General features: G+C 42.0%; 5 protein-coding genes and 4 long non-coding RNA genes across 9 annotated transcripts; all 9 read right to left on the bottom strand.

The window, feature by feature from the left end:
- Positions 1–388: 388 nt before the first annotated feature.
- Positions 389–1,877, bottom strand: LOC111948813 (zinc finger BED domain-containing protein 4-like). Its single transcript, XM_023963626.1, has 3 exons — positions 1,744–1,877; positions 1,016–1,637; positions 389–932 (listed from the first exon to the last, which is right to left on the bottom strand). Exons 1-2 carry the CDS (start codon positions 1,786–1,788, stop codon positions 1,053–1,055), a joined length of 630 nt encoding a protein of 209 aa, XP_023819394.1. The 5' UTR covers positions 1,789–1,877; the 3' UTR covers positions 389–932; positions 1,016–1,052.
- Positions 1,878–1,935: 58 nt separating this feature from the next.
- LOC111948820 lies at positions 1,936–3,822 on the bottom strand. The gene is made up of 3 exons (XR_002874806.1): positions 3,807–3,822; positions 3,627–3,740; positions 1,936–2,003 (listed from the first exon to the last, which is right to left on the bottom strand). It is a non-coding gene; the product is annotated as an uncharacterized LOC111948820 (long non-coding RNA).
- A 3-nt stretch (positions 3,823–3,825) lies between these two features.
- On the bottom strand, positions 3,826–4,846 carry LOC111948825. The gene is made up of 4 exons (XR_002874810.1): positions 4,593–4,846; positions 4,347–4,479; positions 4,096–4,187; positions 3,826–4,014 (listed from the first exon to the last, which is right to left on the bottom strand). It is a non-coding gene; the product is annotated as an uncharacterized LOC111948825 (long non-coding RNA).
- Positions 4,847–11,667: 6,821 nt separating this feature from the next.
- LOC111948809 (zinc finger BED domain-containing protein 4-like) lies at positions 11,668–15,093 on the bottom strand. The gene is made up of 5 exons (XM_023963600.1): positions 15,084–15,093; positions 14,904–15,017; positions 13,024–13,281; positions 12,295–12,917; positions 11,668–12,211 (listed from the first exon to the last, which is right to left on the bottom strand). Exons 2-5 carry the CDS (start codon positions 14,928–14,930, stop codon positions 11,977–11,979), a joined length of 1,143 nt encoding a protein of 380 aa, XP_023819368.1. The 5' UTR covers positions 14,931–15,017; positions 15,084–15,093; the 3' UTR covers positions 11,668–11,976.
- A 9-nt stretch (positions 15,094–15,102) lies between these two features.
- Positions 15,103–16,123, bottom strand: LOC111948824. The gene is made up of 4 exons (XR_002874809.1): positions 15,870–16,123; positions 15,624–15,756; positions 15,373–15,464; positions 15,103–15,291 (listed from the first exon to the last, which is right to left on the bottom strand). It is a non-coding gene; the product is annotated as an uncharacterized LOC111948824 (long non-coding RNA).
- Positions 16,124–45,312: 29,189 nt separating this feature from the next.
- On the bottom strand, positions 45,313–87,776 carry LOC101175225 (transmembrane protein FAM155A). Its single transcript, XM_023963593.1, has 3 exons — positions 86,358–87,776; positions 50,985–51,156; positions 45,313–50,115 (listed from the first exon to the last, which is right to left on the bottom strand). The coding sequence occupies exons 1-3, from the start codon at positions 87,048–87,050 to the stop codon at positions 49,817–49,819; spliced, it is 1,164 nt and encodes a 387-aa protein (XP_023819361.1). The 5' UTR covers positions 87,051–87,776; the 3' UTR covers positions 45,313–49,816.
- On the bottom strand, positions 78,905–79,832 carry LOC111948818. Its single transcript, XR_002874803.1, has 3 exons — positions 79,784–79,832; positions 79,074–79,153; positions 78,905–78,995 (listed from the first exon to the last, which is right to left on the bottom strand). It is a non-coding gene; the product is annotated as an uncharacterized LOC111948818 (long non-coding RNA).
- A 4,613-nt stretch (positions 87,777–92,389) lies between the features above and the next one.
- On the bottom strand, positions 92,390–98,885 carry lig4 (DNA ligase 4). The gene is made up of 3 exons (XM_004066567.4): positions 98,787–98,885; positions 95,702–97,777; positions 92,390–93,620 (listed from the first exon to the last, which is right to left on the bottom strand). Exons 2-3 carry the CDS (start codon positions 97,774–97,776, stop codon positions 92,957–92,959), a joined length of 2,739 nt encoding a protein of 912 aa, XP_004066615.1. The 5' UTR covers position 97,777; positions 98,787–98,885; the 3' UTR covers positions 92,390–92,956.
- Positions 98,886–125,825: 26,940 nt separating this feature from the next.
- LOC101174984 (insulin receptor substrate 2) lies at positions 125,826–137,050 on the bottom strand. The gene is made up of 3 exons (XM_011484468.3): positions 134,242–137,050; positions 133,686–134,167; positions 125,826–128,461 (listed from the first exon to the last, which is right to left on the bottom strand). Exons 1-3 carry the CDS (start codon positions 136,863–136,865, stop codon positions 128,457–128,459), a joined length of 3,111 nt encoding a protein of 1,036 aa, XP_011482770.1. The 5' UTR covers positions 136,866–137,050; the 3' UTR covers positions 125,826–128,456.
- Positions 137,051–138,575: the final 1,525 nt, after the last annotated feature.

The following is a 138,575-nucleotide window of genomic DNA, read 5'->3' as shown; positions in this document are numbered from 1 at the left end:
CATTTTTTTGGACTGACTGACCTCCATTTTCTTAAAGTAATGATAGTCACTCTTTACTTAGCTGCTTTTTTCTTGCCATAAAACACATTTTAACAGTCTATTCAGTAGGACTATCAGCTGTGTATCCACCTGACTTCTGCACAACACAACTGATGGTTCCAACCCCATTTATAAGGCAAGAAATCCCACTTATTAAACCTGACAGGGCACACCTGTGAAGTGAAAAACATTACAGGTGACTACATCTAGAAGCTCATCAAGAGAATGCCAAGAGTGTGCAAAGCAGTGATTAAAGCTAAAGGTGGCTACTATCAAGAACCTAGAATATGACATAATTTCAGTTGTTTCACACTTTGTCATGAGTATAATTCTACATGTGTTAATTCACAGTTTTGATTAGGGATGGGAATCGAAGCCCCATGAAGCTCTCATGGGGCTTCGTGTAAATGTGCCAGAAAAATGAATGAAGCATTTGGGGCTTCGAAACCACACAGAACAGCGGCATCTGGTGGCAGACAGGACATATATCATCTACTCCACTAAGTTCCTTGCCCTTGTAACACTTCAGTGTGGAAATAAAACAAAGACAATGTTTGAAGATTTGTGAGAAGTGCTTGTGTTACATTGTGAATGCCATGTATAAAGTGAGAATGAGTGATTGTGAACCAGGGTCTAACATGACTGGGTGGGATACATGTTATAGATTTTTATTTAAAAACAGAATTTTCTCCACTGTGCTGGGCTTCAGCCTGTTTCGTCTTTGGCTGACGATTTCGCCAGCCTTGGAGAAGATCCTCTCACAAGGCACAGATGAAGCTGGTGTGCATAAAAACTTCATTGCCAGCTTGTAGAGATGTGGGTATAAAACCTTGTGGGTAACCCAGTATCTCAGTGGGTCCTGAGTCCTTGGGATGTGAGGTTCCTTTAAGTACCTAGAAGGACATTAATAGCCTATTGTCATGCACCAGTCTAAAATGAGCAGAAGTTATGATGAGGATTCTAATCTTTACTGTACCTCTGAACCTCCACTGTTGCACTGGCAGTTGTGCTGGTCACCTGCTGTTGAACCCCACATGGCTGTCCAGCAGGGCCCAGAGACCACCATCTTCCTGCTGACTTGAAGGACTTTCTCTAGGTGGCGACTGTGGCTGTGCCTCTGGAAGTAGCGCCTGCATTGTTGCAGCACACTCTTTAGTGAGTCGCTCTATGGCCGTGTGGGCAGAGCCTTGGCTGCAGAACCCCAGCTCTTTAAACCTTGGGTCCAACAAGGTTGCCATTGACAGAGCAGTGACCTTCTCCAGAGCTGAAAACCTCTCATGGAGATTGTTCTTCAAGTTAGTGGCCAGTTTTTCACCAAGTGGGTGTGTGATCTGACCACACCTGCTTGAGATGTAATGTTTCAGCATTTTGACCATGGGAATGACTTTGGATGCTGACACTCGTTTTTCTGTCGAAAGCTCAACTGTGGCCTCTTGAAACGGTGAAAGAATGCTCAAGCAGTGGTGTATGGCCTGGTAGTCCTCTGAGGTGAGTGGAGGAAGGTCTGTATGGAGGGTGGCCAGAGCTGCCCCCAGTGGCTCTCTCTCCTTAAACAACCTTTCCAACATATTAAATGTGCTGTTCCATCTTGTTTCCACCTAAGATAAGACAGCAAGCACATTTTAAAGGAGAGAAGAAAGTAACACAATAAACAACTGCAAAAACATGTAAAATCTTAGATTTAAAAAAAAGAAAATGTTTCACCTCTTGTATTAATTTGTGCTCTGGCCTGGCCAGCTGTCGCTGCATCTCTGACAGCTTCTCCTTCGCTGTGGTGCTGGATTTAAAAAGACCGACAATCCTACGCCCCTTACTTCGGATATCCTCTAGTTCAGGGGTTTTGGGCAAGGGACTTTTTCACCACCAAATTAAGCATATGTGCAAAACACATTATGTTGCCGAAGCAGTAATATATTAGCACATGCAACCATGTTGGGAGCACAGTCTGTAACCAGGCCTGTCACCTGGAAGAAAGATTACATGTTCACAAATAATGTATATTAGGTATTGGGAGGCCATATTTTCTTTTTTGAACACACTTTATTCAAGTATGCAGATCAATTATTGACTTTTACAGCATAACGAAATGAACGAAGAACAAGTGGCATCTCAGCAAAAATGAAGGTATCAACAGGAGTATTTCAAAAACAGTTTCCCAGGACTTAGAAAATATTACCATAAAAGTAAATAAATAATGAAACAATAATTGACAAAGAAATATTACATTGTACACTGATTATGAGTGGAAAAGCTGCCCGTAAAGGTAAACAATACTGACCCGTTGCAAAAACACCCTATGCTAAAATTTATCCATCTGGCCAACCAAAGTGTTCAGTCACAGGAGTCCATAAGTCATAAAACATCTCTGACCTCAAATGAAGTTTAGCTGTTATTTTTTCCATCAAATAGACTTTCCTCAAAGCCTCCAGCCACTGTTCAAAAGTCGGGGGTGAGGTTTTAAGCCAAGATCTGGTAATCATCTTTTTTGCCACCAGTAGAAGGATTTGTATAAGTTTAACTTTTTTCTTTTCTATACCTTCTTCTGGAAGGATGCCTATTATATAGTAAAGTGGATTTAATGGCAAGTTGACCTGTGTTATAACTTTAATAATGTTTTGAATTCCTTGCCAATATGGTATCAGAACAGGGCAGTCCCAAAAAAATATGTGTGTGATCTCCAATTTTATTGCATTTCCTCCAACATAGATCAGATTTATTTTTGTCATATTTAGATATGGTGTAAGGAGTCTTGAAAAATCTCATCATAATCTTCCAGTTGAACTCATTCCATGTAGGACTGTTTGAAATTTTATGAACCCCCTCACAGATTGTTTCCCACTTTTCATCCTCAATGACAATGTTTGCCTCCAATTCCCATTTTCCTTTCAGATCTAATGAATTATCTGACAAGTGTGCCTGCAGACATTTGTACAAATTTGATACTATCTTCTTCCTTGATTTATCAACAATGCTTTTGATCATTAACTGTTCTATTTGAGTTGGTGGTTGTCTCAAAGCCTCCCATTCCCCACACGTCCTTAAGTAGTCCCTTATTTGCAAGTATCTGTAAAAATCCTTGGAATCTATACCGTATTTATCTTGTAATTGTTTGAAAGATTTTAAGATGTCTCCGTCAAATAATTGATGTATTGTTAATAAACCTTTTTTGCCCCAGTCTGAGAAACCAGGATCTATCTTGTTTGGCAAAAAGTCTGCTATTTTGGAAATTTTGAGTGCTCTTGAAGTTGTCAGGGGGGCGCCAATGTTTTTCCTCACAGTTGACCATACTCTCTGTGTACACAGTATCAAATTGTTTCTTATTTTGAGGTCTCTCCATTTTTTCTGTCCCAGGAATGGTGCTGTTTCAAGTGAAACTGAGGGAGAAGCATAGTTTTCCAGTTTTATCCAATTTGTATCCTCATCTTGGCTCACCCATTCAGCCAACCCTCTTAGTTGAGCCGCCCAATAATAAAGCTTGAGATTTGGTAATCCTAAACCGCCATCCCTCTTAGAACTACATAATATTTTTTTCCGAATGGGAGGCCATATTGATGAATGATTTTGTACTTTATTGATCTGGCTCGCACCTTCCCTTTAATTCCCCATTCTTCCATGAGAAGATTTTTGGCCTCAGCCAAGTGAGCTGCAGTGTGGGTTTGGGGAAACTTCAGAACCCCCAAGACCACAGAGGCCAGCTCCACCTAGAATGAACAAAGTCAAACTGAGATACATAAACCAAAGCATTGCACAAAGCAGGGGATACCTACCTCCTCGGTGATAAAAATGGCATGTTACAGCCAAGTAAGCGTCCATGTTAATGGATGTCCACATGTCTGCTGTAAGGCTGACAGCAGAGGCCCTGCTAACCACATCTAAAGCCTTCTCCTTTTTGGCTTTGTACTTCTCCTCCACCATTGTCCTCAAGGCCTTCCTATTAGGAATTATGTAGGATGGGTCCAAAAGGTTGACAAAAGCCTAATAGTGACAAATAAAATACAGCTTATTATGTACACAAAAACAAATAATGTAAATGCTATATAATATTAGCCACCTTACCTTGAAGCCTTTGTCTTCAACAATTTAAAATGGTTGTGCATCCATTACAATCATATCCACCAATGCAGAATCAAGTTCTTGCTTTCTTGACACTGCAAAATATACATATGAAGAAAAAAAAAAAATTAATTGTAGAAGCTGAGCCTCGAAACCCGGAACCTCAGCATTCACATGTCACTGATTTTTCCACTTTTTCCACTACCATCTGTTTCAGTTCTTAGTGTGCCATTAGTTGGATATATTCTTATTACCAATACAAGGTGGATTGAAGGCTTGATTTGCCGACTGCGGAGTTTCAACATGATGAACGGAGCGGAGATGTCGCATCATGGAGGATGTACTATCATTAAATGCAAATTCATGTTTGCAAATCAAACATTGCACCTAAAAAAAAAAATGGAAAGAATAAAAATGATTCCTTTCAACTGACAGACATACCTATAAAACTGACATAATCAGCAATGGCTACTAATAAAATAACGTTAATAGTGTATTACCTTATTTGGAGAAATCAAGTTGAAATGATCCCAAGCCACAGAACGTTTTTTACCGGGTGCCATGACGTTGATTCTTACGATACACGGGAAACAACAGAACTGGTCGGGAAACGTTGTTTGGGATTCATCTGTATTTATAGACAACAGCGCGCCCTTCTGATCAAACACACCTGAGATCTGAAACCTGGTTCAGGTGAGTGATGCATTTGGCGCGTCATACGTCATCAATCACGTGATCTGCGCTGGTTGACACACGCTTTGAAACATTGTGCCGAAACACTCTGTTTCATGAAGGTGAACCGCGCGCCGAAGCCCCGTGTCAAACGGGCCATCCCTAGTTTTGATGCCTTCAATTCAATTTTATTTGTATAGCCCAAAATCACAACAACAGTCGTCTAGATGGGCTTCGAAGTGAAACATGAACTCAAAAGGATCATGAATACAAAGAGTTCAATAGGAAAATACTAAAATGAACTACAAACTGACTAAGCCATACTGGCATCCCTGCCCTTAGACCCCCCTTCGCGGTAAGGAAAAACTCCTAAAAAAACGGATTCCGGAAAAAACGAAGAAACCTCAGGGGTGCCCACATGAAGGAGGGATCTTCCCCCAGGACGGACAGGCGATTTACCAGAACTCTTAGAAAAGAATTAACTTATCTAACCCTACTACTACATATATAAAGTCCAGCAGACGAGCTTCATCCAGCCGTGGTTGGGGGGACAGTCAAGGGCGCGAGTCGAGCCGGAGACAGGAAACACAGCCAGGAGTAGGAGCGGGAGCAAAGGCGAGGTACACTGTCAGGAACAGGAGCACAGATGAGCCAACTGGAATCTGGAAGCACTCCCACTCCCCAGGAGGGGAGAGGGAAAGAGGAACTCTACAATATTCATAGTCATGAAAATAAAGAAAACTCTTTTAAATGAGAAACTTTTGGTCCGTACTTTATAGGAGTGTGATTTTACACGGAAGATGGCAGTTCTGCTTCTTTCCAAATGTACTATTTTACCTGTTTTCATCTCTTACCTTTTCAACTAATGTAGTACTTTAAAAGTTTGGAGTAAAAACTGTGAAAAAGAGAGAATCAAGCTCTTAAAGGTTCTGTGGGTGGCTCTCAAAAGAGCCGTTGTGGGTCAGTCCTTGGAGGACAGAAAACAGGATTCTGGAGCTGCCATGGGTCTGCTCCCTCTGCAGGAAAGTGGATCATGAAGGAGTCTCTCAGCTGGAGAGCCTCTCTGTTGATACGACTTCCTAGCAAGAATGTTATAGAATTCCAGATTAGAATCACTCCCCCTACCTAAATCACCAAAGCAACCTGAATTTATATTTGTGGCAAAAAGACGAAATATTTTTTAGATGTTACTCATTATTTATATAATATTTATCAATATTTATATAATCAAATTGCCTAAGGGAGCCGGTTTAGCTCGTGCTGGTATGCGGCACCTTCCGAACGTGGAACCAGGGTTCGAATCCGGGCTGCTCCCTATTCCCTTCTCTCCTTGTCTGTGCCAGTCCCAAGCCCCGATCAATCGAGAGGGTTGCGTCAGGAAGGGCATCCGGCGTAAAACATTGCCAAGTTAACCATGCGACTCGTATGTGGGTGTGGCTCAAGATTTTAAACACAGAGAAAATTCTCACAAACATGACATCACTGTGTGGATGATATAATGTAATGTCAAGTTATGTCATCTGACATCATGTGATGTCATGTCATGTGTGTCTCATGTGTGTGACAAACACATGACACACATGTCATGTGTGTGTCATTTGATCTCTTTATACAGTGGATGACATCACAATTATCAGTGATATCGGTAAAATTCTCTGCATATACCCCATTGTATCTAACTGCTGCAATTGTAGCACAAACCACGGTTCTATGGTTTATACTATAATTTTATTATAATCAAACGATTATGATGAACACAACTGAGATGGATCAAGACTTTTTCGATGTCTTTGAAGTTATAGATTTAACTGAATTCCCTGACTCTGTAACTGCTCCTGCCCCTGACAACATGCCTGACACCCTTGTTGAAAATACTGACAACTTTTTCAACGAAAATCCAGGAGCATCATTAAACTGCCAAACTTTTGGAGCTTTGGAGAGAAATGTTCAAGCACAGACTGGAAAATCACGCAAAAGAGGAAGAGATGATTCTTTAAAGGTTCAAGATTATCAACCCAAACGACTCAGACATCCTGAACCTGTCAATCATTACCAAGTCCCTAGCCTATCTGAGGAGCCTGACCACCTCACAAACTGGCTGGCTCTAGACCCTCACAGACAAAGCTTAGGTTATAGGAGAAGACGTGGAACATCTACCGCACGGCCTTCTGAAGAGGAAAACGATCAGAAAAAGAGAACAAAAAACTTTGAGATGGGACCAGATTTGACAAAGGTACCCACAGAATCTCTGGACTTATGGCAGTCTCATCCACAACCCCCAGCTCGCCCCGTCCATGAATCTGCTTCAGAGAATGTCTCTGCAGAAAAACATTTAGAAGAACTACTGGAGTCTGTAACTCCTGCTGCCCCTGAGGACATATTTGACATTCTTGAAATAAATACTGATAACTTTTTTAATGAAAGTCCAGGAGCATCATTGGACTCCCAAACTTCTGGAGCTTTTGAGAAAGATCTTCACGCACAAACTGGAAAGTCACTCAAAAGAGGAAGAGATGATTCTTTCAATGTTCCAGATTATCAACCCAAACGGCTCAGACAAGAGGAAAACGAAAATCCTGAACCTTTCATTCAGTACCAAATATCTCACGTACCTTCAATATCTGAACCAGTTCACTCAAACTTTCAAGAGATGAGCACAGCTCTACAAGAGATTCCAGAAAACTGGACTTTTAGGAGCACCGACAACAGTTATTACCCACAAGGCTTTGAAGAGGCAGCTAACACCAATGTTGGATCTGAACTGACAGAGAGGAGAGCAAATTTTGAGATGGAACTAAATGTTGAGGAAGAACCAGAAGAATCTTCCTCTTCATGGGAGGAAGATCCATCACTACCTCAGCTCCTCAGAGAATGTATTTCAGAAGATTTCTGTGATGAACTCTATTTTGATGATTTTCTGAAATACATCAACTAAAGTTTTAAAACAAAATTCAAAAACATTGTAGAACTCCAAAAAAAAAAAAAAAAAAAAAGTTGGCAACACAAAAAAGCAGATGTTACAAATTAACATTATTGTTCATTGGTCAATAGTTTTAGTTTTAATTTTGTTTAATTCCAGTTTTTATGTAAAATATCTATTCTTTGAATTTACAATCTTTTTTTTATCCTAATTTGACCCCATAAATCAAATTAGGAAATCATCAAAAACAGTTAGAAAAGCTATTTTTTAATACATTGTTTATTTTTATTGATTTAGTCTTGTTTCTGTAGTTAAAGGGTTAATGGTATTTAAAATAAATTGTTTGAAAATTGAAAATGTAAAAAATATTGGGTGAACAAAGATCGTACACATCACTGTAGTATGATGGTATGGGGGAGGAATGAACAATGGTGGCTGGGCGCTCCCTCACTGATAGGGGGAGGAGCTCGGTCACCGGGAGAAAACTAGGAGTAGAGCCGCCGCTCCTCCTCATCAAGAGGAGCCAATGCAGGCTCGAGCATCTGGCCTGGATTCTTCCTGGACACCGAGGTGTTCCAGACATGTTCCACTGGGTGGAAGCCCCGGGGAAGACCCAGGACACACTGGAGAGACGATGTCTCTCAGCTGGCCTGGGAACGTCTCAGGGCAGCCCCCAGAAGAGATGGAGGAAGTGGGCGGGGGGAGGGATATCTGTGCAAGTTGTGTGGAAGTGTTTTTTTTCTGCACAAATCTCTATGTGCAGAAATAGTTTTTGTGTTCCTTTGTGTATTAGTGGGTTCTCTCCGGGCGCTCCGGCTTTCCCTAGATTCTAAAAAAGAATTTATTTTTAAGTGAATTGGGCATCTTTGTTTAGACTGCTGCCCCCCTGACCAAGTCCCAGATGAGAGGAAGAAGATGGATGGATGGATGGATGGATGGATGGATGGATGGATGGATGTTTTTTTTTTTCTGCACAAATGCCTCTATGTGCAAAAATAGTTTGTGTTCCTTTGTGTATTAGTGGGTTCTCACCGGGTGCTCCGGCTTTCCCTAGATTCTAAAGACTTTTTTTAATGAATTAGAGGCTAAACAATATGGTCAGTGTCTGCTGTGGGCCATAATAATAACAATTAAAAATAAATAATAAAATACACAAATAAATAAATAAATAAATAAATAAATAAATAAATAAATAAATAAATAAATAAATAAATAAATAAATAAATAAATAAATAAATAAATAAATAAATAAATAAATAAATAGACAAACAAACATCAGTCACTAAAATGTATAGATAATGAACCAAATTAAAGTTTGGCAGTCTTGTGGGTTTTCTCCGAGATCTTCGGCTTCCCCACGTTAATTGTTAGTGATTGGCTAGTGACTGATAAATATCCCCTCCCTGAATCGCCACCTTATCGTGGTGGAGGGGTTTGCGTGCCCGAATGATCCCAGGAGCCGGTAGCCGGGTGGTGTTTTCCACCTCAAACTGGAACTGGGAGATTGGCCAGACTAAGGGCGATTCAAACAAAAACCTTTTCAGTACTAGATCCACTTACTCCCCCCAATAAGAGTTACCAGTGCCCCACCCTGGAGCCAGACTAGTCAGTTCTTGTCTGGTGGCTTTTAAATCCTCTGGGCAGTGGACAGCAGGCATGTTGTCCTGAAGGCCCCCAAAGCAAAAGATTTTTCTGTAGTTCCTCTTCTGACTTTGGTTGGTTGTTGGTGATAGATGTTGGAGCAGGACGAGTGACGGTGGAACACTGGCTTTATCCACCTTTGGTTAGACGCTTCACAGTGGATCAGTCAATTGTCTGTCTCCAATGAGTCCTCAATCCCCAGAGAAAAAAAAACAAGAACTCCTTCCCCGTGTCTTTGTGGCAGATGAGGCCACTTCCCACTGCAGAGAAACCCCATGCAGTCATTCCCTGGGTGCCTCCTTTCCCGATAGAGGTGCATCTTCGACTACGACTTATCCCAGCCCGCATGCTTGTAAAGAATGTCTTCAGGATGTTCTCTGCACAGTAGGGTCTGTATTGGCGCCTGACTGAGGATCCAGAGCAGAGTATAAAGTTCTCGTGTTCTGCACAGCTTCTCATCAGCACCACAGGAACCTGCAGAGATGAGGCTGTGGTAACTGAAGACGAGCTGCTGCAAGGTATAAAATAGGTTGCTGCCAACAGAGAGGCTTTCCAGCTGAGAGACTCCTTCATGATCCACTTTCCTGCAGAGGGAGCAGACCCATGGCAGCTCCAGAATCCTGTTTTCTCTCCTCCAAGGACTGACCCACAACGGCTCTTTTGAGAGCCACCCACAGAACCTTTAAGAGCTTGATTCTCTCTTTTTCACAGTTTTTACTCCAAACTTTTAAAGTACTACATTAGTTGAAAAGGTAAAAGATTAAAACAGGTAAAATAGTACATTTGGAAAGGAGCAGAACTGCCCTCTTCCTCGTAAAATCCCACTGCTATACAGTACAGACCAAAAGTTTGGACATACCTTCTCATTCAAAGAGTTTTCTTTATTTTCATGACTATGAATATTGTAGAGTCACACCGAAGGCATCAAAACTATGAATTAACACATGTGAAGTTATGTACATAACAAAACGGTGTAAAACAACTAAAAATATGTCATATTCTAGGTTCTTCATAGTAGCCACCTTTTGCTTTGATTACTGCTTTGCACACTCTTGGTATTCTCTTGATGAGCTTCAACAGGTACTCACCTGAAATGGTCATCCAACAGTCTTGAAGTAGTTCCCAGAGATGCTTAGCACTTGTTGGCCCTTTTGCCGTCACTCTGCGGTCCAGCTCACCCCAAACCATCTGGATTGGGTTCAGGACTGGTGACTGTGGAGGCCAGGTCATCTGTCGCAGCCCCCCACCACTCTCCTTGGTCACATAGCCCTTACACAGCCTGGAGGTGTGTTTGGGGTCATTGTCCTGTTGAAAAATAAATGATGGTCCAACTAAAATGAAACCAGATGGAAAAGCATGCCGCTGCAAGATGCTGTGGTAGCCATGCTGGTTCAGTATACCTTCAATTTGGAATAAATCCCCAACAGTGTCACCAGCAAAGCACCCCCACACCATCACACCTCCTCCTCCATGCTTCACGGTGGGAACCAGGCATCTAGAGTCACCCATTCACCTTTTTCTGGGTATCACAAAAACAGTGGTTGGAACCAAAAATCTCCAATTTAGACTCATCAGACCAAAGCACAGATTTCCACTGGTCTAATGTCCATTCCTTGTGTTCTTTAGCCTAAATAAGTCTCTTCTGCTTGTTTCCTTTCTTTAGCAGTGGTTTCCTAGCAGATATTCTACCATGAAGGCCTGATTCACACAGTCTCCTTTCAACAGTTGTTGTGGAGATGTGTCTGCTGCTAGAACTCTGTGTGCCATTGACCTGCTCTCTAATCAGAGCTGCTGTTAACCTGCCATTTCTGAGGCTGGTGGCTCGGATGAACTTATCCTCCACAGCAGAGGTGACTCTTGGTCTTCCTTTCCTGGGGCGGTCCGCATGTGAGCCAGTTTCTAAGTAGCGCTTGATGGTTTTTGTGACTGCACTTGGGGACACTTTCAAAGTTTTCCCATTTTTTTGGACTGACTGACCTCCATTTCTTAAAGTAATGATAGTCACTCTTACTTAGCTGCTTTTTTCTTGCCATAAAACACATTTTAACAGTCTATTCAGTAGGACTATCAGCTGTGTATCCACCTGACTTCTGCACAACACAACTGATGGTTCCAACCCCATTTATAAGGCAAGAAATCCCACTTATTAAACCTGACAGGGCACACCTGTGAAGTGAAAAACATTACAGGTGACTACATCTAGAAGCTCATCAAGAGAATGCCAAGAGTGTGCAAAGCAGTGATTAAAGCTAAAGGTGGCTACTATCAAGAACCTAGAATATGACATAATTTCAGTTGTTTCACACTTTGTCATGAGTATAATTCTACATGTGTTAATTCACAGTTTTGATTAGGGATGGGAATCGAAGCCCCATGAAGCTCTCATGGGGCTTCGTGTAAATGTGCCAGAAAAATGAATGAAGCATTTGGGGCTTCGAAACCACACAGAACAGCGGCATCTGGTGGCAGACAGGACATATATCATCTACTCCACTAAGTTCCTTGCCCTTGTAACACTTCAGTGTGGAAATAAAACAAAGACAATGTTTGAAGATTTGTGAGAAGTGCTTGTGTTACATTGTGAATGCCATGTATAAAGTGAGAATGAGTGATTGTGAACCAGGGTCTAACATGACTGGGTGGGATACATGTTATAGATTTTTATTTAAAAACAGAATTTTCTCCACTGTGCTGGGCTTCAGCCTGTTTCGTCTTTGGCTGACGATTTCGCCAGCCTTGGAGAAGATCCTCTCACAAGGCACAGATGAAGCTGGTGTGCATAAAAACTTCATTGCCAGCTTGTAGAGATGTGGGTATAAAACCTTGTGGGTAACCCAGTATCTCAGTGGGTCCTGAGTCCTTGGGATGTGAGGTTCCTTTAAGTACCTAGAAGGACATTAATAGCCTATTGTCATGCACCAGTCTAAAATGAGCAGAAGTTATGATGAGGATTCTAATCTTTACTGTACCTCTGAACCTCCACTGTTGCACTGGCAGTTGTGCTGGTCACCTGCTGTTGAACCCCCACATGGCTGTCCAGCAGGGCCCAGAGACCACCATCTTCCTGCTGACTTGAAGGACTTTCTCTAGGTGGCGACTGTGGCTGTGCCTCTGGAAGTAGCGCCTGCATTGTTGCAGCACACTCTTTAGTGAGTCGCTCTATGGCCGTGTGGGCAGAGCCTTGGCTGCAGAACCCCAGCTCTTTAAACCTTGGGTCCAACAAGGTTGCCATTGACAGAGCAGTGACCTTCTCCAGAGCTGAAAACCTCTCATGGAGATTGTTCTTCAAGTTAGTGGCCAGTTTTTCACCAAGTGGGTGTGTGATCTGACCACACCTGCTTGAGATGTAATGTTTCAGCATTTTGACCATGGGAATGACTTTGGATGCTGACACTCGTTTTTCTGTCGAAAGCTCAACTGTGGCCTCTTGAAACGGTGAAAGAATGCTCAAGCAGTGGTGTATGGCCTGGTAGTCCTCTGAGGTGAGTGGAGGAAGGTCTGTATGGAGGGTGGCCAGAGCTGCCCCCAGTGGCTCTCTCTCCTTAAACAACCTTTCCAACATATTAAATGTGCTGTTCCATCTTGTTTCCACCTAAGATAAGACAGCAAGCACATTTTAAAGGAGAGAAGAAAGTAACACAATAAACAACTGCAAAAACATGTAAAATCTTAGATTTAAAAAAAAGAAAATGTTTCACCTCTTGTATTAATTTGTGCTCTGGCCTGGCCAGCTGTCGCTGCATCTCTGACAGCTTCTCCTTCGCTGTGGTGCTGGATTTAAAAAGACCGACAATCCTACGCCCCTTACTTCGGATATCCTCTAGTTCAGGGGTTTGGGCAAGGGACTTTTTCACCACCAAATTAAGCATATGTGCAAAACACATTATGTGCCGAAGCAGTAATATATTAGCACATGCAACCATGTTGGGAGCACAGTCTGTAACCAGGCCTGTCACCTGGAAGAAAGATTACATGTTCACAAATAATGTATATTAGGTATTGGGAGGCCATATTTTCTTTTTTGAACACACTTTATTCAAGTATGCAGATCAATTATTGACTTTTACAGCATAACGAAATGAACGAAGAACAAGTGGCATCTCAGCAAAAATGAAGGTATCAACAGGAGTATTTCAAAAACAGTTTCCCAGGACTTAGAAAATATTACCATAAAAGTAAATAAATAATGAAACAATAATTGACAAAGAAATATTACATTGTACACTGATTATGAGTGGAAAAGCTGCCCGTAAAGGTAAACAATACTGACCCGTTGCAAAAACACCCTATGCTAAAATTTATCCATCTGGCCAACCAAAGTGTTCAGTCACAGGAGTCCATAAGTCATAAAACATCTCTGACCTCAAATGAAGTTTAGCTGTTATTTTTTCCATCAAATAGACTTTCCTCAAAGCCTCCAGCCACTGTTCAAAAGTCGGGGGTGAGGTTTTAAGCCAAGATCTGGTAATCATCTTTTTTGCCACCAGTAGAAGGATTTGTATAAGTTTAACTTTTTTCTTTTCTATACCTTCTTCTGGAAGGATGCCTATTATATAGTAAAGTGGATTTAATGGCAAGTTGACCTGTGTTATAACTTTAATAATGTTTTGAATTCCTTGCCAATATGGTATCAGAACAGGGCAGTCCCAAAAAATATGTGTGTGATCTCCAATTTTATTGCATTTCCTCCAACATAGATCAGATTTATTTTTGTCATATTTAGATATGGTGTAAGGAGTCTTGAAAAATCTCATCATAATCTTCCAGTTGAACTCATTCCATGTAGGACTGTTTGAAATTTTATGAACCCCCTCACAGATTGTTTCCCACTTTTCATCCTCAATGACAATGTTTGCCTCCAATTCCCATTTTCCTTTCAGATCTAATGAATTATCTGACAAGTGTGCCTGCAGACATTTGTACAAATTTGATACTATCTTCTTCCTTGATTTATCAACAATGCTTTTGATCATTAACTGTTCTATTTGAGTTGGTGGTTGTCTCAAAGCCTCCCATTCCCCACACGTCCTTAAGTAGTCCCTTATTTGCAAGTATCTGTAAAAATCCTTGGAATCTATACCGTATTTATCTTGTAATTGTTTGAAAGATTTTAAGATGTCTCCGTCAAATAATTGATGTATTGTTAATAAACCTTTTTTGCCCCAGTCTGAGAAACCAGGATCTATCTTGTTTGGCAAAAAGTCTGCTATTTTGGAAATTTTGAGTGCTCTTGAAGTTGTCAGGGGGGCGCCAATGTTTTTCCTCACAGTTGACCATACTCTCTGTGTACACAGTATCAAATTGTTTCTTATTTTGAGGTCTCTCCATTTTTTCTGTCCCAGGAATGGTGCTGTTTCAAGTGAAACTGAGGGAGAAGCATAGTTTTCCAGTTTTATCCAATTTGTATCCTCATCTTGGCTCACCCATTCAGCCAACCCTCTTAGTTGAGCCGCCCAATAATAAAGCTTGAGATTTGGTAATCCTAAACCGCCATCCCTCTTAGAACTACATAATATTTTTTTCCGAATGGGAGGCCATATTGATGAATGATTTTGTACTTTATTGATCTGGCTCGCACCTTCCCTTTAATTCCCCATTCTTCCATGAGAAGATTTTTGGCCTCAGCCAAGTGAGCTGCAGTGTGGGTTTGGGGAAACTTCAGAACCCCCAAGACCACAGAGGCCAGCTCCACCTAGAATGAACAAAGTCAAACTGAGATACATAAACCAAAGCATTGCACAAAGCAGGGGATACCTACCTCCTCGGTGATAAAAATGGCATGTTACAGCCAAGTAAGCGTCCATGTTAATGGATGTCCACATGTCTGCTGTAAGGCTGACAGCAGAGGCCCTGCTAACCACATCTAAAGCCTTCTCCTTTTTGGCTTTGTACTTCTCCTCCACCATTGTCCTCAAGGCCTTCCTATTAGGAATTATGTAGGATGGGTCCAAAAGGTTGACAAAAGCCTAATAGTGACAAATAAAATACAGCTTATTATGTACACAAAAACAAATAATGTAAATGCTATATAATATTAGCCACCTTACCTTGAAGCCTTTGTCTTCAACAATTTAAAATGGTTGTGCATCCATTACAATCATATCCACCAATGCAGAATCAAGTTCTTGCTTTCTTGACACTGCAAAATATACATATGAAGAAAAAAAAAAAATTAATTGTAGAAGCTGAGCCTCGAAACCCGGAACCTCAGCATTCACATGTCACTGATTTTTCCACTTTTTCCACTACCATCTGTTTCAGTTCTTAGTGTGCCATTAGTTGGATATATTCTTATTACCAATACAAGGTGGATTGAAGGCTTGATTTGCCGACTGCGGAGTTTCAACATGATGAACGGAGCGGAGATGTCGCATCATGGAGGATGTACTATCATTAAATGCAAATTCATGTTTGCAAATCAAACATTGCACCTAAAAAAAAAAATGGAAAGAATAAAAATGATTCCTTTCAACTGACAGACATACCTATAAAACTGACATAATCAGCAATGGCTACTAATAAAATAACGTTAATAGTGTATTACCTTATTTGGAGAAATCAAGTTGAAATGATCCCAAGCCACAGAACGTTTTTTACCGGGTGCCATGACGTTGATTCTTACGATACACGGGAAACAACAGAACTGGTCGGGAAACGTTGTTTGGGATTCATCTGTATTTATAGACAACAGCGCGCCCTTCTGATCAAACACACCTGAGATCTGAAACCTGGTTCAGGTGAGTGATGCATTTGGCGCGTCATACGTCATCAATCACGTGATCTGCGCTGGTTGACACACGCTTTGAAACATTGTGCCGAAACACTCTGTTTCATGAAGGTGAACCGCGCGCCGAAGCCCCGTGTCAAACGGGCCATCCCTAGTTTTGATGCCTTCAATTCAATTTTATTTGTATAGCCCAAAATCACAACAACAGTCGTCTAGATGGGCTTCGAAGTGAAACATGAACTCAAAAGGATCATGAATACAAAGAGTTCAATAGGAAAATACTAAAATGAACTACAAACTGACTAAGCCATACTGGCATCCCTGCCCTTAGACCCCCCTTCGCGGTAAGGAAAAACTCCTAAAAAAACGGATTCCGGAAAAAACGAAGAAACCTCAGGGGTGCCCACATGAAGGAGGGATCTTCCCCCAGGACGGACAGGCGATTTACCAGAACTCTTAGAAAAGAATTAACTTATCTAACCCTACTACTACATATATAAAGTCCAGCAGACGAGCTTCATCCAGCCGTGGTTGGGGGGACAGTCAAGTGCGCGAGTCGAGCCGGAGACAGGAACCACAGCCAGGTGTAGGAGCAGGAGCAGAGACGAGGTACACTGTCAGGAACAGGAGCACGGATGAGCCAACTGGAATCTGGAAGCACTCCCACTCCCCAGGAGGGGAGAGGGAAAGAGGAACTCTACAATATTCATAGTCATGAAAATAAAGAAAACTCTTTTAAATGAGAAACTTTTGGTCCGTACTTTATAGGAGTGTGATTTTACACGGAAGATGGCAGTTCTGCTTCTTTCCAAATGTACTATTTTACCTGTTTTCATCTCTTACCTTTTCAACTAATGTAGTACTTTAAAAGTTTGGAGTAAAAACTGTGAAAAAGAGAGAATCAAGCTCTTAAAGGTTCTGTGGGTGGCTCTCAAAAGAGCCGTTGTGGGTCAGTCCTTGGAGGACAGAAAACAGGATTCTGGAGCTGCCATGGGTCTGCTCCCTCTGCAGGAAAGTGGATCATGAAGGAGTCTCTCAGCTGGAGAGCCTCTCTGTTGATACGACTTCCTAGCAAGAATGTTATAGAATTCCAGATTAGAATCACTCCCCCTACCTAAATCACCAAAGCAACCTGAATTTATATTTGTGGCAAAAAGACGAAATATTTTTTAGATGTTACTCATTATTTATATAATATTTATCAATATTTATATAATCAAATTGCCTAAGGGAGCCGGTTTAGCTCGTGCTGGTATGCGGCACCTTCCGAACGTGGAACCAGGGTTCGAATCCGGGCTGCTCCCTATTCCCTTCTCTCCTTGTCTGTGCCAGTCCCAAGCCCCGATCAATCGAGAGGGTTGCGTCAGGAAGGGCATCCGGCGTAAAACATTGCCAAGTTAACCATGCGACTCGTATGTGGGTGTGGCTCAAGATTTTAAACACAGAGAAAATTCTCACAAACATGACATCACTGTGTGGATGATATAATGTAATGTCAAGTTATGTCATCTGACATCATGTGATGTCATGTCATGTGTGTCTCATGTGTGTGACAAACACATGACACACATGTCATGTGTGTGTCATTTGATCTCTTTATACAGTGGATGACATCACAATTATCAGTGATATCGGTAAAATTCTCTGCATATACCCCATTGTATCTAACTGCTGCAATTGTAGCACAAACCACGGTTCTATGGTTTATACTATAATTTTATTATAATCAAACGATTATGATGAACACAACTGAGATGGATCAAGACTTTTTTGATGTCTTTGAAGTTATAGATTTAACTGAATTCCCTGACTCTGTAACTGCTCCTGCCCCTGACAACATGCCTGACACCCTTGTTGAAAATACTGTCAACCTTTTCAACGAAAATCCAGGAGCATCATTAAACTCCCAAACTTTTGGAGCTTTGGAGAGAAATGTTCAAGCACAGACTGGAAAATCACGCAAAAGAGGAAGAGATGATTCTTTAAAGGTTCAAGATTATCAACCCAAACGACTCAGACATCCTGAACCTGTCAATCATTACCAAGTCCCTAGCCTATCTGAGGAGCCTGACCACCTCACAAACTGGCTGGCTCTAGACCCTCACAGACAAAGCTTAGGTTATAGGAGAAGACGTGGAACATCTACCGCACGGCCTTCTGAAGAGGAAAACGATCAGAAAAAGAGAACAAAAAACTTTGAGATGGGACCAGATTTGACAAAGGTACCCACAGAATCTCTGGACTTATGGCAGTCTCATCCACAACCCCCAGCTCGCCCCGTCCATGAATCTGCTTCAGAGAATGTCTCTGCAGAAAAACATTTAGAAGATCTACTGGAGTCTGTAACTCCTGCTGCCCCTGAGGACATATTTGACATTCTTGAAATAAATACTGATAACTTTTTTAATGAAAGTCCAGGAGCATCATTGGACTCCCAAACTTCTGGAGCTTTTGAGAAAGATCTTCACGCACAAACTGGAAAGTCACTCAAAAGAGGAAGAGATGATTCTTTCAATGTTCCAGATTATCAACCCAAACGGCTCAGACAAGATGAAAACAAAAATCCTGAACCGTTCATTCAGTACCAAATATCTCACGTACCTTCAATGTCTGAACCAGTTCACTCAAACTCTCAAGAGATGAGCACAGCTCTACAAGAGATTCCAGAAAACTGGACTTTTAGGAGCACCGACAACAGTTATTACCCACAAGGCTTTGAAGAGGCAGCTAACACCAATGTTGGATCTGAACTGACAGAGAGGAGAGCAAATTTTGAGATGGAACTAAATGTTGCGGAAGAACCAGAAGAATCTTCCTCTTCATGGGAGGAAGATCCATCACTACCTCAGCTCCTCAGAGAATGTATTTCAGAAGATTTCTGTGATGAACTCTATTTTGATGATTTTCTGAAATACATCAACTAAAGTTTTAAAACAAAATTCAAAAACATTGTAGAACTCCAAAAAAAAAAAAAAAAAAAAAGTTGGCAACACAAAAAAGCAGATGTTACAAATTAACATTATTGTTCATTGGTCAATAGTTTTAGTTTTAATTTTGTTTAATTCCAGTTTTTATGTAAAATATCTATTCTTTGAATTTACAATCTTTTTTTTATCCTAATTTGACCCCATAAATCAAATTAGGAAATCATCAAAAACAGTTAGAAAAGCTATTTTTTAATACATTGTTTATTTTTATTGATTTAGTCTTGTTTCTGTAGTTAAAGGGTTAATGGTATTTAAAATAAATTGTTTGAAAATTGAAAATGTAAAAAATATTGGGTGAACAAAGATCGTACACATCACTGTAGTATGATGGTATGGGGGAGGAATGAACAATGGTGGCTGGGCGCTCCCTCACTGATAGGGGGAGGAGCTCGGTCACCGGGAGAAAACTAGGAGTAGAGCCGCCGCTCCTCCTCATCAAGAGGAGCCAATGCAGGCTCGAGCATCTGGCCTGGATTCTTCCTGGACACCGAGGTGTTCCAGACATGTTCCACTGGGTGGAAGCCCCGGGGAAGACCCAGGACACACTGGAGAGACGATGTCTCTCAGCTGGCCTGGGAACGTCTCAGGGCAGCCCCCAGAAGAGATGGAGGAAGTGGGCGGGGGGAGGGATATCTGTGCAAGTTGTGTGGAAGTGTTTTTTTTCTGCACAAATCTCTATGTGCAGAAATAGTTTTTGTGTTCCTTTGTGTATTAGTGGGTTCTCTCCGGGCGCTCCGGCTTTCCCTAGATTCTAAAAAAGAATTTATTTTTAAGTGAATTGGGCATCTTTGTTTAGACTGCTGCCCCCCTGACCAAGTCCCAGATGAGAGGAAGAAGATGGATGGATGGATGGATGGATGGATGGATGGATGGATGGATGGATGGATGGATGGATGTTTTTTTTTTTCTGCACAAATGCCTCTATGTGCAGAAATAGTTTTTGTGTTCCTTTGTGTATTAGTGGGTTCTCACCGGGTGCTCCGGCTTTCCCTAGATTCTAAAAAAGACTTTTTTTTAATGAATTAGAGGCTAAACAATATGGTCAGTGTCTGCTGTGGGCCACAATAATAATTAAAAATAAATAATAAAATACACATATTAATTAATTAAATAAATAAATAAATAAATAAATAAATAAATAAATAAATAAATAAATAAATAAATAAATAAACATCAGTCACCAAAATGTATAGATAATGAACCAAATTAAAGTTTGGCAGTCTTGTGGGTTTTCTCCGAGATCTTCGGCTTCCCCACAGTAATTGTTAGTGATTGGCTAGTGACTGATAAATATCCCCTCCCTGAATTGCCACCTTATCGTGGTGGAGGGGTTTGCGTGCCCGAATGATCCCAGGAGCCGGTAGCCGGGTGGTGTTTTCCACCTCAAACTGGAACTGGGAGACGGGCCAGACTAAGGGCGATTCAAACAAAAACCTTTTCATTACTAGATCCACTTACTCCCCCCAATAAGAGTTACCAGTGCCCCACCCTGGAGCTAGACTAGTCAGTTCTTGTCTGGTAGCTTTTAAATGCTCTGGGGCAGTGGACAGCAGGCATGTTGTCCTGAAGGCCCCCAAAGCAAAGGAACTTTTTCTGTAGTTCCTCTTGTGACTTTGGTTGGTTGTTGGTGATAGATGTTGGAGCAGGACGAGTGACGGTGGAACACTGGCTTTATCCACCTTTGGTTAGACGCTTCACAGTGGATCACTCAATCATCTGTCTCCAATGAGTCCTCAATCCCCAGAGGAAAAAAAACAAGAACTCCTTCCCCGTGTCTTTGTGGCAGATGAGGCCACTTCCCACTGCAGAGAAACCCCATGCAGTCATTCCCTGGGTGCCTCCTTTCCCGATAGAGGTGCATCTTTAACTACGACTTATCCCCAGCCCGCATGCTTGTAAAGAATGTCTTCAGGATGTTCTCTGCACAGTAGGGTCTGTATTGGCGCCTGCCTGAAGATCCAGAGCAGAGTATAAAGTTCTCGTGTCCTGCACAGCTTCTCCAGGTCCTCAGCACCACAGGAACCTGCAGAGATGAGGCTGTGGTAACTGAAGACGAGCCGCTGCAAGGTATAAAATAGGTTGCTGCCAACAGAGAGGCTCTCCAGCTGAGAGACTCCTTCATGATCCACTTTCCTGCAGAGGGAGCAGACCCATGGCAGCTCCAGAATCCTGTTTTCTCTCCTCCAAGGACTGACCCACAACGGCTCTTTTGAGAGCCACCCACAGAACCTTTAAGAGCTTGATTCTCTCTTTTTCACAGTTTTTACTCCAAAAATTTAAAGTACTACATTAGTTGAAAAGGTAAGAGATTAAAACAGGTAAAATAGTACATTTGGAAAGGAGCAGAACTGCCCTCTTCCTCGTAAAATCACACTGCTATACAGTACAGACCAAAAGTTTGGACATACCTTCTCATTCAAAGAGTTTTCTTTATTTTCATGACTATGAATATTGTAGAGTCACACCGAAGGCATCAAAACTATGAATTAACACATGTGGAGTTATGTACATAACAAAACTGTGTAAAACAACTGAAAATATGTCATATTCTAGGTTCTTCATAGTAGCCACCTTTTGCTTTGATTACTGCTTTGCACACTCTTAGTATTTTCTTGATGAGCTTCAACAGGTACTCACCTGAAATGGTCGTCCAACAGTCTTGAAGGAGTTCCCAGAGATGCTTAGCACTTGTTGGCCCTTTTGCCGTCACTCTGCGGTCTAGCTCACCCCAAACCATCTGGATTGGGTTCAGGACTGGTGACTGTGGAGGCCAGGTCATCTGTCGCAGCCCCCCACCACTCTCCTTGGTCACATAGCCCTTACACAGCCTGGATGTTTTTGGGGTCATTGTCCTGTTGAAAAATAAATGATGGTCCAACTAAACTGAAACCAGATGGAAAAGCATGCCGCTGCAAGATGCTGTGGTAGCCATGCTGGTTCAGTATGCCTTCAATTTGGAATAAATCCCCAACAGTGTCACCAGCAAAGCACCCCCACACCATCACACCTCCTCCTCCATGCTTCACGGTGGGAACCAGGCATCTAGAGTCATCCGTTCACCTTTTCTGCATATCACAAAGACACGGTGATTGGAACCAAAAATCTCCAATTTAGACTCATCAGACCAAATCACAGATTTCCACTGGTCTAATGTCCATTCCTTGTGTTCTTTAGCCTAAATAAGTCTCTTCTGCTTGTTTCCTTTCTTTAGCAGTGGTTTCCTAGCAGACATTCTACTATGAAGGCCTGATTCACACAGTCTCCTTTTAACAGTTGTTGTGGAGATGTGTCTGCTGCTAGAACTCTGTGTGCCATTGACCTGCTCTCTAATCAGAGCTGCTGTTAACCTGCCATTTCTGAGGCTGGTGGCTCGGATGAACTTATCCTCCACAGCAGAGGTGACTCTTGGTCTTCCTTTCCTGGGGCGGTCCGCATGTGAGCCAGTTTCTAAGTAGCGCTTGATGGTTTTTGTGACTGCACTTGGGGACACTTTCAAAGTTTTCCCAATTTTTTGGACTGACTGACCTCCATTTCTTAAAGTAATGATAGTCACTCGTACTTAGCTGCTTTTTTCTTTCCATGATACAAATATTAACAGTCTATTCAGTAGGACTATCAGGTGTTTATTCAGCTGACCTCTGCAAACACAACTGATGGTTCCAACCCCATTTATAAGGCAAGAAATCCCACTTATTAAACCTGACAGGGCACACCTGTGAAGTGAAAAACATTACAGGTGACTACATCTAGAAGCTCATCAAGAGAATGCCAAGAGTGTGCAAAGCAGTGATTAAAGCTAAAGGTGGCTACTATCAAGAACCTAGAATATGACATAATTTCAGTTGTTTCACACTTTGTCATGTGTATAATTCTACATGTGTTAATTCACAGTTTTGATGCCTTCAATTCAATTTTATTTGTATAGCCCAAAATCACAACAACAGTCGTCTAGATGGGCTTCGAAGTGAAACATGAACTCAAAAGGATCATGAATACAAAGAGTTCAATAGGAAAATACTAAAATGAACTACAAACTGACTAAGCCATACTGGCATCCCTGCCCTTAGACCCCCCTTCGCGGTAAAGAAAAACTCCTAAAAAAAACAGATTCTGGAAAAAAACGAAAAAACCTGAGGGGTGCCCACATGAAGGAGGGATCCTCCCCCAGGACTGACAGGCGATTTACCAGAACTCTTAGAAAATAATTAACTTATCTAACCCTACTACTACAAATATAAAGTCCAGCAGACGAGCTTCATCCAGCCGTGGTTGGGGGGACAGTCAAGGGCACGAGTCGAGCCGGAGACAGGAACCACAGCCAGGAGTAGGAGCGGGAGCAAAGGCGAGGTACACTGTCAGGAACAGGAGCACGGATGAGCCAACTGGAATCTGGAAGCACTCCCACTCCCCAGGAGGGGAGAGGGAAAGAGGGACTCTACAAGTTTCATACTCATGAAAATAAATAAAACTCTTTTAAATGGGACTTCCGGTTATGGCGGCCATGTGAAAAGTCGTGTTTTCTGCCGCTCTGCAGCTCGTGCTATACCAAGAACTTTACTTGCTGCTATCCAAAACTAAATTACAAGAGGAATGAAGGAATAATGCCTAAAAAAACCTAAAACTGGAAAAGAAACAACTGAAAATTCTAAGCAACCCAAGTTAACGGAGTTTCGTCTTCGAGGGGAAGCGCAGAAGGCTAACGCTGCCACTGTCCAAATGGCGGAGACGAGCGAGGAGGAAAGCAGCAAGGTGGATAAAATACTGTCTGTTGTGACCTCCATGAAGACAGACTTTTCTACAAGATTTGACAAACTTTTATTGGCAGTCGAAGACATAAAACGGGAACTGAATGATTGCGCTGAACGAGTGACACAAACGGAGGTGCGCATTTCCAACACGGAGGACGACATCAGCGTTTTGCAGGCCAAGGTGAGCGCACTGGAAGCAAAAGGAAAAGTTCTGGAGGACAAAGTCTTAGATTTGGAATCAAGATCAAGGCGGAAGAGTTACCAGTGCCCCACCCTGGAGCCAGAATAGTCAGTTCTTGTCTGGTGGCTTTTAAATCCTCTGGGACAGTGGACAGTGGGGCAGTGGACAGCAGGCATGTTGTCCTGAAGGCCCCCAAAGCAAAGGAACTTTTTCTGTAGTTCCTCTTGTGACTTTGGTTGGTTGTTGGTGATAGATGTTGGAGCAGGACGAGTCACGGTGGGACACTGGCTTTATCCACCTTTGGTTAGACGCTTCACAGTGGATCACTCAATCATCTGTCTCCAATGAGTCCTCAATCCCCAGAGAAAAAAAAACAAGAACTCCTTCCCTGTGTCTTTGTGGCAGATGAGGCCACTTCCCACTGCAGAGAAACCCCATGCAGTCATTCCCTGGGTGCCTCCTTTCCCGATAGAGGTGCATCTTTAACTACGACCTATCCCAGCCCGCCTGCTTGTAAAGAATGCCTTCAGGATGTTCTCTGCACAGTAGGGTCTGTATTGGCGCCTGACTGAGGATCCAGAGCAGAGTATAAAGTTCTCGTGTTCTGCACAGCTTCGTCAGGTCCTCAGCACCACAGGAACCTGCAGAGAGGAGGCTGTGGTAACTGAAGACGAGCTGCTGCAAGGTATAAAATAGGTTGCTGCCAACAGAGAGGCTCTCCAGCTGAGAGACTCCTTCATGATCCACTTTCCTGCAGAGGGAGCAGACCCATGGCAGCTCCAGAATCCTGTTTTCTGTCCTCCAAGGACTGACCCACAACGGCTCTTTTGAGAGCCACCCACAGAACCTTTAAGAGCTTGATTCTCTCTTTTTCACAGTTTTTACTCCAAACTTTTAAAGTACTACATTAGTTGAAAAGGTAAGAGATTAAAACAGGTAAAATAGTACATTTGGAAAGGAGCAGAACTGCCCTCTTCCTCGTAAAATCACACTGCTATACAGTACAGACCAAAAGTTTGGACATACCTTCTCATTCAAAGAGTTTTCTTTATTTTCATGACTATGAATATTGTAGAGTCACACCGAAGGCATCAAAACTATGAATTAACACATGTGGAGTTATGTACATAACATAACAGTGTAAAACAACTGAAAATATGTCATATTCTAGGTTCTTCATAGTAGCCACCTTTTGCTTTGATTACTGCTTTGCACACTCTTAGTATTTTCTTGATGAGCTTCAACAGGTACTCACCTGAAATGGTCGTCCAACAGTCTTGAAGTAGTTCCCAGAGATGCTTAGCACTTGTTGGCCCTTTTGCCGTCACTCTGCGGTCCAGCTCACCCCAAACCATCTGGATTGGGTTCAGGTCCGGTGACTGTGGATCTTTTCATTTTTAATAATGAATCTGTCAACATGTTAATATATACTAAAATAATCTGTACCAATCCGTGATAGCTTATGACTGAGCAGATTTCAATGAATATTGAAAGAAAAATACATGTAATTTATTTTTCATTATTCAAGCAGAACTTCAACATGGTGGTAATTATGTAAAGAATTACCACCATGTATTTTTCCCTGGAAGAAGAAGCAAAAGGTGTTTAAAGTACAAACTCATTGTTTGGAGAACTGAGCGAGTGAGTTCAGAAACTATTACCAACTTCATAAGCAGGTTATGGGAGCTTCCACTTTCACATCACGAAGCCCAGCGTGATTCAAATGAATCGTGGCTGCCAGCTGTAATAACTTCTTTAAAGCACAGTGGACCATAAACGAGTGCATGGCTCACTGAGGAGAAAATAAAAACTTTCGAATGGAATCGATGTTTTTTCTTCTCCAGCCTCTGTTGGTTCTTCAACAACATACAGTTTATTGCCACAGCATTCATTTATGTGTTCAAATCAACTCCTACTGTGGCTCTAATGGCTCTCGTCGTTTTTTTAATGGCAAAGATTAAAAAAAAACATCTTCTCATCTTTATTTTTACCCTGCTGTAATTACTCATCGATTTTATCTGTTTAAACAGGCAGGAGATATGGACCCTCTTCTCAGAGTGGCACGGGAGATGCAAAAGCATCACTTAACTCCCGAGGGGAAAGCATTGTTCTGTGGCGGATCTAACAAAGAGCATTTGACTGCAGTTGCCTAGTGAGATGCTGTCATTCATCCTGACAGGCTGCAGGCTCAGGGGACTGAAAGTGAGGAGGAGCCACAGGAGTCAAAGGCTGAGGGCTGCTTACTTCTCAGAGCCTGCAACATCCAGACCCCAACCCCTTCTAGATAACCTGCTATAAAAATAGTGTTGTGACGTGCTGGACAAGCAGGGAGGGGCTTCTTTTTCTTTTCTACCATTTACTAGCGCATATCTGCCACCTAAAGTTGGCGGAGGTTTGGTGTGAAATGTCAAAGCGAACCAAATCTTGGGAATTTTGCTCCAGGCTTTTTCTTCTACCGCTCTATTCCCATGTATGAAATGTTTGATGTCATAGAACTCCGGCCGGGCACGAACCACAATTATTCATTTCTTCCTTCATGATTATTTTCAAACAGTTGGTTTTGAAAAAGACAACATCCATACGTAAACGCTAAATCCAAGTCCCTGATTTGTCAAAGTTCGTCCTGGTTTCACTTTCAACGCGCGTTTATTGGTCGCATGTTTTGTACGTAGAGCCCAAAAAGGGGTTTTAGAAACTTGTGTCGCATCGCGTGAACACGACAGTTTTGAACACGAAAGCTTGAAACCCACATTTACCGTACATGTGTGAGGAGGGCGATGTGAACATAGCATTACAGTCTGAGGATGCATTATTTGAACTTTTATCATCAGACGGTGTCCCTTTTTCGGTTGATTAACCCTTTGATAGGGGGATCTAGCCAGCGACAGGAAATTGTGCAACTTTTCAACCGTTTACCCTATTAACGTAATTCAAACAAATTCGAAAGTGGAGAAAAGCAGTTTTGCGCTAATGTGCAACACTATTGTAAAATATGGGCTGTAAAATATCTGCGTCAAATTCAGTTGGTTTTTCTCTATTTGTGTGAACACGTTACTGCTGTAAAGTGTTGCGAATCAGCACAAAGCTTCTGTTTCCTGCATCAGAATTCGTTGGAGTTACGTTAATTGGGTCAACGCTTGAAGAGTTACGGTAATATAATTTAAAAAATGTCAACACTGGAGCTAAAGCTCTGGTGTTAAAGGGTCAAGACGCAGACCTAGACTTGGTGATAAAATTTAATTCAGGCTTAAATTTCTAAGCCTGATTCCTGGAAACAGGCCCGTACCATTATTCTTCCCCCACAAACCTTTTGTGGAGTCAATAGAGTGAAGAAAGGTGGCATTCTCACAGTCCAGCACTAATGTGCATGGCACCACTCTTTCTAAACAATTTTTATCTGTGACGTGACTTTTCAGTTTATGATCCCATCTATGGAAGAGGATGATGATGATGATTTTCAGTAGAAATGCATTGTCTCAATGTACTTGAATGAAGCAGTAACCGCTCATCACCCAAACACCACCTGTACACAGACAACTGTGATTGAAGTGACCTCGAACGTGGCATGGTTGTTGGTGCAGACAGGCAGAGTATTCCAGAATCCGCAAAATATCGAGTGAGCGGCAGAGCTGATTGTTGATGCAAGAGGTCAAAGGAGAACGGCCAGACTGGTTCCAGCTGATAGAAAGACAACAGGAACTCAAATAAGTACTGGTTTCAACCGAGGTCTGCAGAAGAACATCTCTGAACAGCACGTCCAACCAGATGGACTGCAACACCAGGTGACACACCTGTCAACAAAGAACAGGAAACTGAGGCTACAATTCATACAGGACCACCAAAACTGGACAACATTAGATTGGGAAAAACGTTGTCCGGTCTGATGAGTCTCCATTTCTGCTGTGACATTCAGATGGTAGGGTCAGAATTGGGCATCAACAACATGAAATCAGGGATCCATCCTGCCTTGTATCAATAGTTCTGGCTGCTGGTGGTGTATTGGTGTGGTGGACATTTCTTTGGCACGCTTTGGGCCCTCTAGTATCAACTGAGCATGGTTACAATGCCACAGCCTACCAGAGTCTTGTTGCTGACCATGTCCATCCCTTTATGACCACAGTGTACCATCTTCTCATGATTACTTCCAGCAGTTTTAAGGTGTCATGTCATACAGCCGGAATCATCTCAGACTGGTTTCTTGAACATGACAGCGAGTTCACTGGACTCAAATGGCCTCCACAGTCACCAGATCTCAACCCAATGGAGCACCTTTGGGAAGTGGTGGAACGGGAGATTGGCGTCACGATGTGCTGCCAACAAATCTGCAGCAACTGTGTGATGCTGTCATGTCAATAAGGATTAAGGCAGTTCTGATGGAAGGACCACCGAGGTCTACCTAATAAAGTGGCCATTGAGTATACGTTCTAATCCTAACCAAGAACAAAATTTGCTCCAACACTCTAATGGGAGGTCTGGACAAACTTAGTCATAGGAACCCATCCCATGAAGCTCCCACTGCCAAGATTTCTTAACATTAGCAAATCTCAGACACCCCTTGCCATCATCAGAGCTACTGTTGGACCAAAACATTTTACTTTCCTAAGTTTTTCATTTGACATTTAATACACTATTTCAGGAAGTCAAAAAGTTGAGAGTTCTTTATAAGAATTTCCTTTAGGCAATCCCAGCTATTGTGTAGACATGAAAGATTCCCCAAAGTTGCATTGATTTTTTTCTTTTTTTCTCTCTTCTTATGCAAATCCTGACCCCTGAATTTAGCTCTTTCCTTTTTCTGTCCAACCTGCACAGTCCAAACAAGCGGGCGGCCCTGACGTCTGATGAGCGTTAATGGCCCCTAAAACGCTTGGTTTGCACCAAAGGCCAGAGCCAAAACAAGCCAGGGCTTCGTAATTAAGACATCTGAATAAAGTGCGCTCCGACAACTTTAAAGACCCTTAAAGGAGGGATCAGTTAGAGTTAGAGAACAACATAAAAAAATAAAAAAAACAGTTTTTCTCAGACTGTCTCCATCTGTGTGAATATGTCCAAAAGATGCCTAAAGAATATCTCTAAGATCTGATCCTCATGTATTTATTTTTGTTTACCATTTACAGCATGAGCAATGTGTAAAATGTTTTTTGTATAAATTCTGCTCTTCATAGAGATCTTTAGGGTGTTTCTGAAAGTAGAATTAGGATAATTTTTCTGTTTAATCTCTCCACCTGAAGGCTCTCAGATAAAAAAAATGACTTAATGAACTCAAATGAGTTCTGGAGAGCCTAATGAAGATTAGTTTTTTTCTAAACCCACTGCCTGGCTCAAGTATGAAATAAAAAAAAAAAAAAGATTGTCTCAAAGAGGAGAAGTCGAGGCGAGTTATTCCTCCATCACTCCGCCTGACCGTGACATTGTGCGGTCTGAGAGCTCAAATGAATTACGGCGGAAAAAATGCTTTCAGCTGAGAGTCTAAGCCGTGTGACCCCATCAGCTCCGTCTGTTCGCCTGTTAAACTGCCCCAATACTCTGCGCCCAGAACCGATCTGTGTTTTCAGCGGCAGTATTTATTTTTTTTAACCTAAAACAATGCATTCCTGCTAATTCTTTCCATCGGGTTTGACTTTTTTTTTTGTTTTTCTCTTGGAATAATTGGCAAATTTCATCGAAAGGTATTCATTTATTCTCAGAGACTTCAGAAAAACGGCATTTAATCTCCATCCTTTAGAAACACTGCCGCATTTATGAGGGGCTTCTCCGGCGACAGACACTTCAAATGGCATTAGAGACCGCAGCACTCGTGGCAGCGCTGCAAATGATACTTTTGAAAGTTAAATAGGTTGGGCTCACTGATGCTCTGAGGGTGCAAAACAGGCCTTTCACTGCCCATTTCTCTTCACCTTAAGCTCAGCTGTCACTGCGAGAGTCGAAGCGGCTATTGTCATGAAGGATGCTGGGAAATTAAGGGAAAGGAAAAGTCAAGCAGCTATCAAGTGTCTAGGTTTCAACGTAAACTTTTATTTAACAAAATTTCCTGTTTATGTCTAAAATATAAAGCTACAAAAATGAAATCCAATAAGGGCTGGGTTTCAATAAAAAAAAAATTGCATTACCTGCAATAATGCAAGTGTTAGTGCAGAGGAGTGCGAAAGGGAGACAAAGACCAACAGGAGCAAGACGACAACCGGTAACTCAAAAAAATGTGAAATTAGCAATAACAGACCGATGCAAACAAGAAAACCAAGTCATGGAGTGGGAAAAGGCCAAAGTCCTCCGCACTGAAGACAACAGACACCGCAGATCGGATCATGGAGGCGGTGGAGATCCGAAAGCGAGCCCACACTTCCATGAACCGGGATGAGGGGGCCTTCCTGCTTTCTTATACCTACAGCAACATCCTCCAGCAGCAAGCGGACATCAAGGGGAGGAGTCACAATCAACTGTTTTTATATTCGTCACACAACCATCTGATGACGACTCCGACGAAAATGGAAGACGTCCATCGAAACATGTCAGGTATGTGAAAACACAAACCGTGTCTAAAGAGCCAAGAAGTCAATGCAAGTGTTCAGCTTTCAACACAACTCTTCAGGGGTCGCCAAACTATGCAAAAAAAACCTGCAACTTATACTCCAAAAACTATGGTAATTTGCACAAGTAGAATGAAGCCAATACTGAACTGATTTTTTTGTCGGTTACCTTTCGGCAGGGGCCGCCACAGCCAATCAGCTTTCACTGATAGCACAGGTGATTTGGCAGAGTATTTATGCCAAATCAAGAAAATAAAACTGGATCCATATTAGTTTTTCTGTTCTGCGGGCCCCGTTGTAAAGTGAGCAGGGATTGGAGACCTTCTTTTACAAGATTGACTGCTTTATTGGATTTTGAGGGGCCCAGATAAAACTGTTACACTATATCAAATACAAGCATTTTTTCTTTGGCCATTTTTTTACATTTTAATCTGAACCACAAAAACGTTTCTGAGAATGACATCACATTTATAACAAAATCCAGAATATTGTAATTTACAGTTCAATGAAGTTTCTATGATTAACGTTGAAAATTGGAGGTATTTGACAGCAACATAAAAGGTTACAGGAAGGAGCCCCCCACCACCACCATCTGCCTTCAGGCCCCACGGGATTCCATGATTGACGTGGAGTCATATTAATATTTTCAGCCGAAAGAAAATGTAATCATTTGAAAATTAATGAGTAATTTACCCCCAGCGGTGAAGACGGCACAGTCTGGGAGCAGTGAATGCACACCAACGGTGCCTTTCAAACTGCCGGAACAGAAAGCGTTGGAGGTGAACAGACGGCCCGAGGCTGCTTTTTCCCGCAGAAGGTCCAAGGCTTTGAACACCTCTTTCTACATCACCTACTTAACTCAGCTCTCAAAGCGTCAGCGCTGCTGATTATAATCAGTGTTTAGGCGCTTGCTGCCCTTTATTTACCCCTCCCCCCTTCTAGTAATCAGTCAATCACGTGGCGAGGAGGGTCGACCTCATTTAAAAACATCCCGAGTGCTCATTCAACCAACCGTTTTCTTGGATTTAAGCGTCTCTTACCCAAATCTGAACATTAAGATTAGGGGTGTGGGGAAAAAACAAAAACCCAACGGAGAAAAACATCTAAAGAATCCGTTGGAATTATGTTATTGTGTAAATGGTTGAAGAGTTACGGTAGCTTGAAAAGCTTTTGTTTGTTACCGTCACCGGCGACAGCTAAGGTGTTAAAAGGGTTAAGGACACAATGTTCTTGAAATCACACAGTCAATTCTTCAGATTTAAGGCTTTAAGCATCTTCGGTTTGCAGTAGAATATATTGGATTACTTAATATTTACTGCATAAAATGTCTATAGTCGTTCCTGTTCAATCATAAGTATTTATTGCCGATAGAAATGTATTATATTTGTGCAAATTATGCCTATTCTCGTTGTGAAATGTCTCCTTTTTTCCTCTGGGTCTCCAGTCCTGCTGAGGAAGACTTTCCACCACGACTCCAACGCCCTTAAATTGATTTAAACTTTTCTTAAAAAGGTTTGTTTGACGCATGTATGATTACTTCTGCCTGATTTACGCAAATTCTTTTTAGCAGAGAGAGTTTTAAAATTGAGGTTGTTGTTCTTAAGCCATTTTCTAACCTAATCGATTAAAAAAAATCCACAAAACAAAGTGTTCAGGTGGATCACAGAACCTGTGTGGGAGTGGTCACGCCTTAGTGAACCTTCATGAAGGACAGGTGACCTTCATGAGAACTTTATTGATCCCACAAATTATCACGTAATTAACAAGCAATTTAAAAATGAAAATGTTTAAATAACGACTAGTTAAAAAGTAAGAAAAGCAGATAAATATTTTCCCGTTTAAATGATATCAAGCTAGAAGTTTACAGTGAATAAAAATATGTAACACTTTCTATCAACTCAAGTGGACAAACGTGTTTTTTCAGACAAACTTTGTATGTAATATAGTTATTTCGGCCTTAAAATCACAGTAATTTCCTTAATTTTTGATAAAGATTTAAAGAATGTAGGACAATTGGTTGGCCCTCACACAACTTTTCGATCTCTTACACAATTAACACAATTCCAACAGATCATGACAGGGAGGAGCTTTGTGGCGATATGCAACAGTTTTCTCAACGCCCGAATCTGCTGGATTTGGACAATGAACATTTTGAACAGGTGGACGTCAATACAGGAGACACTGCTCTGGTGTTAAAGGGGTCAAATCCCCTCCCAGCTGGATTTTCGTGCCTCTTTAGACAAGTAGCTCCCATCCTTTGTTTGCTTACGGGGTTTTTTTTTTTCACTGTTCCATTAAGACGACAGCTTTTGAATCTTTGTCTCACTTCGGGGTCGCCAGCTGGGAGCAGAGCGTTGGCCCCGAAACGCTGGAATGATCCACGAAGTGTCAAGCTGACCGTTCCTTCATTAACAGCCCACTGCATCCATGTGGAAACGATGTAGTCTCCAGTTTTTTCAGAAAAGTGACACATAGGCGGATAACTAAAAAAGTAGGCATTTGGTATTAGAGCGGAGTTTAAATGTCAAATTGACCTTTACATCAGTTTATCAAATCTTTCAAAAGATTTTCCTTCAAGAAATGAGACTTTAGAGATGAAGGCCATCATCCTCAGGTTTTTGCTTTAAACCCATCAGTTCATTTCTGTGTTGGAGACCCACCCCCATAAATTTTTTTTTTTTGTGTGTGTGTGTTCTTGTCATATTTTTCTCATGATAGAGGACATGTATAAAGAACTTTAAAAATAAAAAAAATGCATTTCTAAGTATTTTTAATTCAAATCATTGTGAACCAGGTAGTTGCAGACACAATTGTGACATTTAACATACGCCGGACAGGCCACAAGCTCCCTGCTCCGCCCCATTGCAGACAAATGGATCCATACGTCTTTTGTTTTCCTCATCTGAGCTGGTATCTGGCTGAAAACTATACTGTACTAGAGCTATTTTGTTACAGTGTTAAGTTTGGGGTGTGAGGGGCTGTAAGCTAGAGGGAGAGAGTGTAAACAGGGAGCCATCAGCATCCGGAGGGTGGTGGGTGGGTGGGGGTGGGGGGTTGAAGTAGTTTCGTGCTAACAGTTTGCCTACAACTCAGAGGCAAATTTCTAAAGTTACATTCACATGTGATGCATTTTAAGTCATGGTCCTCACACTGGACGAGCAGGGAGGGGCTTCTTCTTCTTCGTTTGCTACCGTTTACAGCTCATGTCCACCACCTACAGTTGGAACATGTCAAAGCATGAAAACTCCTGAATCTTGATCCAAGATTCTTCTTTTACAGCTCCACTCTGATATGTTCCAAAAACAGTTGGCACTTCCGTCTATTGAAAAGGCCTCTGCCCATACATCATGACCAAATCCAAGTCCCTGATTGGTCAGTGCTTTCGCTTTACGCAGAGCTGGAAAAAAGGTCACAGAAACTTGCATGGCTAGGCATGAATTTGAGTTTTCTGAACGCGGTAGCCTGAGCGTGCAATTCCATTGACCTTTTATTGAAAGTGGTCAATAACGCATGTTGCAGAGTGTGGTGTGAATGTTGCTAAAATGAACTCCTGCCACTCTGCAGAAACTAGATCCTAGAAAATGACAGTTTTTTAAATATTTTGGCTAAAAAGACAATTGGAAACCTTTTAAAATGATTTTTGCTACGCCGTTTTAGAGCCATTTGCTCTCTGTCTCTTCAGATAGGCCGTCACCAGCATTCTCATCTCAACTTTGCATCAAACTCCAGATTTCTGGGTTTGCGAGACGCCACGCCGGGACAAAAGGGCAGAAGGGAACGTTCAGGTTGCAGCTGGCATGTGGCAGCGGCAGAAATCCCGTCACACCTGAGCCGCGGTGCAAAGTCGGATAAACAGACAAATGATTCGATTTTCGGCGGTTGTGCGTGCGTTAATTCAACTTTATGAGCCTCAACAAAAAAAAAAAAGTCTTCATTGAATCTTGATTGCTCTGCCTCCGCTGCCGAGCGTTTCAGTGAAAGGCGGCCAGAGGATAAGTTAGAGAAAAGAAAAATACGATGCTGGGATCAGAACACCAGATTCTGCCACTGTGGTCGCCAAGGAAACCAACATTGACGCACTTTTTCTTTTTCTTGGGGGGGGGGGTACCTTCCATGTGTAACTGGCATTTAAAGAATGGAGTGTGACGTCAGTTACCCAACTCAATTTCCATCTATTAGGCGTTGAGGAAAACAAAAAAAGGCATTTGATGAATGATGCTCTGAAAATGTCAGCAAATCTGCAACTTCTTCGATTTTTGTTTGATTACAGACGTTCCCAGGAAGATTGATCCCTTTTTGTCATGCCAAAGTGAGACTTATCCTCCGGTACCCAAAATGCCTCCCTGGTCAGGTCTGTCCCCGAGTCCAGAGGAATAGAAGCCTGTCCAACATCCGGTTCTAAAAGAAGAATCTGGTTCTGACCTGGGACTCCTGCTAGAACCCTAGAGGGATCTTGGGAGTTTGCTCATCCAGTCCTCTTTTTTTATTTTTTTATTTAGAGAAAGTATTCGTTGTTGGTACACATTTGAGTCCCTCCTAACCAACCCAAAGATTCTCACAGGAAGGAAACTGACCGTTACATAAAATAGAAATGTGCACATTTAGTCTTGAGGGGATGATGGGTTTGTTTGGAGACGTTTATAGACTTGGACCTGAGGGGGTCAGATCCATCTGCCTATTGGCTCTTGGATGAAGAGCTGCAAGAACCTAAATCGTTAGACTTCAGAAAGTCAGAGACGAAAACAAGAATGCTGAACAAAAGGAACAAGGCGGACATAATAATGAGCAGATATTGACCGAGCTGCAGGATGAACAATAAACCTTTTTTTAAAATCAACCTGATGTACGCATTACTAAAAATAGGTATTTTGAGATGAACTGAATGTAAATGTAGTTTTTATAGAGGCGTGAACTCAGTAAAAATGAGCCGTCGTTGTCTGTCTGAGGTTTTTTTGCGCAACAGTTGATGGATCACCAATGCAGGATGGAGCCTTGCTGGGATCAATATCTCCCTTTTCCCACCACGGGTTTTAAAATGACTTAATCCCGGCTATTGTTCATGGTGTCGAGTTCATTTGTCGTTTTGGAGAAATGGTTTTAAAGCCGCTTTCTCTGGAGAAAGACCTTTTTTGAATAAGTACTTCCAACCTCAAAAGCTGGAACTCTAAAATCCTCTGCAGTTTATTTCCTTTATCCTCTTTTAAGTGCAGAAAATGAAATAAAAAGATGCTTTTAGTACCATTTTTCACATTTATAGAAAATACAAACATTTCATGCTTTTTCCCTGAACAGCAGGAAATTTACACACAAGAAGTCATTTTTCAGTATTTTGGCTTGAGGCGTGTTTTTCTTCCTCGTTACTTTCTTCGTTTAGCGTCTGTGTGTGAGAAATGGAGAAACGAAAAGGAATTTTTTTCTCCTGTACAGCCCACATTAGGAAAGTCAGGCCTGCATTAAAATTTAACACGACTCTCTAAGATTTAGCACCTGATGTTGGAGCGGCCTCAAGGGTGGTGGAACAAGACAGGCAGGGGGGGAGCTACAACCGCATCACACACAAAGTAAAATGGAGACATGAAGCAAGAAGAAAAAGCAACCCTTCCATCCATGCAAAGCTCTAAAACATCAAGATAATTGGGTCAGACTGGCAGACATTAGCAAATGTAAATTCCCTCACTACTCCCTAACCCCAAAAGTACGGAAAGCAAATAGTCTCAAAACAATTGTGTATGCGCATCACTTCATTTGTAACTTGTGGCTGTCCGTTTATGTCACACAAATTCAAAGTTACACACAAACAGGCAGACACAAGTTAAAATTAATTACGCATATAGAAATTTTGAGACTGTTTGCTTACCACATAAACTACATGGTGCGGCACTATCTAGTGCTTTTAAAGGTTAACACAATTCAGAAACCAGCCTTTTTTTATTTTTATTTTTTAAATGCCTTTTTACTATAAGACTATTTGGGAATTCACTGTTTTCTGATGATGAAAATGTGTTTGGTTTATAAAAACGTCAAAATGAGAAATCATTAAAATGCATTGCGGTCTATATTCCCCAATCTAGTGAGCATCGATGCACACTGCGTTTTCAGGAACACTTCTGGGAAGGTTTTTATTTTAGAATTATAGATTTGGACGCCCGGACAAGACTATAAAGTGCACCAAATAGTGAGAACTTAGTGTCTCATGAAGGTCGGTCAAATTGACAGGAATTTACACCGCCCACTTCAACAGTGACCCAAAAAGTTAAAAAAAAAAAAATGAGAATAACAATGCATCCATTAATTTCTGAACAGAAGATTTCTTGTTACCATGAAATAATGGTCTGTGAAAAACATTTTAGATATTTGAGAGTGAAACTTGATAACTATAAAAATATACATATCTCACAGCTATTACATTCTTCCAAGCAGAAAAAATGTAATCTTAGAATATCTGCCCTTATTATAATACTTCCACCATTTCACCAATCCTCACAATAGGGCCATAAGGCACATTCCACGGTTGGGGTATCTAACAAGGACATAAACGTAAAACCCTGCATTGAAAAGGCGAGTGCGTCCTTTATCACATCTGGAGATCCCACCTCATCTGTTCCCTCAGGCGTCAAGTCTGTCCAGCTGAATCCTGAACAACAAAAACCACCAATCTAGAGGTTTATTAATCACGTCAAGTGGATCCTCGAGATCCACCGACAGGAAACCATCAGCAACAAACATCTGTGGCTAAGACCAAACCAGGCACAGATGAAAGAAGCGTTTAGAGGAAGCAGATGGGTTTGGATCAACCACACCCTGAGGAAACCGACATCCAGCATCACCCGTCTGACCGAAAGACTGTAAAAACAATGGACGAATCGAAGTGCGACATCACCCATAGGCAAAATCCCTCACACTGATACAGGCACCGCCATGTTGACACCAGTCGACAGCAATTGGTCCGAGTCGCTCTGAGTCATCGTATCTATGGTAATGGCGACAGTGGTCTTCCTGTCTCAGGAAGCAACGGTACTTCCTGTTTAGGAACATGAGAGGAGTTGAGCTGTCCATTTTTTTCTACAGTCAATGGTCTGACCTTCACCTGGAATCTATAGAGGAAGAGGAAATAAAGAGGACCAAGGAACATTTGGAGGCGGGGCCTAGAGGCTGATGTCAAGCAGACCAGGAAGGAGCTAGATCATCCAGGACAGAAGACGACGGTTGACGGTCTATGTCCAATCAGGAACGCAGGCCCTAACTGACTATCAGACTTTATTTGGACATGTTTACTAAAAAGACTTCTAGACATTTTAAACATAAATTGACCACATTTTTATAAGGGAGTCTAGAAATTCATCAGACTGATACATCCTAAGTGTCTGAAGGAGCGACACCACAAGTCGTTTCTACTGTCTGTCAGACTTTACAACCTTAGCTGCTCCCAGTGAACCACGTTAAACAACATCATCGGCTCTGTCTTATTTATCTTACCCTGTGCAATAACTGATTATATGGTCATCCTGTGCAATTTTTTGGAAATGTATGTGTGTATATTGTGTATATATGTGTTTATACTGACTCAATAGTTTTGTTTCTTTTATATATCGCTCTCTGTTCCTGTACTGCTGCAATAAGGAAATTTCCCCATCGTGGGACTAATAAAGGAACATCTTATCTTATTCGAACTATTCGGAATGCAAAAAAAAAAAAAAAAAAACAGACTAATAAAATGAAGCCATTTTCCAGTTTACACAATTTTGAGCAAAGATAAGTAGCTGCATATTAGCTGCTAGTTATATTGTATAATATGTGTGCAAAATACTTTAGCCCTGAACAATTGTATAAAAAGAGTCCTGATCTCATAAAAGAGTAAGCCGTTTTTAGAGCAAAACAGCCGAGTGTTTGATGTATGACGGTTTGTGAACGGAGTATTCGGCCGATGAAGAAGCCTTTGCTTTGAGTCAAAGTGTCGTATAACCACCAGTACTTAAGCAACAGACCTAAAAACAAATTCTGAAAGCTTTATTTCAGAGGGGACTGACACTCAACTCCAGGAGGCTGGAAGTCTGAGCCAGAAATCCTTCTCTACTTTCCCCGGCCCTGAGAAATCAAAACCAACGAGTTTTCAAAGCTCAAAAAATGTCATTTTAAGGGAGAAAAGCAGTCAAAGTTTAGCAAATAAATGGAAGAGGAATGTTCAGTGTTGTCAGAATAAAAAAAAAAGATCTTTTTTTTAAATGAAGTAACTAGTAAATTTTTGTTACAATTCCTTGTGATTCATTAGAACAGAAAAGGTACATATTTAATGAATGCGAACATCAAAAGTCTTCCAAAGTTGAAAAGAAGAGGGGCACCCTGTGCATCATAAGCAGAATAGGTTACTAGATGAACAAAAGGATAAACCTGTTTATTAATTAGCTGAGAGGCGAATAGGTGAGCAACACCACGTTGCTACAGGGAAGATCCAGCTAAAGTAAATAACTCTGCTATGTTTTTGATATGACTTATTTACACCCACAGATTCTGTATTTTTATTGCAGACTACAACGTTTAGAACACTGCGAAGAAGTTTTTCATCCAGTTCAAGTGATATGTGTGCCACCACATTGAACAAAAGTCACATTTTTTAGATCAAAATGTCCTAAATTGCAAACAAAATGTTCAGTTTAAAAAATAAACTTTTTTAAGGTGCAAATAAAGATGTTTAAGGTTTGTCTTTAAATACCTTTTTGCGTTTACAACACTTAAGTTTTCAGATGCCTTGTCTCTCATCCCGTCTCCCCTTCTTTGATTTTGCGTTGATACGTTTCAGACAATCACAGACAAGAGATTTCATGCTGATTGGTCTAGATTCCATCTGATTTAATGACCTTTTTTAAGTCAAATTTGAAAAAGTTTGATTTTCTTTGAGATATGTTTGTTTTTTCAAAAAATATGCTGTTTTCTCTCAAAATTTCAGCGTCGTCGCTGCTCCGTTTGAACATCAACTGCAAATGTAGTTCTTAAAGCCTGCAAATGCCATAAATTACCTTTTATTATAAAACTCAAAGATAACTTGTTAACCTGAAACCACGTGGTTTTGCTTAAGATCTCAATTTGAGTGCTAGACTGATGTCATCAGCAAATAAAATGAAAACTGTTCTAAGATCAATAATGCGCAAAAACTTAAAGTCCTAAAATGGATCCTTGAGGTACACCTAATTGGATTAGACACCTCTTCCATTTAAAACCATTAATATACACATATTGGGTCAATTTTATGAACATTTTTATACAATTTTTCCAACAATATCCCATGATGCACATTAATTAAATGCTTTTTAATGGTCACAAAACACACCTGTTGAACAATTGCTTTTATTGAGAATGATATATTCTGTCAGTAACTTTAACTAGTGCCAGAAAAGGTAGAATATATGTATGAATTTGTTCATTAAACTCATTTCCAAGCTTGTTTAGATATTTTTACTCTGCAGCAAAGAATCTAAGAGCCTAAGGAGGGAAAGTCTACAAGAGGACATGTCAGGTCAGCTGATTTGTGAATCGTGGAGAAGCTTGGCACTTTGACTGTTCTGGAAAACTGAATCAAACTAGCTGTAAAGTGGTTTTACCTGTTGAATTTAGTGATTTAGTGTTGCTTTGAGCTCTTAGTCTGGGACTCCTGCCAATTTCCTTAAGATCTTTTGTACAGACAGCATCTGTGAGATTAAGTGAATCCTCCTTTGCCCATCATTCCTCCCTCCTCAGCCTCCATTCCAACACAAACCAAACAAGACAGCAGGAAAATGTACAAAAGAAGGTTCTATTCTTGTTCCATTTGTAAAAATATGCAGTTTATTTAATTATTTTTTAAAAAGGACAACTAAAAGACTCCCCTTTAGAAAATGAACCGTTTTGTGTCAGTGAGGCCAAGATGTGCATAAAAGAAGTGATAAAAACAGTCGTTTATTCTCAAATTTGACATAAAAAGGTCATTAAGTCAGAGGGGGGAAAAGCAGTCTGGTAATTCACCAGGATTAAAGAAAGAAGAGATTTAAAAGGTGCAATAAAACACTCAAAAGGGTTATGGGCAAGTGTACGCCAAGAAATCCATTCAAGTTAAATAGTAAATGTCATAAAAATAAAACTGAATACGTTTTTACCTCCATACTCTTTGTGCCATTCAGAGTTACTATATAGTTCTGCTTGATGTTTTGTTAAGCAGCAGTTTTAGTTAATGTTAAATATTTATTATGTTTATGTTGAAGTTTTCAGCTCCCCGCTCGGCATCTTTCTGCTGCGTTTGTTGAATGAACGTCGTAAATGTTGTGTTAATTTTGAGCTAAATTTGCTAAAAATACTTTTTTGGGGGGACAAATTAATCAGCGTGAGTTTGGTTTTCCAGGTAATGGTCTCAAGCCGTTCGGGGAGAGGGTCTCCACAGCAATCCGGTCAATATCCGACGACAAAAGGTCGGTTTTTCCATATGAGGAAGGAGCTGGCAGTTCCCCCGCTGTGCAGCCGAGTCCTGAAGGATCCTCTGTGGGCGGAGCTTCCACAGCTTCCAGGAACATGAACTTTTTCCACAAAGTGTGGGATCAAGGTGTACTTCAGGATTAAAGGCCCTGCATCATGCAAAAGTCTACTTTTTGGGGTTGTTTGGGTTTTTTTGTGAGGAATTAACACAATAAACTTAAAAGTTCTAATTGGTATTTTGATCCGGTCACACATCTCCGAGTATTTATCCAAAACCCTGATCTCTAAAACCCCCCCAATCCACGAAATGAGCGGGTTCTCGCGTTGTGACATCACAAAGGGAAGAACAACCCCTTCCAGGGAGAGTCTGTGATGACAGCTCGCTATTTTTTTGTTGCACCACTAATGTTAGGTTGGGGGGCTGTAAGCTAGTGGGGGAGTGTGTAAACAGAGAATTGAGCAACAAAGAGGGGAAGTGGGGCAGGGTTGTTTGAACGTCACTACCAAAGCAGAGTCCCTGATTGGTGAAAATTCCACCTGTATAACTGCCAACGCACGTTCAATGGCGTTTCATACAAAAAGCCCAAAAGCGGTTAAATGAACTTATGTTCCTACCTGTGAACATGAACGCCCAAAAGGAGCATTTACACGCGTTACACAGGCTTGGAAGTGTCCGGTGTGAACATAGCTTTAGGTTTGATGGAGCCAGAAGAAAATCTGCTAGCACAACCACCCAAAAATAAATAAACACATAAATAAATTGTGAAGCCAGACACCGACAGGGCGAGTTCTTCCAACAAGAGGACATCTGGCGTTTGTGCAGTATTTTGTTGGATCTACATTCCCTTTTTTCGGTAAGCCACTTTATCATAATTATACAATTGAAATAAAAGCTGAATTTCAAATATCTAATTCTTCCTGTGAATTAGCAGTCACCTCAGGGTCATCATTAGATCAATAGTAAATCATCTGTGAAACCGTAAAACTTTGAGTGATGTCAGACCTTCAATTCCATCTTTAGAGCTGCATGTTCCTGCATTCAAAAAAGGCTCTCTAGTGCCACTTAGTGTAAAAAACTGAACAGTTTCCTTCAGAATAAACAGACCTTTCCTCAGGAATTAACTACAAACTTTCAATTATTTTACTATACTTTGACAGAAGAGGCTGCTGTTTGTTAAATACTCGTTTAGTGGGCAGGGCTTTCTATTACAAAAAAAAAAAAAAAAAAATCAACTAAAAAAAACATTTTAACTAAGAGTTTATCCTAACAAACGTGAATAATGTGGAACTATAGTTATAAAATCCAAATAAAACATCTCTACTGCCCTCTGGTGGTCGCTTTTCTACTCTGAACAGTTGCATGTCTAGAAATCACAAAAATAAACATCTGCTGCCACCTAGTGGGCAGATTAATAAATGCGTGCGTTTCATTTCCTTTTTAAAGCTCAAAGAGACCAAAATGCTTTAAATAGTTATGGATAACCTAAAGCATTAAATACGGAAACACTTGGATTTCAGTTCTTAATCATAAAAGACTGATTTGGGACTGGTGAATCATGCTTATTATAGATTATTATTGTATTTTTGGGACTACACTGGTAGAAATTGTTTTTTGTTTTTAACATATTGTTTCTTTAGTGTAAAAAAACAACCGTTTTAATCTTTTACAGTTCTATAATGATTTCTAAAATAATTTTTAACAAGTAATTTTAAGACTTGAATTTAAAGTAAAAAGCAAAAACAGATTGAGTTTCTAAACTTTTGAAAGAACTGCAATTTTTAAGATAAATTCAAAGAAAGAACACTTTTAAGGGGTTTGAAACTGCAGATGGTCAAAACAGGTTTTACACCTTTTTGTTTAAAAAAATGGTTTATTGTCAACTCTTAAAACTTTCAATATTTAAACAATTTGAGTTTAAAGTTTGGTTTGTTTTAGTTACAGGAAGTTATTTAAATTTTTAAGACTTTAATTTAGCATAAAACTGTGATATGTATTCATTTTCTACAGATTAATGGACCTTTTCACAATAAAAGGATAATACGTCATTTAATCAGGGCCCAATAGAATTTAATGTTTCAAAAAAAGAAATAAAAATTGGGGGAAACTTCTGCAAAGAGGCTATTTAGAAAAAAAAGGAAATAAATGAAAAACTCTGCTTATTTAAAAATTTGGAACTGTAACTACACAATCGACTTTTTTCTGCAAAAAAACTCACAAAAATATAAAGTGACATTGCATTATTTTTTTTATTTTTCAAAATTCTGAAAAGATTATTTATAAAATGTATAATAAACGAGCTTTAAAAAGAATAGCCCCTACCTAACGTAACCTCAGATTAGAACATCACCTCTAGCTCCACAGGGCCTTCCAGCATTCCTCCATCTGATCTCCTCAGACCAGCAGTCCACAGAATCAGCTTCGATCCCGCAGAAGATCCACCTTTCCGAGTTCTTGGAGAACAGGAGAGGAGATTTACAATTTATGTGTAAACTCTAGAATGCACAGACTCACCAAATTGTGGTTTAACCTGGAAGAAAAGTAGCCCCCGCCATTGTTCTTCAGACAAAAGTCACTCTTACCCAAACATTTATATTTCATTTTGCCATGATCATGGAAAAAATCGCACCTGTACATCATCAGCGCGGTTTTCTGCTCTGACAGCGCGACAGCGGCCTCTAGAGGACAGAGAGAGCACGTACAGTTATGGGTCCTGCCGTAAATGAGTGAAAAATGACGCAAAAGTAAATGCCATAAAACATAAATACGTCTGAGATTGTTCTGAACCAAATTTGGTCCAAATCTTCCTATTTAATCAACAATGATTTATTTAACTGAGTGACAGATGATAAAAATGCCTCCATGAATAGTTTTTTTTCATAAAAGGTGGTTCAACTAAATATCATTTTTTTATACTGAAAGATATTTTGTTGTGTAAATCAATATTAACTGTTCCCTTTAAGCAGGAATATTTCTTAATTTAGCAAAAGAAAAGGAAAAAATGTGTTTAACAAATTTATTCGCATCTATCCCTGATGAAGGGGACCGAGCCCTAAGCTGTGTCCCTTGGGTGCTGGCTTCCTTGGCCCGGCGGCTCTCCCTCCCCACAGGGAGAGGGATCCCTGAGTTATCTTGCAAGATGATGAGCCGGGGATCACATCACATCTGAGCCTGGAGATGTCCGTGTCGCTGTGGTGCTGGTTGTGGTCCTTGAGCTCCGGCCTTCCACAAAATTCCAAGTGGGTTAGTCTGGCCGGGAATGCTTACAACGCTCCTTGGAGACCCCCACTTCTCTTGGGTGTCCTCCTCCTTGGCACGGGTGGGTTTTTGCACTTTCCTGGACCCCATGTGGGCTGGGTGGATGGCTGCTTGAAGCATGGGGGCGAGTCTCCTAACTCCCCTCGTGCCTGGGGTTGGGGTGGGGGGATGCACAGAACTCCTTGGTGTTGGTGGGGCTGGGGGTGCTCTCCCGGGGTGGTGCCCCGCGTTGGGCCCTCAGGCGGGGCTGCTCTTCTTGTGGGGCTGGAGCATGCACTCTCTGTCCCCCTATGCCTCCGTGCTCTCTGGCTTTGGGGGTCCCTGTGGCGATCCTGGTGGCCCTGGCCCTGGTGGCGGATGCGATTGCCCGGCGGGCGGTTGTTCTCTATCTGCGACCGTGCGGGTGTTGGGGGGGTGTTGGGGGGTCATGGCTGCCGCTGCTGCTTCAGCAGAGGTCTTGATGTGGGGATGAATGAACACTCTTTTTACAATCCATCTATCTCACCTTTGCACAAACAGTTTGCGTGACTGAATAAAATGTTTCACATGTTGGTCTGAAGGCATAAGTATGCGTGTGTGAACGGTAGTTATACTGTGTTCATGCTGACATGTTTATATTTGAACATTTTTGAAGCCAACAGGTATGTTGGCATATTAGGCATCTAAGTGTGTTTGGACAAACCCCGCCCCTTTTAGATTTGTTATACATCTACTTCCAGCAACTTGTTGCTTTATGATTTTAACCTACCCCCCCCCCCCCTTCTATATTCACCCCCCCCCCCCCCCCCCCCCCCCACACACACACACCCAAAATCCTTCTCTCTTCATTTCTGTCCGGTCCAACAAAAAAAATGGTTTCAAATATGTTTTATATACATATAGTCTAACTTACAAAATGAGTTTGTTCAAATATACACCTCGTGTGTCTGCAGATGCAGTAACCCATGTTGTAAAAGTAAAATATGGCCAAAATCTAAGCAAACAGATGAGACCTGAAGGCCTCTTGTGTCAAGTGACAAGTGAGGGGAAAAAAACAACAAAAAAATGTCTAAGGACTTCTTCACATTTGCTACTTTCTTCCATAACTCTTAGTGAAAAGGACATATAAAATCCACCAACACAAGTAATGTTTAACATAATTTATATTTATTTTCCTTTGAACAAAATGTTAATAAATGTATTCGTTTTACGTCCAAAAAAGATCATGACTTCTGGGACGCATTTTATAAATAACTTTTAATCCAAGTCCTCTGTAGAAAAAAAAGAAAGTAAATTAGCAAACTAAAGCATCTCTAGTATGACAATATGATAACTTTATCATAATTTTTCTCTATATTTGAACCATTTCCTTCATTCAGCCTTAATCTTTTCTGTCACGCTCCTCATATATCTATATATATTTATTTATTTATTTTTATTCACGACCTCTTCACTTCGTCTTTTTAACATCCAACTTAAGCCTACTCATCAACTTACACCACTGCTTTAGACAACAGAAAAATGCGGCAACAGCTTCAGAAAACAGACAAAAAACCAAGGAGGCAAACAAAAAGTACAGTGAGAAACCAACGGGGGGGGGGCAACTTTGGGATCCTCGGGACATATTTACAACAGAAAGGAGAATGGGGGTGTGGCAGTGATGGTGGGCGGGATGTTTGAGGCGGGGTTCGTCTGCATAGATCTACAGAAATCAGATCGCTTCCGGATGGTACGTCGTCTTTGACGGGAGCGTCGTCCTCGTTGGGGTTAGCGAAGAAAGAATGAGCGAGGCGCCACACGAGAAGATCATGCAAGAATCAGTCCAAAAGGGCGGGGTTTGTGCGGAGGGGCTGAAACCCATGAGGCAGATTTAAAACGTTGAACGCCTTCGCTAATCACTAGAGCCGATAAAACGTACGAAACAATGTTTCTTCCCACAGAACCAGCGTCCGTAACTTTTATTTTTGGTAAAATCCGTCTTGTTTAAGTGTCGCAGTCTTTACCAGCAGTAGCGGTGAAAATAAAAAAACGCATACACACAAAAAAAAAACAACTAAATGCAGTAAAACCAGATGGATCAGCCCTTTGAAACTCCTCCCACTACTTCAACGCTTACTCTAACACAGCCCTTTTGCTAGTCCGTGGTGACGTTTCCACTGAGCGGCGTGGTTCAGTCCGGACCAGAACAGTCTGGCACTAACTCGTTTCTGCACTGCCAGGTGTGCAAGCGCCACATTGGTTCATAAAAAAACAAACCGAGCATGTCTATTAAAAGTTGATATTCTTTTGTTTGCAATCAAAGTTTAGCCTGAACTTTGCACCCTTTCCAATGTTGGTATCCTAACAACAGGGGGCGGGACAAAAGAGGAGGGGGTTGCATGATGTTAGACGACATCTGACATTGGAAAAATACTAAAAATTCATATAAAACTAACCTGAATCTCATGTCTGAATAGTTTGTAACAGTTATGGCGAGGCCCGCACAATAAATTGCAAATTGATCGTAATCGCGATATCAAGCTGTGCACAATACGCATATCGCGAAAGACGGCAGAAATTGCAACAAATGGTGACCATAAATGTGCTAAAACAATCTTACGGCAGCCTTAAGTATTTAACGAATCCAATTGGTCGGACGAATCAGAATGGTCGGATTCATCCATCCAATTGGTGACTTTTTTGATGTTAGATGCTCGCCTCCTATGTAGACTAGTTTCATTTAGAGTATAATTTAAGTTATGTTGACTCTTATTTGAATTAAACTGTTGCAGTGAAATGGAAATTATGTTTTTGGTTGTTTTGCTATTTGTTCATGTATGACAAGTTATATCATCATCAGAATATTGATCACTAATATCGCAAATTGCGAGTTTCCTCATATCGTGCAGCACTACCGTAGTTATGGCCGTATCTCACTATACTGCACGTATGCGTCGTAAGTTTTGAAATGTTATCAGGGATTCCTGACATTATAAAGTACTCTAGTCACTTGAGTCCCACTGAAATCTTTTTTTTAAATCACAAAAGTAAGTTTTGTCGTGGTGTGTTCAGACAATCCTGTGACAAATTAAAATTACTGCGATATCAGTGCAGTGCGATTACGTAACCTACATATTTGAACATCAGTGACTCTAACCTCTAAGGCGGTATCACACAGCCACTACGTACATTTTGGGCACGTGAAATTTTCACAGATATATCATGAAATAACCACGTTAAAACCACGGACGTAGTACGCATAAACCACACAAGGAACACGTAACTCAACGTAGAACATGAACCGTGTGTGATTATTGTGATGTTGATGTAATTGATTAGATTTTTCGGGCGTCACTTACGTAATTTGAACGTTATATGTGCACAGTGAACAGGATTTTAAAGTTATACACAGGTGGTACACAGGGGGAAAAGTATGTGAAGACGTGGAACGGTCGTGGAAAGCCACAAATTTCCGAATGCAGCTTGCAAAAATTACGCTGTCACGTTAGACGAAAAATGCACATAAGCTTTGTAATTCTCAACCGACCAAAAAATTTAAAACAGCTCAAAACTGAATTCACGTAAAGACCCGTCGGCTGAAACCCTTGACGGACATCTGCGCACATCGACGGATGACGAACACATGACTTACATATATCACGCATGGATCACGAAAGACTGAAACTTCAGCCGTGAATTATGTGTAAAGTGGACATAGTGGCTGTGTGAGACGGCTTTGAGCTTGACACTAGTCGAATTTCGTGTTATTTTTATTTCATTGTGAAAATAAAAGTAATGCTAAGGACAGAACTACAGTGTTCCCTCGTTTATCGCAGGGCAGACGTTCAACAAATAACCTGCGATAGGTGATCAAAGTAGAATTCCAGATGCTTTGAGGCTTCAAAACCCGAAACGAACATTCTCACACTTCTCTCGTCGTGTTTGAACTCCCAAAGTTCAAACCTTCGTACAAATATACGTCCGGTATTATAAAATGAAAACAAAGATCTGATCGTGATCGAAGATTTGAGTAACCGGATCAAGCTGTGCAATTGACAACAGCCAATCAGGATGCAGAACAAAGTGCCTTATTAAAAAACTTTTTTTTTTTTAAACTGCACTGAAAAAAAACTGCAAAATTGTGATACAGCGAGGGAACACTGTACTGCAACCTCAAACCGAGAATGGAGAACACGACGCAAACATAGCGAAAAGACAATGGTTTACTACAAGCTAGCTAACCTCTGACCTCCGCCCCCTTACAGGGTCATGTCGGCAGTTTTACCGCAGTGAACAACGGCGAGAAAACCACAAAGGAAAAACGGGAACCGAGCTGTGCCGCTCAGTGGAAACGTGGCTAAAGATAGCTATTGATCAGGTCGCCTACGGGGGATTTAAGAGTTGGTGGTTTGATTGATTGACTGACTGGCCGGTTGCCTACAATTTGGGACATTAACCCAAGCTCTTTTTTTAATAACCTATATGGCTCTATTGCCTCAATAGGTTCACACAGCAGAGAGGCACTCAAAGATCTAGGGGCCTCATTTATCAAACATCACTTCTTTTCCAGACCCCCTTCTTTGGAGGTTTCAGACTTTTGTGACGGTATGATTGAATCTGGTGGATTTGTTTCCCTAGAGCAAATGCCACATCGTTGACGGTGAGGTCCAGAATTTGGGTCGTAAAAGTTTTGGAGAGCAGCGGGAAGCTTGCTTGATAAATGAGGCCACCATGAGGCCACCGGTGTTTTGGCTTCATGCAACTCCAGTGTCCCAAAGTTGTCCCTGCAAGTCTCGTGTATGACAAGTGTGACGTACGTACAGCAGCGTGGAGACGAGCCAGCGGGGCAGCCTGTCTGTCTGCAGCATCACCATGTGAGGTAAAACCAACACTTCACCCAAACCCCCAAAAATCCTCCCGAACCATCAAGACGGTGAGCTCAGCATCCATTAAAATGGCTAGCTAGCAAACCGGGAGACAAAGCGAGCCAGTCTTAGAGCACTTAAGGTCCTAAAATGCCTAGGCATGTACTGTCGTAAGGGGTCAGGGAAAGGTCCGGTTAAACAAAAAAGACAAAAAAACAAAACAAGCCGTACACCAGAACACAGAAGAAACATACATGTCGTTTTCTGAAGAAGCAAAAAAATGAAAAAAATAAATAAAACCCCACATCCAAGTGATGCATGAGCTGATAACAGCAGGCCCTGGAGCAACATCCAGTAGAAGGTACTGAAGAAGACGCCTCTAAAGTGATGAAGAGGAAGTGGAACACAATTGATATGTCGAAACATTCTGTTGCACCAGAAAAAAAATAAAATAAAAAAAAGTGCAGCAAAGAATTTAAAGTTAACAATGAGTTCGTATGAGCGCATACTTGTCCGATTTTTCCTCTGACGCACTTAAAACGCTGCGGGAGGAGGAGGAGGAGGAAGGACGGGAAGGATGTAGAGGAAGGGCTAGAAAACATTAGGAGGGAATAGAAACAATGAGCAGGTTGGCAAGAGGTCAGGTCTTTTAGGGGGCGGTCCTTAAACGTATGGGCGGGATCACTGTCCGGTACCAGCACCTTGGGCTGCAGATGAAACCCTCCCCGCCTCCTTTGACGCAACGTTTCATGGGACCTTAGAGACACCTCCAGCGTGTGTCTCCACCTGCTTGAAAAACCGCCGGTCACTCTTCATTCGACGCGCCCTCCTCTGGTGAGAAGCTGGCCGCCACGCCCACCAGCGTGGAATTATGGGAGGCCGAAATGATGATGACAGTGTGTAGGAGGACAAGGGCCAGCAGGCAGATCTTCAGTCGCCCGCTGCAGAGTCTCTGGGTGGCGGCGGACGTGACTGAGGCCCCCTCCGGTTGGCAGGAAGAAGCAGTTCTTTTGAGGGTGCCGCCAGAAGGGTTGTCCGTTTTGGTTTCCCACCGAACGTCGCAGCATTCCGCGTCTCGTTCTGTCGGATGATTCTCCAGGAGCCCTGGAAACAGACCAGTCGGAGTGAAAACGCTAACTTTGATCTCCAGGGAGTCTCTTTATTCAAATCTAGTGTTCTACTGACGAATAGAACCACAAAAAGTTTGGCAGAACTTTCACTTAAATACAATCAGCAACACCCAACATTACAATACACTTAAAACTGAAAAAAAATGTATTTTGAATGATGTAGGCCCTTTAAATCTTTAAAAAAAAATGAGAAAAGCAGATAAAAAAAAAAAACGTGAAGACAAGTTTGTGATACACAGAATTGTAGGTGAAAGCGGACAAAAATAAAACACAAAAACTTTTTTAAAAGTGTCCATAAACTCATCCTTCCTTCCCGGCGCCACCATGTGAACAAATGTAAACCTACATTTGTTGACAGTTTGGCAAATCAGCAGCTTGAAAAGGATGACAGACAGAAGCACCTCCATCCAAAAATGAGATTAACTCGTCATCACAGATATTTGTTATTGGAAATTTTCCTCATCCCGAACCTGAAAAGTGCATGAGCATGCAACTATAATCTCTCAGGGAAGCCATTTTTGACAAAATGCGACAGCCTGGATTTTAACGTGGCTTGAGTGCCGCAGAGCCACTGCTGACTATTATAAGAAATGTCAGCCATTTTTTATTTATTTATTTTGAAACAAGATTGAAATGTACAAAAGCTTGGTAGGATGTTATGCCGCTCATACGCATCGGAATATTGTGTGTAAATCATAAGTCCTTAACAATTCAAGTGCCGAAAAAAACTATCCTGCAGTACCCTCTCCACACCACTAGATGTCATCAGAAATCCACCGTCTTTACAGAGTCTGTGTGCTCATTTATTCATTTATTTATTTTCTTCCTCTGGATGATGCCTACCTGTGCAGATGAAGCTGGGGTTCCCGCCGTGGATCAGGTCATCGTTGTCGGGCAAAATGAACGGACAACTCTGCTGGACCTCCCGGCAGTACTGGTAGCACGGTATCTTGTTCTGGCAGGACTGCTTGGCGGTGGGGAAATACTGAGCACACAGCCAGGGCTTGTAGGCCATCTAAGTAGGAGAAAGAGAGGAGGAAAATGACATAAATAGATGCAGGTTCATGATCCTCGGGAGGACTGGAAGAAGATTTTTTAGCCTCTGCTGTGTTAAATTTGGATCCATACAGATGCATATTAACAGTCTAGAACGCTTTGGAAGTAAAAGAAATGGCACATGGGCTTGGTGTTTAACTAATTATTTCCACAGTTTAATCTGCAGGTTAAATTTGTTGTCTTTACCATGAGGCAGGGTCTAATAAAAAAAATACACAGATGGAAACAGATGGTGATTTGTAATCGCCAAAGCCTCAGGCTTTCAGAGCTTAACCAAAAAATAAATAAAAATAAAAAATACCGGGAACCAAGGGCAGAACACACTCAGTACCCATTTTTAATTTTAGCTAGGATGGTTGTTTTTTCCCTGGCATGCTGCACAGAGATGCCTCATCAGCCTCCAGCCTCGCATGACCAATCAAATGAACCCATGTGACCTTTGAAACACGAGCAGCTTTGCTAGTAAAAGGCAGTAATTCTGTGTGGAGCAACATCGAGCACCAAAAATGTGGGATTTCGGGGCAGTTTTAGTTTAATATGCACCCAGAATGGGTTGGTTTTTCTTATGAAAACTAAATGGAATTTATTTCATATTTGGTAAACTAACCATAACTTTAAACATTTCTTTTTTGTATTCAGCTTTCAGGTTGAATCCATCAACTTTGAAAACTCCCCAAAAAAGACAACAAATAAACAAAAACAATGTACTAATTTTGGCATCAAAGATGTGACTGGTCCTGACATATTAATTCTACCTTCTGATCATGAGGCGAACCAAATGTTGCAGTTCCTTAACTGACCACTAGAGCAAGAATTCCAAAGGGAGTAATTGGCTTTTTGTACTTATGTTAAAAAATAAGCTTTCAAACTAAAAATAACCATAATTATCTTGTTTCAAATGCTTTTTCTATATATCATTCCTTATTTTTCATTCATGACATATGGAGAAGTACATTTTTTTCAAATGAATCAATAGTAACATTTTCAGACAATAGGGGTGTGTTTCATTGATTGTCAGGTAGGTGGACTTGACAAAGTTCTCGTTTCTTTCTCCCGCTCAATCTTAGCAAGTAGTTTGGAGGCGGAGCAAACTATTGGTTATGTTATATAAAAAGTTTTAACACTGATCAATGATCATGTGAAAATATATATTCGATCGTAAATTAGCGACGTAGGTTAGCGTCTTTTATCTCTTTAGCATTGCAGTTTGACATAGCTAAGACTGGTGATGTTATGTTAGCATTTAGGTTAGATAGCACTAAGCGGGTCAGTTGTATTACCAACTTATCTGGCACAGACCTCCTAACGCCTACACATATTTAAATTTCAACAAATTTAGCTTAAAAATGTCCCAGTCTGAAATGAAGCATCAACTAGAAAACAAAACACGCTCTGCATCTGTAATTATGTAAATAAAAGGTGGCAATTAAAACATATGAGGAAATAATAATGATTTATTAATATTTATGTTCTTGATTTTTTCTTCACCACTGAATTTAACGAGGCTTAAAATGGTTAAAATCTATTAAAACATACAGTAGTTAACAAAATAGAAAGAAACTGACACGAGATAGGGCTTTTGTTACCAAAGTGCCTGAATTGCGCAAATTATTGTGTCAGTATAAAAAAAAAACGAATATGTACTACATTACTTGCATGCTTTTGCACCTGTTGTGCCTCATGCCTTTTACGTAACGCTAAAACTCAGTTTGTTAAAGGAATGCTAGCATTAGCTACGTACCATGTCAACAACAAACCACAACAGGGCTAGCATAAATTGCTCCGTCTTTATAATTTATAAGTTTCTAAAATAAACTGTTGCCCTAATTTTGCTGGTTTTGTCTGCTGCTTTTGAGACTGTAGACCACATGATTTCACTGACCATGGGTTTGTGGTACTGTACTTGATTGGTTGAAAGACCCGTGAACCTTTTTGCGCCATTGTTGTTCGGGGTTCCGCAGGGCTCTATTTTAGGACTTGGGAGTTTCTTCTCACTGTTTGTATAGTCAGACATATTTACCAATTGAGCTTCTATGTCCATTTTCTCCGCCATGGCGCCTCAGGTCAGTTTCTCCTTGAGGTACCAAGCTCACAGAGGAAGAAAAAAAATCATTTTATAGAAAAGACTTTGACACAGCATGAGACTCTGCTCTGCTGGAGTGTTTTAGTTTTATTACTATTGTACTATGTTACTTTTAATTGTTTTATCCATTTATTTGTTAATTTAATGTTTGAGTTTTTTAATGCACAGTGCCTAGCTTGACTAAGATAAAAAATATTGCAGTCAAATGGGATTTAATTGAAAATAAACGGACTTGATTCGAAATTTGGAGACTTAGCTAATATTTGATCTTGGTCAATTTGAACAACTCAAATATTCAGCAACAATCAATTATAGACATATATGACAATCTGCTGTCTTAATCCAGCAGCATGAAAACTAATCTAATTTTAATATTATGATGCCTTATGACGATGATAATTTTGATTAGCTCTAATGTTTCATCAATTTTGAATAGAAAAATTCTTGTTTTTTTATTTTCTTTGCAAGATCATTTGAAACTTTCTCATAAAAAGTCTAGAAATTGCAACATATTTTAGCTACAAGTCGGATGACAATTTGTCTCACGTTAAAATACTTGCGTATTTTATAATATTATTATTAATGTATTAAAAATAGTAGCAGTTTTCCCAGCAACTTAAAAAGCTCAACTAGTTTTAGTGACAGATTACTAACAGAGCTTCACTGTAATCTATTAAAAAACATCACATCTGAACCTTTAGTGCCGTAATCAAACTCTAGGCTGTCTCTCCTCTGTGGGTGGTGACACTGCCGATTACCTGTTGCCTTGCAGGGCAAAGCAAAGCTGTCAAATAATGAAGGAAATATGCTGCTATTAGGTGATGAAAGGCACTAATAGAGTTAATTTGACTGCCTGACATATTCCAGCAAAACAGGAGCAGAGCCATAAATCAGAGACAAAACAAACCATTAGTACTGGGCGAGTTATTTACCAAGCGGTAAAATGTGGAAATTAAAGCGTAAACCACGTGTTATTCAAACAAACTAATGTTTTCAAGTAAAATAAAAATAAAACATTTTTAGATCTTGATTCAGTTTCAGGTTCCCAGATATTAGTACTCCATAAAAATTGGTATTTAAGGTGAACATTTCATAATTTCACTTTTTTGGTTCTATTGTGTGAATATCCAGCTGATATTTGCTTTATATTTGCTTTACTGAACAAGAGGACAAAACCTATCGTAGATTGCTTCATTCCAGTCTTGTTCGGCTGAACAATCTTGTCCCTAGTGTACTTTGACAACTCTTTAGTCTCGGTGAAGAGGTTGCAGTCATAGGGTGTGGACAGGTGTCTTTTACACAGACAACAATCCAAACACGTGTCATTAATACTGGTAACAAGTAGAGGAGGGAAGAGCTTCTTAACCCATAGGAACCTAGACCCAAAAAAATACATTTATGTCTATTTTACCACAAGCCAAGTAGGCCACAGAATCCATTTCTGATATGTTTCTGTTACACTGATGTCACCATGTGTTCCTATGGGTTAAAGAAGAAGTTACAGGTCTGTGAAGAACTGCAGCCGGTTCCAGTTCTGACTACAAAAACGGCCACACAGGACTACAAAGTTGTACAAACTTTCTAATTCCTGCTGGGAATCCCTCAACTTGTACGCCTTCTTCTACTGCCCCATTCAGGAAGATAAAGATTCTATGGCCACCATCCAAATCTTTTAATAAATCTTTGATAGTAAACTGCCGTGTTCCGAGTTGTTTCTGGGTTGTCCATTGCTTAGTGTTCAGACGCTACAGGAACACAATTTTTGCTTATTGTAGGAACTAAATACTTATGTTCTGCACCATATACTGTAGATCGTGCAAGTTATTGTAAATTCTTTTAAAATTGTAAAATCTGACTTCCTGTTTTTTGTTGTTTTTTTGATAAGGTGGATCCCACAGTTTGATGTGAGTGTGAGTGAGCAACTAGATTTCCATTTATTTGGATCATGATGGCTTTCCGAACAAAAAGAGCATATACTTATGTATCAATTTAAAAAAAGTAATGCATTACTCTAAAATTCTAAATTGACAAAGTTATTTTGCCTTTAAAAAAGCTCATTTAACAAAAAGGAAAAAAAGGGTAATTGGTTTTTTGGTTGGATATCAATGGTTTTCCATACATATCTTGAACTGAAGCTCAAAGTAGAGACATTTAAATAATACATTGTAGTTATGAAATTATTATGATATCTTATCTAATGTTAAAGGAAAGTAAAATAAAAAAACTTTATGCAAATATTTTATGTCATTTTTCATTGTTCTTTAATTGTAGAGGAGCACATATGGCTATAAATCCATGTTACCCACATATAAAGACAAAGATCTAAATCTTGCTGTAAATGTTCTAAGATATTGTTCTAAAATGTAATAATTAAGCTTTAAAATTTTAAATTAAGCTTTGTTTAAATGTCCTTTTTATTTTTAATATCAATTGCTTTCCATATATCATAGCTCCGAACTCTATAGGACCTTTAATATAATAATTTTTTTTGTACCAAATCTCGCAACCTTTGGTCTAATATCTGCCGAGTATTGTGTCTGCCATTCATCATGTACTATGTCACAGCAAAAAGCATGCCGCTTAATGTTTTCTCCAGTTCTTTTATCATAGAAAACTCGATGGGAATTGGAGGAGTCAAAGTTTTCTGTAACTGTAAGGTTTGTTGGTTGTACGCCGTAGCCTAGCAGCCAGCATGTTTGGGTAAAACGCACACAGGTAAATCATCAGCTCTCCCGTGTGGGGCTCTGATAGGTTTCCTGTTTATGCCAACAAACAAAGATAACAAACAGTGCACAGGCAATTATAATAATTATGATAATTTGATTACAGTGATGAGAATGGTAATGATGAGCACAGAGTTTTTTGTTCAATTAAATGTATTCCAGACATGCAAAGGGGGACTTTGTGCTTTTACTGTACAATTAAGAGACCTTTACATAGAAACTCAACAATATAGTTTTTTATCAAATGTGGATTTTATATTCTAGGTTATGATTTGAGATAAATTCCCATCATCCTCTGTTTTTGGCAGGACTTTTCCTGTCATCAAAGGCCTCAGCAGCTGAATGCACAGAGGAAAAAACGGGCTCAAAGCATTATCAGCCAGGATCAATGACTTGCCTTTTAGGAGTTTGGGGTGATTTTACAGCGTCTGAGGCGTTAAATCCGCGACTGGGGATTTTTGGCGAGGCAGCCCTCTTGTCTGCACAAATGGCTGCTGTTTAATTTTGAGATGATTTTGCATAAATTCTTTGCCGCGGTGAGATAATCCGTCTAGGGATGCCGCGGCTATCAAAAGAGAGCCAAAACAATACAATCGCAGAGAGAGACAGGAAATCTGGGTCCTCCTGAAGATGTGTGCTGGCAGTTGCCAAGGTAACAGCGTTTTCTGCTTTTCATTAGAGCTCAATAGGTACTGCCCCACTCTCTGTCGGTTCTTCGTTTGTGTGCACGTGTTTGAGCGTGCATCTAGGCCTGCGTGTGTGTGTGTCTGAGTGTGAATGTGTGCACAACGTGAAAAGGAAGGCGTGCGGGAGCAAATCGAGTTAGTCAGGAAGCAGGCCTGGGGTCTGATTTGATCAGTCTAATGTGTGATCAGTGTGAATTGGAAGCTGGCACTCAAAAATCTCTGTCGTCGTACAGCTTCAGGCCGCTTCAGACAATGCCCAGAGACACAGACGGGAATGGTACTCGTGCTTCTGCCGGGGCTTCCCACAGCTGTTTTTGGCACGTGAGGTTTGGTGCATAACACGTTAGAAAAATGGTTCGGTCCAGAGCGTAACAGCAAATTTCTTAAAGCATTAAATCAATCGGCTAAATTAAGCTTCAAGTTCTTTCAAATAGCAGCAGCCTTAGTATTAAAAATCATTTGATACAGAAGAAAATTAGCTTCTTATCTGTAGTGCAAAGGCATTCTTCTCTATGATTTCATGTTTAATATGAAACCAGCGGTTCTAGACTTTAATTTACATCAAAAACATATCAGACTTCATTAGCAATGTTATTAAACATTTAATTATCTGTTTTTAGAAATATACCTTATTTTCCACACTATAAAGCCCACCTTGTTATATGGCACATCGTCAATGGATGGTCTGTTTTAGAACTTGTGTCATATATAAGGTCACGGGGGCAGCAGTCTAAGCAAAGATGCCCAGACTTCCCTTGCCCCGGCCACTTCCTCCAGCCCCTATGGGGGGACCCCCGAGATGTTCCCAGGCCAGCCGAGAGACGTAGCCTCTCCAGCGTGTCCTGGGTCTTCCCCCGGGGGCCTACGCCCAGTGGGACATGTCTGGAACACCTCCCCAGGGAGACGTCCAGGAGGCATCCAGACCAGATGCCAGAGCCACCTCAACTGGCTCCTCTTGATGTGGAGCTCTCCACGGGTGACCCAGCTTCTCACCCTATATCTAAGGAGCGCCCAGCCACCATCAGAGGAAACTCATTTCAGCCGTTTATATCCCAGACCTAGTTTTTTTCCAGTCATGACCATAGGTGAGTATTGGAACGATGATCGACCGGTAAATTGAGAGCTTCACTTTCTGGCTCAGCTCTCTTTTCACCACAACGGACCAATACAACGACCGCAAAACAACAGACGCTGCTCCGATCCACCTGTCAATCTCGTTCTCCGATCTTCCCTCACTCGTGAACAAGACCCCAAGATGTTTAAACTCCACCCACTGAGACAGGGCACACTACCTTTCTCCACATTTAGTCGTGTTAGCGTATTAACAACACCTGTAACTCCTAACCTTATTTGCACCAGGTAAATAAACTGACCAATGCCGGTAAGGCAAAAGTTTCTGTGATGAAGCTAACTCCTAACCTTGTTAGCTACATGAAAAAAAAAAATAGTCCAACACCGCTACCCGCTGCGTTAAAAGCATTAGCCGCGCTAGCTTCGTTAGCCGTGTTAACCGCATTAGTCATGTCAACTGCATCAGTGCGTTAACAACACCAGCAACTCCCAACCTTACTTGCAACAAGTGAAAAAACTGACTGTTACCAGGAAAGCAAACGTCACTGTGACTACGCTAACTTTTGTGCATAGTAAGAATTGTGCAGGCAAGATTAAATTTGCAATTTCTAAACAGTCTAGTGAGTCAAATTTATTTATTATTTATCTCATTTAGAATTGAATAAATCGTAAGATATAGCCTTACCTAATTGTTTTTTATCTTATTTTACTGTTATTGAAAACTTCAAGCAAAGTCTGGATTTAGTGAAAATCATATAGTTTCTTTAGAATTCCAGATTTATTTTTAAAACTTCTCATAAGAGTTAGAAAATAGTAGGGTTTGAATAAAGATATTATATCTTTTGGCAGTTCTCAAATTTTATTCAAAACCCTCGAAAAGAAGTTTTATATTCAGTTTTTTTCACTGTATTTTTTAAATAAGAATTTACATTTTTTGAGACGTTTTCCAGTTTCTCCTGTTTCTAGAAAGTAGGATAGTAAAATAAGTAAATGTTCGTTAGCTGATAAAACATTTAGCAACACCACGAAGAAACAGATTGGAGGGTATTAATATAAAGATAAAGACTTAAAAGATATAAAAACTGCTGGAATCCGTCCAAACTAAGAAACATTGTGGGTCCCAAAAGTGTTTCCATATTACCCACAATGCACTGCTAAATTCAGCATCATCTAACAACATTTACTTGTCATAAAATGACCCTCGTTAAAGATGTCAGTTTCCCTCAAAGGCGATCCGCAGTTCAGCTCACAATGGATTTCTAGAAGTAAAGGGAGGCAGGGGGGCCAGATTTGGCCATTCTACCAGCATCCAGCTCACAGCAAATAGCTGTCACAGGATGACAGCTCCTTTAAAACTGAGGGCACTCGTCCACGGTTGGGTTCCGGCTCGCCGCAGGGCTTCCCCGTCGCCGCACGGTTTTAGACCGGAGAGGAGACAAACAGGGGGAATCACCAGACTGCACCAGGAGTGGGTTCAGATGAACAAAAATGGGTTATAATCCTAATAAAAATGTTTAGTTTGTCATTAAACAGACCTTTTTAATGTAGAAACTGTTTTTTTAAATGTCCTTTATATACAAAAATCTTTCTCCAATATCTGAGTGTTCATTTGTGGAAACTTTTTCTATTTTAGACGTACAATTTGGTACTAAGTTTTTAGAAAACTTCAACCAGAATTTGTCTTAATTAATTTCTCAGTAGATGGGGGTCATTTACACCTGCTATTTCTAAACTAAAGTTTCCGAATTTATCGGAATGACATGAACAAAAACCATTTCTGCAAAATGTAATTTAAAAATAAGTTGGAACTTAAGATTTAAGATTGCATTAAGATGCATTAATTGGGTGTTTTTTCTTGACGTTTTTGCAGGCTATAGATTGTACCTATAGATTTAAGATTTAGGGGGAAAAAGTGACTTGAATCGATATCAATTTGATACATCAAGTCTGTTAAAAAAAAAATACTGTATTGCATTGAACGGAGGGCTCAAATTGGGGGGGGGGGGGGGGGGGGGGGGGAGAGATCAGCAATTGTTTTTGCACCAATGTTGCCCAATGTTGCATGGACCTGGCCCCTGCGATGGATTGGCAAAACATTCAGGGTTGAACTTTGCCTTCACCTGACAGTGCTAGGATAGGCTCCAGCAACCCTGTAACCCAAAGAAGTGCATGGGTTGCATTAGGAGCATAAAGAGTATTCAAATTCCTGAATATTCAGGATTCGTTCCAGAAAATTTGAGTAAAAATTAGATTGCTGATTCACGGTTTTTATGAATATGGTAAAGTATAAACTTTAGTCAGTGTAATGATTGCTCTAAAGTTGCACAATAATGTTGGATTTAAAATCCCGTATGTATAAAAGAGAAGAATAAAAAATCATACATTAGTCGCACTGGAGTATAAGTCGCACTTTTAGGAGAAATGTATTTAACAAAATACAGGAACAAGAACCAACATTTCATCTTGAAATCATAACAGAATGCATAAAAAATTATAGAGTGAATGTCTGCACAATTTACTACCATAACACGCTATGAAACATAGGAGAAATCTAGTATACTAGCACAACATAAGAGAAATTAATTAGATAACCATAAATAACATTATAACAAGTCAAATAAGATCTTTATATCCCTCCAAATCACTAAATCTGTTGAATTATTCATCCTCTGTTGTTTGTGAGCAACTCTACGAAACCCGACATAAGACTGAACAAAGCTTCTTCTTCTGCGTTTAGTCAGTGCCCTCTAGTGGTTCTTGTTTTTTTAATCACACAGAAGTAGCACCTGAGCACAAGTCACACCCCCGGCCAAACTATGTATAAAATAAAAAAATGCTGCGACTTATACTCAGAAAAATACGGTACATAAACTAAACATATACGCTACCGTCAGCAAAAGTAGATAAATCTTCAAAGTAAAGGGTTGGTGAAGGTTCTTATTTTCAAAGTAAAACTAACAATTGTATTTTGGGATTTTGGTAGATCATTAAAAAAACGGAATGATGTTCAGTTTACGCAAATGAGTTAAATAAAAAGTATGATGAATATTTCATTAAGAATCGTACAAAAATCTGGTGATCAGTTATGTGATGTCTTATAGGGCAGTAAACGAGTATCCATAGACTCCAATATTCCTAATCTGTTCCCAAAATTTGGATACAAATATCAGCTGCGTCCGAGATTGCTGATTCGCCATCTATAAAAATCCAGTAGAGTGTAGTAAAAATAAAATTCAGGCTATTTAATTACAGCACTAAAATACAGAGTAATGCAGGATCCTAAGAATATAAACTAAGCAAACTGAACGTGCAACAATCACAGGAAGCAAATTCATTTTGAAAGTAAAAAAATGAATATATGATTTTAAAGTTTTAGGAGAATCTGGTGATACAGTCAGTTTGTGGAATCGCTGTTGAGTGTTTTCTAGTTACAAAATCCTTTTTATTTAGGTTTTGCTTTATCTATATTCACTATCCTCTTCTCATCGATCTACTGGAACCGGAGCAAGCAAACGTTTGAGGAGGGAAAAAAGGATTGTTGTAAAATGATATAAAGCAACTGTGATGTTGCTGCCAAAGTTAACCAGGAAGTTGACAGAAAAAGTGATAAATACCATTTCTCTCATTCAAAATCCTTGTGTTTTTATCTGTGTGTTTTGTGGATTCGGATGTCCTGTTATAAATAAATGTATAAATGATGGTGATTAAATATTTATTAATTTAATTTTCATACATCCAGTAAAAAGACAAACATAATGTATTAAAAAGTAAAAATTGTTGAGCTTGATTCATAAATTGGATCACCATCTGAGTAACAATCTAAAGTCCAAGGTCGCATGGACTTCCTGTGAAATGTTGGCTAAAATTGGTTAGAAGTCACACATGTCATGCAACAGTCGCCTAGAACGACAGCTCCTTTTTCAGTTTTTTTTCTTTTACAAAGAAGCGGCGAGTAAACTGTACTCGTTGGCTCCAGATCCCAGGTTTGTACGGACTTAAATCGCACATGCTGTGAAGTATCAACACTCCCTTTTCTATCCCAGCGGGGCGGTCTGGTCGCAAACATAAACACACACGCACGCCGGCTATAAAGTGGAATGACAGAGACGGCTATAAAAAGCATATGAGTCAGCTGCGAGAGTGAGATCCCAGTTAGAAGCTGAATGACACAGATCATTACCGCTCGCACAAATCGCGGCTCCGCTGGAGCAGGAAGCGGCGCTCACACCGCCCGTGTTATTTTCAGACGGGTTTCTTTGTCTGATGACAGGCATTTCATTCTTTGGGGCCATAAAGTACTGAGTGTGCAAAATATTGGGATGATTGCTGCAGCTGAGAGCCTCAATTTCGGGCAATTTTGAATCAAGAGGAACCGCTTTATACATTTTAGGGGGTCCAGAAATTAAAGATCTCGTACAAAAGTGTTCCCTAAAGATCTTTTGGGGTGTTTTTCCTTGCATTGTTGACCATCAATTGGATAATCCAGCAAAGACAGCACACATGAATAGACATCTATTTTATGCCTCCCCCTTGGCGTCCCAAACAGCAAGTACCCGCTAGCTCCATGAAGCCAAAATTCCACCATTCTATTTGCCCGTATAACCATTCCTGCTCTGCAACTTTTGCAATCAGATGTTTTCATTATATTCTGTGTTAATCGCAAGTTATTCAAGTTATAAACTGACCAATCAGGTGCCGCAATAAAAGCATGCGGTACCTGCTAGCCACCAGCTCAAACGTTTTAAGAATTTGAGTGACATTTGTGTGAGTGTGGAGGGCCTTTGCTTGGACATAACTGTCAGCAATCAGCAGATGTCCTCACAGTACCCTACACAGCAATTTGGACCCTCTATTACACGCATCCCTTAAACCCAAAACAATATACACTCCAACTCACACACACACAGATATAAGATATACAAGTAATGCGCCCCTCTGACCTTCTGTCCCCTACCCCTTCCCTGTTGGAGGGGACCGAGCGCTCAGCAGTTTGTGGCCATGTCTCTTGGGTGCTGGCTTCCGGGGCCCGGCGTCCCTCTCTCCATGCAGGGAAAGGGATCCCCAAGTTCTTATCAGGCCATGAGCCGTGGATCCCATCCCATCTTAGCCTGGGGTGTTCATGTTGCTGTGGTGCTGGTGCTGGTTCTGGTACTTGCCCTCGATTGCTGAGCTTCTTCAAAATTCCAATATTGGGGGCAATGTTTACCACGCTCATGGGGGACCCCCACTTATCTTGAATGTCCTCCTCTAGGGCAGGGGGAATTGGCCCCTGGCGCGTGGGGGGGGACCTGATTCGTGCCTAGGGTTGGGGCATACTCAGAACTCCTGGGTGGTGGTGGACTGTTTGTCCAGAGGCTGGAGGCTTTCTGGCAGTTTGGGCCTTGGGCTGGCGCTTGCATTCTCCATGCTCCTATGCCCCCCCTGCTCTTTGTAGTTGGGGGCCCCTGTGGCAGTCCTGCTGGCCTTTGGGTGACTTATGTGGGTCGCCCGGAAGGCGGATTTCCTCGATCTGCTATCCTGTGTGGTAGGGCTGGGCGATATTCCTTAATTCGATTTCTGATTTTTTCCTGAACCCCCCCCCACTTCTTCTTCCTCTTTCGGCTTCTCCCATCAGGGGTCGCCACAGCAAACAAGTCGCATGGTAATCTTGGCAATGTTTTACGCCGGATGCCCTTCCTGACGCAACCTTCTCAAACCGGGCTTGGAACCGGCGCAGAGGTAGAGAAAGGAACAGGGAGCACCCCGGAGTCGAACCCTGGTTTCACGGACGGAAGGCGCCGCAAACCAGCACGAGTTAAACCGGCTCCCTCCTGAACCCCCCCACTTAAGGAAAGCAATAAGTAGAAACGGCAGACAAGTTAAGCAAATTTTGCTTTTATTTAATTAAAAGCAAAACAAATGTAACCCCCATTTCTGGGATGAATAATAAATAAATGAACACACACTCTTGGAATCAAATTCCCAGCTGTGTTTTAAGTCACACTTTGTAGTCTAGATTTAAGGGAGTCTAGACTACAAACATTCACCTTGAAAAGTAGCACCATTTTCTAAAGGATTAACAATGCAGCTCATATCTGGGGTCTAAGGTTTTAATTCAATTAATAAACCCCATCTTCTCCACGTATATATGGGTGCCGTGTCTTTGGCTATATGCAAAGCGACCGCTTTGGTGATTGTTCTCCACCGTGCCCCTTTCCTAGGGATGGGTACCGAGCCCCGGTATTGAACGAGCCCCGGGGCAACATTCTTCAAGACTGCAGTATCGTTAAGATCTGACCTCAACGGTTCTGCTATCGGTACTGGAGAAGTCGCATTTTTTTGTGTCCCACAAAATATAAACTAGAGCTGTGACAGTGTGGGATTTTTGATCACCGCGCTGATGAAGCAGCAGGAGTCGCAGTCAACCGCCCAACCCTACCACCACCACCACCACTCTGCCGCTGAACACAAAATCCCCCGGCAGCCGCGTCACAAATGAATACAATTCATAATTACAACACAGTATTCTTTATTAACAAACAACTAACTACTATCTAACTAATAAAACTAACTATAGAAGTGTTGTAGAATGAGTATGTGTATGTGTGTCAGCACGCTGTGTGTGTAAGAGGAAAGAGCGCGTGCAAATGAGTTGGGTTGCGTTGCAGCGCGGGGTCACTTCCTCCATGTCTGTGGCAGCAAACCCATACCAGTTCCAAACAACAGATGATTTTATTCCTTTCTTGGGAACAAACTTCCCACTCTCACCGGTAGCCATGCTGTCACTTGCTGTTTCGTGTGTGCTATGATGTTGTTGTTGTTTGTCGCTTGCCATACTGTCGTGTCAAACTAACGCTACTGAAGCTCTGGGGAACCAAAAGTGCGCCATTACACAAAAACTCGGTTTAGTCATTTTTTAAATTGCCCGTAACAAAAACTTCATTCAATCGATTTTTCGCCTAGGCCTACTGGGGGGGGGGGCACCCCAACTACCACTGCTCCCTCGCCCTTGGTGGGGGTCTTGTAGGGGCGACTGGGCACTTTTTACAATCCATCATCTACAACAGTAGAGCACGAACACTCAACTCAGCACAGGTGCAGGCTCACCTTTGCACAAATAGTATGCATGATAGAATGACATGTTTGACGTGTTTGTTTGTATGCATAATTATGTGCGTGTGAACTGCAGTTGTATTGCGTACATGTTGAGATGTTCATATGTGAAGATTTTTTGAGTCATTTACCCCGACAGTGACTTGTTGCTTTGTGTCCCCCACCACAAATTCTTTAATCATCCTCCAATTTCCTTTGGCTCAAATACAAAAAGGATTTATACAAATAAACCCTTTGTTTGTTACAAGATTTATAAACGCTTATTTTAAAAGTAAAATATGTCCAACACAAGAGGCTTTCAGCTTCAGTGATCGGGAGGCAGCAGTCACATTTTTACATTTTTACAGTGGCCCCAAAAGTTTAAAGAAAAAGTTAACATTTTACGGCAACCGGAGGATTTTCTGACATTGGTCAGAGGTCGTGCAAAGGCAGTCCGGTGTGGAACAAGCTCCTGTTTGCTTGCTGCTGTTTTCACTACTGCATGTTACAATTTGATTTGAATAAAGCATCTTGATAATTTTTCAAACACTTGATCGCAATATTTTAGAGTAAAACTTTGTGTAAAATGGTAAATGGTGTATACTTGTATAGTGCTTTTCCACCTTCCTTGAAGGGCCAAAGCGCTTCTAAGTCACAGTCCTATTCACCCACAAACACACATTATCACACCGAACACTGGTGCCAACCAATTACTACCAGAGGCAATGTGGGGTTCAGTGTCTTACCCACAAACACTTCAACACATAGGCATGAAAAGGAGGGAATCAAACCTCCGATGTTTAGATCAGAGGTTAAACGCCCAACTCTCCAGGAACGCCTCCAGGAACAGAGAAGGCAGTAAATAAACCATCTGTTGATTCTATTGACAAGTCCTGAGAACTTTTACCCGGAAGTGTCAGGTAGAGGACACTGACTTATGGTGGGCTTTAGATGTATGACTGACGGGATTCAGGATGTTTCTTTTTCTTTTTAATTTGAGTTTTGTGTGTCATCATGTTTCATCTATGTCTCTGAACTCTGTTTTTTTTTTTAAATACCAATACCGAGAAAGGAGGGTCATGAATGTGCATCAATGGGATTGTGTTGTTGCAGCTCTGTTTACTAAACAGGCATGTGCAACAATTGACATTCAGCTGATGTAAAAAAAAAACACAACTTTCAATGAAAAATGAAAGTAAATGTCTTGAAGACGCAAGGTTGTTTTCGAGGTTTGGTTTCACGGTTACAAGACTGAGTCGTGTTCTGACCTTTGGAGTTTTGGGTTTCAGCTGGATCAGGCCTTTAAATGTTACCCAAGTGACTGTAGGACACCTGATCATAGCACGGGCCACATCAACTGAGGATCCTTTGAGATGGAAGTTCTTGACAAACACGACTAAATTGATGCGGAAATGTCCCCAAGTGACTGCGATATACGGCAGCAAACATGCAACATTATCTTCAGAAATAGTCTTAAACTAGTTTCCACCACAATATCTACAGCAGTGGTCTCCAACTTTTAGTGGGCCACAGACCAGTTTACCATCACGCCATATTTTCAGACAGACTGGTATGATGGTGAAGTTGGCAAACTTTTTTTTGCTTCCGGTTTCCCCATAACTCCTGAAAAAAAGTTTTGATAAAATCTATTTATAACATTAAATCAAATTGTCTCGCATGTAAAGTGAGGCAAATAAGTATTTGAACGCCCTGTGATTTTGCAAGTTCTCCCACTTGGAAATCATGGAGGGGTCCGACATTTTCATCTAAGGTGCATGTCCGCCTATGGTCCACTACTCCACACAGCTCTTCTCTAGATCAATCAGGTTTAAAAGCTGTTGCTGAGAAACACAGAGTTTGAGCTCCCTTCAAAGATTTTCTATTGGGTGGAGGTCTGGAGACTGGCTAGGGCACTCCAGAGCCTTGATATGTTTCTTACGGAGCCATTCCTTGGTCTTCCTGGCTGTCTGCTTTGGGTCAAAACCCAGCCTTGACCCATCTTCAATGCTCTGACTGAGGGGAGGAATTGTTCCCCAAAATCTCGCAATACATGGAGTCTGTCGTCCTCTCCTTAATACAGCTCAGTTGTCCTCTCCTATATGAAGAAAAACACCCCCAAAGCGTGATGCTACTACCTCCATGCTTCACAGTAAGGATGGTGTTCTTGAGATGGTACTATTCATTCGTCTTCCTCCAAACAAGGCGAGAGGAATTAAGATCAAAATGTTCAAAAGTTCAATTTTGGTCTCATCTGACCATGTGTATTTCTCCCATGATCCCCACTTTTGTAATCATCCTGCAATTTCCTTCAACCCTCTTTTACACCCTTTCGTTTTTCTTAAACCGATGTTCTTTAGACTCTAAGTTTCTTTTTTGCACTGTGGTCGGATATTGTAGACAAATATTTCTGGGACAAACATTACTCGTGTCTTTCCTGCTACTTCAAAAAAGCTGAAAAATGTTGATGGGTGAGGGATGTGGACTCTACAGCAGTACAACCGCCCTAAAAGACAAAGCTGTTCTGAACTCAGGTCACCGCCGCTCAGATTTGCCGTGCAGAAAAAGAGCAGGGTCATCGTCAGGACTGCGGGAGGACCAGGTGGCACTGATAATGGTCTGACATACTCTGCTGTTGCGAAATGAAGCAGCTCTCTCTCAGGGTGATCGCTTTGCGTCATCCAAAGCTACACAGAGCTCCAGTTTGAACAAAATGAAGAAAAATTTGGCCATGACATTTTTGCCACATGATTACTGTTGGACAAATGCTTTGAGCACAGTTTGTACAGACGTTACAATATATAAAATAATGCTTCATCCACAACTGGGTTTGGTTCCACAGACAGGATTTTTACCAAAGGATTCCCTCCCAAAGGAAGGTCGAGTTTCTGTGTTGTAATGCCCAGATTTGACTAGAAAGAGTTTAATCTTGCTGCTGTTGTTGTTTGAGATGTGCTTTGATCTCTTTGGCAGACTCGGCTTCTGTGTCATCGGCTGTTGCTTTGTTTTCTGTGCTTTCGAAGTTTAAACAGGTGCGCCTTGACATCGCACAAAAAAAGGAGATCACAGACACAAAGCGAAACCGTCCCTGTATCTGATGGATCAATGGTTTCAAACCTTGTTCCCCGTGTTCCCAATCTAAAAGAGTGTGAGTTTACTAGAAACACAACCACAAATGACTGACACAAGGGCGTAGTGTGGTAAAATGCTGGTACTGTGTTGCATCTGTAACCTTTTAAAGTGATAGCAGGAATTTTTTTCTGTGTAGAAAACGTGGCAACTACCGGCACCAAATGTACTAGCATTACCAGCTCACGACGTTAAACTGAACGTGTTGTCAAGTATTTATAAGATGTAAACTCATAGTCATTTAGAACTGCAGTTGCACATGTCGACCAGTAGGGGCTGTGTCCAAAAACTCCTCCCAAAAGTTCAATCGCAGGTTAGGAATCGAGTAAAATTGAAAGTATTCAGGTACAAAATTTACAGTTAATGGCTAATACTGCGATTGGCACTGAAAATCTGTGTCCTCCACCTCAGTTTTTTGTTGTTTAATGCTTGTACAAAAGTACGTTCATAAACATGTCACTCCCGCGTCATGTGGGAGGAACTACCATCAAAAGTTTATAACCATGGAAGTCACAGAGAATGTTGAGAAATTAGGTTTATGTATTTCGATGAGCTCTACTATATCGTCTTTAAGCTCGTCACTGTGTCAGGATTCCTAAAATGATTCAGAGAATGTCCCAATCTGGTAAGGTTCACCAACTACAGCAGGATGACGGCCGCTTTCAGCGGTACTTTCGTCTCTCTGTGGCACAGTTTGAAGACCTGTTGTCCTGCATTACTCTGAGAAAGGGAAAAAATTTAAATAGGAAAAAAATTAGAGGACCTTTTTTTACTACTGTGTTGATACAAATAAGAAAAACATAGTTTGGGAGGAGCAGTGACTTCATTCAATGTCGGAATTTTAGAGGCACCTGGCGCTCAAAATGCACCGCAGGGCCTCTTATTGAATGTTCATTGAATAAAAATTGAAACCGGACACCCCTGCTGTGAAAATTGCATTTTGTTTAAACACAACTTTGGTCACGATGCACTTTATGGCTAGATACGTCTGTCTATTGGTGACGAAGGCCATTTGTCTCGTTTTATTTAATCGATTTCACTCAGCTAAATAATTGTTAACTTTGTAATAAGTTGATTGGCATTGGTTACAACTTTATCGTTAGAGTGCACTTAGGCCAAGAAAAGCTAGCTCATGGTAGTAACTGAAAATCCCTGATTGAAACATTATTTAATAAAGAAAAAAGTGCACAAGAGAGTGTGTTTACAGTGTGGCTAGTAGAGTAGCATGGTGAACGTCCTCAGGAGTGTTTTTTTGAGTCTTTGTATAATCCAAATGAGTGGCACATTTTAAAAGAATATGTGCTGTTATTACAGTGGAAAATTCTGATTAAAAAGCTAACGCTTTTATCAAACAGCATGACCATTAGCTTTTCATCAAAAGCTAATGGTAAACCCTTTAACAGTTGTATGAATCAAAGCCGAGCAGAGAAGAGCGCTCCCGTACAGTAAATCAACTTCTCACAAAACACAACGCACGACAGACCTTTGAGGTATTTACTGGAAGGTGCTGTGCTTTTAGGGAGACTTTTACTTTGTCAAGAAACCACACAAATCGTCATAGCGGGTCTAGATAAACACGACCGAGTGAAAATTCATTCAGCTGAACTACATCATCCTCAATTATCCTAATGCGCCACATGGAGCTTAGAGATCAGATGTAACCTTTTACCTGGTATACTCCGCTGAATATGCACGTCGACCTGCTCTGAAAAGCTTTTTACAAAGATTCTCAAATTGGGGAGCACAGTCCGATCGAACTGGATGCAAATGCAGAACAATCCATCAAAGATTTGGACGAAACCAAAAGCAACCAAAGGAAGGTAACCCTCCATCCTGCTGCAAAAGGGAGCTACCTTCATAAGCTGAACTCTACCATATAATGCAATAAAGTTAGTTCAAAGAGAATGGGATATTCTTTAAGGCTTATACCTCTCTCTGTAAAGATAATCCATTTAAATACCTATGCAGACAATGGCACTGTTAGACTAATTGATGCCATTCACTAAATGAATGCAGGCTTTAATCTGAGCCTTTTTAGCAGGAAAGAACATCCTGCTGGAAACGTCTTTATTCTCCCAGATATGAGGCCGAACTAGCAACCACTTTCCCAAGGGTTAAATGAATTTTCAACAGCTTGGTATCTAACTGAAGTGTATCTTCAAGAAGGACTTTTTAAAGTTCACCTTATGCTACTTTACCAATCTTTTTGTGTGTGCGATTTTGCATGCTATTTTTTTATTTTACAACCTCTTGCGTTCCTTTTTGGCTGTAGACCATTGTCAGTCAATGTCCTCCATCCTGTGCCTCTTCTACAGAACGCATTCCTCTTGGCAGATTAACAAAAATCTTCGATTGCTAGCAGATCTTTGTTTTCCTTCTACAATACTAGAATTCTTTTTCCACCAAAATTTGAACTTTGAGAGTTTGGACAAAAGAGAAAAGTGAGTTACGTGTGTAATGAGGGGTTTTATAGCCTTAAAACATCTGTAGTCCTACTTTGCAAATTTCACCTTTCACAAGTTATTTTTAGAACACAACTCCCATGACAAACAGGGTACCACTGTGTTCAAGAAGAAACGGTTTATTCACAAACTTAAAGGACCAATCCACTTCCCTCATCTTTAAGTTGATTGGCACAGAGGCAAGAGGCAATGACATCATCCTGCCCAACAGAGAACTCTAGAAATCTATCTACTACACATTTTGGACCATAGGGCGCACTAAAGATCCTTTAGTTTTCTCAAAAACCGAGCTTTGTGTAACTTTGACCCGATGACAAGAGGGTTGAGCAGGAGAATGTAGATAGACCCTCGACTGGATATGAGAACCGAAACGAGTGAGTGTGATGACAAAATCACATTTTTCCTCCAATTCAGGTGCCTTTTTTCCACAATACGGACATCGCCATGCTGAAACCAGAAATCATCACTAAACAGCTATCAGTTCGAGTCGGTCTGCGTCAGCATTTACTGTGGCAACCACTTGTACCAATCAGGAGTAAGGCCACACCCCTACCATTTGGGAGAATCTGTCAAACGTTTTGAAAGTTCAACATGAGACCACATACTGTTATTGAGGCATCTGATTGGTCAGTTTATAACTTGATTAACTTGTAATACAGAAAAACCAGCGGGCATTTCCTGTTTGGAACGCAAGGTGGGAGGGGTCACTCAGTCTAGTTCTCATAAATTAGTCAATAGGATAGACTAATCTGGAACACACTCAGGGTTGAGTCAATCTGAGATTCTAAAAGGCAAAAGTGTGGATGTTAAATGTGACTGGAAGTTACTGTAGGGAAGATAAATTGGAGAATATGAGTGGTTCCTGTTAAGAGCTTTTTTATCATTTAAAGAAGAGAACTTTCCTTTAAAAAATAAGAAGAAACTTGAATTAAATGGTCAGCACTAAGTACAATACAAAATACATCTTTACTCCCTATGGTTTAGCATGGAAACAGTTTCTTCTTTAGAGTAGGTTCTGCGCGGTGGAGCTAGGAGCTATGTCCGGTGAATCGTACGGCGAAGCAGCAAGCCTAGGTATCATAAATCTTGTGTTTTTCTTATATTCATTGAGACAATAATAAATTGATCATTCTTGTTTTTCTTTTGCCTTTCTTGAACGAATGTGGGTCACAGAGACACGGAAGTTACCGCTGAAAGCGGCTTTTGCGGCAGGACGGAGAGCATATCCGTGTTTATGAATGACTTCACACAACTTAATTATTTTGAGGGAACGAAATATTATTTCGAGGGAACGGAATATTATCTTGTGGGAACGGAATATTATCTTGTGGGAACGGTTTATTATCTTGTGGGAACGAGATATATTTTAGTTTTTTTATGTCAGGACAAGGGCTCCCTATTATAGTAATGAAAGAGGAAATGTTTAAAATAAGTTTGCACTCAGTAAAAACACTTGCCTCTAAAAAAAATGCAACAAAATCCAAGGCTAAAATGTAAAGAAAAACACGTAATAGCTCTACAAAAACGCTAAACATAACAATAACGCAAAACATATGTCGACTTGCAGAAGTCCAATGAAAGGTCAATAAAATAAAAGAATTCTGCTGGAAAATTTGCAGAGCTGGTATAAATCTTTTTTCTATAAATCAAACGTAGTCTGTTCTGCTGCAATAGAGCTCCAGAAACCATCAGCCATGTCATGATACAATAAACATCCGCTCCCATGGTCAACTCTGCTCCTAGGTGAGTGGTGAAGGGTTAAAACAATGTGGAAGAGATGCCGAGTGCTGCAGCGGCGGCACCTTTTTTTCTCCTCCTCCTTTCATTAGCATTCTGCTCAGGGACCGGTCCATTCATAAACGGGCCTGTTGCGAGTGGGCCAGGCATCTCGAAGGGACAAAACCCCATCCAAGGTCAGCGCACACGGTTGCCGCAGGAAGGCACAATGGCAGAAATCCCACATGAGCGCATCGCTGCACATCCCTCATAAAACCTGAAGGAGCGAGGAGAGGAGCAGCATGCACAGCAAAGGCCTGTCATTCATTAAAGCACAGGAGGCTGCGAGAGTTAGCACATACACGCGGTGTCGGCTATAACGAACTGTAAATAAATTGATATCGAAATGGCATGGGGGCAGGTTAGCATGGGAGCAGCAGACAATTTCATTTATGACTACTGAAACAAATCCTCCTTTTTGCCGTTTGAATCCTCCTTTATTGAAAAATAAAAGCTGCGGACGACCTTTAACCCCTTTCTCACTAAGGAACAAAATAAGCTTGTTGAATTACCGTAACCCTTTGATTATTTACGCAATTAACGTAAGTTCTACAGATTCGGATGCAGAGAAAAGCAGCTTTGCGCCATTTTTAAACACTTTACTCCCTGTCAGAATCAGCCGATTTGTATTAATGGCATAAATACTTCACTACAGTAAAGTGTTGGACATTGGCACAAAGCTGTTGTTTGCCTCTTCGGAATACGTTACGTATTGTGTTAACATTTAAAGAGTTGAGATAATTCAAAGAATGTCAACACTAAGTTTAAGTTTTTTTTAAGTAGTTTCTGTTCTTTAAAATAGCATTTAAATATGTGTAAAACAAAAATAAAAAAACCCTCTAAGGCGCAGCAAGTCAAGCAAGCAAGTACTACGCCAAATGTTGGGGCGGCAGTTTAGCTCAGGGGGTAGAGCAGGTCGTCCGACAACCGAAGGTTTGGCGGATCAATCCCAGCTGTCGCCCCCAAGCCCGCCTAGTCTGCAGCTCACCGCTTAAAAAATTAAAGGCTACAGGAAATGTTTGCTTATTAGCAAAGATTTTTGGCCTCTAAATCTGCGTTTACACCGAATGGGATTTGCGTGTCAGAAGCAGCCAGATTCAACGTTAAATCAGTGGTACAGACAGCAGCCCGATTTGAGCGGCGCAGCGCCAGTTCAAATATCTGAACTTTGGCGAAGTCGCCACGTTGCGTCAACCTACCAGGTATTGAGCTTTGGTCATGTGACGTTTTCAGTGACCATCAGCAAGTGAAAAACCAATCCAATATGGCAGATCGATGTGAAGGTTTTCGTCCTGAATTTCCATGCATCCATCCATCCCTTTAGCGGTGGTGGAGTTAGGTAGTCATTTACCCAACAAGTCATTTAACTGGGTCACAGAGACAGAAATACAGTTAAAAGCGACCGTCATTCAGACCCAGCTCCCGCAGTAGATGGTGAAGCTCATCGTACCGGGAGACTCTCTGAATGATCTCATGAACACAGACACGGAAATTGTGATTGTCGATGTTTTTGTAAACCTCTTTAAAATACAAAAACTCGATCTCTCAACATCATCCGTGTCTTTCTTTATTGGTAATGTGATAAACACAGATACAGCTTCGCGGAGTTTCAGGCTAAAAACATTTGGCGTCAAGTGTTTGAACACATTTTTGGCGTCAAGCAGCAAATTTGTCACGCAGCCAAGAAGACGTGACCGCCGCAAATTTAACACGTAACGTAGCATAAGACGTCGAACAGCAAATAGAAAAAAATCCATCATTCCATTTTTTTAATATTGAACAAAAATCACGTAAATACAGGTTAAAATATGACATCAATAGGAGGTTTAACTTGTTTTGCTTCTTGCATTGAATTATGGGTAACATTAGTGTAATTTCTATGATGGAAAAAGTATTTGGTCCAAAAAAACTGTCAGTATTTTGCATTATTCAGACAGAAAGAAACGGATTTTCTAACCTAAAAAATAAGAAAATTAAACGATCTCTCCTTTACAGCTAGCTGCTAATAGAGCTACCTAAACTGTACCTCTCAGTTAACCCCTTACAAACCAGAGGCAAAATAATCTGTTAGGTTTTTTTGTTGACCTCCATGTTCTTACTTTTTTTTTACTTTAAATCTTCATTTTGTGATTTTGTTTGTTTCTTTTGTTTTGGTTAGCCAACACACTGGAAGTACTTTTACTAGCTTAGAAGCTAATGCTCTTCAGCATGAAATACGCTAGTACGCTTGTGTATTTCAGTGTAGTGTGCGCTAGGGGAACAACGAACCGGTAGAGAGGCAGGGGCGGGGCTTAGACTCACCGCTTATGATTCCAGACAAACTAACAGCTGCTTCCTAATAAAAAATAGCTGTCATCCATAAGATTAATATAATTTATTGGGTTTACTGGAATTAACGAAAAAAAATAGACAGGAGTCTGCATCAAAGTGAATTTGTTTCCATCATCTCATTCATCTGAACTCTGGTGTTTGACAGACAGAAAAGTCTGTGAAAGGTTGTGGAAAATGGACAAAATATCAAAGGAAACATCACGTTCATAGAGAATACAACATAATTAAATTAAATAATTAAATAAATATCCTGACAGCTTTTTGAAGCAATACAAGTATTGCCAAATGAGCTATTGCGATGTATCTGTGAAAACATTTTTCTAACACACCTAGTGTTGCAACTCCCTGTGCCTTCATCTCAATGGGAGACTGATCCAAATGGCTCTTTGAGAGGTACAGATTACTATGAAGGTAAATATTTACCTTCATAGTTGCCGACCCCTGGTCTAGCAAATCCACGTGCATTCCAGGCTTGTATTGTAACATTATCATCTATAAAGTAAAATGTTTTGTTAAAAAAAATGTTGTTGCATAATGAGGAAATAAAAACACTTTATGTTCTTAATTTGTTATTTATTTATTTATCGTCCTCAAAAAGTATCAATGACAGTATCGTTAAAATACCGGATGGATAAGCAGTATCAATAAGACTAGTAGTACCAATAAAACCTTAATGATACCCATCCCTAGTGCTAAACGCATAAAATCAAGTGCTGTATTAACAAGCCCTGAGATTTCCCAGCTATTATTGTCACGCAGACAAGTAAAAACAAGACAATGCATCCTCAAAAAGTTCACGCTAGCAGGTTTAGCTGAACTAGACAAACCTTAGTATTTGTGGGACAATGTTAGCATTTTGATACTACCTTACAAGTGCAACCAGCGGTGTAAAATTACCCAGAAAAAGGTCTTAAAATGATTCATCTGGGTTTAAATTTGTCAAAGGGTCTCACTAAGCTTTGGTACGTTGAGACAAGATGGAAATCATCTTGTCTTATTATTTAAGATGATTTCCTAATTAATAGCAATCACTTGGAATTGCAGTAAGATGGTATCTCGATTCATTTCTGCTGAATGCCAAAGAGTTTCTTGGAAGGAGCAGAAACAGAAAATCCTCTTCCTTAAGCCTCCCTTCTAATGGATAATATTAGAATTGGACAGTTAATTAGCCAACCAATAAATCTGCCCATTTTTTTTTGTCCTTGTCCAAGGCCTAAATATTCTAGGGCAACTGCCAGACAGGCAGATCTTTGGGCAGCTCAGTCTGGTTGTTATGGAAACAAAGACAGTAAAAAAGAACTCAAAGCAAGTTCTGCTCATCCAACAGAAAGTTCAGCCAGCATACCTCAATGGATGTCTAGAATAAGTGAACAATTTCAGAAATAGTTTTTACTATAAACTACTGATTCTTGATGGGAACTGCGTCTGAATCCATGTACAAAAAAGTCATAAAACCTGCAGGTATCCCACACAAGATAGCAAGGTCATAGAGCGCTCGGTAAGCCCGTAGAACAAAAATGTTCAAGCACGTTTTCCCCTGCAGCTATGCAGCGGGCGACAGGTTGTAGTACACTTGTACAACGCATAAAGAGTGAAGAAGGTGAGGCAGACGTGTCGTACAGATTTTTCATTTTTTCAGACCCCACCCCAAATCGTGCAGACTTCACAAGAGGCCTGGAAGTAGAGCCCTGCGCGGGACTATTTTCTTCATCCCGCTCCCGCCCGCGCCCGCTGAATTTTTGACCAATCCCGCCCGCTCCCGCAACGTATGCGTTACACTCCCGCCCGCTCCCGCAATATGTATGTCCACTCCCGCCCGCACCCGCAAAACTCAGAGAATTTAGTCCCGCACAGTAATAGAGATGCATTGATTTTGTATCGTCCCCCGTCCCGCAGGAAAAAAACACGTATTTTTATTGATATCATTAAAGAGATTCATGTCCTCCTCCAGCCTCATCTTTTGATGCATTCCTCTTGTGTAATGTGCAACTTAAATATTAAATATATTTTCACAAATCCTGTTCGGTTAAAAGTGTCAGTGTGTGCGCGCGCAGACAGACGGCCTGAAGCGCGCTCTTAGTAAGAGGCGGGGCGGGGCGCACCCCCAACATCAGGTTACATGACAGAGCCCATTGGGCGTCTCTACCTAGTGCCTTCACGGAGCTTCAGTACATAAGAATCCAACAGCTGCACAGCCTAACGTAGTTCGCTTATATATATTCATGAGATGTTCATGGCAGCACTGATCCCGCGGGGTTTATTTTTTGCCGCCCGCAGCACAATCCAAAACCGCCCAATCCCGCGAGATTTGGGTTGGGTCCCGATCCAATGCAGCCCTCTACCTGGAAGCGATGTTTTACACTATAGGTGTGTGATCCTTGCAGGCACACACCATACGACAGCGTCACCCATATGCCATAAGTATGTTCAACTCACATTAGCCTTATGCTTACTTCACGAAATACATACTACAGGCACAGCAATCCTCCCTCCCGTTTTCAAAGAGAATTGCAAGTCGCACCCCATCCTGTCTACAACCATCTTTGCAAAAGTTTGAATGTTGCTTGTTTTCGTGGGCGAGACGCAGACACACTGCCGAGGCCGGCTAAAGGTTGACGTCATGAAATGGGCGGCATCTACAAGGAGCGAACGGCGTTGCCTCAGAAATCGATTTGGTTTAATATTATGGTGTCAAAATAGAGCCTAAAGTATTGCGCATCAAAACAGTAAAACCGCGCATCAAAACCCCAAATCTGCGAATCAAAATGCATAAATTGAGAACCAAAACCCACAATTTGCAACCAAAAGCCTTTCCCCAAAGCACAATCCTATTTCTCAGCTGCCGATTTGTTTTTCTCGCCATTTTGAAATCCTGTTTTTGAGTTGCAGTTTTATTTTGAAACTGTCTTTTTGAGTTGCGCTTTTATTTTTTGAGTTGTGCTTTTATTTTTTGCGGTTTTGATTCTAAAACCTGTCGACACGTAAAAACAGCGACATGTCAGTCAAGGGGAGGGGAGGCGGGACATCCCTGATATCCAGAAGCTCATTGGCTACCGAATAAGACCGAGTCTTACGTCAACAGACCAGTTTAGAATGTGCCGGTAAGTTTCTCATGTTTTTCATATCTTTTACTATATTAAAATATCAAAATTGTACTTTATTTAACCAGAGGACGCCAGCACATTCAGATGAGGAGCTCCACAAGTAGCTGCTAGTGAAAAAAGATGTTAGAAAGTTAGATGTTGCATGACAAACTATCAGCATTGTTCTCCTGTGTTAGCATGCTAGCTAGCTCAATGCTAGCGGGGTATCCAGCTCTTTTCATGACTTTTGTGGATTAAACAAAGTACATTTTTTACCACAGTGTCAGGATCAGTCATGTCAACCTGGGAATAATTGCCCGTGGATTGTCACTATGGTTAATCAAATTGTTTTTTTAAGAAGTACATTCATGTGTATATATAAGGTTTTTCAATATTTCCTTAGGGATTACACAGATGGATTGAACAACAAAGCAACATATTGCTGCAAGAAAGTGACACCTTTCCTAGTTTGGGATCAAGTTAATCCCTATTTAAAATAAATACATAAAAGAAACAGAATTTTTATTTGAAGTACCAGAGCAAATTTCCCACAGGTGGGATCAATAAAGTTTTTCTGATTCTGAACTGTATTCCAAAATAATTTTCTCAACCTTAAAGATTGCAGGTTAACACAGGAAGTTACCTTTCACAATATGCAGCTACTGAGTAGCAATTAAGGTGTGTGTGTGTGTGTATATATATATATAAATATATACACACACACACACTCATTTTAACTGTCTTAAATACATTTTTCTTTGTGTGCAGGATGCTGTGGACATTGGACGACAGACTAACTTAAACCAGGCAGAGCAGGAAACTGTTGGAGTTGTTGTTCCCTCTGTGGCTTGTCCTCTCTCTTCTCAGACCTGTTCAACCCTTGTGGGACATCAGAAAACCATGGCCAAGACATTAACATTTATGTACTGATCTATGCATGTCATCACAGCAGGATGTAACAAAAACTAACAATGTGAACAGATCTCATCTGCCTTACAAAATACTGCCCCCCTTAAGAAAATAAATGGCTAATAATCACCACTGGTATTTTGTAAAGCTTCATTTTTTAATGTTTGACCATTGAATGTGTTTTGTACAAAATACTGATGGTTTTGCAAAGATCTTTGAAACACAGAGTCAAGTGCATTAGGTTCTGTGAAATTCTGAACCACAATTCAGAGAAATTAAAACAACTGTTTTTAAAACTCCTTAAAAGACTTGAGGTGGAAAAGTCACTGTTTTCGTACAGGCACTAAGAAATGGGAAGCAGACAGTGTGGTCAAAATGGACAACTATTTTAAAGGCTTCTCTTTCAGTTGACAGGAGATGTCTGTGAGCCTGCTGGACAGCCTTTGCATCACACTGGGACGTCTTTGGGGCCTGCATCTGGAAAGAAACAAAAACAGCAAAGTTAATTAACCAAAAAAAGAAGAGAAAAATTAAGATTAAATTTTTTTTCATTACCTTAAAGAAGATGTAGACATCCACGTCGTAGCTGCCTCAGTATTCCTGCCTTTTTTGTTATGGTATGCATAACAACGGCCCTTATAGAAAACAACAGACATACAGCAATAGTCAATTTTAAAACCACCACCCAATTAAATATACTAATAATTCTATTGATGTCTAATACTGGAATAATTTTAAGTGGAATAAAACACGTTTTTGCTGGTCTGCTACAATTTACTCTGCTCTGGTTCACTCGAATACCGGACTTCTGCCAGTCTGCATAGTGCAGACGCATACATTTTGAATAATATGGCACAGCAATATTGTTTCTCTGTTCAATAATTCCCTCTGTCTGTAAACCCTGAAAAATATTGAGAAACCTTATAGGTTATAACATATTTGATTAACCCTAGTGACAATTCACGGACAATTATTCCCAGGTTTACATGACCGATCCTGACACTGTGGTAAAAAATGTACTTTGTTTAATCCACAAAAGTCATGAGAAGAGCTGGATACCCCGCTAGCATTGAGCTAGCTAGCATTCTAACACAGGAGAACAATGGTGGTAGTTTTTCATGCAACATCTAACTTTCTAACATCTTTTTTCACTAGCAGCTACTGGGGGAGCTCCTCATCTGAATGTGCTGGCGTCCTCTGGTTAAATAAAGTACAATTTTGATATTTTAATATAGTAAAAGATATGAAAAACATGAGAAACTTACCGGCACATTCTAAACTGGTCTGTTGACGTAAGACTCGGTCTTATTCGGTAGCCAATGAGCTTCTGGATATCAGGGATGTCCCGCCTCCCCTCCCCTTGACTGACATGTCGCTGTTTTTACGTGTCGACAGGTTTTAGAATCAAAACCGCAAAAAATAAAAGCACAACTCAAAAAATAAAAGCGCAACTCAAAAAGACAGTTTCAAAATAAAACTGCAACTCAAAAACAGGATTTCAGAATGGCGAGAAAAACAAATCGGCAGCTGAGAAATAGGATTGTGCTTTGGGGAAAGGCTTTTGGTTGCAAATTGTGGGTTTTGGTTCTCAATTTATGCATTTTGATTCGCAGATTTGGGGTTTTGATGCGCGGTTTTACTGTTTTGATGCGCAATACTTTAGGCTCTATTTTGACACCATATAATATGGGGTAGGAAAATGAGCAGGGAAAATTTCTCATCTATCGTTAAAAAAGCTGTTCTTTAGTGAGCCAAAGGTCATTTAATATCATATATATGGATATAGCTTACTCTGAATGACTTAAGAAAAGCGTGATACAGGCCCTTTAAACACCAAATATGACCTCACTGTGACCCCCGAAGTAAAAACATACTAAGTATGAACATTTTACAAACACTATTTATGATTCCACCGTGTTCTGATTCTGAAAATTTGGAGGATTTATGAAAATTATTATTTTGTAATGAAAAATTGTTCAAAGCTTTAGGTCTACAGTACATTTACCAATCTAGTGAGCATTGACGTACGATGGTTTTTCGCAAAGACTTCAAGGACACTGGATTCTGGAATTGTAATTTCCAACAGCCCTATAAAATGGCGACAACCCTATACAGTGCACTAAGTAGTGAAGGAATTTGGGCACAAACTGGGTTTAAAGAAAAAAGCAGTGGATGTCACCACTTTATTTACTCAAAGGTTTTGAAACTCAGCTTTAAATAATAAGTGCCCTTTCCTAAACGTGAGGAGTTAAGAGGTTAGTCTCTGGTGTTAGTTTGAACCCTTTGTGTCCGGGCGACAGTATGAACAACTAATCTACTAAATCTGTGGAGCCAATCAGGTTTTCACATGATAGATTCCCACCCACCCCTCTCCCTCAGATAGTTATTTTTCTTATGACCAGATTGGCCACCTCTGTTAGCCATTTCCATGAGATTTGGTTGAAATGACAGATTTGTTCCTCCAAATGTTCAGCTTAAGCTCTTTTTCCAAACCTGAGGGGAACATGGCTCACTTAGCAGAGCTCCATCTGTGATTGGAATTTGTTTCGAGCAACCCATCTCTGAAAAGCCCTTCCTGGACACAGATGTCTGCGATGCTTATGGAGGCTGCACTGTTCCTTTTCTAAACTGTACATCCCGCCGCTCCCAGGTCAAGCGGGCTGAAAGACGAACATGATCTCCCTGCTGCTCCCGCCGCTGGCCTATTTCGATCGGAGCAGTTGCTTTCCATCAAATGAAGGACAAGCGGACACGGAGAGCAAACCAATAGGGATCAACTTCTCTGTACCGCCGTCCCTCCAGCTCAAAAAGATCAATGCAGATGTGTGAGGTTGACAAGAATCTGGAGAGGGAGGACGCTCTGGCCGCTGGCCTCCTTTCCACTTGAACACAACACCGGCTAAGATTAGATTTGCAGTTTGAACCGAGGATCTGTAAAAACGCTGCAAAAGGGGTTGGAGCAGCGGGGACAGGGAAAGGAGATAAAGGGCTTAGCAGTGGTCCAACGATAGATGAACAGAAGCAGGTGAGAGCCGATCAGTCCCCACTGACTCCTGATTAACCTGCAGAACCCACAAATGAGTAACATCACCAAAGAAGAGCCGGGGTGCCGGCATCTGCTCATTACTCCTTCAAAAATGATTGCTGGCGATGGGGAAAAAAGACAAAAACAAAACCAAAAACCAGTGCAGATTATCTCGTGCTGCGATTATGTCAGCAAGGCGTTGGGACATTTTCCTCAAGGGGAAATCAAGATAAAGTTGTTGGACTGGTTGGGGGTCTTTCCCCGTGACAGCTAGATATTATTTGATTAGAAAAATACCTTGCCTCATTTCAGGTTGGAATGCCACACCGAACTAAAGGGGATAGTTGAGTGAACGGTAATTTTCCCAACCTACATGGACGTTTTGACAGCGCTCGACTGCTCAGTGGGCGGAGGTACTAGACAGCTGGCAGGATTACTGGAGTGAGTTGATTCCTGCTGCCTTTTTCTCTGACACTTAATCAGCATCTTCCAGCTTTCTTGGAGTTCTTTCTTTTTTTTAAAAAAATACTTTTTGAGTCCGTAACTATAATAATGCTCCACGTCTAGCTTTAAGGAAATACTATCCTTAGGTACCTTCCTCCAGCAAATTGGTGTCCGACTCAATAAGCTTCGAGAGACGCGCTAAAAAGGCTCTAGTCTGTCGCGAGTCTTACAGCCAACCACAAAACAGCTTGGTGTTAGATCCCAGTGGTCTCCAACCCTGTTCCTCCTGATCCCCGCTTCAGTAATTACTGTCACCTGAATCAGGCGTGCTCACTCAATCCAACTAATTGAAATTTGTTGTTCACCTTTTGGCATATCCCTTCAGGGGTTGCAATAGGTGGTCTGGGCAGAGATTTTTACGCTGGACGCCCTTCCAGACACAACCCTGTATTTTTTCCCGGGCTGGGGGCCGGCACAGGGGGACCCAGACTAGAGCCCCCTTCAACATAATTGTTAGAACTTGAACCTATAAATGAACAGCTAACTTCTACAAACAAAAAATCTTTGTAGGATTTCTAAGAGGAATTTGTCAAAAAAGGATTTCTTAACTTTCTTAACTTGAGGATCTACTTCTCCCTTTTTTCTTTAATTTGGTTTAATAGTGTTTTTAATTTGATGTATATTAAAATGTATGGCCACAATTGTGTCATTTTTTTGTACTATTTCAGGGGGTGGGATAGTTATTGTCAATTGCTCTAAACAGGGTTTGTAATTTTGTCCACAAAAAAAAAAAAACGAGAAAAAGAATCATTTTTGATGATAAAATATTACTTTTAGAAATAAATCCTGTTTTTCCTCATGTGAGCTTCTTAGGCATACCAGTGAATCAATTTTAATTGCAAGACCTCAACATACAGACGTCCTTCATTGGCACTTCTTCAAAGACGGACTGAGGACTTCACTGAGCTTAAGGGAGGGTTTGGATCCATTTTCTTTCACGGCTTCCTCAATTCTGATGTAAATCATTTCCAGATGGATCGATACCGAAATGATTTCAGAGCTTTTCAGCGAAACGCAGCTGTATGGAAAAGCCTGGAGGCATCCTGATGCCTGATCTACTGAAACTCCTGAGATTAGCTCAAGGAGTACACATCCGAAAGCTTAAAACAACCCAAAACATTAAATAGTAAATAAATAGGTAAATAAGTAAACTAGCTTGATGTTGAGTCAAACGGCATCGGTGCAAAGTTCCACCTCAGGCGGTAGTGGAATCAAAGCATCGCCTGCGGACCGACAGAGAAACTCAACAAACGAGAAAACAAAAAAACAAGCGCTCTCCCCGAAAATGTCAAAGAGCGTCCCCCTGGTGGACAGAGACAGTCCAGCCGGTTTGTTTGATGCTTGGGCGCGCTGCAGCTCTGTGGAATCTCAGAGAAAACCCCCCTGACATCTGCCTGAGTGAGCACCAGACTTGAACTGCAGGGCCTTTCCAAGGCAGGTAGCCATTAACTCTGCTAGAGCTTCGGTTTGAGTCACGCCGTAACGGCGCTGGCGGGAGGGGGAGGCTGTAATCAAAGAGGTGAAGGACAATAGTCGCTATTAAAGAAATTAACGCAGCGACTAAATCACTGTTTTTCCTGCAAATGCCAAGAGGGGTGAGGTTAGCAAATGGGCAGCAGCTGAGTGGGGGGGTAAAACAGTCATTTAAGTGCAAAAGGAGCTGGAGAGCAGCGACCGTCAAGGCTTCAGCAGCAGCAGTGCTGCTCCATTATTGGGATTTTACAGCAAAAATCACACATCCATCCCCCAAAGAATGACATTCTGAGATAACTGCCAAAAGAAAGAATCTCAGAAATGAGGCCAAAAACATAGTCAACAACAAGTCGGAGCTGAGATGGTTGACGTCTTGACCAAAATGTATGGACTCACTCCTGATGGGACCTCCATGTTTATATTTGTGCCTCTTTGTTTGGCTCTGTCTAAAAAAACGCAGTCGATAGCTGACGGCAGGTTGTTCCGAGTGACAAACTAACCTAGCATTAGGGCTGCTCAATGTGTGATATTAGTGATTAATGTGGTGATAACTAGCAGTACATGAACAAACATTTCACTGCAACAGATTTTTGTTTTTAAGATAACTTAAATCATACTCTAAATGACCCTCGTCTACACAGGAGGCAGGTATCCAACATAAAAAGGCTCCATTCTATTGGTCAAAGGGCTCTCTATATTGGAGTCATTAAATACTTCAAGCTGCCATGAGATAGTTTTAGCATGTGTGTAGATATTATTGGTAACTATTTATCGCAGTTTACGCCATCTTTTGTGATATGCGCATCACACAGACATTGCGGTAACAATAAATCTAGGATTTTTTTGTACAGGACTACCCACCTATGCTGATGACAATGGAACACGTGGACACATCAACCGCAATGCGACTCTTCAAGTCAAGCATTGCTAAAATCGATCACACTTTTAACTCTTGGGGTATTAGCGCTAACGCTGACGCGCTTTGAACCATCGTAACCCTTCAACTCAACCGTTCATGCGATTGGCGTGATTCCAACTAATTCTGAGAAAAGCAGTTTTGCGGTGATATGAGACACCAGTACTTACGCAATTGGTAAAAACCAACTGCATGTATTTTATTTGATTTTTGCAAACAAGCAGATGTGGTTGTATTGACAAAACACAAATATGAATACTATTTTCTGACTGATGCGGTTTGGATTTTAGACCTCATCAATGCAGTGATTCTTCAGCTAAAGCACCAGGATTTCAAAATAAAATAAAAAAACTCACACTTTTAAGAATCGTGCTAAGGTGTTGCGTTAAACGCACAGTGCTAGCAAGCTGTTGGGACATTAGCACGACTAGTTCATGAAAAATTTCTACAATTAAGAAAGGAGGTGATGGTGCAGAAAATTTTCCTTTTCTTCTTCTTTATTTGGAGTCATTTCTATAATCGTTCTACTTTAACACTTAGGACATGAGCTTATAATTGAGCTAACCCTATACACTAGGGGTGTAGGGAAAAATTTGTTGATATTGCGATAATTCGCTTGTATCGATTTAAAATGCCGTCAAGACGATATTTATTTAATTATTTATGAGCGACCTTCGAGCAGCACTACACCGAACCAAAACAAGATCTTGCAAAGATCAACTTGTGTTAAATGCTAAATGTTCAGTCAGCCTCGCAGTTTTTGTCGTTATGAGACAGGCACTACTTAGTTTTCTTTTGGGATGGATCCCGAACCGAAACTCTGTGCCACGTTGCTGCCAGCACCATTTAGAAACGTGGTTTGCGGTGGTTTGTGGTGGGCTCCAGATGCTTCACTCCAGACACTTGAGATGCATCGTGATACATCTCGTATCGTGATACTTGAGTCACCAGACTCTTGCCAATAAACACGCATACATTACACGTGTAATATAACCCACAATGTGTGGAGACCAGGTCATAAGAGGTTAATAATGCTTTTTTTCCCCCCTGCTCTTTCAAAAAAGCCCAATTGGATGTAATTGGACTCCTTATATTTATTTTGAAACAAACCTTAGTGAGTAAGTAGTATAGTGGTTAGGAGTGAGTGTTCTGCACGTTTCTTTGAACTCTGCATCATAAAGAATTTCTGGGATCTCCACTGAATTTCCCAGTAGCAACGTCGGGTTTCTTGGTAACATTTGACAGATCTGAACAGAGAGGCTGTGTGAAGGTCGACTTTATATAAGCGGAAGCAGATGGCCTGTTTTGTGCCTTTGCCACTGGTTGGGTGAATGAGGCGGGGAGGGATGGGGGCGTGTGGGATTGGCTGGGCTTCTGTGAATGGAGCCGGCGGAGCGCCATTCAGCACACGGGCGCCTGTCGGCAGCTGTCCGTGGTGCTGAAGTTGAGGCCGAGAGGCCCTTTTGTGCGCATGCGACGAGAAAGGGAGACTTCCGGCAAATTAAGCAGGGAAATCCCTCCCCCCTCCCCACCCCCGTCTCTTGACTTTAATGAAACGCTCTCGACATGAAGTGGAGTGGCCACGATGAACACCTGGTGGACACACGCGGCGCTCCAGGAGTTGTTTGCGAAAGCTATCAGGAGCTGTCATAAAAGGGCAATTCCAGCAGCTCCAAAGAGGTGATCGGTACTGGGGGGGGAGAAATCAAGGGGTGGATGGGGGGAGGATAAAAGAAGAAAAAAAAAGGGGCCTCCATCCGCACGAGGGCCTCGACTTAAGGAGATGAATGAACATGAGGCCTGGAGTCTCCTCGAATCTGTCATCCGTTTCCATGGCGACAGGCGCAGGAGAACAAAAAAAAAGGGGGGGGCAAAATCAACAGATGGCAGCCACCACCCCCCCACACCCGGACCCCCTTACCTTGCACTGCTCCATGCACGTCCTCGCGGAGTAAGCCCCCGGCTCATATTTCTGCGTGAGCAGCTCAAAGTCCTCATATTTCTCCTGCGCGTGCTGGTCGTAGCGCTGGTACGCCTGCACGCACGCGCCGCACCTGCTGGCGTCGCCGTCGCCGAGCACTTCCAGGCTGCAGTTCAAGTTGTCCGGACTCGCCAAGCCGTCCAGCAAATCCAGCAGGGAGTAGGAGTTACAAAAGGAGAGGTACAAATCGCTCATGTTTACGGCCCGCGTGGCCTCCTCCGCGGCGAACAGGGCCGCGCACAGACCATCCGCGTCCGCCGACGTAAAGCACGCGCCGGACGGCGAGGGGTCCTGCTGGCAAGTTTGGAGGCGCCACAAATGTTTGCTGGAGTTTCCTAGAAAAATAGCGTGGGGGGGTTCTCTGAGGCTGCTGTTCGCTGGGCGGGTCTGGGCTGAGAGGAGGTGGGAGGGCGCCAACTTCTCCCGCGTGCGGGACAGTTTGGCCTCGGCGCAGAACCACAGGTGATCAGAGAGGAGGATGGTGAGGAACAAGAGGGATGCCAAGGACAGTCGCCATCTCTGCGCCCTCTCGGAGTCGGTGAATGGCTTTTGGGTGTCGCGCGCGGGCTCTAGCCAGATTTGGAAGCCGTCGTCATCTTCTTGCTGCCAACACGTCCCAGCACCCCTGGTCATATTTTGGGAACCGGCCGACTCCACCGTGGGGGCTCCTCTGCCGCAACAGTCATTGACGTCGCGAGCGCTTCTTCGCGTTTTCCTCCCCTCAAGTGTCGGCTAGTGGGCTGTCCCGGCTCGATATCAGCGGTAATTCCCATCCAAATGAGCGTGGGCCGGGGGCAAAATCAAACGCTGGCGACCACGGGCCGCATCCTCCATGGCTGACCGGTGAAGCCTGCTGTCCTCCCGTCCGCCCGCCCTGGGCGCCGCTCCGCGCCTCGCTCTCTGCGCAGCCTCGACTCCGCTCCGAGGAACACTCGCCGACCGACGCGCTTACGTTTTCCCCGGCCTCGGTCGTGAAGGGACAAGGGCGCTGTCGTCTTCCAACATGGCGAAAGAGAGTGGCTTCGTGTCGGCGGGTGGGCCTGCAGCCTGAACCGTCCTCCCCGCTTTATCGAGCCCTCGCCGTTTTCATCGCCGCTGCCTCCATCAAGTTGCCGCCATGTTCGCCGCGAGATGGTGTGTGTTTGTGTCTGCGTGAAGTTGACGGCACGTAGGGGCGTTTCCGGTTTCAAAATAAAACAAAGAAAGTAGTTTTTTCGCGTCATGTGAGGTTTTGTTTTATAGGAATGCAAAAAAAAAAAAAAAAAAAAATTAGCTGAATTCTTTAACCGTCTCTAGTTTTTTATTTTTTAAGTAGCTCCGTTGTGGGGTTTTTTCGTCTTCAGTCTCCTTAACCAATATAAATAAACAGTTTTAAAGTTTGGGAATTAAATAAATTTTTTATTGTGTTCCTTTTTTTCTTTCAGCATCTTTAATTAAAAAAAATAAAACACATAATAATTAAAGAGTTTAATTTTTTGTTGTTTTTTTTTTTTGGGGGGGGGGGGTTATAGTATTTTTGGGAAGTGGCTCCATTGTGTTTCTTTTATTTTCTTCTTCTTTCAGCTTCTATAAACAAAATAAAAAAAATAAACTTCAATAATAATTTTTGAAGTGTTTTTTTTATTGAAAAACAAACAAAAGAGTGTTGCATGTGGTTGCTTTTAGTATTTGCTAGAGATGCTAAACGATGGACTTTGTTTTAAAAAACCTCATATTTACAGTTGAAGATTCACATTTACTGTTTTTATTAAACTTTTGTTTGTTGTGGATTTATTCTTCTCATACTAGTTCATGTCTACTAGCTCTGACCACTAAGTGAAGTTGAGGTACACCGTGACAAGACAGAATAACAGAGACAAACAGCTATACATACTCACACCTAAGGGACAATATCGAGTCACCAATTAACCTATTAATAATGTTTTTGGATTGTAGGGGAAGTCAGACCTCTTGGAAAAAATCCACACAAGGGAAAACAAGCAACCTCAATACAGAAAGGAACCCATCTGAGACTTGAGCCAGTGAGGTGAGAGACCCCATCCATCTTCTTCCGCTCATCCCAGGGGCAGCATTCTACTCAAAGATGGCCAGACTTCCCTCTCCCCGGTCACTTCCTCCAGCTCCTCTGAGGCGTGCCCAGACCAGCTGAGAGACGTAGTCACTCCAGCGTGTCCTGGGTCATCCCCGGGGCCTCCACACAGTGGGACATTCCCGAAACGCCTCCCCAGAGAGACGTTCAGACCAGATGCCCGAGCCACCACAACTGGCTCCTCTCCACGGGTGACCGAGCTCCTCCTCCTATCTCTAAGGGAGCGCCCAGCCACCCTCTAGCTCATTTCAGCCGCTTGCACATGGGACCTTTTGCTAATGACCTAGAGCTCGCGACCGCATTGAAATGAAGGAGGACCGGTGATTTGAGAGCTTTCTGGCTCAGCTCTCTTCACCGCAACGGACCGATACAGCGACCGATACAGCATGACGGCGGACAATCTCACGCTCTGACCTTCCCTCACTCACGAACAAGATCCCAATATATTTAAACTCCTCCACCTGGGGCAGGAGCACCCCACAAACCCACCCAGAGAGCAAACTGACAGACCCCATTTGAAGAAAAAAAATGTTTGTGTGTTAATTCATTTATCAGAATCATTTATCAGAAAGTGAACAGTAGAAATACACAGGAGGCTATATTTAGACCAAACCATGCTGCATTATGATTATGTTTGACGTGTCCACTGCACGCTCAAACTGAAGTCAATTTTCCGATTGTTGTAAGCACAGAAGTTCACATTAAGGGCCAAAACTGGCATTTTGAGCAAAATTTAAAACCATGCAGTAATATTTTAAAACAACATAGCAGATTATTTCAACATGTTTTAAGGCACATGTGTCAAAATCAAGGCCCGGGGGCCACATGCGGCCCGCCGTGTCATTTTATGTGGCCCGCGAGAGCATAAAAGTTTTTAATTTTTTAAAATAAAAATTTTCTTTAGTTGATTACATATTATTTATGTGTAGTTGCTGTAATTATTCAATGTTTGCAGGTCTTATGTCTTTATGCAGACAAAATGTTACACGTGTAATACATGTTTTTTCAGGCTCATTTTATGTTATTTTTCTTTATTAAGTTTGATCTTTCATTAATGGAGTTATGTGGGTTTTAATAAGTGGACAAAATGTAAAAGGATTTATGCTAGAGTAACAAGCAAACATGTTTTCTATGCAGCTGTAATTGTCATTTTAAAATGTTATAATAAATAAATAATGAGTTATTTAACATTTAGGAGTAGTTACATTTATTTTTCATTACATTTAGTTACATGAATGTTATATCTGGCCCTATGAGGACAACCACCATGCTGATGTGGCCCTCTGTGAAAATTAGTTTGACACCCTTGTTTTAAGGTAATGCTCCCAATTTCTTTTCTTTTATGCTTTTGGCTTTAGCACAACGTTGACCTCATTGTGCTTTAATTTTTTTATTCTTTGCTTTTATTCTACCCCTGGAAATTACTAGCATAGAATTCTTTGAAATAAATCATCCTATGACAAACTAACAAAAACATGCATTCTGTGCGTTAATACCTTGACAGAAATTTTCAAAATTGTCTAATAAAATGTCTGTCTGGTGGACATTCAATGTTATTTTATAGATAGAATAGGCTCATAAATACAAAGTAAATGTCAAATTATACAAATTTGAAGTAAAAAAAAATATTTGAACAAAGAAATTCGCTCCGTTCTTTAAATTAGGGATTTTTAAATAAGTAAATTTTTGGGAACATGGAAAGGCTTTTTTCCTTTTTTGATTAGATTTTTTTTATTTTGAAGGTCCCGCAATCCCACATCCGTTTTTTCCCTTTTAATTTTGTAACTTCTAACAGCACACTTCCAGCTGTGACGTTATGCGCGCGCACCACAGAGGCTCCTTCTATCCTTCAAGGGCGCATCAAGTCAGAGAGAATTTGTTTGCAAAAAAGGTCGGAATTTTGTCTTCATAATAAAAACTTTTACATCCAGTCCGATAAAAAAAAAAAGTCCTGAGCAAATTTAAATGCATAGAAAAAAAAAGAAAGCATGGAACTTCACGTAAAAATAAACCGTCGTAAAAATGTGCTATTTTGTAGTTTTGTAGAAATTTGCATTATTTACACCTTTATTAGATTTTCGTGGCAGAAACAAAGACATTTTAAATTTGAGTTAGACCTTCAAAGCGGTCAACTGATAGAGTGTCCACCCCAATAGTGGGAGGTAGTGTGTTCAGATCCATCTCCAAACCCCCAAAATGTTATTTTTGTCTTTTACATCAACAATCTTTGTATAACAATCTGTATCGGACAGTTTAGCACCAACTGGCCTTTATTTTGGTAAATTTAACAAATTTACCCCGAATCTATACAAAAAGTTCATCACCTATCAGGAAGACACGAGTTTTGTCTGCTTTAGTTCTGTAGAAACAAATGGAAAACTCATTAAAAAATTTTTTTACAAAAATTAATGTCAAGGTTTAGTTTGTTTTTGAGCTGGACGCAACTACAGAAAATCCGAGTCAGCTGAAATAATTTAAAACATTTAAATGTAAACTTTAACAAGAAACAAAAAATCTGATTTAGCCAAAACAATTATTTATACATTGAAAAAAAAGTTCAAAAAAATATTTATATATTCATTCAAGTTTATGACGTAGCACAACCATGGTTCCTACTGGGGTTATTTTACACCTTTTTTTGACAAACTCGTTTTTTGTTGTTGTATAGTGACCCCTATAGGCGGCGGTTGGAACTGTTGCACCTAATATATGTATATATTTTTTTTATTAATGTAGAAATTTGGGGACTATTTTGATTCATCACCAAGGAGTGACTTTTTTGTTAGAAAGGGGCCTTGAGCCCCCTCTGGAGGTGGCACTGCCACTTATGGTTAAAAGCACACACCCCCCCCCCCCCTCCCCCAAATGTCAGCAAGTGTCTTCAATAAAACTAATCAAATTCATGCTTCTTTATTTCTGTTCTATTGGTAAGAACCACTCCTTAGCAGCTGATTCTCTGAGGGCCCGGTTGTCCAGGGACCCACTTCAAATCCATCGAGTCCGGCGCCGCCGCCGCGTCTCTCCAACGGCTACGGCCAGCCTAATTGGAGCATTTGGTCCCATTAGGGCGTGGTATTCCTGCTATGCTAGCTCTGGTAATCTGCTCCTCCGAGTCCTTTCAGGGGGGGCAACAGTTGGGCTTGTCAAGACTTCACACTGGCAACTCGCCATGGGAATAGGCGCCGGTTGAGGACCATTAATTAAAGCCTGTCACTCAAACGTTCACTCTGCTTTACCTAGAAATAGTCCAGAGTGGGCGACGGGTTGCAGATGTTTGATAAGCACTAATGAGGATCAGTTTTACTTCACATATTTGAGCTTCTTGGAACAAAACCCTTTGAAAAAATGACACCCAGAAAAAAGGAGGAAATCCACCGGGATCCTGTCAACAGGCCCTCCGTGATTGGAAACTAATCACTCTCATGGCAGAAACTCCCAAAACGCACCGCTGACATTTTTAAACAGTATGAAAAACATGGTTCCATTTGTTGATGGGCGGGGCTTAAAGACCCCCCCCCCCCCCCCCGTGACGAGGTTCTTCTCAGCAGCAAATAAATAAATCCCTCTGAAATAAGATGACCAAGCCAGCATACTCCAAATTTTATTGATCCCATAACAATAATCAAAGAATCAAGGCTGCCGCCCCCCACACACACTCCCCCCCCCCCCACACACACACACACACTTCAAAACATTAAAGCTCAAGTGAGCACAGAAGCCAAAACTAGCCTTCTATGCTCTAAGTTCCAACAGAAATGACGAGAATCAGGCCGGTGATGTCATAGTGATGTCATCCAGGCAGATTTGAAATAAAAAAAAAAAGTGTTTTGTTTCTTTAAATCCTGTCTAGCGGAAAAAAGGAATAAAATGAAACATTTTTCTAAACTCGTCTTTTTTAGTTTAATAAATGATGATCTGATGATTTTAGGCGTTCTTCTTTAAATTTCCTATCAAAATCTAACAAAAATAGAACACATTATTATTATAAATGCAGTTTTGGAAAATAAAAAAAACATTTTCAATTACTTCTTTTTTTTTTTTTTTAAATAAAAAACATTTAAGGGGAAGGGTATAATACATATGTTTGCTGTAAATCATTTAAAAAAAACGTGTTAGGCATTAAAACAAACTATTTTACTTTTTTTATGCTGAGATCAAAAAAACAACTTTTTTTGGGCTGAAATGGAAAACTTTTTTTTTTTTAATTTCTTTTGTTTTTTTTTTCTATAAGTCAACTTGTATAAGAACTGGAAAATGTGAGTAATAATTGTTACAATGACCTTCAAAACTTTATTGTTCATAATTTCCAATAAAAATTTAGAACAATAAAAATAAAACAGGATGGACCTTTTGGTGAAAGAAAGGATTTGAAGTAAAAACCGTGAAAGTGAAATATTTGAAATAATCAGCAGCATTTATTCGTAATGAGAACACGTGAAACTCTCTGGTTTCAAACTAAGTACTCTCTGTCGTCCAGCAGGACGCCGTTTTTGATGGAGTCGGTGACCCACGTGTGTTTGACGATCTTGAACTTCCTCCTGAAGCAGCGCCTCAGAGTCCTCAGCTCCAGAAGTCGGCTCTCCTCTTCCACCAGAACGTGGGAAACTCCTTCCTCCAGCCTCTCCACCACGCGCCCTCCGTGGAAACGGAACTCCAGCGCCCTGATCTCCAGGCAGGTGGCAGGTATGAGCGTGTCCGGCTCTCCGACGCGGGCAAACACGTCGGCGTACGCCGTGAAGGGTCTGAACATGCTGGTCGGAAGGTCGCTGAAGCCGTAGCGCTCCTCCACCTGGGCCACACTGATCTCCACCTCCGCGTCGCCGATGCGCCCGAAAACCTCCCGCAGCTGCTGCCCGTCTGTGTCCAGGAAGTAGCTGTCGCCGTGGGGGTCGTACTCCTTGGCGAAGTGCTCCCTGGTGGTGGGGGACATGTGGATCATGTGGCGAGGCTGCCACGGCGCCACCTCCTTCCGCTCCAGACACTCCAGCAGCCAGGAGGCCCACACCACGTCGTGCTGGTCCGAGGAGATCAGGTTCTTCACGCGCATGTTCTCCGCGCCGGCGATCACGCAGTAGGTCTCCCGCCCGGGGTTTTGGACCACAATCCCGCCACAGCTGCCGTGGAAACGGACACAGTTAACCATAAGAATGAGGGAAAGACCTTCTTTACCTTTGTGCTATCCTAGGCACTTTACCATTGGGAGTTGGGTCATCAAGACCCACTAGACAGTGCTCTGAACCTTTTTTCTTCAATGATTTATGATCTTCACTGATGTCCATGTATTACATTAAATCTTTCCACCTTTATCCACCTTTGTCATGGTAGGGAGAACACGTCAATGTGAGGGTGGGGTCATCTAAGATAGCACAAGGGTTAATCCGCTAACTTTAGCTCCTCTGTGTTTGTCAAAAAGTACAAATAAATTACTTACTGCTGCTGATATGATGGACGTATTTTGCTTACATTATTAAACGCTATCCAGGGGCGGAGCTAGAACTTTTTATTTGAGGGGGGTGGGGAGACGAGAGGGGGGCAAAAGGCTTTGGAAGGGTGGCAAATGAGAACAGAATAGTGGAAAGCCGTTGTAAAAATCAAAATGCCTATTTCAAACTGTTTTATTATCACTGTTGATGTTAAAACTGCAGTTATTTTTTTGCCAAAATGCTTTTTTCTAATGTAAAAAAGTAGCAAAAAGCGTAGAAATTCTTGAAAGACCAGAATTCCGGGGGCGTAGTAAGTATGATTTCACACAAATACATAGCTTCTGGTGTTTTTGCAGTGCTTACCTGAGCTTGTTTGAATAATTTCATCATTTTTGACAATTTTGACACTAATTCTGAAGCACAAATTCAAGGAGCTGAGCTTTTTGCTTGGGGGCCCCCCATTGCCCCCCTGTAGCTCCGCCCCTGACCCTACTGTCATTTGAGCTAAACAGGTCTCTGGTAAATGCGACTTCAAGGCTGCGTTCACACCGCCCTCGGCCACTTCAAATGAAAAGTTAACGGGCTACGCAAGTCCATTTTTTCGGGTTGGACGTGCAAAGCGGACGGCCATTGAAAGCACCACCAACGTCAAAACAAGTTGAACCAATCAGGGACTGCGATCTGGTAGTGACGTACGCATGGCGTCCCTTTTATTCGGTGCCAACCGTTCGAAAACTGGATCATGGAGGAGAAACTGAGAATCGGACGAGCTTCTATGACGCCAAATCTTTCATATATCGGAATAGAGCTGTGAAAGAAAAAGCCCGGAGCGAGATCCAATAGATCTGCACCGCTTTAACATTTCGCTCTAAGCCTCTTCCACCTGCAGGTGGCGAACATGCTGCAGTAAAGAGGTTATTGGTCTTTTAAGAGGTTTATTCATCATAACAGTTGGAATGATTGGAATGTCGATAAAGTGGATAGAGGATCATTTTATGAGTTGATTTTTTTTTATCCACATGAGCCAATAAGGGACCAAATCAGTTTAGCTTTTTTTAAATTTGCCACAGCAAAAAAAAAAAAAAAAACACTAAGGAATTTTTTAACTATGGACGATTATTGGACAAATTTTTACTTTTTTTTCTGTTACATAAACATCGAAGAGGCGAGTACAACCACTAGATCAATTCAATCCTGCAATGTTTGACTCAATTTATGTCAAATATGAAGTATAGTTTGTTGTTTTCGCTTAACTAACATAAAATAAAGAAAAATTAACCTTTTTTTATCACAATCGGGAATTCTCATGTTTGAAAGTAACAAAAAAAATTTGTTTTTATGGCTAGAAAATAACCCAGAGTTCGTGGAATTGATTGATTTCACATTTTCTACATTGAAATCAGTTCAGTTGTTGGATTTTATTTGAAACCCAGCATTTCGTAACGGAAGTTTACTGGCTGAAGGAACCAAACGTACAACCGGAGCTCTGCAGACAAAGACTGATGTCTAAAAAATAGGTTTTTGCATTTCATCGAGTGGATTGGTTCTCCTTTTATTACTGTTCTGCTTAAAGCAACCTTATCATCTTTACTGATTTACCAAACCGCTCACTTGTTGCCTTGAAATTTAAATTTCTGATTACCAGAAAAGCTGCTCCACGTCAACTTCTTAAACTAAACTACCTGTTTTTCTGGCCAAATCTGCTAGAAAAAGGTTGAAATCCTGATCTTTTTTTGTTTCTGCAGCCGACAGGCTTCTCATTCTCTTCTTACCTGGCAACGCCTTTCTCCAGCTCGCATTTTGGGTGGTCCTCCGTGCCGTTGAGGATGCAGAACTCCACGTCCTCGAACATATCCGTCTCCTTGGAGACGGCGGACAGATCTTGGGGCTTGAAGTGGTCGAGGATGCTGACCGCTTTCTTGGCTTTGGTCGGCAGCTTGCGCTTCTTCTTCTTCTGCGGCTGGTCGTCGCCGTCGTCGATGCGGAGGTGGCGCGAGGCCAGCTTCCCGGACGCCTTACTGCGGAGCTGGTCCAGCTCGGCCAGGGTCATGCACTGGTGCCACTCCTTGTCGTCTCGGATCTTCTCGATCCTGGGGAAGCGCAGCGTGCAGTTGGTCCTGTACATGTCGCTCGGGATGATCTCCGCCGCCTTCACCTGGACGATGATGGAGTTGCAGGGCTCGATGTAGACTTCGGGTTTCTCGGTGCTGCACAGGAGGGACGGTGGCGGGTCGCTCCTCCTGTACACCTTCCAGTGTTTGGCCAGCTTGAGGCCCAGGTCGTACAGTTCTTTCATGGTGTAACCCGATCCGATGCGGCACAGGGAGTGGAAGACCGACGGCTTCTCGCCCGGCTTTGGAGCTTCGGCGACGGCGCACAAGAAGTGTGACATCATACCCCCCCGCCGCCCTTTCCCCCAGTAACCTCCGACGATCAGCAGGTCCAGCTCGTCCATCAGGCTGTCCACGTACTCGGGCTTTATCTTCAGCCAGCCTTCCCCGCGCTTGTCCGGTTTGTAGATGGACAGCGGGTCCTTCACCATGATCCCCTCCTCCCGGCTGTCGATGGCGTCATTGAGCGCGCTCACCACCTCCTGCACGCTTCTGGCTTCGCTCTTCGGAACCAGATGCATCCGCCCCTTGGCGGGCGTGAAAACCGTCTGGAGGATCTCGTGGCGCTTCCTCAGCGCCTCTTTGCCGAGCTTCTGGTCGTTGACCAGCAGCACGTCGAACACGCAGAAGCACGTCTGCAGCTCCGAGTCGTCCATCAGCTTCTTGATGTCGAACCGGCTCCCCTTCTGCATGAAGGTCTCCGTGGTGGGGTTGTACGCCATCATCTCGCCGTCCAGGATGCAGTTCGCCACGTGGCTTTTGAAGACGTTGTGGATGTACGGCGTCAGGGAACCTTCCAGCGGCGAGCCTCCGAACTGCTGCGTGTACTCAAAGGCGTTTCGGCTGAAGTACTTGTAGACGTCCCCATCCTTGTGGAGCTGGATGCGCTCGCCGTCGAGCTTCGTCTCGATGTAAAAGGGGCTGTTGCCCATCTGTTTCTCCACGTTGCGAATGTTAGCCACCGCGGCTAGCATCGGCTTGAAAGCGGAGAAGAGTCCGATGGAGACGTCGCTCAAAGACACCGAAGGGTTGTGGAGCTGCTGGCACACCTTGTTCAAGTCTGTGTTGACGTTGTAAAGCTCCGCGGCGTCCGGGTGGAAGGCCTGGAGCACGGTCTCCTTGCTGATGCCGAGCTTCATGTCCTTCAGGATCATCCGGATGAGCCACTTCTGCTCCAGGGCGGAGCTCTGGGTGATGAGGTGGAGCAGACTCTTCCTCATGAGATCCTTCTTCTTGCTGGCGTTGTTCAGCGCCACCGAGTCCAGGAAGTCGTTGACCTCTTTGATGCTGAGGTTTCCCTGGCTGGTGCATCGTTTCTTCAGCACGAAGTACGCCATGCCGGCGAAGTCTCCGGCTTCACCCTGGGACGTGGTCGGAGCGCGGTAGTTCAGCAGCTTGTTGGCCTCCGGCCCGTTCTTCGGCAGGCCCAACACGTCAATGTACAGCTTCGCCAGCATGCTCTCCTTGATGCCGTACGCCATTCGCTCGCGTTCAAACGGCGGGACGATGAGGCGCATGGCCGGATAGAAGGAGTCCGCGGTTCGGGGGTTGTTTTTGTGCAAGGCGGCGTGGAAGTTTCGCCATGACCCGATGAAATCCCCAAGGATCTTGGATTTCTCTGGACGCAGTTTGGCCTTTTGGATCTTCTCTAAGGTCGTGCACAGGTGACTGAAGGGAACCTGCGCCGCCACCGTCTGCTCGCTGGCTGCATCGCTTTTGGAAGGCGCGTCGTCCATCCTGTGTCCGCAATACACGGGAGAAAATTTCAGTTAGCCGCAAAAAACACAAACGCAAAACAGTTGCTTTCCCCCAAATACAACCCTTTTATTAAAAGTTTAGCATCCAAATTTCTGTGAAATAAAAAGCCAAAAGTAAAAAAAAATGAAGTTTGACCAGTTTAGAGTGGATGGGTTAGCCCCGGATTGGTGATAGTAATAAATACACACGCAAAAAAATGCACAAGGTTTCAGAAATGTCCTTGAAAAATGAGCAAACAACTATCACGTTCAGATTTTCAGTAATAATCTTATAAAACGTGAAGAAAAACAATATTTTTTCCATCCGCGTTGCCCTAAACTTGCCATTTTCTTTTGACATGACTTTCAAGCATTAAGAAAAATCCAATACAATCGAGTAAATCTTAATTTAAAACACTATTTATATTGAAGTTGTTGACTGACAATTGACAGGATCTATCAGGACTGGACTTAATTTAAAACTTGAATTCTGCGTTTACTCTTTATGTTTGTCACAAACAGTTTACGCTGAAAGGCTATTTTTTTATGCATAATTGTGGGAATAATACATTTTTTTATTACATTTACTGGCAGTAATATAACTCTTTCTGATAAATCAGAAATTTGCAAAAACGTCATTAATAAAATAAAAACAAAACACACCTTAAAATAAATAAATCCAAATTTGTATATAAAGTTTTATTTGGAATAAGGATTGTGTTAGTCCTCATTTTGCAATAAAGTTTTTTTTTGTTGAAAAGATGAAGCAAAACTGTTTTTCGTGTAAGTGTGGAACTTTAGGATAAAACAAATTAACGCGCTAAAAATTCCACTTAAAACATGAGTTTTAAAGTTCGTCAGTTTAAATTTAAGTAAACTGTTTTTTGTTTTGTCAATAAAGGCTTAAACAACTCTAACCGCTTTAGACGACAGCTCGTTGTAGAATCACGTTTTTTAAACACTCTGAAATCCTAAAATACTATAATTAATAGATAATGTTAAATGCTCACCGTGCTGTTTGCTCTTCCCCCCCCCAAATAACTTTTAAAATCAAATAGCCCTCCGCCTTCGTTTGTAATGTTTACATTTCTAGTTCCATCTTCTAATAGGTTCCCCCCGGAAACAACAAAGGCAGAGAATTCGTTCCTACCGGCCGTCGTTGTAATTGACGTCGTTGTTTTCTTCTTTTATTTTATTTTTAGCATTTTCACCCTTTCACCGCATATATGTATTTAGTGAAGATTGTTAATTTTGTTAAATGTTTATGTTCTTAATTTTAATTTTAAGCAACAGAGTGTCACGCCCGCAATGACCAGCAGAGGGGGTCAGTGAGACGCCGCACTGCAGAAAAGCTGCAGTCAGATTGCCTACCATCAATGCCGAGTCAGAAACAGTCAGAAACTGCCAGTAACAGATAAAAAGAAAACAAAAGCCAGCTTGTTGCCAAAAAATATTAAATCTTATCTGTTTTGTTTTTTTACTGTAATGCTTGACGAGGAAAACTGTAAATTAGGGTTTTAAGTGCAAGAAACTGGTCCTGGAGGCAAATTAAAAAACAAAAATACTGTTTTTGGTCATGATTCCTTGTGATTTTTTGCATAAGGAAGCAATAAACCTTCCCATGCCCTATTCAGACTAGTTTCTCACTCTTGGGTAGCCCAGGATTTTTGTTTTAACTTTCTGCTTTAAAGTTTACAAAGCTTCAGGAGAAATGTTTAAAAGATAAAACTATTCTTGGAAAAAAAATAAGTCTTAGACAAAAAGTAATTAATTTCAAGACTATTTTGTTGAATGTACTAAACCCACCGACCCTACCATTTGTAGATTCATGCCCACTTTGATTGTTTCTTGCTCTAGATTCCTTATTATTTGTGGGGTACCACATGACACCCTACTAAGCTCCTACCTTTTTTTTTTATTTAAACCATTTTAGAGAGCAAAACAAGCTTTAAACCTTCAAAAAAGGGGTACAGGTGAGAACCAAAATACGTTTTTTAACACAAAAATAATTTCATATTTGTTCTTTTTCATTGTTGATGCATTGGTTTGACTTTTTTGCACGGCCTGATGCACATCCGGTGCTCAGAAATCATCATTTTATCTACAATCTAGTCGTGCAATATGGATCCATGGATGCAGCATTTTAGGAAAAGTAAATATCTCAATTCAAAAAGACGGTACTTTGAAATTTTTGAATTTGAGAAAATTCAAAGACTGTCAAAATATTTTATGTAACTTTTGACCCAATCAAATCATTGCTTTTTTAAATCCAAAAACCTTTCTGTTATTATATTTGATTTGGTTTCTGTTTTACAGACACAAACACAGTCAGCGGGGAAGCCATAATTATGTATCTGTAAAAGGAAAACAGAGCTTGGCGTCTGTTTTGCCTCCTCAGTAGACCTTATTTGGTGGCGGAAGCGGCTTCCTGAAGCCAGAAGGAGGCGCTGTTTGCCAGCAGGAGGAGCTTGGCAGCAGTAAGGCCTGAGTCACACTAAGAGTTGTTTACTTTTCTGCTGCTGCTGCAGTGGAGGACCCTGGAAAATGTGTGGAGTTGGCAGAAGAGTGTCGGGGTCCACCATTTGTGTCAGAAATCCAGCTTTTTGTGTTGTCAAAAATACTCACAAAGGCAGTGTGTGTGTGTTTGTGTACAGTATGTCCACGCACCTGCGTGTAAAGAGGAGTGCTTTGCAGGCTTAGGCAAAACAGTGAAGTGGCGGTCATGCAGCAAACTGGGGGGAGGGGGTTACATAAGACCTGCTGGCTGCGATGCTGCTCTGCAAAGAGAGGCAACCTACAAGACAGTAAACAACTGACGTCAATGCTTCCGTGGCGTGCATCAGCTTGCACCAGGGATGAAAGGGGAAGGGGAGGAGAAGGACAACCAGGAAGGATGTTTCTTGAATGCTGATGTGGGCCCGAGAAAGCCTCTCTTGTAGGGAACAGAGTGCAGTCAAATAGTTCCTGCATGTCCCAGGCTTTTCGTTCACAGCGAGACGGCTGTCAAACACACAATGCTCCCCTACTGGTTGATGTCACATTCAAGTTCTTTAGTTTTTTTTAAGTTCAACAAAAAGTACAAATGAATGTTTTCAAACGTTTTCAGAGGAAGGCGTTCGTATAAAATCTATGACTTTCTTGACAAAAATTAAATCCTACACTAGAAAGGTTTTCCGATCTCTTCCATGTGGATGTGGAAAACATGACCCTGTTCACACTGCGCTGTTTGGTCCACACCCGAGTTTGTTTACTGGCTTGGTTTGACAACCGGAACTCTGCCTGAAAACGTTTCGATTTAAAAGACCACTGGGAATGCTTTGAAAATAGAACAAAAGGTGATGGAAGTGGGACTTAAAGGTTTCAAATAAAAAGGATCCATGATTACCAGGTACATATTTTATCACCAATCCTCTGATTCAGGGTTTGTGATAAAGATGTTTAAAATTTTTTATAATGTTGACAGAAAAATAACTTCTAGCTTCTCAGCTTTAGCTGTTTGCCGTCAGGCCACAATTCTCAAAATCTATTATTAACAATGGGCCAATTTCTTACAGGTTTTTTTTGTAGATTTGACTTCTCTACTTTTTTAAAGCAGTAATCTTAACCACTAAAGCTTGTTCTTCACCTGTTAGCCCCGATTGTTTGTCTGTTATTGAAACAAAATTTTGCTCTGCAGAAATTTATTGAACCATTAAAAAAACAAGGGGGAAGAAATTGAGTACCATTCTTATCCAGTCGCAGGAAAGTGAAGAAGGGATAATGAGTACCGGTAAAACAACAGATGTTTACTTGAACAACAGATTACTGATACAATAAAAGCTTTGCAAACCAAACGCTGATAAGAATTCTTTATTACATGCGTGTTCTTAACTGCCTTCATGTCAGTTTGACATTAGACTGAAATGACTGATGTCAGGCTTTTATCCATGGTTAATGATGTTAGCCATTAACATTAGCCTAGTGTTATATACAAGGACTTTGTAGCAGGTTTATGATCGCAAACTGTAACAATTGCTAAACATACAAACAGGAGCCTCTTTTTTCAAAATAAAACACCCCTAATACCATTTAACTCATTTCATACAGTGACTTAGGGATGAGGCTTCATGGTTTACACTTGTCTGTTTTGTCCACATCAGTTTGTTTTCTCAACTTGTTTGGTTAGATTTAAAAGAGTCATAAGTAATCTAAACCGAGCAATGAAGGCCGAATTCACATTGAAATGAGGGTCTTGGTTCACCTGCAAGTGAACTTTGGTGTGGTTCTCTACAGTGTGAATGCAAGCTGGACTAGCCAGATCAAGGCAGAGGAAATCAAATCCCAATTCATTCACTACCCATCTGGCTCTTCCCTATTGCTCCAGTTGTTGTGACATAAGTTGTTGTTTTTCAGCGTTCGGCATGTCCTATCAGGCGTCGCCACTGCAAGTCAGCTTCGTATTTTCGTTGTTTCACTGACAATGACAAATAAATCTTCTTGAATCTTGAATCTTCACTGAGTTGCACTGGTGGTTTGGCAGAGACTTTTACGCCAGATGCCCTTCTTGACACAATCCGGTGTTTTATGCAGGGATCCCCAGATTTGGGTTGCTTCCATAGTTAGGCAGTAGTGTGAAGGAACCCCTTTGCAAATCCGAATAAAGACTAAATATACAAAAAAAAATGTGCCCTGTTTGGAGCTAGAAATCTCAGCACTTAACAGAACTATCAGCACTTAGCTTCTTCTTCATGCTGTCTTTTCTTTGCAGTCATTGTTTTTAGGGAATACCGCCCCCAATGGAGGAGTTGTTTTGACTGTGTGTCACTGTGTGAAAGCAGATCAAACTAAATAGAGGTGTGAAACTTTCAATGAACCAAACGTAGCTAGTGTAAAAGCATGCATGGCGTGTGTTGGAGCGCTTCACAACAAAGGAAATTAAAGTATTGCCACTATTCTTCAAGTTGACTCAAAGTGGAAACACATCAAGAAGCTCCATGCCAAATTCCAAACAGCATTTTTTAGTTGACTTCCTCAATGTAACTATGTTACAAATGTACACACCACAAATGGGATAAGACCATGACAAGTTTTTCTAGAAAATCTTGTACCGACAACTCAACTCAAGAAGATGAAAGGAAGATTAAAGCCACAAGCAGCGTCGTGTGACCTGCAGGCACAACACTTATCAAAATGGCTGCTTTTCTGTTGGTTGATCTCCATAGCAACCATTCAATTTTTTGATCGTCTGGGGGTGATGAACAGGTCTGTGTATCTTTTAGAAGAATCAGCAAAGGTACACGTTGGGATTTCCTTGGCAACAGAGATTTTTTTTGTTGCCAACCGAACATTCCTTATATGTTTATATAGTATGTTGTGTTTTTCAACTTCAGCCAAGGATTTATGGAATACATTTTCACACTATTCCATTCTTTAAATTACTTTGTGTACGAATTGTTCTATACAAAAAAAATTGCCTTGTGTTGCCTTTACCTTCTAATAAAAAAAGGGCAACAACAGTTTTAGTGAGCTGGACATGCTACTGCCGTTCAAAATCTGTGTGTCTCTTTCGGCTTTTCCCATCAGGGGTCGCCACAGCGAACAAGTCGCATGGTAAACTTGGCAATGTTTTACGCCGGATGCCCTTCCTGACGCAACCTTCTCAAACCGGGCTTGGAACCGGCACAGAGGTGGAGAAGGGAACAGGGAGCAGCCCGGAGTCGAACCCTGGTTTCACGGACGGAAGGCACCGCAAACCAGCACGAGCTAAACCGGCTCCCTGCCGTTCAAAATCTACAAACTTTATTTCTAATATTTTATCCCAAGTAGCTTCCCAATGGTGCTCAAGGAGTTAGGAGGCAATTGAATCCTAGGAGGAGTACACATTGTAGCTGCTCCTAAAGGTGATGTAGTTTTTTGATAAATTCAAGATGGTGGCCTCTTCCTGAGGTCGAAGGTCAACAAAACTTTGGTTGTGGTTGTAGACTCAACCTGGTGGCATGTGTGGGAAATTTTGTGAAGATCGCTCAAACTAAAGTTTATGTTGCGCATAAATGTGGAAATCACCAAATTTCACACTTCACAAAATGGCCAAAATAGGACCCATGGCCATCCCGTAATAATTTAATAATAACAGAAACATGTAGAGGACCAGCCCTGGTGACCCCCTTAATAACAGACCCATGTAGAGGACCAGCCCTGGTGACCCCCTTAATAACAGACCCATGTAGAGGACCAGCCCTGGTGACCCCCTTAATAACAGACCCATGTAGAGGACCAGCCCTGGTGACCCCCTTAATAACAGACCCATGAAGAGGAGTGGCCCCGGGGACCCTCCTTAATAACAGAAACAGGAAGAGGAGCGGTCCCAGTGAGCTTCAGGAAGCAGGGCTCGACATAGCCATTTGTCCGCTGGCCCGGTCCTGTTTTTCGAGCAGTACGGACCACAAGACTTTATTTTTTACTTGTCCACTCGGGCCACTAAAATATCTAACAATTAATACATTTTTCACCTTTTTCAATAAAGTATATTTTGCGAAAACGTGTAGATTTACCTCGTCTTTATAATTCACTTTTTCTGCTAGTCCTGTGTTCAGACTTCAAGGGTTTCTATGGGAAACCTTTTATCACTCTTCTCCTCCTCTCCCACCTGCGCGCGCGGCTGTCACTGCCGAGCACCACGCGGCACGCGCTCACTCTACTTTTTTTTACAAACTTTATTGAATGTAACAATTCAATACTAAACAATGTTAAACAGCAACAACGAAGGAACAAGCCAGTGGGTTATTATTACATTTTATGCAGATATATTTAAACTGACACACATATCAGCGCATCCCCTGGTGGTTTTTGACCGCGATGATCATAAATCCAACACCGTCACTGAAGAGAGACTGAAGCATGTCAGAGATGTGGAAGACATGGCAGGAATAGATAGGAATATGTTAGTAGTTATTAATTAGTAGTATGGACAGCAAGATATTTAATGAATGCATTGAAGATGAAACTGTATGCACTAAGCTTTAAGCTGAATGTCAAAGAATCAAAGGCAACTCAAAATACCTGAATCTCAGAGTCAAATGGAGTATAATGTCAAACTACTTAATTTTCTTTTTCTTTACAACACTGTAAGCAGTAAGTATTTCTAGTTAGCTGAATGATCTCAGTAATTTAATTTTATTTAATTTTTCAATTATTTAATTTAATTAAGTAACTAAAGTAGTGCTGGGTGATATGGCCTAGAAATAAAATCTCCGATACAACGCTGCTTGTATCGTTGTATCGTGACAGCGATGCTTTTGTCAGTTTACCTTGTTGCATTTTCAAAAGTGCAGAATAAAATGTGACACTGAATTTCAAACGGCACATTGTAATTTTTGCATCTATTATTAAAGTATTTATTAATAGTAATACAGTGGAAATTAGTAGATTTGGTTAGCATGTTGATTTACGGTATGCGCCCCTAAATTTTCTGGTTGTGCCCCTAAAATTTTCAGTTGGGGGCCACTGTGCTCCTAGTGAAAAAAGTTAGTCTGGAGCCCTGGGCAGCATGAAAACTTCTTAACTAGTGTTACCTACTTCACTGCAGCGCTCTCTTCAAAACATCTGAAACAGACTAGAGCAGATTTAAGTTTGATATGCTCTATTTTCAGTCATTGAAAAGTGTATAAATTAGTGTTAGATGTCACCAGAATGCACCAAATTTCCCCATATTAAAATTTTCCGGGGGGGCATGCCCCCAGACCCCCCTAAAGTTGCAAGCACCTGCGGAGCTGTGTGCAGTGTCGGGCCAGTAACTTTCAGGCAGGGCCAGTAACTTTCAAAACCTACTGGCCCTGTGGGCCAGTGCAAATTTCTGGGCTATGTCAACCCCTGGGAAGAGACACACGAAGAGGAGTGGCCCCGGGGACCCTCCTTAATAACAGAAACAGGAAGAGGAGCGGTCCCAGTGAGCTTCAGGAAGAGACACACAAAGAGGAGTGGCCCCGGGGACCCTCCTTAATAAAAGAAACTTGAAGAGGAGTGGTCCCGGTGATCCTCCTTAATAACAGAAACATGAAGAGGAGCGGTCCCGGTGAGCTTCAGGAAGAGACACACGAAGAGGAGTGGCCCCGGGGACCCTCCTTAATAAAAGAAACTTGAAGAGGAGTGGTCCCGGTGATCCTCCTTAATAACAGAAACATGAAGAGGAGCGGTCCCGGTGAGCTTCAGGAAGAGACACACGAAGAGGAGTGGTCCCGGTGATCCTCCTTAATAACAGAAACATGAAGAGGAGCGGTCCCGGTGAGCTTCAGGAAGAGACACACGAAGAGGAGTGGTCCCGGTGATCCTCCTTAATAACAGAAACATGAAGAGGAGCGGTCCCGGTGAGCTTCAGGAAGAGACACACGAAGAGGAGTGGTCCCAGTGATCCTCCTTAATAACAGAAACAGGAAGAGGAGCGGTCCCAGTGAGCTTCAGGAAGAGACACACAAAGAGGAGTGGCCCCGGGGACCCTCCTTAATAAAAGAAACTTGAAGAGGAGTGGTCCCGGTGATCCTCCTTAATAACAGAAACATGAAGAGGAGCGGTCCCGGTGAGCTTCAGGAAGAGACACACGAAGAGGAGTGGTCCCGGTGATCCTCCTTAATAACAGAAACATGAAGAGGAGCGGTCCCGGTGAGCTTCAGGAAGAGACACACGAAGAGGAGCGGTCCCGGTGACCCTCCTCAGGAACAGCCCCATGAAAAGGAGTGGTCCCAGTGAGCCTCAAGAACAGACACATGAAGAGGAGTAGCCCCAGTGACCCTCCACAGCAACAGGAAACAGGAAAGATAGCCCTGGCGATCCCCTCAGGAGCGGATTGGGTGGACATGGAAAGGCATGAAGTTAACATTCCTGCAGGAAAACCCACCCTACGTGCAGTGGCAAAAAAAAAACCTGCCACTGCAGAGAAAAATCTCCTGCTGGGTCTAAGGTGGTCAGGTCATTCTGTCAGGAACTAGTGGTGTAGGAACCAAAATGCAGGAGACTTGGCTTAGTAACGGAAAAAACATTTAATAAATAAACTGAAACATGACAAACCCATGGGAGCAACAAAAAGGGGCCAAACCAGGACAGAACAGATAACCTGAAAAGCAGATACGTAGAATATCCAGAGACTGATTGACAGAAACTGTGCCCCAAATTTATTTTTACCTGCTACTAGACGCAAATTTTGGAGAGTTTTTGAGTTTGTGGTGACATTTTCAAAATAAACTAGAGCAAAAACAGCTTACAAAAGCACATTGATTAATGCTATCACCTGATTGTATTAAGCCTTACATGCATCTGAAGATGCCAACCCAAAGCTGGTGGAGTTCAAACACGGGGTGTGTGCGAGTCAGCCTTTTGGTACAGTTTGTACCCAACACACAGTCACAGTGTCTGATTTGTGTTCCTAGGAGTTGTTTTTATAAACACATGGGGGGGGGGGGGGGGAGGCAGTTCAAAAGCGGCTTTTGATGCACCTCCGCCTCAAGGCACGACGGTGCTCCTCGCTGCGTAATCTCAGCCAGACGCCAGAGGACAGGGCGGCAACTTTCATCTACACCACAGATTAGTTCTCAAATGGGTTTTCCTCCAAACACCAGGGAAGCTGCTAAAACCAGTTGAACCCACCACGACGGACGCTCCTTGTCTTTTGACACTTTCACTTTGAGTCAGAACGTGTCGTGTCTTGACGGCGTCTTTGGAGTTACGCAATGATTTTGGGGATGCAACCGCTGACGAGACAGCCTGCTGACCTGTGCAGAAGTTGTGCCTACTTACACGATGTGGTGCAACGAGAGGTCGCTCCTCGGCAACAGAACCCCGTTCCTCTGGGGCCGAATAACGTTGGTTTAGTGGAATTTTACTGCCCCATTTTCTGCGTCCACATAGAAGTCAAAGCCGCTTTTTTATGATCAGGCTTCTCAACCACTTCAGGAGAAAAACCAAACATTGAAAGGGTTCTTAGGTACACCATGAGCTTTATGTGGAAGATACCTAATCCAAAGTGGCGTTTGCCCGTCCTGCAGCTTGTTTTGACAGCGTGACACAAAAGCAATGACTCAGCACAAACTGGATTATGAACAGAATGGAATAATTTTGTGTTTGTTTACACTTTAATGTTGGATGTCCACTAACAGACAACTTTATGTGGTTGCTGTAAACGAATATTTTTGGTAAAATTCTTCAATCAAAAGTAGATAATTGAGAAATGAACACTAAATTATGCCTCTAAAAACTAATCAAATCTGAAAAATCTACTCTCTGAGCATTTATAAGAAAAAAACCTGGTGTTTTTAACATGGTCATGTGGCATTTTTCTGAATATAGATATGAAGAAAATAAAGCTCGAAATTGCATTTCTATTTCTTTATTCAAATCAATGTGAATCAGGAGCGGACGAAAAAATCCCGTTTGATAACGATCGTATTTGTGACGTGGAAACTACACCAGCAATGTTAGGTTGGGGGTTTTAGGGGCTGAAAGTTAGCTGGAGAGAGTGTAAACAGAGAGCTCTCAGCAACATAAAGGGGTTGCTTATGCCAGCAGTTCCACCCACAACTCAGAGGCAAATTTTCAACAAACTACTGCAGCTCTGCAGAAACTATGTTCTGGAAAACAACACGTTTTATTGACTGGCTAAAAACGACATAATAATAATTGAAAGACCACTGATCAAGACCAAAGATGATCTTTCATGGAAACTTTAATGGGATTCCAAAAGTCTTGAAAGGTTTGCTGTGTTCTCAATTGTCAAAAATGTCTTGAAAACATCCATAAAAGCAGGTTTTGTTCCCCAAAAAGTCCAAAAGTTGTTTTCAACTGGTCTCAAAATGTTCTCTATGTGATTTTCAGCTTTCAAACAAACAAACTAAGACGGATTGGAAACCAAATACAAAACAAAGAAGAGTAGTATTAATTTTGTTGCACTTTGATTTTGAAAAAAATAAAAACATGGCTAGAGGCAACTCAGAGGTAAATTTCTAATGAACTACTGCCGCTCCGCAGAATCTATGTCCTAGAAAACGACCCCGTTTCTTATTTTTATTTTGGCTAAAAACAGCATAATCATAATTAAAAGACCACTGGGAACGCTTTTACAATGGATCAAAAGAAGATCGGAGAGGGACTTCAAAAATTGAAAGAACTTGCATAAGAGAAAACATCCAAAATAAAATTCCCATAGCAAAAATTAGTCTACTTAAATGTACAACTATAGTTATTCCAAGGCAGTATACTTGGAGCTTACTATTCATATACTTTCCAGATATTGTAGACTTGAAATGTTCCAACTTAGTCCTAAACTTCATGTACATGGTCCATAGTACACTTGCTATATTTGTACTCTTGTGTACTTAATAAACTTCAGCTGTGCTGCTTTTTGCTGTACGTTATGCAGCTACACTGGGAGAAATAATAGGAACAGACTTCAGTCAGAAGTCAAGATCCTACCTACAGGAAACCCTAGGGTCACCCGGCTGCCACAGATCTTTTGGATCTATTGATCTTTTCCAGGAGTTGAGGATTATTTTGGGATGTTGAAACTTTTTGCTACTTTTTACCAGAGTATGTCCTCCACCTACAGTTGGAAGAGGCTTTGCGTGACTCAATAAGCTCCAGGCTTTTCCCGTCACGGCTCTATTCTGATACGTGAAAGACTTGCCCAAACCACAATTATCAATTTCTCCTTCAAGATCAGTTTTCAAACGGTTGATCCTCAATTGTCAATTGAAACGGACGCCATCCATGCGTTAATACCAAATCCAAGTCCCCGACTGGTCTAAGTATAACCTGGTTAAACTTTCATGAGGCATTTTGTGTGGGAGCTTGAAAACGATCGTAAAATTGTGCGTGAACGCGAAAGGAAACGCACCTGTGTGCGCATCGGCATAGACTTTTCATTGGAAGTGGTTGCTTGAGCGCGGGTTGTCGAGGCCGGTGTGAACGCCATTGTAGGGTTTTTCTGTTAGAACTTCCTGTCTAGGACGCTTGAAAAGATCGAAGACCTCATTGATTCAAAGAATAGAACCAGAAATCCCCTTTTTATTCTTTCTGCAGCTCTTTTTAAAACTGTGTTGCAGCATTCCTGAGCGTTTCTGGGGTCCATTGGCGTTTCACACCTCGACACCAGCTATCAGAAAGCAGGCTTGAACAGCTGAACCAAAGTTCAACCTCCACTGAATGCATACGAGGTACAATCTAGTCATCAATTTGGTGCACGGTACGGTAGCATCAAAGTACAGCAGCTTGGTTGCCTTTCGAGCACTGCAGCTGCTGTAATTATCAACATCCGAGCATTTTCTCTGAACTCTTTGACCAGTTTGAGTGCGATAAAAACCGCCTCCATGCTGACCTTCAGCATCTTGCGCAATCTGCTATCACCAGCCTTCTTCTGAGATATGAAGCTGCACAAAAAACATCGTCTTACATAAGGATCCAAATATTAAGACTGCAGAGTAAGGGAAAGCAGGGATTTTTTAATAACTTCTTTTTGATTTTACTATAGATTATTTTCACCCCCTGTCGCTCTTTGGCAGCAGGAACACAGTGATTTCTGTACCCGGGGGTTCAATTTTCAGACTGGAACAATCAATAGATCAAATATTTGATGGTGTTTATTGGTCGGCGTGAATAACATGTTTGTGTTTTCCTCCGACAGACGCACAGCGCTCGCTCTGTGTGTGTGTTTGTCTGCAATCTGAGTCACTTGGCAGCGGCTGGAAATCAATGAGCCAATGGAGCCGACAGTCTGGTCATTTGTAAACAAACACAAACGCCGGATGTGCGGCAGGGTCCGCCGTTATCCTGGCAGAAACACGGAAACACTTACGATTATAAAAAAATTTATCAAGTTCAATGAGAACCATTTTTAATACGTTATAGCTTTTATTTCTTTTAATTTGGTGATTATTTAGCAGCATATTTTCTATTTACTTACTTATTTTGCTTTGACAAATTCAAAATTAAAAAACCTGCTATTTATTGAATGGAAAATCTCCTTTTTTAATTAGTTTTTTGCAGAAACACTGACTATTTTCCATCACTTTTGCATAAAAACTGACCTTTAATGTGATATATTCCAAAAAAAATAGTATAAAAAAGTATTCTGAAAAGTGGAAATGAAGCCCAAAGTGGGAGGGGCCAGAGTTTACTCCGCCCACAACAAACAAAAAAAGATCTGGCAAATGGGCAGGACAAAGGAAAGCCCGTTTTGTTGAGTTCACCTTCCTGTTAATCAAAAAACACACCCCTAAGCATGCCCGACTTTTACTTCTGCAAAATGTAATGATAAAAAATCTGCCTCTAGTGGCCATTTGAGGAACGCCAGCATTCTGTACTTGGTTGAATGCAGCAAAAAAAGGTGGGATTTTTGGCTGCAATGCAACATTCACAATGGGTTCAGAAACGTGGGTTGAAGTGACCGTTTCCAGTGAAAAGTCCATGAAAAGTTGTGGAAATGTGTGCTCAAAACTCATAGCTACGTACGTTTTTAAGACCGTTCAGGTTTTTCCTACAAAATGCGAAACCACTGAACGCACGTTGAAAGTTAAACCAGTTGAGCTTTGACAATTTAGGGACTCCGATTTGGTAGTACCGTAAGAATGGCATTTTTTTGAAAACACTGGAGTACTTTCCATCGGAATAAGGCTGTGAAGGAAAAAGATTTGCACCGCTTTGACATTTTGTACGACCTGTGAGTACCTTACATGCGCTGGTGTTGGGTTCTTGAACACGCATTCAGCACCTTCCTGTCAGGTGCGTACTTCGCATAATTCAACGACAGTTTTTATGAAGTAAATGCAGTGTGTTTGATAAAGCCAACCCGACCTTCATGGAAAGTCTCTGCAGGAATCGGTTTGAACCCGATGATCTGCAGGTGCAGAATGAAACGACGTCCGACCATGCTCAGCTCAAAGCGGTCCTTGTCCTGGTTCAGACCAAACACAACCGCTGTTTTCTGGGAAACGACATAAAAAACAAAGGAAGGCCGCCTTGGAAGTCCTCTGCCCGCTCGCCACCTGCAGTCCCTCCTGCCCTGAAGAACCACGTCAACAACGGGTCAGACGGTGTTTACAGCACACCCGCCATCGTACGGCGATAACCACCCTCTTGTTTTCTGTAGACGCCATCATCTAGGCCACGCTGGTGTTTAGTCTTCCCTTTTTTTTTCTTTTTTTTTGGTGCACCTGCTGTTGACAGTTGCTGGGTCCCAGAGCAGCAGAGACTGCGTCTCGTAGGGTTAGGGGCCCAGCGTTCGCGTGCCGCTGCTCTTGGTTAAGCCCCTTTTGAGTGTGTGTGAGTGTGTGTGTGTCTGCCTCTGCCATGTTGTGTAAAGCTTTAGCCCTGTGGCTGGCATGGAGCGCGGACGATTTACCCGGCCTCCGAGCACGCAAACTTGTGTTTCTGCAGCTCAGCGGGTGCTGTTGTTGCCTCTGAAGGTCCCTATCTGCACTAACTCGTTTGCACTAATAGGATTGGGTTCAAACTCTCGCAGAAGAACTCCCTGCTAAAGGTCCGCGCAGGAGGTGGTCGTGTTGTGGAAAATGTTGGTTCTACACTCTCACAAGAAGCCAAAATCACAAAGACTTCTATAGAGACATAAACAGCTATTACTCAGTCATTCTATTTGTCAGAACAATCATTCTTGCTCCTACACCATCTTTTTTAAAGGCCCGCTTCGAAGAAAATTCTGTTTTTGGGGTGTTTAACAAGTTCTTGTGGCATTATTCTCATGATGGAGGAGATGCATAAAGAAAATTAAGCTTAAAACTGCATTTCTGAGTATTTTATTTATTCACATCAATGTGAATCAGGAGCAGACGAAAAAATGCAGTTTGTAAAATAATAATAATAATAAAAGACAGTAAAGGGTCTGAAGATGTTAGGTTGGAGGTGTGAGGGGCTGTAAGCTAGCAGTAGTTAGTGTAAACAGAGAGCTCGCAGCAACGGGGAATGGAAGGAAGGGCTGGGTTGCTCTACAACAGTGATCCCGCCCACAACTCAGAGGCGAATTTCTAATTTTGTGTCACGCAGCCACTACGTACACGAGATATTCATAATTCATAAGTGCTTCTTGCGTTCGTCGATGTGCGCAGATGCCCGTCTAGGGTTTTAGCCGACGGGTCTTCACGTCAATTCGTATTTTTGAGCTGTTAAAAAATTTTTGTTGATGAGAATTATGCAGTTTATGTGTATTCTACGCAATTTATGCGCAATTGTTACGTAAATCTTACGCAAATGTGCATGATATTTGCAGAGATGCATGCGTAAATTTGTGGCTTTCTGGGACCGTTCCATGCATGTCTAACAGAGTTTTCACACATGTACCACCGATGTATAACTATAATATCACGTACACGGCTCACATATCACGTTAAAATTACGTAATTGATGCATGTATCCCTACTGAATTGCATATAAACACGTTTCTTTGCAGGGTGCATTCATACTTTGTAGACTAAACATGTATAAAAATTCCACGTATAGACCTCAACTTTTCTCACGCACATTCTCAAAAACCAATTTTCATCCGTGCAACATGCGCAAAATATACATGGATTGCTGTGTGACACGGCATCAATGAACCACAGCCGCTTAGCAGAAACAATTTGGGCTTAAAACGCCGTAACCGTGTTTTTTTCATGTTATAATACTGTCCAATCAGATGCCTGGATACAAGGATGTGGTCTCATATCAAACATTCGAGCCTGCTTCAAGTGGTAGGGGTGTGGCCTTCCAACAAGCTTACTCCTGATTGGTTAGAGAGCCATAAAATTGATGAGTCGGACTGACACGGACCAATCAGTACTTACTAAAGGCGTGTGTCCTTGTTGCAAAAAAAAAAAAAGGCAACTGAATTGACTTTATTTCGGTTGAGCCGGAATATTAAACAGAGGAAGTCCCACTCATTCGGTCCACTTCTCATGTTTAGTCCAGACATTGTAGTTAGGCTTATTTGCACCCACACGCATGCATTTTTTAACATTTGTTGTATTTTGTTGTAATTATGGCGATGTTTCTGACCTTTGTCTTGGACTTGCACAGACGATGCAACAGCGCAGAGCCACAAGTACACAACAGAGACGTCAGCCGTGTGTATTTAGCAAACAACAGGGTACATTGCCATGGAACACGCAAACTATCAAGGCAACACAGTGAGATTGTGCTTGTTTCCACTGTGTGTCCGTCCAGCCTGCCTGTTTGTGGTGCAGCTTTAACAGCCCCGTCAGTGGTGATAAAGTGCACATCGGAATATTCCAGGCGGAGCGAAGTGTTTGTAAAAGTCGACCCACTTTGGGGTTATGGTTCCTTGTTTGAGCCGAGTTTGGTCGTGTCATTACAGTGTTTGTGTGTGAGTCAGCAGTGGCCCAGGTAAAAGGGAGGTGTGTTTTCAGACAGATTAAGCCTTGCGTCACGCAACATTCCCCTCGGCAGGTAAACAAGCTGCGGGGCGGAGGTCGGGAGTGGCGAAGATTCCCGCCATTAGATCAGTGAGTCCTAAAACCGTTAAAGTGATCCTGCAGCTTCAAGGGGGGAAAAAAGGAGAGGCGCACCTGTGATGTCACAAAATGTTACATTTTTGGGGGCTTTTGTTTGACTCTGCCAAATCCTGAGTTTGTAATCTGCGGGACACCTTAACTGTGAAGGCGCCACATTCTGCTCAAAGGCTTAATCTAATGCCTCATTAGCATCATTAAATCCACTTAGAAACAGTGTCCTCCCCCTCTTAAGAGGACCCGCTAATGTCAACACCAGAGGTTGCACAAGCGTGTTGGCGTGCTGAGTGCAGCAGAAAATTGAGGGTTGTTTTGAGGTGCTATCAGTATTTGGACACGCTGAGATTCAAACAATAATGTAGAAAGAGAAAAAAAAAGTATTTCGAGATTTTTATGCTGCGTCATTTAGTTTGCTGTGGCAGCAAAGGTCAAAAAAAAAAGAAAAAACCCAGCTGGAAACATGGATAATCCTGCAGAATGTATGCGGGTGGCTGGATGTGAGCACCAAAGTCTACCGTAACTCCTAATCTGGCCTGGCGTGCCAGCCTTTTGATTGTGACAGGGAATGCGGCGTTTAAACCTCGGATGTCCATGTTGCCTAACACACGTGGATTAAGGGTGAGAGGCTAAACAGTGTGCAATGGATGTTAACTGACTGCTGTTTTCTGTGAATTTAAAAAGATTCGTCTAATTGCAGACAACAGAACCTAAAGCCTGCTCTTTCTGATGCATATCGGATTAGATGGGATGAGGTCGGACGAGCTTGACCTTTTTAGGACCCGCCAGTGAAGCAACTTTGCAGACATTTTGATGCGTTGTCATTCCAGCCAAGAGATGAGTAAATGTGGTCAAAAGTCAGAACACTTAAACAAACATTGCTGCAAATTGCAGGGTGAGCTCTTATCCTGCAGTAGCTGAAATACTCACTGGTTGAAAAATTGATGATATATATTTTTAATCTATTGTAAAAGTAATGTTTAAATTAGGATTATGCTGTTTTTTGCCAAATCCAAACACGTGTTGTATTTTAGGACATAGTTTCTGCAGCGCGGCAATAAATTAGTAGAAATTTGCCTCTGAGATGTGGACTGGACTGTTGGCACTGAGCAACCCCGCCCCACTTTCCCTCCCCGTTGCTGAGAGCTCTCTGTAACGATCTTTTTCCAACTGCATTTTTTCCGGATTCGCGATTCCAACAAAAAAAATTCCCAGAAATTCTGTTCTGAGCTCAATTTTGTCCTCCATCGTCAGAAAAATGCCACGAAAAACATGTTGAAAACCCCCAAAACACCCTTTTTATTGAAGTGGGTCTTTAAGTTACGTTTTACTAGCAATTAAAGTGTTTTTAGTGTAAAACATTTTTTTAATCAATTTTAAGTAGCTAAATAATTTGCTGTGCGTCTTTTTGACCAATCTAGCACAACTATGCAAGTGTTACGTCGCATCAACCTTCAAGCCCGGAGCTTCAAATGCCGTAAGAAGTGAACCGGCTCTGCTTGTCAGAGTGCAAAAACGTTTCACATGCAAATCAGTCGACTGAAGACACTTGAAATACCAAAGTGTTCATTTGCATATTAGCCATTGACTGATTACTGACAATCAATCCAGTCCAAAGCCTGCAGGACTTTGAGCAAAAAAAAAAATATCAACAAAGTGTTGCTAAAATAAAAGAGGAGAAAATGAGCAGATCCAAAAAAATAACAAAAGGAAACCCCAGAGATTGTTGATGTATCCAAATCATTGTTATTATTGGCATTTATTAGGATTTTCTAAAATAACCATTTGTGTGATCGAACCATTTCAGAGGAAAATGTCAGGTTTATTTTTTTTACATTTTTAGATTAGATTTTTAACATTTTTAGACAGCCCACAAATCACGTAAAATTATGTAACTGACACAAAAATCATTATTGAATTTTATATAAAAAGCTCAATAATCACACACGTTTCATGCTCTACGTTGATTTACGTGTTCTTTGCGTGGTTTATTCGTACTTAAGTGGTTTTAACGTGGTTCATTTGTGAAACATCTGTGGAAATTTCACGTAAAGGCGTTGTTACGATTAGCGTCAATTGTCACTTGGTTCGACTTGAATTTGTCAATTTCCCAGAAAACTATAGCTAAACTTGTTGAGATAAAAAAAAATGATAAAAGGTGGCTCCATTTGCTGTGGGGCAACGGTCATATTGTTGGAACAAACAGAGCAACATGAGAGAAAAGCAGCCTGCAGGCGAGACGGGGTCACAGACTGGGACCCGTCTGCAGTCTATCAGGACAAACTGACCTCTGGTTTACTGGCTTATAGCCTTTTGGCAAGCTGGTTAGAGTAAAACTAGTCAGGAGCTGGTGATGAAATACATAAAAAAGAAGGAAAAAAAATGCTTAAGAATATTTCCCCGCTGGGATTTTATTCTCATAACTAATTATTGGTTTTCTTTTGTACGTGTGAAGATTCCTACCAGGAAACTGAATGTACTTTTTAGAATATTTCCCTTTTCTTTTCTTCACCACAACAGACTTGTAAATCATGTTGCTTCATGCAGTAAAAAGCGGGGATGCGTGTTTGGCCTTTTACATCACTATTTCTTTCGTGAGAGTCTCCTCTGCAAAACATGTTGACAAGCTGTTAGGCTGTCGGGCTGATAAGGCAGCATGTGGACCGGCAGGCTGGGGAGTCTCCCACTCTGCTGCCGGCATAGTAAACACCAGCAGGAGCGCCTGAAAAAAAGGGGGGGTGGGCAGGACCCGGTCTCCACATGCCGTCCGAGCACGTGGAGTCCGGCCACCTCAGACCGGGACGCACCAGGCAACCGAGAGCAGAGCTCTCCCCTTTCTCTCACAAGATGAGACCATTTTCTCCCGTCCAGACAAACATGTGTGTTGATTTATCTGGAGATCTTCAGAGACTGCTGGCCGCTTTTCAGGGATTTTCCAAAGAGACCATTTATTGATTTTTTCTGAGAAACAGACGTTAAGGAAAATAAGAAAAGATAACTGATAACTATTGGTTTTAGTTCTCCTGCAGTGTCGTATATCTAAGGGCGTATTCAGACTGGACCCATTTGTTCCCCTAAAGTGAACCAGAGTTCGTTTCCTCCAATAATCCGGTACAAATTTTCAGTCTGAAAACACCCAAGCAGACCCTGGCCCAGGACCAGGAACCACTCTCTATGGAGTTCATTTAATCTCAACAATCAGAAATGCACACAAACTGTTTCAGAAACATAATTTTATGTGACGTAAACACATACGAATGACAGAATGTGCATTTACCAATCGCCTCTCATTTGTGAATGTCTCTGTATTTGTGATAGAAATGCGTGTGGTGAATATTGAGACTCTTCTAACGTGCCAGGTAAACAAATGTCATCATTGGCTAAAGAATATGTCAATCAAATTCATCAGCCAACCAGTGACTTGTTAGCACGTTCTTTACGCTATGGTTATATTAATAATTGTTCGTATGTTAATATGTTAGATTCCTCGTATGTTTTATGAAGGTCAATGTGCATCACTGTGTTATGCTTCGAATGAAAAGTCTATGTAAAAATTGCATTAATGGGTGTTTTGAATTTCAGTGGTCAAAACTTTCCAACTCACGTGTGGCTATGCACATTTTTAAGACGGTTAACGAGACCTACGCAAAGCGACTAATTGCAGGTTTCGCTCGTAAAACACGAGAATGCACTTAAAAACGCGTGAATGCGATAGTCTTTAACGCGGACGCCCGAAGCACGCAAATACGCACATTTATATAGACTATTCCTTTTAAAAGTGGTCACTTGAATACACGTTACTGAGGCTGGTGTGAATGTAGCATGAGTGTTTTAGACGTGCTGCGTTCACACCCACAAGATTTGTGCATTTAAGTGACCACTTCCAATGACAAGTCAATGTAAACACGAAACAATGTCCATTTCGGACACTCAAAACTCTCACATTCACGTTTATATATGCACTTTAAGACAGTTTTGGGGCCATTGAATGCGCGCTGAAGGTTAAACCAGGTCGAACTTTAAACGAATAAGGGGTTTGGATCTGGTAGTGACATATGGAGGGCATCCTGTCATGCCCAGTGTGTTTGTAGTGAAGCATGCATATATTTTGTCTATTATTGTTATCTATTCCAATGCTTTGACCAGTCTTTTTTCAAAAGAAGGTCTATTGTTGTTTCCGTACTTTGTGAAATAAATTTGACCCAAAAGTGCGACTTATATATGATTTTTTGAATTTGGGACTTATACCATGAAGCGACTTATAGTCCAAAAACGACAGTAATTGCGCAGCTGAGCCATACTTTGTTTTTTTTAATAATCAGTTAATAATCAGGTAGGACTCAACAATCAATGAAAATAGCCAAGAAGTTCTCATCCAGTAGACGACCATGCTGTGTTTTAACGCCCCAGAGTGAACAAATCTACATTTTTTACCAGTGTTTGGGAAAAAAATATGTCAGTGTGTTAAGTTTGGCGACGGGATCAGCAGTGCAGTGGGCCTTCGTCATCCCCTCTGTAAAGGAGCCAGAGCTGGCTGCTGTATGTGGGTCACAGCTCCTCCCTGCTGCTGCACCACCGAGTTCACTGAGCCCGGCTGAGACCCTCCTTAGGCTGATTCAGGGAGAAATAATGGGGCCAGCGATTTCCAATCCCCTCTGGAGTCGCAGCCACAGCAGCGATCGGGCGGGGCAGGGGGGGCTCAGTGAGGGCTCAGGGTGGGCGAGGTTGCCAAAAGAGCAGCTCAGTAAGACCCTCAGTCTTGTAATCTGCACTTCGTTCCACAAATTCGGCTTTAGTTTACAGTACAGGAGATGCGTGTCCACAGCATTTGGAGCACTTTCAGTCTGAAAATCGACCATTTGAACATAAAATAGAGCAGTAAGTGAGAAAGAATAGGAAGGAAAAGATTTAAAATGACGCAAACTTCTAAAAAGTGTAATACATTTGATTATTAACACTGTTGTCATTTTGTGCAGAGTCCACAGTACAACTTTTGTTCAAAGCGTACCCCAACTTTGAGTTCTTCTCAAAAACAAGTTTGAAAATATAGAAACAAGACGTCTTTTCTTATGAGAGAAAGAAATCTGCCACGGGAACGAGTAGAATTTTCCACAGGTTCTTGAAAAAGTCTGGAAAATATGAACACGTCTGTACAGGTCGGTTACTCTGGTAACCGCTATTGTTGTGTCTGAAAATAACTATTTTGCTCAAAAAGATTCGGTAAATTGAAAATAAAATATACATAAAAATATCTGATGTAACAATCGAACTTTTGGTCAAATAAGTCAGATAAAACTTTCCAGTTTTCCTAAATCAAATAAATCTGTTTCTTAAAACAAAACAATTCACACACACACACACACAAATACACACACACCCCTAAAACTATAAAAAATATGTAAAGGAAAAAGAAAACTTCGAAATACTATGTAAGGTTTAATAATATCTTAAAAATACTAAAGTAAAAAGAAAACTTCAAAATACTGTCATGTAAAAAAAAACTTTGAAATACTAAAAAGTACTATATAAGTAAAAAAAAGTTAAAACACAGAATAATAAAACAAAAGAAACTTAAAACACATTGTAAAGTATAGAGGAGCTTTAGCTGGTACTTTTGTTGGAACTGAGAGACTTTATGAGCAGAATCAGAACAAGGAAGTGAAGAATTTAACCACTTCTGATTGGTCAGACTGATGACGTGTGATTAAGCCTCCAAGAAAGATTGGTGGAGACAGTTGAAGGGGCAGGATTTTTCAGTGAACAGTTATAGCTGCAGCTAAATCGCTGTACCGTCATTCTTATGAAAATGTCTTTAATAGAATCAAATAAACGCAAAGAAAAAAGTATTTTACTTTCTTTCATATTCTTAACTGTTTTATTAGGGCCTGTTTGGATGAACACAGAGCTGATATCCTGGAGATGGAAAATGTTTTTAGATCAGTTAATGAGGGCAATTTCCCACAGCACACTGGTTGAAAAACACTGCTATAGAAGAACCATCTGGACCAAAAAACAGTTTGAGTCCTGAAACTCCAGTTGTGGAGGATCCAAAAAGACTCCCACCATCCTGTTTACCCCACTGCCCTGGGGCAGCTGATTCATGATTATCAAGAAGAAAACATGTTTTTTCTCCTTGGTGTGCAGGGGTCTGCGTTGCCCGAATACCTATAACTTTACTGTAAAAGACTTCTTCTCTCACCTGGTGCATCCACCTACACCACTCCCATCCCCGTTTGATAACAAACCTACCTTCTGTTCCCCAATGGCACGCAAACCAGGAAGTGTTGCAGTTTCACCAACGACCACCGGAGGCTCCAAATGGAAGCGATTTCCCATCAGCTCCTGAAACCTTCATTTGTGCCGTTCAGAAACTTTTTCAGGAACATCTTAGAGGGTTGTTCCATCACATACAAATAACTCTGGATAATATTTATTTTAAAAAAGAAAAAAGGTGACTGAACTCAGAAACAACTGGAAGGATCTTGTGTAACGTCACATGACTTTTAGACATTAAAAACCCGCTTCAAAGAAAATTGTGTTCTTGTGGGATTTTTATGATTATGGAGGACATTAAGAAAGTTAAGATGAAAATTGCGTTTCTAAGTATTCTTTATTTACTTGTAAGTCAGTAGCAGACGGAAAAAAACGCTGTTTGGAAAAAAACGTATTTCTGACGGAGGAAATACACAGGGCGTCTTTGCTTTCCTCGCCTGAGCTGGTCTCTGGCTCAAAACTGCACGGCTTGATCGCCCCAGCACTGGTTGCCATTTTTGTGGCACAGCTAATGTTGGGCTGGGGGTGTGAGGGGCTGTGAGCTAGCGGGAGAGCGTGTAAGCAGAGCAGTTGTGGGTAACAATAAATACACACACATTTATATCACATAAAACTTCCTTTGAAAAACATTTTAGCATCGGTTTCTTCAGAGAGAGTCTGTTCGCATTGGCAAAATTCACTTTTCTGCTCCTTATTAGGTTAACCTGCTTTCATTTTTGTAACTGCTTTAGGTTAACAGATGTTTTCTGATCTTCAAAGGTTTCCAACGAGACTGAATGTCACAGTTTACAGACAAACCAGAGCTGCAAATCATCTGATGCTGACAAAGCGGGATCATTTCATCTGCAGATAAATTCCATCCTCTGTGTGAATGGATCCAAAAGGGGGGGGGGGGGGGGGGGGGGGACAGGGAATCCAGTAATAGTGCTCACATGCTTCAAAGCAGTAAACTGTATTTAAGGAACCTTCTGCAGTCGCGCAGGACTGAGAAATTCTCTGGCGGGCTTTATTTAGCAGCCTGTCCTTTCTGTCGCCGAGCCAAAAACAACAGCGGAACCAAACAGTCAAAACTTCTGCTCTCGTGGTCGCCTCATGTGGTTTTGGCTCCAGGGGTCAGATGTGCCCGCACTGATTTTGCGAAAAAGAAAATGATATGTTTTCTGCATCGGTCCTTTGTGAAAGAGAAAAGCAAATCTGTCTTAGTTCTAAGGTAACGGCATCCAAAAAATAAAGGACTTGGATTCTTTCAAATTAGAAAATGAACCAGTTCCTGATCTCCCCCCTCAATTTGTTTCATTGTCCATCGACAATTTATTGTTTGAAGAATCGTTGATCAGTTTGTAACCTAGACCATCACCACTCCAAGCACCGTGCTTGACATGAATCACGGCCAATCGAGGACAGCTGGTCTAAACCATCAGACTCCCTTTTAGACCCTAATTCTTCAGGTACATGCTGCATGCTGCAAGGCGGTTGCTAAGGAGACGGGGAAAGGTACGCTCCTTGATAAGTGTTTATGGATTGTTGGGGAAACAGTGTGAGAAGTAATATATGTCACCTTTAAAGTTGTTTAAATGAGCCAGCAATCATCCAACCACATTTCGATGAGTTGCATTATCTTATCCTCATGGTTGCTATGTTCCCACTCTGTTTACATCCCATAATCCCGGCTACGGTGGCCGTTTTGGTCCAGGTTCCGAGCACAGAGCCTATTCAGACTGAAAAATCTCAGAGCGAACCGAAAATCAGTCTGAGTGGAAACAAACCAAGACCAAGATGGTTCCAAGGAACAGGGTGTATTCTGACTAAAAATGTGTTCCAGATTAATGGAGGAAACGTACTCGGGCAAAACGTAGTCAGTGTTCTTCTCTTTTTTTTCCATCGATAGGTCGAAAGAATTGCTACTCCATCAAAGTAGCATCACTTTAACACACATTTGAAGGCACTGAAGTGTCAGAATTGCCCCCATTTCTTCTTCTTCTCTCCATCAGTTGCAGTAAATCGGCAGCACTTGGCGGTCGAAGCCTCTTGATTCCTTAAAAGCAGCTCCAAGTCCAGCCTCCGTGTTCTGTTTAACAAACAAGGTGTTCCTTTCTCCTATGACCCACTAGTTTAATCCAGATTGCATTGTCATGTGCTCGTGTCCAAGAGTGACAGAGAGGCTTTATTTATTTATTTCGCCTCCCCCCACCACCACCACCACCATCCACACATGGCTGTAGACAGTCCGAACACAGTGGGGTGAGGAACACTGTGTTCCTGCTGGTGGCTCGGTGGTGGGTTCTTATATAAGGCTGCTTTCTGCCTGGCAGCAGAGCAGAGCCCCAATGACAGTCTCACTCTTAATTAATACACACCACCCAGCGGTTTGCCCACGCGCGTGTGAGCAGGATGTGGATGTGCCGGAGACGGGGAAACTCGGGGAGGAAGGGAAATGCCCAAACGAGTACTGTAACGGCGCCATCCCCCAACCTTTTGAGCGTTGCACATTTCTCACAGCCATTCGGCTCTGTTGCAAAAGCTGAAGGGAAAGGAAGGCTGCCTTTGGAATAACCTCTTTAAGACAAAGTGGGCTAAAACGTCTGTGGCTTTAGTTACCTGGTCTGTACTCGAGTTGCACAAAAGTGCCAAGTCATAATGCGAAAATCTGCTTTGTCGTCTGACATCTCCACGACCACAATCTCCATCTAAGTCTAAAGCTGCTTTCACATTGGCCATGTGACGTGCATTCTTGAACGCAAGTAAAGCCCATAGTGTTCACACTGGACAAACATGGAGCGGTTCTTCTTCTTCTTCTACTGCTGCGTGTCCGCCACCTACAGGTTTGGTGCAGAATGTCAAAGTGGTACAAATCTCGCCATCCATGCATCACGACCAAATCCGAGTCCCAGATTGATCAGAATTTTACCTGGTTCGACTTACAATGTGTGTTCAATGGTCGTACGTAGAGCCTAACAACGGACTTAAAAACATGCGTAGCTACGCATGAACCTGAGAGATTTAAACGGAGAAACCCGAAACAAGTATCTACACGTGTTTACATAAACATTTTATTGGAAATGGCTGCTTAACCCTTAAGCTATCTTAAATGACCCCACCCTCACATTGACATGTTCTCCCTACCATGACAAAGGTGGATAAAGGTGGAAAGATTTCATGTATTCCATGGACACCAGTGAAGATCACAAATCATTGAAGAAAAAAGGTTCAGAGCACTGTCTAGTGGGTCTAAATGACCCAACTCCCAATGTTAAAGTGCCTAGGATAGCACAAGGGTTACACAAGCGTTGCCAAAGGTGCTGTTAACCTGGCTTGAGTGTGGATGCTGCTTTTACACCTCCTACGCAGAGGGTGGCAGTGTATACTCTTTTGGTTTATCATTCACCAATAATTGCAGATGTGGAGTAATCGAAACACCTGCTTAAAGACCAACTCTGATCATCTTTGGGGCTATTTTCAAAGCGTCTTTTAATTATGATTATGCAGTTTTTAGCCAAAATAAAAAAACTTTGATCATTTTTAGGACAAAGTTTCTGCAGAGCAGCAGTAATTCATTGCCCCCTCTCTCTAACGTCCCTCTCTCTTCTTCCCCTCTTTCCTTTTCCGTCCGGTCCAACACCAAAGATCTTCAAACATGTTTGAAATTAATAAAGTTTGGCCTCAATTACAAAAGGGGTTTATTCAGACATACCTTTGGTTTGTCTGAAGATTAATAACCCCTCTTGTTAAAGTAAAATATGTCCAACACAAGAGGGCCTCAGGTCTCATCTGTTTGCCCAGCTGTTGGACAGGACAAGGTTAAAAAAAAAAAAAAAAAAGAGTTGTGGGTGGGATTGTTGGCACGGAGCAACCCCGCCCCCCTTAACCTCCACATCAGTGAGAGATAAGAGCAAGGATCTTTTTGACTGACCGCCTAGCATTTTTTCTACGTCACAAAGATCAAACTTCTTTTTTGGCATCAGCTTCTAATTTACAACGATTTGAATAAAGAAATACTCCAAAATGCAATTTTAGGCTTAACGTTTGATTTTTTTTTTGCCACTTTAACTTGAGAAATTCAATCATTACAGAAGGTGCTACATAACAGATGTCACATATTTGAAATAAGTTGCTCACTGGAACATTCAGAGAGGACACCGGGGGTTTTCAGATTTGTTGCCAAAACAGGAAGGACCACATGTTGCAGTTCCTCAAATGATCACTATAGGCTGGTTGAAGAATGGAGCGATAATATGGACACTCCCCTTTTCAAAAAGTCCAACTTTACACCATAAATGTACCACATGTCCACATTTTTTATGCACGAGACACATGAGGTGGTAAATATTTCTATTAATCAGCTGTTTGGGTTTTATTACAGATAAATTTGTGCACAGTTACATAATTATTATGGGTGTGTTCTCTTTCTTTTTTATTTCTTTTTATCGACAGGTGAGCACACCCATATCTGTGCCAGAGTATACTGTCAGATATAAAAAAAGGGCTTTAGTTGGAAGAGTCTCTTTAAGCTTTTCTAAAGCAAACCGTTCCAGCAGTGATCATGAACGATCAGGCAGGACATCTTCATGTGTCAGCGACAAAGATGGCGTAACGACATGTTTACTGCTTGAACTCAACTTCCTGACCTCTGATCGCCGCCTACATAATCCTCTACAAAAGCATTGCTTGGCAGGAAGTCTTTGGCTCGAAAAGAGCTTCCTGCTTCTGCAAGTGTCCGAAGTGTAATCAACAAGAGGAGAAAGTTAAAAAGGAAAGCTCCTCCATCCTCACAGGATGGAGGTGGGATATCCTCTTTTCCAGGCAGGAAGCTATTTGGCTGACAGATACATAATATTTGAGCAGATGTTTCAGATAAATGTTAGTATTTTGATTTGAGATGAATTGAGTGAAAATCCATGGTTTAATTGTGAAGTAGCTGGCAAGCATGGATCAAGAGAATGTCTATGGAGCAAAACACAAAAAAAATGAAAATAACAACCTTCACATGTTTGATGAAAACATCTGGATTTTCCTCCAAACTTTGGCAGAATTTTTTGAAAGGAGTTTAAAAAACAATCATTCAATATGGGAGGTGGGAGAGTCATGGTCTGGGCTTGCTTGTGCTCTACCTGAAACATAATAAATTAAAAAATAAAACAATAATAAAAACAAGACTCGGGCTTAAAGGTACTTCGGATTCAAGGCTTGTGAACTTTAATTGTGTTTTTACTTGATGAGATTCCAGCAGATATTTTCGCTTATTGCCCCAAAAATGCAGTTTTTTTAAAAGTTTGGTGGGGGGAAAAAAGAAGAACAAAGTTTAAATCTTTAAATAAAGTCATTTATTTCTGTTTCTATCCATAATTAATACAGACAAAAGCAATACTTTACTACTAGAATTTAAAAATCTTTTGTGAGCATCACAATAAACATTATATGTAAGTATGTACAAAAGTATGAGGAAGACAAAAAACAAACAAACATTCAAACTGAGTCAATCCAAGATCGATCTGTAAATCCATTCATAGACACTGAAACAGGGAAATTCTTCCCCAAAGCATAACACTTGGCAGAGAAGAAAAATGTAAAAGGTAGCGGAAAAAATGTCTCCCGCTAATCATCAACTGATAAAAAAAAAATAATATTAAAAAAAAATGGTACATTTGGTTCCACTGTTGTAAACTAATTTCTTTTACTCATGTCACTATTGCATATGCCATTGGGTAAAATGTGTAGACAAGGCAAAAAGATTTCTATAAGAAAATAAACAATTTAAACTTTTGTTCATAGACTTTGAGGGAGAAAAAGCATAGAATATACTGTAAAACCCCTTTTAAAAATCTGTAGCCAAAGTCTTTACACAGGAATATCATTTCAGGTCAAATCTAAGTACTCTAGATATAATTATTATTTAGTTAAAGTTACTTTTATGTACATAATTTACAGTCAAAATTCTAAAGATAAATAGATACCACAGCGGCGCATGGTACAAAACTACAATAATATAACACTTGTCAAAACCAGTTTAAATCAATGGTGTTCCCACCAGCTCAGCAATACATTCAGACCTTTTGAATTTTCCAATTTACTGTCAAACAAAAAGGGTTGTGAGCCAGTTGGAGGCGGTACAGTCACTGTACTGAAAGAGGGATTTTTTAAATAAAAAACCTGGCAGCCATTGCGGGGTAGCTTGGTTAAAAGTGCGGATTTAAGCTAGTGCTCGCTTCTCTGGAATTAAAACAAGACCATGCAACTTTTTTGGAATTATATGATATTTTGTACATGTTCCTTCAAAGCTTGCAATTTTAAATAACAATTTTGAAAACATAAGCAAAATACTGCTTAAATGAGCAAGTTGGTAGACACTGCTATTTGCATTTGAAGGAACAAATAATTTGCATAATTGTTTTGTTTTTTTCTTAACTTAGCCATCATACATTGTCCCTGGTGAATCTAGTTAATGTCAAACAGTTCTCTCAGTTGTAAAAGAAAATAAATAAAAAAAATAAATAAACTGAAACAAAAATGTTGAAAGAAGACCGAGTTCCTATTTAAGATAAAAGTTTGTTAGGAATTTCGTAAAGTAGCTACAAGCTAGTAGCTAATTGTGTTGGCAAATATTAGCTAGTTAGCTATCGTTGTGTAATACTTGCTATAACTGTTCGCTGATTTTTTTTATATATATATCGCCTTATTGTGTCGTAACTACGTAACATGGTCTTGCTTTACATAATTATACATATTTGCGACTATTACTTGTACATCGTTTTCCAAGCTAACGAGTGTTCAGTGACGGTGCCAGATGTGACTGTAGGTCCCTTTTCCACGAGACCCTCCTACCCTGAGAGCGACTTTCTCTCCGGCTACTAGTGGCTGACCTGAAACCGCCACAGCTGTGCCTCCAGTTTCTACAGTTTACCCTGGCTCCGCCCCCCCATGGTCACCTCGGCAGCTGTAGAGTCAAATGATTTCACAGCATGGTGGCCCGCGTGGAGCTGGCCATTGGCTTGAAGGTAGGAGTGTGTGAAGTTTTCGGGCTCAATTGACTGAGGAACTATGGGAGGTACAGTGCCAGTTGTCGTAGTGTCTGAGCTGATTCATAAATGAATGCACGACTATTATTAGACATCTAGAAATATAATTTCGGACAAAAATATTAAACTGGGTTAGAATAATTAAGAAAATACTTTGATATTAATAGAATAAATTGGATTTCACACAGCCTCACTTTAAATTTCTGACATAATATATATTTTAAATGGTAAACGAGGCATTTTGCTTTTCTCAAGACAATAACAATATATAGAGCAAACATAATAGAATATTTATCTCTTATTTCATAGAAAACATAAGGTCAGTATGCACATTAAGGCATCGGGCATGTCCAATCAGACATTCAGCATCCAAAAATAAATAAAATATCTAATCATATATATATATATATTTCATATTTTTACGCTCAGTGTACCTTGGTACTGTCATTTCCGAGGACTTGTAGCAGTTTTCATTGTTCACTGGCATACTAGTTTCTTTTGTCTTCGAAATGCAGACTTACACACCAACATAAAAACTACCCTCCAGTAAATAAATAGCATCTGGGTACCATTAGAGCTCTTTTATTGTCTGACTATCTTTGCCTCTGTGCTTGTGCCAAGATCTGGGTCACAGGAGAAATGGCCTCTCAAAGTGCAGGAAACAGGAGACGTACCGACCCGACGTGCAGAAGACACACCTGTCCCGCCCTTCAGCGGTTTCTCTCTATGGATAGGTGACCTGCTTGTTTTTCTTGTGTGAGTGCGTTCTGTGTTTTTAGGCATTTGCCATCCTGATGGTCCAGACAGTCCCTTTTAGGCCATCGAGGCCCAGCGGCTGGACTCAAGTTTGTTTTCACCCTGTTTTGTTTGCGGTTTCATAGTAGCAGCTCAGTAAAGTCAGATGACGATCCGGGCTTCAGTCTGGAAAAGACGACACAAAAAAAAAATATATAGAAGAATTAGAAGACTGAAACATGTAACATTTGAATTGTACACAAAATTATGGTTTAGTCGCATGCACCCGTACAGGGGTTGACCCGTACAGGTGCTGTAGGTTTTTCGGTTGTGGAGGGTTGTAAAGAAGAGTAGCTGGTTAGAGGCGCACCTGAAGGGGTGTGCCGGTGTCTTGTCCCTTGAACATTATTAAAAATGTAACGTACGATTATTATGCGTGTGGTAACCGTATCGTGAGGTAGTGGTAAGGCTAATGTAAGTTGGACATACTTATGACTTACAGGTAATGCTTTTGTGTGGTACTCTTATGCCACACACATGCCATGCATATTCTAGGCGTTACCATTACTAGCCCCTTACTGACCCTGCACAAATGAAGTACACAAAGTGCCCGCAGGACGCCCATAAGGTTCCCCTACAAGCTACGCTCCCACTGTTCAAAAATTAATTTCGAGTTGAGCTAAACGTAAGGAGCGCACTATAATCATTTGAACAACAGAAATGAGAAGAAATATTGATTGAATAAATACCGAAAAAGAATGATAAAGATGACTGAAAATTATTTTTTTTAAAACAACATACGTGTGAAAAAAATGTTTTGAAATGTACATGTACTCCATCTCTGTCCCAGAACGACATCCGATTGTGTTCTCACAAACACCACCAGCGCCAATTAAGCAGACCTTTGAGACGGCAGCCGCGGGAGGACGGAGGGAACACCGTGTTACGGCGCCGGCGTACAGCGTGAACTCATTCACAGACTCGGATTAGTGTTAATGAGCCACAAAAACAAGGAGCCTGATTTCGGTTCCATATCTTGAACAGTTGGTTCGGTACAGTTTGTTCTTTTACATCAAACCTAAAGAACTGAAAACCATTTTTCTGTTCTTAAGAGTCTAACCTTATCATTCCTCTTCTATGTGATTGTACAGTCAGCTAAAGGAGGGGGGGGGCTTTTCTGCAACAGCTTTAATTGCATAATCTGGGATGTAAAGCGATGGGGGTTGGGGGGGGGGGCTGCCTTGTTGCTATGGACACAGCGAGCACCGGAGGACCAAGCAACAAGCAGAACAGCAGCATCTGTGGTGTGAAACAAGCAGGAACTGCATTTGTGCTGCAGCAGATGTTGGTATTATTTGGGGGAGGGGCAAAGAAGCGGCTGGATGACCTCGAAAATCTGCAATTTCCTTCAGAGTTCCTAAAAAGTTGGCGCTTCTGGAGTGTAAACATGCGATGCACGCGCTGCAGCCTAACTTGATTCCCGCAGACAGGGTGACGTTTGATGGATTTGTAATCGCCCCGCGTATTCCCCCAGCTGATGACCGTGCAGGTTACTCTCCCTGATCGACCCCTGGCCGTCCAATCTCATCCGATGGTGGATGTAATCTCATCTGCAGCCGCGCGCCGGCTGAACGTGGGGAACGCTGCCGACGCGTTGCACTTCTGCCTGGAACATCCCGGCCTACTTTAGCCCCCCTTCGCCTCTCTGAGCTGTGACACACACACTCGCAGAGAAACTGCTCGCTGCCTGGAAACTCTGACACAGGAGCCTGCAGGGGTTGACGTGTGCACGCCTGTTCCCTACATATCACGTAACGCGGCATCACCGCGTTGCCACCCCCCCCATCCTTGGCTGTTACGCCCCCGTTCCGAGGTAAACAAGTTTCAAAACAGCTGGTGTGCCCTTTGAGGCCACGCGGCACATGGACAAAAGGCCGATGGACACCATTGATGGTTGCCTTTGGGTGCAATTCCGTTCACGCCGGACATGAAAGGAGGCGTAGCGATGAGACATTTTTGGAGATGCCGAATCGGTTTCAGAGAAGTAACGGATGTGTTTACAGTAAGACCTCCTAAATACCCAGGACAATCACACGTTTTCCACGATTACTGGATTCAGGTGGTTCCAGGTTTGGGACCAAGTTCACCATAATTGGCTAAAAGAGCTGGTAGAACTAAAAAATTAGCAGTTGCCATTTGAAGGCACCTTTGACCCACAGCCAGGGTCCTGACCGAAGCTTTAGGTAGACTCCTCCCCCCTGTCGAGTACAGCTTGGCCGTGCAGCCCGGTCATGCAGGTCAAACTCCCGCCGTGACATCATCTGCCGTGCAGAAAAATGAGTGACGTTACGGGAAAGCAGGATTTTAGCAGTTGCACGCCGGTGTCTCAAATCCGCCTACGCACGCCGGGACGCAGTGCTCTGGCCGTAGCAGATGGCGGGCTGTCATTAGTGAGCAAGAAAGGATGTGCAACGTGCAATTCCATTGCCAACTAGTAGAGCGGTGGGATTTGCCAGAAAAGACCCCAATGAAAATTGTGTTTTTGGTGTTTTTATCATGTTCACGTGGCAAAAAATTATATTTAAAAATCGCATTTTCTGAGAATTTCTTTATTCAAATTGTTGTGAATCAGGACCAGATATTTAAAAAATGCCATCGGAAAAGGAGCGCAATTGTTACGTAGAAAATACGCAAGGTGGGCCACAAGCAATTAAAGCAATTTTCGAGAGGTACACGGCGATCTGTCACAATGTCAGTCAACAATGTTAAGTGTTGGTGTGAATATGCTAATGCGGCTATAGCGGTATCAGACTTCTTTTTTACGTGTTAACAAGGTTGGGAGTTACCGTAGTCAGAGTAACGTGCGTTTTAGCAGTATCTGTCTATTTTTATTCGTGTTGCAAACAAGGTTGGGCATTTTTGTGAATATGCTAATGTGGCTAACATGTAGCATGTTGTAATATGTTTTTTTATTTTAATTATATGTTACTAACAAGGTTGGGAATTAAGTTAGTCACAGTACCGTTTGTTATAGCGGTACTGGTCAATTTTTTTAAGTGTTGCAAACAAGGTTGGGAGTTACAGGTATTGCAGGTACGCTAACGCGGCTAACACTCCTAACGTGGCTATCTCCTCTAACTGGGCTAACGTGCAGCGTGCAACTAACAAGGTTTTAAGTTACTGTAAACGCAGTCATTCAAGTTTAACCAACGAACTTTTCTCCGACTCTTATCTCGCTTAACACGCCTCATATTTTAGTGCACCTATTAAATGACATAGGTTCAAAAATAGACAATTCAGTGGCGGTGTGCCCTATAGTGCGGAAAATACGGTAGATCCATTTATGTCTTCCCTTGTCAGAAAACTGGCTTAAAACTGTACAGGTAGCCAACATTGCTCACTGTTTTTGTTGAACCGGTAAAGTACGCTTGAGGGTGTGAAAGGCTGTAAGCTAGCAGAAGAGCATGGAAACAGAGAGCTCTCAGTTATGGGTGACGATGGGAGAGGGGTGGGGTTGCTCCATGCCAGCGGTCCTGCTCACAACTCAGAGGTGAATTTCAACTGAATGAATGTCGCTCTGCAGAAACTATATTTTAGAAAACGACACTGGTTCTTTTATTTGGGCTATTGTTCTGATAATGCTTTAGAGTGGGTCTTTAATCGTCAAAGAAGGCTTGGCGGCTGGCGTCAGATTGGAGTCTTAGTCAGATGAAGAGGAGAAACAGGAGACGGCTGACTTTGCTAATCTGAGTCTGGTACAGAACATCCACCTGGCTGAGCTGGAGACAGCAGTCACATGGTCAGGGTAAACAAACACCTTGGAGGAGTTCAGCAATTAAAAAAGCAGCAGAATTTGGGAGGTGAAACTGCCAGTCCCCCTCTGAACGCCTCACCAGTGAGAGGATTAATTCATCAGCAGGGGTGTCTGGCTGGAATGGAAACTCTGCGGGTTTTGGGTCAGAGAGAGAGCGCAGCCGCCTAGGCCCAGGCGTCCCGACAAACACAAACCCAACGCCCTCAGCCCCGGGGCCCGTCGCCAGAAAGCCTGCGGTCTGCTTTGACCTCCGTCACCCTGGCTCACCGCTCAGTGCTGCATTGGCGCATTTGGTAAACAAGCTTCTTCCTGCTCTCCCAGAATGCACCTTGGTCAAAGGGAGGCTGGTTTGTTGTTGCCTTTTAAAAAGCCCCCCCCCCATCCTCCTCCTGGTAAGTGCAGCGCCTTATGAGGCAGAGGGACAGCAGAGCGCACGTGCCGTCCCACAACATTATGCACGCACTTACAGGCAACCCCTGCACATGCAAAAAGAACAACAACAAAAAAAGAGGATTCTGGGAAATAAAAAACAAAAAACACAGCACTGGCTTTGCATGCATACGTGCAGGAATCCCACATGCATGTTCCTCCTTCCCCCCAGGCTTTATTGAAACCATTCAAATATTTTCACGGCACTAAAAGTGTAAACAAACCATTTTAAAAGGGAGCATAAATTACAGGGGGGCTGAAATGAAAGCCAGAAGACAAAAACAGGGCAACTGTTCAAACCAGCTCAGACAGGAATGCACTGCTGTGACCTCAAGTTACCTGCCCCCCCTCCCCCCGCGCACGAGGACAAGCGCGCGCGGGGGGAGGGGGGGTCGGCTCTTCCATCACCCCCTTAAACACGCCCCTGCATACCCATCTACGTGCTCGGAAGCACATACGAGGTACACGTACTTTGCTGTGTTTTTACAGCCGCTGAAACGACCACAACAAACTTATTTCATCGAGACATCAAACATTTATTACTTTTTTTATTTATTTAAATAAAATCATCTATTTGTTGATAATGTATTTGTCGTTCATTTTACGGAAACAACCCGCAGCCACGGAGCTTGTTTACTTCCAGATGCCAGCCCGGTCACGTTTCAAGACAGCTCTCTGCGAAGTTCAAGTGCGCTGGGAAATGCCACAATCACAACGCACTTTGGCCCCGAAACACCGGGCAACCTATTACCTATTGGGTAATAGCTGTAAAGATCCTATTTTATCTCAAGCGATGCAAACAACAGCCTCGTGCCGTTTTTGTTTTGGTTTTAAGGTGAAAGGTGACTTTAAAAAGAAAAAAAAGACAAACTGGGAATTCTGAGCCAAGAATGTGTACGTGAAAGCAGCATCTGTAGAGCGGAAACGCAACAACAAGCTCTCATCTTTTTTTCACCCCCACCATCCAGTCCGTCAACTGTACAGGCACTATTTCCCTATAGACTTGTAACACATGGATATTTTCCTAAAAAAACATGTTTTATATACAAACAAATATGTATGCAAGCTTTTTAGGAAACTTTAACTTTAGAAAAATTGATTAACCCTTTAAAACACTGTTGCATCATCTATATTCAAAATAAAATAAGGGTTTAACAGTGCACCCACCTTTGGCAGTGGTTGCAGCCTCCTGAAAGCCCAGGCAGGCGTACGGCGCACTGTGTAATCCATTGATGCCTCCTTTGCAGCTGCTGGCAGGCTTGAAGCCCACCAAGTCGCCACATTTCTCCACATCCCTCGTTTCCAGCAGGTTCATGGCGATGTAGCTCAGTCCGGTCGGGAAGGCGGTCAGGCTCTGCCGGGTCACCGGGCTGCCGGACTCCTCGTCCGAGCACTCGCTGCTCCGGGACGAGATGTTCTCCACCGAGCTGGGCCGCTTCACGTTGTCGCCACGGGCGAAGGATGGGAAGACCGGGGTCACCGTGGCGGTGGAGGAGAAGGTCTCCGAGCTGTGGCGCCGACGCCCCTGCGGGTTGGCCCGGACTACCTTGGCGGAGCAGTCTGGGTCCACTGTGGCGCCGAGGAGGAAGACTCCGATGCGCTCCTGGACGCTTTGGTCCTCCCAAGAGAGCTGCCTAGCGCTTTGACAGCTGAAATGCGACAATATTATTTTTTACTTCTTTGAAACAAGATCGATTCGGATCAAAGTGATGCAACAACATACCTTGATGGGTTCTGACAGACCAGTTGTGGAGAGGTCAACCCAAAGGTCATCTCAGTGTAGTCAGTCTTCACGTCCTCCCCAAGCATCGTTTTCCCACAATCCTCTTGGTCCTCTCCATCCTCAGAGCAGGGGCAGGAGGATAACTCTGGGAGCGTGTCCAGGCGCTCAGCAGGAGCGTCAGCTCCCCTGGGTAAACGGGAGCCCAAATCCAGATTGATGTAGTCTGTCAGGGACGGCCTCCCCTGACCCCCGCCACTCGAGCTTAGCGATGACGGCTGACTCTCTGTGGAGGTGATGGAGGGCGGCGAGGATCTGCCGCTGCTGAAGTCGATGTTGATGTACTCGCCGGGGCTCCTGGGCTCACCGGGAAGTTCGTTCATGCTGGGCAGGGTCCTCAACATGTCCAGAGAAAGTCTGTTGGGCCGGCCCAGCCTCCCCCGGTACTGCAGGTTCTCCGCTCGGTTGTGTCTGCCCGGAGAGGGAACAGAGGGACTCAGCGGTGATGTTAGCTGCATCACTGAGTAATAGTCAGACTCCCCTGGCTGTTGCCGGGAGCTCTGGGGGCTCATGAGCACATACTGGCCGTCATCTTCATTCCTGGGCTGAAGCTTGGCAGGAAGCGTGAGGGAACCGCTCTGATAGATCGGTCGAATCGCCACCGGTTCTCCATAGTCAGGTGGAGTCTGCAGAGGAGGCGGGTTTCCGGGGGACATGTTCATGTATTCGGCCTGCCTGTCGGGGCTCTCGACGGAAGATTTGGAGCCACACCACATCCTCATGTAGCCGTTATCCTCCAGAGAGCCGCTGCAGGGCGACTGGGTCTTGTAGCCGCCGTTGACGGCAGCCTGGGGATGCACCCTGGGGTTTACGATCTGTTTTGGTGCAGATACACACATCGGGCTCATGGCTACGTAGTTGTCGGCTTTGCCAGATGGAGGTGCTACGCCTGGCGTCATGGGCATGTAACCATCGTCGCCGAGGTTGCTACTGGAGCTCCTGGATGAACCGATCTCGATGTCTCCATAGTCCTCTGGGTAGCAGACTTTGGGGGAGGCAGAGTGAGAGCTCTGGCCCTGGGCCATCCTCATGAGCGTGTACTCGTCCAAGGAGGCAGAAGCAAGCGGCGCTGCCACCCTCTGTTGCCGTGGCGTCGTCAGGGAGTGTGTCCGCTTCCTGTAAACCTTGTCATTCCCCAGACTTTCAACCCCGCCGCCACACCTGGATCCCTCCATTACAATGTAACCGTAGGAGTCGCTGGTGTCGCGGGACGGTGGCGTGCTGGCAAGGGAGTCTGGGGTGTCACTACGAGTCAGGGAGAGGAATTTTGGCTCACATGGGCTGGAGCTGAAATCATCGCAAAGCATGAAAGCGGTGTCGCTGAGGGAGCCGGAGATGGAGGCGCTGCAGCTGAAAGGCCGCCGGGCTTTGTCGGGGGTGGAGATGGTGGTCCCTAACCGGGGAGATGAGCTGACGGGGCTGGAGGCGGCTGGAGGGGAGTTGGACACGGGCATGGAGCGGCTGTGATGGAGGTTGGAGGCAGACTCCAGCATCCTGCAGGTGCGCCCACTGCTCAGGGTGTGGAAAACGCAGAGATGGTTCCCAGAGTTGAGGCTGGTGGGACTCCCACCCACCGAAATGGACATGGACACGGGCCGCGTCACGCTTCCATCCCCTTCGCTGGACGTTCGAATCCGGCTGGATGTAAACCTCCTCCCCGGAGAAGTGGCTGCCATGCTGTCTGTTCTGGACCTTCTCACCAGGCCAGTCTGGCTGGGGGGGAGGTTATTCAGGTTGCGCCGCGTTGGCACGGATATGGGGTTGGTGCTGGCGGACTGACTCTTGCTCCTGGGCCTGAACTCGGACAGCTCCTTCATGGCTTTCATGGCCTCCAGTATGGTCTCGTGGATGTTTTGGGCCACCACAGAGTCCTCAGCCTGCATCCAGAACTCGCCCGGTCCAGTCACGGCCGACCGGCCCACCTCTATGAAGAAGAAGTTGTCCGAGTGGCCACACCTCCTGATGTTCATGAGCTGCAGGGTGACTGCAGCCGTTTCAGAGTTCAGCTTCACGAAGCTGATGTTCCGGCCAGACAAACACAACCTGTAGACGCCGGTGAGGTTCTTGGTCTGGCCCAAACCTCTGGATTTCATGTTGATCTGCCACACCTCCTTGTACACAGGTGTTGTGGATGAAAGCAGTCCGTAGCTGACCTCCTCAAACCCCACTAAGGAGGATGTGGAAGCGGGACTGTCAAAGGCTTTCCCCTCAGCAATGAGGTCCGTCAGAACACTGAACCAGCTCTCCTGCTCCTGCTCGTTTTCTGCAGCCACGGCGAAGTACTCGTCCTTGGTGTAGAGGGCGACCAGGTGCTTGTGTTTGGCGTCGGCGCGTTTGTTTACGCACAAGCAGGAGTCCAGCGTTATGACTCGCTTGGCGGCGGACTTGTTCCTCCACTTCTTCTCGCTTTCGTAGTACTCCAGGCGGGCGGGCGAGCTCCCCGTGGGCTCCCGGAGCACGAAGAAACGCCGGTGTCCGTGTTTCTGCTTCCGCAGGTATCCGCACTTCTTCACGTCGTTCGTCCCGGTGGATGACAGGTGTCCTCCCGTAGCCGGAGGGCTTGCCATATTTTCCTCTTCTTTTTTTTCCACGCAAACTCCTATTTCCTTCTTACTGTTCAAACTTACGGTTTCGAAAAACAAAAATAAATGAATAAAAACAAGCTCGCGCCCGTTTTCTTTCGGTCCGCGCCGCTCTGTTCGGCCGATTCGATGCCGGAGAAAAACAACATGTGACGCCGCTGCTCTAAAAACGGAATAAAACCTGGTCACGGGGGGCGGGACCTACCGCAGGGGCAGTGTCTGTCCGTCACGCGGCTTCCTCGCTTCCCATTGGGTGGCTCAGCCGTTCAAAGAGGCTGCTCCGCCCTCCCTTCGCTTCCCCAAACAAACACAGTGGAAATCCGGTAAATCCAACAGCGAAGCGAGAAAATTAACCTTTAGTCACAAGTTTAGGCAAAACATCATCAGTCGAAACTGAACCATTGCCTCATTTTAATTAATATTTTTTTGTTCTTACAAAAAACAATTGGACTGTAAACATCGACGTCCCACATATTATAAATTGAGTGTTGTGGCCTATTTTTAAACCCCTGGGTTGTGGGTATTCCTCTCCAACCGGAACGCGCTGTCCATTTTTAGATAGTATATGGGGGAAAAAAGGAAACATTTTTTCAAATCATTACTTTTAAAATTCTATTGAAATGTTCCTGTCCTGCATCTTAAAACGACCAATATGAATAAAAACTCCTTCATGTTAAGTTCGTCACTGATTCAGACGAAAAGTGTGGAAATGCTGACACCTGCTGGCCACTGAGTGTACTTCTTGCAGATTCAACATGAAGTTGTTGCAGTTTACAGGCTGAAAAAGAGGATTTGATGATGGGTTATGATGGTTTGGTAGGGGGTGGCAGTCACAGGGGTTGTTTTTCTGTAATCTGTCAAACAAGCAGATTAGATAGGTGTCACAGTGATAGATGAGGCCTTTTAACCAACAACAAACACATCTGATTCTGCAGATTAAGGTTAATCCCTGCCCCGTCCACTACTGCTCAGGTTTTTAATAATGTGTGCGACATTTTTTTGTGTGTCTGTCTTGTTTTTGCACAAGGGGTGAATTTATTAGACCTTAATCTCACTCAGAACATGTGTTTTTCCAGCATGAGTCCCCACCTATAATCTCAACAATAGGAAAAACATTCATTCCCTTGGCGGGATTAGCAACACCTCACATTTTGACCAAAGATATAAACAAATGAAGGAACAAAGAGCTTATTGTTGACAATGGACAGACTGTGTGTTTTTCTAATTGTACTCGGGGAAACAACGCAAACAGCATTGTTTGTGTTTGCTGTCCACAGTCGTTCGATTTGTCAGGCTAAAATCTTTCTCTTTTTTGTTGTTTTGCTTTTTCTCCAGCAGAAAATAAAAACAAAAACACATTTTATTTATGAAATGCCTTGCAGGCACTCCTAAGTCTGTTAAATTGGTAAAAATGGATTAAAAACACAGAATTTAGAGTGTTTTGAGTGTTGTTGAAGTCTCCAACAGCTCCTTTTGCTCCCGATCACATGTGTGATGTTTGGAACAGGTTTGAGTTTGGGGAGAGCGAAATGATGAGATGGAGGGAACGATGACAATAACTGGTAAAATGGGATCGTACGTTAAAGTGGATTTGGTGGATACAGTTTAAGACAAGGGAAAATCAATCAGGATTTTATTTCATTGAGACAGTCGAGGAGGTGTCAGGAAAGAGGTTGATTGGGATGGATGGAGATG

This window comes from Oryzias latipes, chromosome 2 (assembly GCF_002234675.1).
Source record: "Oryzias latipes chromosome 2, ASM223467v1".
Taxonomy (NCBI): Eukaryota; Metazoa; Chordata; class Actinopteri; order Beloniformes; family Adrianichthyidae; genus Oryzias; species Oryzias latipes.
The sequence above is the reverse complement of the archived record's forward strand: the minus strand, read 5'-3'. Positions and strand labels throughout refer to the sequence as shown.

What these genes read in the sequence shown, in the direction of transcription:
- LOC111948813 (XM_023963626.1), bottom strand. Translation starts at nt 1,788, where the DNA reads ATGCAGCGACAGCTGGCCAGGCCAGAGCACAAATTAATACAAGAG. An exon ending in AGCACAAATTAATACAAGAG is followed by an intron (nt 1,638 to 1,743) that starts GTGAAACATTTT and finishes GTCTTATCTTAG; the next exon opens with GTGGAAACAAGATGGAACAG.
- LOC111948809 (XM_023963600.1), bottom strand. Translation starts at nt 14,930, where the DNA reads ATGGAAGAATGGGGAATTAAAGGGAAG. An exon ending in AATGGGGAATTAAAGGGAAG is followed by an intron (nt 13,282 to 14,903) that starts GTGCGAGCCAGA and finishes TCTTTCTTCCAG; the next exon opens with GTGACAGGCCTGGTTACAGA. An exon ending in AGCACAAATTAATACAAGAG is followed by an intron (nt 12,918 to 13,023) that starts GTGAAACATTTT and finishes GTCTTATCTTAG; the next exon opens with GTGGAAACAAGATGGAACAG.
- LOC101175225 (XM_023963593.1), bottom strand. Translation starts at nt 87,050, where the DNA reads ATGACCAGGGGTGCTGGGACGTGTTGGCAGCAAGAAGATGACGACGGC. An exon ending in CGTGCATGGAGCAGTGCAAG is followed by an intron (nt 51,157 to 86,357) that starts GTAAGGGGGTCC and finishes TCTCCTACTTAG; the next exon opens with ATGGCCTACAAGCCCTGGCT. An exon ending in CCCCAGCTTCATCTGCACAG is followed by an intron (nt 50,116 to 50,984) that starts GTAGGCATCATC and finishes GTCTGTTTCCAG; the next exon opens with GGCTCCTGGAGAATCATCCG.
- lig4 (XM_004066567.4), bottom strand. Translation starts at nt 97,776, where the DNA reads ATGGACGACGCGCCTTCCAAAAGCGATGCAGCCAGCGAGCAGACGGTG. An exon ending in CTGGAGAAAGGCGTTGCCAG is followed by an intron (nt 93,621 to 95,701) that starts GTAAGAAGAGAA and finishes TTTCCACGGCAG; the next exon opens with CTGTGGCGGGATTGTGGTCC.
- LOC101174984 (XM_011484468.3), bottom strand. Translation starts at nt 136,865, where the DNA reads ATGGCAAGCCCTCCGGCTACGGGAGGACACCTGTCATCCACCGGGACG. An exon ending in GTCTGTCAGAACCCATCAAG is followed by an intron (nt 134,168 to 134,241) that starts GTATGTTGTTGC and finishes GTCGCATTTCAG; the next exon opens with CTGTCAAAGCGCTAGGCAGC.